The 117050-nt window shown below is 47.1% G+C and overlaps 1 protein-coding gene across 2 annotated transcripts; it reads right to left on the reverse strand.

Annotated features, from left to right (window-relative positions):
- Positions 1-29039: 29039 nt before the first annotated feature.
- On the reverse strand, positions 29040-94227 carry TOGARAM2 (TOG array regulator of axonemal microtubules 2). Of its 2 annotated transcripts, none has more exons than XM_089666969.1 (19): positions 94123-94227; positions 89903-90031; positions 89550-89780; positions 86425-86636; positions 85713-85879; positions 84669-84703; positions 78429-78547; positions 77865-78000; positions 74501-74683; positions 66127-66259; positions 65530-65635; positions 60596-60831; positions 56239-56397; positions 51947-52064; positions 51752-51858; positions 48028-48238; positions 41973-42189; positions 37923-38009; positions 29040-29450 (listed from the first exon to the last, which is right to left on the reverse strand). In XM_089666969.1, exons 1-19 carry the CDS (start codon positions 94145-94147, stop codon positions 29197-29199), a joined length of 2865 nt encoding a protein of 954 aa, XP_089523095.1. In that variant the 5' UTR covers positions 94148-94227; the 3' UTR covers positions 29040-29196. The 2 variants fall into 2 exon arrangements, with proteins under 2 accessions (XP_089523095.1, XP_089523094.1); XM_089666968.1 differs by having other exon boundaries at positions 74501-74686.
- Between the last annotated feature and the right edge of the window lie 22823 nt (positions 94228-117050).

A 117050-nucleotide genomic window follows, 5' to 3' on the forward strand; every position in this document is an offset into this window, starting at 1 on the left:
GGAAGGAAGGGAGGAAGGAAGGAAAGACGGAAGGAGGGAGGAAGGAATGAAGGAAGACAGGAAGGGAGGGAGGGAGGAAGGGAGGAAGGAAGGAAGGAAGAGAGGAGGAGGGAGGGAGAGAGGAAGGAAGAAGAGAGGGAGGGAGGGAGGGAGGGAAGAAGGGAGGGAGGGAGGGAGGGAGGGAGGAAGGAAGGAAGGAAGGAAGGAAGGAAGGAAGGAAGGAAGGGAGGAAGGGAGGGAGGAAGGAAGGAAGGAAGGAAGGAAGGAAGGAAGGAAGGAAGGAAGGGAGGGAGGAAGGGAGGGAGGAAGGAAGGAAGGAAGACAGGAAGGGAGGAAGGAAGGAAGGAAGAGAGGATGGGAGGAAGGAATGAAGGAAGACAGGAAGGGAGGAAGGGAGGGAGGGAGCAAGGGAGGAAGGAAGGAAGGAAGGAAGAGAGGGAGGAAGGAAGGAAGGAAGGAAGGAAGGGAGGGAGGGAGGAGTGAAGGGAGGGAGGAAGGAAGGAAGGAAGGGAGGAAGGAAGGGAGGGAGGGAGGGAAGGAAGGAAGGAAGGAAGACAGGAAGGGAGGAAGGGAGGGAGGAAGGGAAGGAAGGAATGAAGGAAGGAAGGAAGAGAGGGAGGGAGGGAGGAAGGAAGGAAGGAAGGAAGGAAGGAAGGAAGGAAGGAGGGAGGAAGGAAGGAAGGAAGGAAGGAAGGAAGGAAGACAGGAAGGAAGGGAGGGAGGAAGGAAGGAAGGAAGGAAGGAAGGAGGAAGGAAGGAAGGAAGATAACATCATTTGCAGGTGACTGGATCAGAGTGCTGATTGGTGGGGAAGGAAGTGGACATCTAGTGGACAGAAAATTGGGGGTCCGGTGGGTTGGGATGGGAGTGGTAGGTGAGCACGAAGGGGAGATGTGTATCAGGATCAGAGTTGTGTGTTGGGGAGAAGAGCTGGAAAAATAGTGCTGTGGGACCAAAGTAACTAACTGCAGGGAAAGGAGTAGCGGAGCTGGAAGTGTTTGTGGCCGGGAAGTAGAGGGGGAAGCAGAGAACATGATGGTGAGGAGAAAAGAAAGAAGAGACCGAAGGAGAATAGATGATCTGGACCAGAGAGAAGCGAAGAGATTGCCGGGGAAAAGAGTGCAGGTGCAGCCGGAGAAGATATCACAAACCTTTCAATGGTGGAGAAGCAGCATGTCAGGGAGTGGGGCCCGGGGCACATGCCCCCCCCCCAGTTTTATTCCTGGCACAGACAGTGAGAGACCCAGAGAGAGCTGGAAATACAGGTTGAGGGAGGAGACAAGACGGAGTTGTGTGGGAGGAGACCGGGCAAAACACTGCAGGGGAGCAAGAAGGGGTACCAGAGAAATTGAGCAAAACGGGGAGATAGAGGGGGCAAATGTGCACAGAGTCTTGGGGTCAGACTTCACAGGGGCCTTTACCCCCTTCCCCAGGCTGGGGCCCTAAGGTGGCTACCTATGCTGCCTTATGGTGGCGCTGGCCCTTCTTAGAGTGCCTCAGTCAGAGCCCTGACTTGTACCCTATTGAACATTTCTAGAGAGACCTGAAAATGGCCGTCCACCAGCGGCCCCCATCCACCATGACTGAGCAAAGAAGAATAGCGGAAAATCCCCCAATCCACGGGTGCAACGCTTGTGGCGTCATCCACATCAAAAAGACTGGAGGCTGGAATTGCTGCCAAAGCAGAGTAAAGGGTCTGAATACTTAAGGACGTGATATTTCAGTTTTTTCTATAGTATCAGTCTGCAACCAGGGGCGGACTGATCATTCAAGCACTCGAGCACTGCCCGAGGGCCCGGGCTCAGTAGGGGGCCCCATGAGATGCCCCTGGTACCTTCATTGTCTTTTTCATAGGCTTTTTTGGTTTGTGGGAGGACACAGGGGCCCCATGATCCCCTATTGCCCGGGGGCCCCATGAGTTGTCAATCCGCCCCTGGCTGCAACATAACAGCATTAACCGGTTCCCGCCTGGCCTATTGTCCAATGGGACACAGCGGATGACCGATCAGTGTACCAGCCACTGCAAGTACCATGTGATCTGCTGTGACCAATCACAGCAGATCACATGACAATTGTACACAATGGATGGCATTCATTCACGCCATCCATTGTGTACTGTTGTGTTGATCTCTGTGATTGGCCACTGTGATCACATGGTACAGACAGCCAATCACAGCTAATAGCTATAGTAAACATTGAAAGAATCCATTTCATTCAGTAAAAATGAAATTCCCTGGTATAAGCCATCATAGTGTGTACAAAACAAAATGTAATAAAAAAGAAAAAAAATGTTGTTTTTTGCATACTGTTACCAGTCAGTGTCTCTGGTCATATGATGTCACTGTACTGCACTGGGGACAGGAGGTACAAAAAACAATTTTGTTAAATTTCTTAATTTTCCCAAAAATTGTGACAAAAAATTACAACTTCAAAAATTCACCGTGCCTCTTACTAAATACCGCAGACTATCTACTTTCCGAAAAGGGGTCATTTGGGGGGGGATTTGTTCTGTCCTGACATTTGGGGGGGATTTGTACTGTCCTGACATTTTGGGGGATTTGTACTGTCCTGACATTTGGGGGGATTTGTACCGTCCTGACATTGAGGGAGGGGGGGGGATTAGTATGGTCCTGAAATTTTGGGGGATTTTTATTTTCCTGAAATTTGGGGGGATTTGTACTGTCCTGAGATTTGGGGGGATTTGTACTGTCCTGACATTTGGGGGGGATTTGTACTGTCCTGACATTCGGGGGGATTTGTACTGTCCTGACATTTGGGGGGATTTGTACTGTCCTGACATTTGGGGGGGATTTGTACTGTCCTGACATTTGGGGGGATTTGTACTGTCCTGACATTTGGGGGTATTTGTACCATCCTGACATTTGGGGGGGATTTGTACTGTCCTGACATTTGGGGGGATTTGTACCGTCCTGACATTTGGGGGGGATTTGTACTGTCCTGACATTTGGGGGTATTTGTACCGTCCTGACATTTGGGGGGGGATTTGTACTGTCCTGACATTTTGGGGGATTTGTACTGTCCTGACATTTGGGGGGATTTGTACTGTCCTGACACTTGGGAGGGATTTGTACCGTCCTGACATTTTGGGGGGATTTGTACTGTCCTGACATTTGGGGGGATTTGTACTGTCCTGACATTTGGGGGGACTTGTACTGTCCTGACATTTGGGGGGATTTGTACTGTCCTGACATTTGGGGGAGATTTGTACTGTCCTGACATTTGGGGGGACTTGTACTGTCCTGACATTTGGGGGGACTTGTACTGTCCTGGCATTTGGGGGGGATTTGTACTGTCCTGACATTTGGGGGGATTTGTACTGTCCTGACATTTGGGGGAGATTTGCACTGTCCTGACATTTGGGGGGGATTTGTACTGTCCTGACATTTGGGGGGGATTTGTATTGTCCTGACATTTGGGGGGGATTTGTACTGTCCTGACATTTAGGGGGGGTTGTACTGTCCTGACATTTGGGGGGACTTGTACTGTCCTGACATTTGGGGGAGATTTGTACCGTCCTGACATTTGGGGGGGATTTGTACCGTCCTGACATTTGGGGGGATTTGTACCGTCCTGACATTTGGGGGGGATTTGTACTGTCCTGACATTTGGGGGGATTTGTACTGTCCTGACATTTGGGGGGATTTGTACTGTCTTGACATTTGGGGGTATTTGTACCATCCTGACATTTGGGGGGGATTTGTACTGTCCTGACATTTGGGGGGATTTGTACTGTCCTAACATTTTCGGACCTCAGGAAATGAGATCGGTCGTCAGTACATCAGGATTGATCGATTTTCAGATCTATATCCCATACTTTGTAGACTCGATAACTTTCCTACAGACTAAATATTAAACACTGATTTGGGTTATTTTCACCCAAAAAAAGTAGCGGAATGCATTTTAGCCTAAATTTATGAAAAAAGATTATTTATTTGCAAAATTTTATAACGGAAACGAAGAAAAACTAATTTTTTTCCAAAATTTACTGTCTTTTTAGTTTATTTAGCAAAAAAAGAAAAACCCCAGCGGTGATTAATTACCACCAAATGAAAGTTCTATAGGAGTGAAATGATGAAAATGTCATATGGGTGCAGTGTTGCACGACCGCGTAATTGTCATTCAAAGTGCGACAGTGCTGAAAGCTGACAATTGACCTGGGCGGGAAGGGGGGGAAATTGGTATTGAAATGGTTAAAAGAAGTGAAGGGGGTCTGAATACTTTATATATATTGTAGTGTATATAGATATTGTATATATTGTAATGAATGAATGTTGGCCGCTCTCCCACAAAGGAATGTTTTTCTCAGCCGTTGCAATATATTTAGCCTCCAGCAGATTATCGCCGTCCCAATATACGTCTAATAATGCGATTAGCGCGGCGCGCTTAGCACAATAAAGTCGTTTCTCGTTAGTGTCTCTCCATAATCCTCTTTTCTCATTCCAGGCCTGACGAAGCTGCGCAGAAAGACGGCCAATCACGGACCGGTCCAGGCTTAACGGATCCCAGAATGTCCGTCCAGAAATCGGCCCCCTCCGAGCTGTGTGTGGTGGGACAAGGCCTTCAGTGACACCGCCATCCTTTTCTCTGCGTAAAACTCACTGACTCCGGCCAACAAAACTCCTCTCATTTCCATCATACTGAGCCTGGTGATTGGATGAGACGGAACTGCCTGCTTCAGGGAAGCAACCAGGCGGTTCTGTTCCTTCGGGTCACATGATTCTCTTCTCTCTATATAAAAACAATGCAATGATGTATTTCTTGTACAGGATATATAGAGCACCAACAGTTTGCGTAGCGCTGTACAATAGGAAGGGAGACAGGACTGTTACAATGTAATTCAATACATGAATTCTTCATGAAAACATTCAAGACATTCAGTATATTTGAAAATGTATTTGTAAAAATATATTTCAATAAATATATATACTGTATGTCTTAAAAAAAATTTTGGAATGCATTTACAAATATATGTAAAAATATATGTTAAAATGACTTTTTTGTATGTTAAAAAAAAAAAAATCTGAGTAATATATTTACAAAAAATATATTTTTAAAAATATTTTTCATATATTTTGTAATACATAAAAAATGCATTTCAACATTCAGTGTGTGTGTATATATATATATTTATTATACATACTGCATGTTGAAATGCGTTTTTTATGTATTACAAAATATCTGAAAAATATTTTTAAAAATATATTTTTTGTAAATATATTCTTCAGATTTTTTTTTTCAACATACAAAAAAGTCATTTTTAAATATATTTGTAAATGCATTCCAAAAATGTAGATTAAATGTATTTTTAAAGACATACAGTATACTTGAAAATGTATTTTTAAAAATATTTTTCATATATTTTGAAATAAAAACGCATTTCAACATACAGTGTATATATATATACATATATATATATATATTTTTTTTTTATTTATTTTTTTATATATATATATATATATATATATATATATATATATATATATATATATTTATTGAAATATGTTGAATCCGGCCACAATTGTAGTATTTCAGATATATGTCAATATATTTGGGAAGAATATTTTTAAAATATTTTTCAAATATATTTTTCTTCCATGTGGGCATGCAAGGAAAAAAAAACAAAACAGCATTATTGCTTGCACATGATTGGATGATGGGAGTCAGCAGAGCTCCCCCTTGTTTACTAAGCTGAATGAACACAATGAGTGATCGGTACTAAATACTCACTGTGTTCATTCATAACTGAAGCATAGTAAGCTTTGTTTTTTTTGGGGGGGGGGCGGGGCCCTGTAAGGTTGGATGTATGGGGCCCCGTGATTTCTAACAGCAGCCCTAATTCCAGGTATGGTGAACATCACAGCTTGGACCAATGTAACAATATACATACCAGGGGTGGACTGACAACTCATGGGGCCCCCGGGCAATAGGGGTTCATGGGGCCCCTGTGTCCTTGCCCAAACTCAAAAAAGCCTGTGAAAAAGGTACCAGGGGCATCTCAGGGGGCCCCCTACTGATCCCGGGCCTTCGGGCAGTGCATGAGTTTCCAAATGGTCAGTCCGCCCCTTATAGATACCATACCCGTGAGGGCTGTGGAAAAGGAAGTGCTTCCAGTCCTCCTGTACGGGGCCCAAGTAACTGGGTGAATGGGATGTGGGCAGGGAGGGTGATCGGAATGGCGGGGGGGGGGGAGCAATTACTGCAACTGCACTTTGCAAAATGCACAGTCTAATTGCCTTTAGTAAATCCACCCCCTAGGAGTGAAGTCCTAGCAGGTGGGCGGAGCTCAGAACTGCACCTGTTAACCCAACTCCCCAAAACTGAGATACCACTTTTAGGTGGACCAACCCTTCAAATCCAACTCCAGCCTGAAGCTGAGGTGTCTTCATTGTTCAAGTGCTTTAATGGGGAACATCCCCTTGAGGATCTGTGTCTTTGTAGATGAGATGTTTGTACTGTACCACATGACCATCATTGTTTCTAGTAGTATCAAGTTATTAGGATGTCAGGGAGTTTTCATTTTTATTTTTATTTTGCCAAATATACACAAATCACTATCTTTTTTTGGTGGGGGGGGGGCTTTTTTGTATTTTTTTTTATTTTGTATTTTTGAATTAAAGTTGGGCAATTGGAGTTCAGGACAATATACAGTTGCAAGAAAAAGTATGTGAACCCCTTGGGATTCCGTGGAGTTTTGCATGAATTGGGCATAAAATGTGCTCTGAACATCTTCTAAGTCACAACAATAGAAGAACACAGTCTGCTGAACATAATACTACACAAACATTAGATGTTGCCATGGTTTAATTGCACGTAACATGTAAACATTCACAGTGCAGGGAGGAAAAAGTATGTGGACCTTTGGACTTAATAACTGGTTGACCCTCCTTTGGCAGCAATAACCTCAACCAAACGTTTCCTGTAGTTGCAGATCAGACCTGCACAACGATCTGGAGTCATTTTGGACCACTCCTCTTCACAAAACTGTTTCAGTGTAGCAATATTCTTGGGATGTCTGGTGTGAATCGCTCTCTTAAGGTCATGCCACAGCATTTCAATCGGGTTGAGGTCAGGACTCTGACTGGGCCACTCCAGAAGGCGTATTCTGTGCTGTTGCAGCCATTGTTTTGTTGAATTACTTGTATGCTTTGGGTCATTGTCCTGTTACATCACCCATCCTCTGCAGAGCTTCAGTTGGCGGACAGATGGTCGTACGTTTTCCTGCAAAATGTCTTGATAAACTCTGGAATTCATTTTCCCATCAATGACAACAATCCGTCCAGGCCCTGAGGCAGCAAAGCAGCCCCAAACCATAATGCTCCCTCCGCCATGTTTCACAGTGGGGATGAGGTTTTGATGTTGGTGTGCTGGGCCTTTTTTCTCCACACATAGTGTTGTGTGTTCTTCCCAAACAACTCAATCTTGGTTTCATCTGTCCACAGTATATTCTGCCAGTAGTGCTGTGGAACATCCAGGTGCTCTTTTGCAAACTTCAAACGTGCTGCAATATTCTTTTTGGACAGCAATGGCTTCCTCCGTGGTGTCCTCCCATGTACTCCATTCTTGTTTCATGTTTTCCTTATTGTAGATGTGTCAACAAAAATGTTATCATGTGCCAGAGATTTCTGTAGGTCTTTAGCTGACACTCTGGGATTCTTCTTTACCTCATGCAGCATTCTGCGCTGTGCTCTTGCAGTCATTTTTACAGGACGACCGCGCCTAGGGAGAGTAGCAACAGTGCTAAACTTTCTCCATTTGTAGACAGTCTGTCTTACCGTGGACACATGAACATCAAGGCTTTTGGAGATACTTTTGTAACCCTTTCCAGCTTCATGCAAGTCAACAATTCTTGATCGTAGGTCTTCTGAGAGCTCTTTTCTGCAAGGCATGGTTCACATCAGTCAGTGCTTTTTGAAACCAGTAAACCCAAAACAGGTGTCAGCAACACATCCAATATCATCACACTGATTGGAGTCAAGGTTGGCTCACTCCTGGCTCCAATTAGCTCTGGGAGAAGTCATTAAGCTAGGGCCTCACATACTTTTTCCTCCCTGCACTGTGAATGTTTACATGTTATGTGCAATTAAACCATGGCAACATCTAATGTTTGTGTAGTATTATGTTCAGCAGACTGTGTTCTTCTATTGTTGTGACTTAGATGACGTTCAGAGCACATTTTATGCCCAATTCATGCAAAACTCCATGTAATCCCAAGGGGTTCACATACTTTTTCTTGCAACTGTATTCTGAAGTACGACCTTCCACCCAACTTGAGTTCCAGGGTATATGGGGCCAACACTTTCTGTTTTCTTTCAGTTTAGGGTAGATTAGGGAATAGTTAACCCCTCTGGGGGGGATTTCCTTTCCATTCCTGCCCCTGAGAAGCTACAGGAAATGAGAGAAATTCTCTCCAAATTCCTTCTCCGGCTGCCACTGAAGCAGATGCGCCCATTGGAAGCCTTCCCTTCACTTTCTCTTTAGGTACAGAAGACGTTGGACTTCTCATCACTTCCTGTCTTGGTTATGGTCACCGAGACAAAGAGAGTGAATCTGTAGCAATCAAAACTGGACAGAGAATCTAAACCTTCCCCAGTCTACAAAAAAACATAAAAAAAACAAAAAATCCAAAAATGTTTTAGGTACAGATCCAAGAGGTCGGTCGTTGCATATCAGCTTCTTTAAGGATGAAGAATTCCAGGCAGGGCCATGGATAAGGGGGTACCACCAGTCCTCCTGTACGGGGCCCAGGCCAACAGGGGCGCCCAGGCAACTGGATGTGGGCAGGGATGGTGATTGGGGGGGCAATTACTGGAACCGATCCCCTGTATGGCTCTCTCTGCAGCAGCTGAAAGCCATCTTCTCCTCTCCCTCCCGCTGGCTCTCAGCTGCTGCAGTGAGAGCCATACAGGGGATCGGTTCCAGTAACTGCCCTTCTGCCGCACCCATCACCCTCCCTGTGCACCATACCTTTCCCCCCTATTGCCCAGGCCCCCCTGTGTGCCCACCCCTACCGGTTTCTCTCCTCTCCTTTCCACAGGCGACTGCAAGAGAACAATAGGATCGTTCAGAATGGAGAGTGGGGGAATAGACCAGTAAATATGTCATGTCTACTAGCTCCTTCTTTTCCTGAATCCCCTCTATGGCTCTCCCTGCAGCAGCTGAATGCCGGCTTCTTCTCCTCTCCCCTGGCTGGATTTCAGCTGCTGCAGAGAGAAATTACTGGAACCGATCCCCTGCATGGCTCTCCCTGCAGCAGCTAAAAGCCGGGTTCTTCTCCTCTCCCTCCCGCTGGATTTCAGCTGCTGCAGAGAGAAACATAGAGGGGATCGGCTCCAGTTATTTACAAGCCCCTTTCATTCCTGAATGAACACAATGAGTGATCACTAATCACTCATTGTGTTCATTCATAACTGAAGCATAGTAAGGGGCCTGTCAGGTTGGCTGTATGGGGCCCCGTGGTTTCTAACAGCAACCCTGATTCCAGGTATGGTGAATTTCACAGCTTGGAAAAATGTAACAATATAGATACCATACCCGTGGGCAGGGCTGTGGATAAGGGGGTGCCTCCAGTCCTCCTGCATGGGGCCCAGGAAGGTGGGTGAATGGGATGTGGGCAGGGAGGGTGATCGGAATGGCAGGGGGGCAATTACTGGAACCGGTCCTCTGTATGGGTCTCTCTGCAGCAGCTGAAAGCCGGCTTCTTCTCCTCTCCCTCCCACTTGCTTTCAGCTGCTACAGAGAGAGTCATTCAGGGTTACCCATCACCCTCCCTGCGCACCATATGTTTCCTCTCTGCTGCCCAGGCCCCCCTGTGTGCCCCCACAGTGCTGTTGGTTTCCCTCCTCTCCTTCCCACCGGCAACTGCAAGCACACAATACGATCCTTCAGGATGGAGAGTGGGGGAAGGGTCTGGTAAATATGTCACATTTACCAGATCCTTCCTTTCCTGAATGAACACAATGAGTGATCGGTACCAATCACTCACTGTGTTCATTCACAACTGAAGCATAGTAAACTGTTTTTTTGGGGGGGGGGAGGGGGCTCTCAGATTGGCTGTATGATGCCCTGTGCTTCCAACTGACACTGCTGCCTGCTGACACCCATCAGCTGTACAGATGAAGTTTCTTCAGCTGGGGCACAGACAGTGATACCAATCTTCTAGAGCAGGGGTCTCCAAACTTTCTAAAGAAAGGACCAGTTAACCGTCTTTCAAACTTTAGGGGGGCCAGTCAGAGAAGAGAATGTTCTGACTTCACTGGGAGGAAACAATGCCCAATTTTTGGAATTAAGAGAGGTATAGTACCCCATCCCTGGTGTCAGTGGGAGGAAAAGTGCCCCATCATTGGTTTCAATGGAAAGAATTGTGGCCATTTGTTGGTGTCAGTGGGTGGAACAGTGGCCTGCCATTGGTGTCAGTGGGAGAAATTGTGTCCCAATGTAGGTGTCAGTGGAAGGAATAGTTCCCCATCATTGGTGTCAGTGGATGGAATAGTGCCCCATCATTGGTGTCAGTGGGAGGAATAGTGCCCCATCATTGGTGTCAGTGGATGGAATAGTGCCCCATCATTGGTGTCAGTGGGAGGAATAGTGCCCCATCATTGGTGTCAGTGGGAGGAATAGTGCCCCATCATTGGTGTCAGTGGATGGAATAGTGCCCCATCATTGGTGTCAGTGGAAGGAATAGTGCCCCATCATTGGTGTCAGTGGGAGGAATAGTGCCCCATCATTGGTGTCAGTGGGAGGAATAGTGCCCCATCATTGGTGTCAGTGGAAGGAATAGTTCCCCATCATTGGTGTCAGTGGGAGGAATAGTGCCCCATCATTGGTGTCAGTGGGAGGAATAGTGCCCCATCAATGGTGTCAGTGGAAGGAATAGTTCCCCATCATTGGTGTCAGTGGAAGGAATAGTTCCCCATCATTGGTGTCAGTGGGAGGAATAGTGCCCCATCATTGGTGTCAGTGGGAGGAATAGTGCCCCATCATTGGTGTCAGTGGGGGGAATAGTGCCCCATCATTGGTGTCAGTGGAAGGAATAGTTCCCCATCATTGGTGTCAGTGGGAGGAATAGTGCCCCATCATTGGTGTCAGTGGGAGGAATAGTGCCCCATCATTGGTGTCAGTGGATGGAATAGTGCCCAACTGCTGGTGTCAGTGGAAGGAATTGTGCCCTATCGTTTGTGTTTTTGGGAGGAATTGTGTCCCATTGTAGGTGTCAGCGAGAGAAATAGTGCCCCATCATTGGTGATATTCAGTGGAATTGTATACTATCATTTGTAAATGGGAGGATTTATGCCCCATTGTTGGTGTCAGTGGCAGGAATGATGTCCCATGGATGGAGTCAGTGGATGGAATAGTGCCCCAAGGGCAAGATAAAAGCAAGCAAAGGGCCACATCTGGCCTCCAGGCCACAGTTTGGAGACCACTGTTCTAGAGGTTCTAGCACATCCCCACTCTCCAAAAATGTCTAGTGAAACTGAGGATTAATGGGAAAAATAAATATCCAGACCTCGATACCCAAACTACACTGGGCCTTGGGTGTGAATACTGGAGAAGGACCGTACATCATGGTCTGCGAAGATGTGAATATCCATCTCTGGAGGAGACATTCATCAAACTTTCAGCCCCATGCCAGGTCCTAGGGTGGTGCACCTCTCCAGCTTCACTGAGTGTGATCTTCTTCCCTGGAACTAGTATGTGGCCCGGGACTCCGACATTGGTCAGGTCCAATGAAAACGATCGTCCTTTTCTCAGCCCCATAAGGGGTGTGTCTCATTTTTTTTGGGGGCAGAACACCAATGTTGCCTGTCTCTGGTATTAAAGGTTTCACTCTGGAGACAGAGCTGATCACCTCGGGGTGCCTTTCCTGAACATCACTGTCCTTCTTCTCTACAAAATAAAACTTAAAACCTCTTCCTGGGCTGTGCGTCTTCATTCCTCGGCCGTGCGTTTTCATTCCTCGGCTGTGTGTCTTCATTCCTCGGCTGTGTGTCTTCATTCCTCGGCTGTGTGTCTTCATTCCTCGGCTGTGCGTCTTCATTCCTCGGCTGTGTGTCTTCATTCCTCGGCTGTGTGTCTTCATTCCTCGGCTGTGTGTCTTTATTCCTCGGCTGTGTGTCTTCATTCCTCGGCTGTGTGTCTTCATTCCTCGGCTGTGTGTCTTCATTCCTCGGCTGTGTGTCTTTATTCCTCGGCTGTGTGTCTTCATTCCTCGGCTGTGTGTCTTCATTCCTCGGCCGTGTGTCTTTATTCCTCGGCTGTGTGTCTTTATTCCTCCATTCCTCGGCTGTGCATCTTCATTCCTCAGCTGTGCGTCTTCATTCCTCGGCTGTGCGTCTTTCTTCCAAGGTCCTGGCTGATTCGGCAAATATACATAGAGACCGCTGTCCTACCTATCATTGCGGTTGATACCCCAGTGTAAGGTACCCACCATTGCAGGTGAGGCCGATCCGGGAACTGAGTAAGCATGCTCAAACTTTGTTGATATTGTAGAAATTGAAGTTTTTCAGCAATGGCACCACATTTGTTGGCTGCCATACACTTCTTCAGGCAGAAGAGGACGCTGTTTATAAAAAAAAGGCATCTTCCCATACTTTATCTATCAGGCACTTACAGGTCACAGAATGCCAGAGCAGCTCTTTCCTTGGAGGGTGCTATGGTGTTGTTTGGTCACAATGAGGTCCCGAAATTCTCAACTTGCCGGTGGGAAGCTGCTCCAGGAGGCTGACAGAGGAGGTACTCTGGAAGGGGAGACCTGCTCTTCTTCTCCTTGACAGATACCTCTCCCGAATATTGTCCCTGCTCTCTCCTTAACCAGCAGAGTTCTGTCTCTGTCTAACCTCTACACTCACACTGAATGATGCCGAAGCCCCTGTTTATACAATTCTGAGTCAAGATGGCTGCCCAAATCGTGGGATTTTGGTATCCATAAGGGCAGGGGTCTCCAAACTTTTTAATCAAAGGGCCGGTTTACTTGATCTAGAGGTATCACACATTGGATGTGAGCTTCATGTGGAGACAAATGGAGGATGAGATGTTTGGTGAACTTCAACCCTTTATAGCTTTGCACTGGTCTTATGGATGGAAATAAGCACCATGCTGCCATGTGTGTTCTACCATGTTGGAGGCGGATAAAAATTTGGCTTTACATACACTTGTACACCATACAGAAACCTGAGCAATGAAAACTGAGCATGAGATGAAAAAGATAAACACACAGAGGTTACCTGAAAGCCAAAGCAATGACTAGTCCATAGATGTCAGGCAGCTGAATGTCCATGGTGTTCTCCATTACATGTCCAGCTTGGCATTGTCAATTCCTGCCTCACCAGGCTATTATGGATCACCCTAGTGATGGGAACCCTCCTTGACCAATAGGATTGTGCAACAAGTTTGCAGTATGTCCAGCTTGGCATTGTCCATTCCAACCTCACCAGGCTTCTATGGATCACCCTAATGATGGGAACCCTCCTTGACCAATAGGATTGTGCAACAAGTGTGCAGTATGTCCAGCTTGGCATTGTCCATTCCAACCTCACCAGGCTCCTATGGATCACCCTAGTGATGGGAACCCTCCTTGACCAATAGGATTGTGCAACAAGTGTGCAGTATGTCCAGCTTGGCATTGTCCATTCCAACCTCACCAGGCTCCTATTGATCACCCTAGTGATGGGAACCCTCCTTGACCAATAGGATTGTGCAACAAGTTTGCAGTATGTCCAGCTTGGCATTGTCCATTCCAACCTCACCAGGCTCCTATTGATCACCCTAGTGATGGGAACCCTCCTTGACCAATAGGATTGTGCAACAAGTGTGCAGTATGTCCAGCTTGGCATTGTCCATTCCAACCTCACCAGGCTCCTATTGATCACCCTAGTGATGGGAACCCTCCTTGACCAATAGGATTGTGCAACAAGTTTGCAGTATGTCCAGCTTGGCATTGTCCATTCCAACCTCACCAGGCTCCTATGGATCACCCTAGTGATGGGAACCCTCCTTGACCAATAGGATTGTGCAACAAGTGTGCAGTATGTCCAGCTTGGCATTGTCCATTCCAACCTCACCAGGCTCCTATTGATCACCCTAGTGATGGGAAGCCTCCTTGACCAATAGGATTGTGCAACAAGTGTGCAGTATGTCCAGCTTGGCATTGTCCATTCCAACCTCACCAGGCTCCTATTGATCACCCTAGTGATGGGAACCCTCCTTGACCAATAGGATTGTGCAACAAGTTTGCAGTATGTCCAGCTTGGCATTGTCCATTCCAACCTCACCAGGCTCCTATTGATCACCCTTGTGATGGGAACTTTCCTTGACCAATGGGATTGTTCAACAATTGTAGAAAGTGAAATTTTACAGCAATGGCACCACATTTGTTGGCTGCCGTAAACTTCTTCAGGCAGAAGAGGACGCGGTTTATAAAAAAAAAAAAAAGCACTTTCCAATAGTAATCTATCAGGCACTTACAGGTCACAGAATGCCAGAGGAGCTCTTCCTTGGAGGGTGCTATGGTGTTGCTTGGTCACAATGAGATCCTGAAATTCTCAAATTGCGGGTGGGAAACTGCTCCAGGAGGCTGACAGAGGAGATACTCTGGAAGGGGACACCTGCTCTTTTTCTCCTTGACGGATACCTCTCCCGAATATTGTCCCTACGCTCTCCTTAACCAGCAGAGTTCTGTCTCTGTCTAACCTCTACACTCACACTGAATGATGCCGAATCCACTGTTTATGGAATTCTGAGTCAAGAAGGCTGCCCAAATCGTGGGATTTTGGTATCCATTAGGGCAGGGGTCTCCAAACTTTTTAATCAAATGGCCAGTTTACTGTCCTTTAGACTTTTGGGGGGGGCGAACTGTGGCCATTGGGAGTAGAAAATGTCCTGGCGTTGGTGGGAGTGAGCAATGCCCCATCATTGGTGTCAGTGGAAGAAAAAGTGCCCCATCATTGGTATCAGTGGGAGGAATAGTGCCCCATCATTGGTGTCAGTAGGAGGAATAGTGCCCCATCATTGGTATCAGTGGGAGGAATAGTGCCCCATCATTGGTGTCAGTGGGAGGAATAGTGCCCCATCATTGGTGTCAGTGGGAGGAATAGTGCCCCATCATTGGTGTCAGTGGGAGGAATAGTGCCCCATCATTGGCGTCAGTGGGAGGAATAGTGCCCCATCATTGGCATCAGTAGGAGGAATAGTGCCCCATCATTGGTATCAGTGGGAGGAATAGTGCCCCATCATTGGTGTCAGTGGGAGGAATAGTGCCCCATCATTGGTGTCAGTGGGAGGAATAGTGCCCCATCATTGGTGTCAGTGGGAGGAATAGTGCCCCATCATTGGTGTCAGTGGGAGGAATAGTGCCCCATCATTGGTGTCAGTGGGAGGAATAGTGCCCCATCATTGGCATCAGTAGGAGGAATAGTGCCCCATCATTGGCGTCAGTGGGAGGAATAGTGCCCCATCATTGGTGTCAGTGGGAGGAATAGTGTCCCATCATTAGCATCAGTAGGAGGAATGGTGCCCCATCATTGGTATCGGTGAGAAGAATAGTGCCCCGTCATTGGTGTCAGTGGGAGGAATAGTGCCCCATCATTGGTGTCAGTGGGAGGAATAGTGCCCCATCATTGGTGTCAGTGGGAGGAATAGTGCCCCATCATTGGTGTCAGTGGGAAGAATAGTGCCCCATCATTGGTATCAGTGGGAGGAATAGTGCCCCATCATTGGTGTCAGTGGGAGGAATAATGCTCCATCATTGGTATCAGTAGGAGGAATAGTGCCCCATCATTGGTGTCAGTGGGAGGAATAGTGCCCCATCATTGGTGTCAGTGGGAGGAATAGTGCCCCATCATTGGTGTCAGTGGGAAGAATAGTGCCCCATCATTGGTGTCAGTGGGAGGAATAGTGCTCCATCATTGGTATCAGTAGGAGGAATAGTGCCCCATCATTGGTGTCAGTGGGAGGAATAGTGCCCCATCATTGGTGTCAGTGGGAGGAATAGTGCCCCATCATTGGTGTCAGTGGGAGGAATAGTGCCCCATCATTGGTGTCAGACGGAGGAATAGTGCCCCATCATTGGTATCAGTGGGAGGAATAGTGCCCCATCATTGGTGTCAGTGGGAGGAATAGTGCCCTATCATTGGTGTCAGTGGGAGGAATAGTGCCCCATCATTGGTATCAGTGAGAGGAATAGTGCTCCATCTTTGGTGTCAGTAAAGGAATAGTGCCCCACATTTGGTGTCAGTGGCAGGAATAATACCCCATTGTTAATGTCAGTGGTAGGAATAGTGCCCCAAGGGCCAGGTAAAGGCCAGCAAAGGGTCACATCTGGCCCCAGGCCACAGTTTGTAGACCACTGCATTAGGATATAGAACTGCAGTCCTCCTCAAAATGGCTGCCTGAAGCCCATAACAGGAGACAATTAGTCCTCAATGGACTCCTGGCAGCCTGAAAAAATGGCAAGTGCCACCTTCAGGCTGGAGGATAATCTGCAGCCTCCACCTGCCTACACGATATCGAGATGTTTTGGTTGCATGTGCAGTAATTTCTCACGATGGCTCCAGCCTGTCCATATAAGAAGCTGCTTGACTTAAGTTCAGGAACTGCAATGTGAATGTCCGCTGGTGTCATTGTTGGCTTCTGAGGAACTACGAATGGCCTTTCTGACTACCTAACTTATTTATATCAGGAACTTATATAGTGACATCAATTTATGCAGCGCTTTACATATATATTGTACATTCACATCAGTCCCCGCCCCCGAGGAGCGTACAATCTAAGGTCCCTAACTCACATTCATACGTAGACTAGGGCCAATTTAGACAGGAGCCAATTAACCTCACAGCATGTCTTTGGAGTGTCGGAGGGAACCGGAGTACCCGGAGGAAACCCAGATAGGTAGAGCCGTGGTTGGGATTCTAACCAATGACCCTAGTGCTGATAGGCAATTAGTTTCCAAGTCTTGATCTAGAGATATCGCACATTGGATGTGAGCTTCATGAGGAGACAAATGGAGGATGAGATGTTTGGTGAACTTCAACCCTTTATAGCTTTGCACTGGTCTAATGGATGGAAATAAGCACCATGCTGTCATATGTAGGCTACCATGTTGGCGGCGGGTAAACAATTTGGCTTTACATACACTTGTACACCATACAGAAACCTGAGCAATGAAAACTGAGCATGGGATGAAAAAGATAAATACACAGAGGTTACCTGAAAGCCAAAGCAATGACTAGATCCATAGATGTCAGGCAGCTGAATGTCCATGGTGCTCTCCATTACACGTCCAGCTTGGCATTGTCCATTCCTACTTTACCAGGCTCCTATTGATCACCCTAGTGATGGGGACCTTCCTTAACCAATAGAATTGTAGTACAAGTGTGCAGTATGTCCAGCTTGGCGTTGTCCATTCCCGCCTCACCAGGCTCTTATTGATCACCCTAGTGATGGGCACCCTCCTTGACCAATAGGATTGTGCAACAAGTGTGCAGTCTAGCTTGGCATTGTCCATTCCTGCCTCACCAGGCTCATACAGAAACCTGAGCAATGAAAACTGAGCATGGGATGAAAAAGATAAACACACAGAGGTTACCTGAAAACCAAAGCAATGACTAGTCCATAGATGTCAAGCAGCTGAATGTCCATGGTGTTCTCCATTACATGTCCAGCTTGGCGTTGTCCATTCCTACTTTACCAGGCTCCTATTGATCACCCTAGTGATGGGCACCCTCTTTGACCAATAGGATTGTGCAACAAGTGTGCAGTATGTCCAGCTTGGCGTTGTCCATTCCCTCCTCATACAGAAACCTGAGCAATTAAAATTGACCATGGGATGAAAACTATAAATACACAGAGGTTACCTGAAAGCCAAAGCAATGATTGGATCCATAGATGTCAGGCAGCTGAATGTCCATGGTGTTCTCCATTACATGTCCAGCTTGGCATTGTCCATTCCCGCCTCACCAGGCTCCTATTGATCACCCTAGTGATGGGAACCCTCCTTGACCAATCAAATTGTGCAACAAGTGTGCAGTATGTCCAGCTTGGCATTGTCCATTCTCTCCTCACCAGGCTCCTATTGATCACCCTTGTGATGGACACCCTCCTTGACCAATGGAATTGTGGAATAAGTGTGCTGTATGTCCAGCTTGGCATTGTCCATTCCCACCTCACCAGGCTCCTATTGATCACCGTAGTGATGGGAACCCTCCTTGACCAATCAAATTGTGCAACAAGTGTGCAGTATGTCCAGCTTGGCATTGTCCATTCTCTCCTCACCAGGCTCCTATTGATCACCCTTGTGATGGACACCCTCCTTGACCAATAGAATTGTGCAACAAGTGTGCAGTATATCCAGCTTGGCATTGTCCATTCCCACCTCACCAGGCTCCTATTGATCACCTTAGTGATGGACACCCTCCTTGACCAATAGAATTGTGCAACAAGTGTGCAGTATGTCCAGCTTGGCGTTGTCCATTCCTACCTCACCAGGCTCCTATTGATCACATGGTCTTCATGGAAGGGAATCTCAACATTTTGTCCATGATATTATGAGCCTGAATTTACCAATTGCTTACCGACTGCATGGCCCAAGGATCTTGGGACACCATTACAGTCCACATTTTATCCACCCACTTTGCCGGTGGAAGCACCCAAACCACGCCCACTCTACTGGTTGGTCTTGTCCAAACGACAACTCTAGGTACACAGCGGTCACCCATTACGCCCACTTTACTGGTCGGCCCCACCCCTAAATACGCAGGGGCCACATGTTTACCTTTCCTGGTTGTATATATTGCAGAGGATTGCATCATTTAATACCAATCAATGTACGGATTTGTATTTATGTGTTCCAGAACCACACCCTGACACCTGCGACATTTCCAGTATGGTGTCACTGATTTGTAGGTCATCCTTCTTCTGTATGCAAGTCACAAAAACAATGAGGCATCCGGGCAGATGAGAGGGAAGAAGAGCCAAGAATATTCCGCCAACTTCCCACCCAGAGATCCAGAAGTAACAATGAGACTGGGAAGAAATGGAGGATAATGACAAAGCTGGGTCTGGGAGTGTGTGGGCAACCATTAACCCCCCATAGACTGATACCCAGAATAGAATAGAATAGAATAGAATAGATAGAATAATACCCAGCAGACGTGAGCAGAACAAAAACATTTTCCTTCGATTCAACCAGCTTCAAATAAGTAACTAAAAATCCATTTTGAATCGCTTCAAATTCATTGTGAAGAATAGCTGGTTCCGTTCTATTTGAAATTTTAATTTTGGAAGATGAGTCTATTCTATTCTATTCTTTTCGGTTCTATTATTTTCTTCTCTGTTCTATTCTTTTATTTTCTATTCTTTTCTTTTCTGTTTTACTCTATTCCTTTCTATTCTATTATTTCCACATTTTGGAAGATAGCTACATTTATTCTACTCTAAATATATTCTTTTTTTCTATTGTATTCTTTTCTATTATTCTCTAATCTATTCTTTTATTTTTATTCTGTTCTTTTCTATTCTTCTCTGTTCTGTTCTATTCTATTCTATTTTGTATTTTATTCTATTCATTTATTTTCTATTCTATTGTATGTTATTCTTTTATTTTCTGTTCTGTTTTACTCTATTCTTTTCTACTCTGTTCTATCTTTATCATTTATTCTTTTTGAAATTCGAATCTCAGAAGACGGCTATATTCTTTGTGTCTTATTCTATTGAAATCTATGTTATTTTTTCCTATTCTATTCTATTATTTTATTTTCTATTCTTTTCTATTAAATTCGAATTTTGGAAGACAGCTACAGTATATTGTAATACACACAGAGTCTTTGAGGGAAATCAACAATAGTCAGTAAAATGTTCATATTTCAAATTTGTTTTCGAATTTGATTAGAATTTTGGGCGAAATTTCGTTTTGTTATTTCGGATTCGTTCAAATTCGTTACTATTGTAATTCAGAAATACAGATACATCCAAATCTCAGAATAATGAAAATTTCGTCCTTCGGACTCTCATTTTCCTGGGTGAGACATTAATTAATAGGGAATCATCTGAAGCCGGCCTGTTGTGTAAAAAAAAAAAAAATCACCAATAATAGAGCTGAAAACAGCGTGAAGTCATTGTCATTCAGAAGTCAGCTTTAACCCCTCCAGAGGATTCCCTCACCTTGCTCCCCAGAGGATCTCCCCCCCCGCCCCCCCCAGAGGATTCCCTCCCCTCTCGCCCCCCCCCAGAGGATTGCCCCCCTCCCCCTCCAGAGGATTCCCCCCCTCACTCCCCAGAGGATCCCCCCCTCCAGAGGATTCCCCCCCCTCACTCCCCAGAGGATCCCCCCCTTGCCCCCCAGAAGATCCCCCTCCCCTTGCCCTCCAGAGGATTCCCCCCCCCCTTCCTGACCAGGCCATTTTTTGTGATACGGCGCTGCATGACTTTAATTGACAATTGCGCAGTCATACAACGCTGCACCTAAATGAAATTCACACCCTACGGACACAGCTGATCACGTGATGTGGTAAAAGGCCAATCACAGCAGCTTTTTACCATGTGATCAGCTGTGTCCAATGACACGCTGATCACCGGGAAATGCAATTGCCGGTTCTCAGCTGCACTTTCCTCATGTTGTCAGAGCGGGGATCAGCACTGACCATCAATGCCCTGATGATCGGTGCCCAGCAGTGCCACCCATCAGTGCCACCCACCTGTGTCTCCCACCTCTGCCCATCAGTGCTACCCATCAGTGCCACCCATCAGTGCTGCCAGTCAGTGCTCATCAGTGCTGACTATCAGTACCCATCATCAGTTCCACCTATCAGTACCGCAAAACCGTGCCACCTCATTAGTGCCGCCTATCAGTGCCGCCTATCAGTGCCCATCACTGCTGCCTATCAGTGCCCATCAGTGCTGCCTCATCAACGCACATCAGTGAAGGAGAAAAATGTTTGCAAAATTTTATAATAGAAACAAAGAAACCTTTTTTTTTTTTTTTTTGCTTTTTTTTGTTTATAGCGCAAAAAATAAAACCCCCAGCGGGGAGTACAGACCACCAAAAGAAAGCTCTATTTGTGAGAAAAAAATGATAAAAATTTCATATGGGTACAATGTTGCATGACCGCGCAATTGTCATTCAAAGTGTGACAGCGCTGAAAGCTGAATATTGGCCTGGGGGGGGGGGGAGGGGGTGACAGTGCCCAGTAGGTGAGGGGTTAAGGGTCAGGCCCCTTCCACACGGCGTTCTGTTTAGTTCATCAGTTCAGTCAAGGTTTTCCAAGAAAAAAATGATCAGTTTACATCTGTTTTTCATCCATTGACATTTGTTTTCCATCCGTTTACATACATTTTTGTCCATTTAGATCGTTTTTTCGTCCATTTCCATTAGCTTTCCATCCATTTCTGTCCATTTGGAAATGTTTGTCGTCCATTTCCATCTATTTTCCATCCGTTTACATCAATTTTTGCCCATTTAGATCTGTTTTTCGTCCATTTACATCCAGTTTACATCCGTTTACATCTGTTTTTGTCCATTTAGATCTGTTTTTGTCCATGTACATCCATTTTTGTCTGTTTAAATCTGTTTTTCGTCCATTTACATTTGTTTTCCATCCATTTACATCCATTTTTGTCCATTTAAATTTGGTTTTCGTCCATCTACATCCATTTTCCAACTGTTTACATCCATTTTTGTCCATTTAGATCTTTTTTCCGTCCATTTACATTAGTTTTCCATCCGTTTCCATCCGTTTTTGTCCATTTACATCCATTTTTGTCAATTTAGATTTGTTTTCTTGTCCATTTACATTAGTTTTTCCATCCGTTTACATCTGTTTTCCATCCGTTTACAACCATTTTTGTCCATTTACATCCATTTTTTTGTCCATTTAGATCTGTTTTTGTCAATTTACATTAGCTTTTCCATCTGTTTACATCTGTTTTTGGACGTTTACATCTGTTTTCCATCCGTTTCCATCCGTTTTTGTCCATTAACATCCACTTTTGTAAATTTAGATCTGTTTTTCGTCCATTTACATCCGTGTTCCGTCCATTTACATCCGTGTTCTGTCCATTTACATACATTTTTGTCCATTTACGTCAGTTTTCATCAGTTTACATCGGTTTTTCGTCTATTCCATTTTTTTTTTAACAGAAGAAAGACTGGGTTTTTTCTGTTAGAAAAAAAACAGATGTTAACGGATGCGGACATTACCGGGTGTAAGCAGATGATCGTCCGTTTACATCTGCTAGTCCATAAAAATACATGGGGGGGGGGGCCTGTTTTTCATCTGTAATACGGACAGATGAAAGTTGGACATACGGAACGCCCGTGTGAAAGGGGCGTTCCGTATGATTCCAAATATATATTCACTTAATATTTTTCGACATGGCGAATTTTAGGAAATACAAAAGTAATTTCACTGATAAAACTGCAAATAAATATTTTTTTTTTATTGCAATGATTTCACGAGTGCTGGAAATGTCGTTACTGACGCCGGGTGATGTTTGTTGATCTGTGCAAATTCCCTTCCACATTACAATATCATTCTCCTATTATGGGTCCAGCAGAGCCGGGCGTCGGGCCCCAGAGAGGATCATCTACTTCCGGGGTCAGGACTCAGAGATCGCTGCAGCAAAGGTCAGGCAAGCCGTCACATTGCAATCCGAAGACATAAAACACATATACACTATATTGCCCCCAGTATTGGGCCGCCGGCCTCTCCACACACATGACCTTTAATGGCCTCCCAGTCTTAGTCCGTAGGGTTCAATATTGAGTTGGCCCCGCCCTTTCCACACACATGACCTTTAATGGCCTCCCAGTCTTAGTCCGTAGGGTTCAATATTGAGTTGGCCCCGCCCTTTCCACGCACATGACCTTTAATGGCCCCCCAGTCTTAGTCCGTAGAGTTCAATATTGAGTTGGCCCCGCCCTTTCCACGCACATGACCTTTAATGGCCCCCCAGTCTTAGTCCGTAGGGTTCAATATTGAGTTGGCCCCACCCTTTCCACACACATGACCTTTAATGGCCCCCCAGTCTTAGTCCGTAGGGTTCAATATTGAGTTGGCCCCACCCTTTCCACACACATGACCTTTAATGCCCCCCCCCAGTCTTAGTCCGTAGGGTTCAATATTGAGTTGGCCCCGCCCTTTCCACGCACATGACCTGTAATGGCCCCCCAGTCTTAGTCCGTAGGGTTCAATATTGAGTTGGCCCCGCCCTTTGCAGCTATAACAGCTTCAACTCTTCTGGGAAGGCCGCCCACAAGGTTTAGGAGGGTCTCTATGGGAAGGTTGGACCATTCTTCCAGAAGCACATTTGTCAGGTCAGGCACTGATGTCGGGGGAGGAGGCCTGGCTCGCAGTCTCCGCTCTAATTCATCCCAAAGGTGTTCTATGGGGTTGAGGTCAGGACTCTGTGCAGGACAGTCAAGTTCCTCCACCCCAAACTGGCTCCTCCATGTCTATATGGACCTTGCTTTGTGCACTGGTGGGCAGTCATGTTGGAACAGGATGGGGCCATCCCCAAACTCTTCCCACAAAGTTGTGAGCATGAAATTGTCCAAAATGTCACCTTAAGAGTTCCCTTCACTGGAACTAGGGGGCCAAGCCCAACCCCTGAAAAACAACCCCACACCATAATCCCCCCTCCACCAAACTTTACACTTGGCACAATGCAGTCAGGCAAGTACCGTTCTCCTGGCAACTGCCAAACCCAGAAACAGCCATTGGATTGCCAGACAGAGAAGTGTGATTGGTCACTCCAGAGAACACATCTCCTCTTCACTAGAGTCCAGTGGCGGCGTGCTTTACACCACGGCATCCGACGCTTTGCACTGCACTTGGTGATGGAAGGCTTGGATGCAGCTGCTCGGCCATGGAAACCCATTCCATGAAGCTCTCTACGCACTGTTGTTGGGCTCATCTGAAGGCCACACCAAGTTTGGAGGTCTTTAGCTATTGACTCTGCAGTCAGTTGGCGACTTCTGCGCACTGTGCGCTTCAGCATGTGCTGACCCCGCCCTGTCATGTGACGTGGCCTACCACTTGGTGGCTGAGTGGCTGTTGTTCCCAGTGGCTTCCACTTTGTTATAATCCCACTAACAGTTGAGCGTGGAATATTTGGTAGCCAGGAAATGTCACGGATGGACTTATTGCCCAGGTGGCCACCTATCACGGGACCACGCTTGGAGTCACTGAGCTCCTGAGAGGGACCCATTCTTTCATCAATGTTTGTAGAAGCCGTCTGCATGCCTAGGGGCTTGATTGTATACACCTGTGTCCATGGAGGGGATTGGAACACCTGAATCACATGATATGGAGGGGATTGGAACACCTGAATCACATGATTGGGAGGGGATTGGAACACCTGAATCACATGATATGGAGGGGATTGGAACACCTGAATCACATGATTGGGAGGGGATTGGAACACCTGAATCCCGTGATTGGGAGGGGATTGGAACACCTGAATCACATGATATGGAGGGGATTGGAGCACCTGAATCACATGATTTGGAGGGGATTGGAGCACCTGAATCACATGATTGGGAGGGGATTGGAGCACCTGAATCACATGATTTGGAGGGGATTGGAACACCTGAATCACATGATATGGAGGGCGGGGACAGTAATTTTGGCATTATAGAGAACATCCGGAGGTGTGACAGCTGGTTCCAAAAAGCAGGAAAAACCAAAGTTCAGGCTGCTGAGGATTCCTACATAATCTTTGTTTTATCTTACAATTTGCTGCAAAAAATGACCAGCGGGATCTGATTGGACGCCTTGGGCAACACTGCATAACACAAAATAATTGCTTTTTTTAATAAAAAACATTTGTGCAAAATTTTGGGGCATTTTTGCCACTTATATTTCTTCTTTTTTTTGTTTGTAGTGTCCAGATCTTCTTTATGTGAAAAATAAACATACTGTATGCCATTTGCTTCATTCCGAATCGAAATTTGGACAAAAGTTTCATTATTCAGAGATTCAGATGTTATCTAAATTTCCGAATTACAATAGTAACGGATTTATTTCGAATCCAAAATAACAAAACCAAATTTCACAAAATTCAAATCAGATTAAAAAAAAGAAATTTAATTAGAAATTTAAATTGAATTCAAAAACAAGAATAAAATAAAATAGAATTTGAAAATAAAGGAATAGGATAGAAAATAATACAACAGAATAGATTGTAAGCTCCCAGGATCAGGGCCCTCCTAACCCTCTTAGATTGTAAGCTCCCAGGATCAGGGCCCTCCTATCCCTCTTGTATTGAACTGTATTGTTGCTGTATTGTCTCCCGTTATATTGTACAGTGCTGAGCAAACTGTTGGCGCCATAAATCCTGTATAATAATAATAAGAATAATAATAAAAAATAAAAATAATAAAACAGAATTCGAAAACAAAAGTGAAATGTGAACACATTGCTGACTATTGCTGATTTTTTTCAAAGACTGTGTGTATTAGTATTAGAATATAGCCGTGTTTTGAAATTCAAATTTCAATAAGAGAATAGAATAAAACAATAGAATAGAATAGAAAATAAGAGAATAGAAAAAATTGAATAGAATAAAACAAAACCAATATAGCCATCTTCTGAAATTTGAATTTTGAAAAGAATAGAATAGAATAAAAAAGAATAGAGTAGAACAGAAAATAAAAGAATAGAATAGAATAGCATAGAATAACAAATAGAATATCGCCATCTTCCGAATTTTAAAATTCGAATTTCAGTCCAGGGGAGCCGTTTCAGTCCATGGGAGAAGCCAGTACACCTGTGCAAGACTGAAGGGGAGGAGCCAGTACACCTGTGCAAGACTGAAGGGGAGGAGCCAGTATACCTGTGCAAGGCTGGAGAGGAGGAGCCGGTACACCTGTGCAAGACTGAAGGGGAGGGGCTGGTACACCTGTGCAAGACTAGAGGGGAGGAGCCAGTACACCTGTGAAAGACTGTAGGGGAGGAGCCGGTACACCTGTGCAAGACTGAAGGGGAGGAGCCGGTACACCTGTGCAAGACTGAAGGGGAGGGGCCGGTACACCTGCTTGTACACCTGTGCAAGACTGAAGGGTAGGAGGCGGTACACCTGTGCAAGATTGAAGGGGAGGAGCCGGTACACCTGTGCAAGATTGAAGGGGAGGAGCCGGTACACCTGTGCAAGACTGAAGGGGAGGAGCCGGTACACCTGTGCAAGACTGAAGGGGAGGAGCCGGTACACCTGTGCAAGACTGAAGGGGAGGAGCCGGAACACCTGTGCAAGACTGAAGGGGAGGAGCCGGTACACCTGTGCAAGACTGAAGGGGAGGAGCCGGGACACCTGTGCAAGACTGAAGGGGAGGCCGGAGGGAGGATTTATTAATAAATAATCATGCTTCTCCCAGGGTGAGGGAGGTATCCTGTGTCCTCACTCTCTGGGTGTTGTATAGCTCCCCCCCCCCCCCCAGAAGGTGTTGGAGCCATTTTTAGCCCCCGATCCTCCATCTGGACAGCCGAGAATTGAATACTAATCTCAGTCCTCTCAGTCCGGGGTGAGGACGGATACCAACAGCTTCCACTGTCAGATGGGAACCGCCACCTGTCATCGCCCGACGTCACCACGTCCTTCACATACCAACTGAGTACCATCATCATTAGTAGTAGTACTTTATTATTATTATTATTATTATTATTGTTATATAACAACAATAATAATAATAAACAATAACAATACTTATAATAAAAGCAACAATTATTATTTTTTATTGTTAAAATATTATTATATTATTATTATCATCTTTCTTATTATATAACAACAACAATAATAATAATAATTATAATTATTATTTTTTATTATTATTATTTTCTTCTTTTTCTTATTACTACTATTATTATTATTATTATTTGTATTGGTACTATTATTATTATTTTATTATTATTATATAACAACAATAATAATTATTTTTATTGTTACAATTATTATCATTATTATTTTATAACAGCAATAATAATAATAATAATAATTATTATTATTTCTATTATTATTATTTTCTTCTTTTTTTATTACTACTATTCTTATTATTATTATTATATTATTATAATTATTATTATATAACAACAATAATGATTATTATTATTATTGTTACAATTATTATCATTATTATATAACAGCAAAAATAATAATAATTATTTTCTTCTTTTTCTTACTATTATTATTATTATTTGTATTGTTACTATTATTAGTATTATTATTATATAACAACAATAATAATTATTATTTTTATTGTTACAATTATCATTATTATTTTATAACAGCAACAATAATAATAATAATTATTTTTATTATTTTCTTTTCTCTTATTACTACTACTCTTATTATTATAATTATTATTATATAACAACAATAATGATTATTATTATTTTTATAGTCACAATTATTATTATTATTATTTTCTTCTTTTTCTATTATTATTATTAGTCTTGTTACTATTATTAGTATTATTATTATATAACAGCAACAATAATATTAATAATAATAATAATTATTATTTGTTTCTTCTTTTTCCCATTACTACTATTCTTGTGATTATATTATTATTATAATTATTATATAACAACAATAACCGCCTAACGCCGGCTCGCAATGTGCTCCGGATGGGCAGCTGCTGTAGGCAATCCCTACATCCCCACCTACTGCTGGGCACATGCGCCCCCCAGCTGGATCCCACTGTGATTGTACACAGCAGGAGTCTGTCAGCAAGTCCCAGCCAATGATTCACGGCTGGGACCTGCTGATCGGCGGTGTCCAATCACACCCCAGAGCTCTGTGCTGACAGTCAACACAGAGCTCTGTGCAGAGGAAATCGGGCAAAGCAGGGATGAGAAACTTAGAGACTGTTAGTAACTAAGCAGCACACATCACACATTGTTAGGCACACAGTTATCCCTTTGATCGCCCCGAGATGTTAACCCCTTCCCAGGTGGTGTCATTAGTACAGTGACCGTGTATATAATCACTGATCACTCACTGGTGATGTCAGTGGCAGTAAGTCAGTCCCCCCTCCTCAGCGTCAGTTAGTGTCAGATTTCCTGCCGCACTATCGCAGTCCCATTATAAGTCGCTGATCACTGCCATTAGTAGTATAAAAAAAAACTGTAAATTCTAGTATATATACCACAGTGTGCAGATTATAGATAAAGTTCAGTTTGGATTTATAATTATCAGAAAAAGAATCTCTGTATCCTGTTATCACAGATTAGACATCCAATGAATATCAGAATACGATCTCTATTTTGGACGAGCTAAAATATCAAGCGGTCAAATATATATACATACTGTCACCCCAGCAGTACAGGGTCACCATGGTGACACTAACTACTTGTGGGGGGTGATGAAGATTTTTTTTTTTTTTTACACTGATTGCTTTTTCGCCCATAAAGGCTGTAAAAGCAATAATTTCTCCTCTCTGGCTGCATTCCTGCAGCCATTGAGAAATACTGTGTGAGCTGTGATTGGTGTAATCATTGGTGTCATTGGGCCTCATTGGGAGAAACTGTGCCCTATTGTTTGTGTCGTTGGGAGGAATTGGGCCTCATTGTTGGTGTTAGTGGGAGGAATTGTGCCCCATCATTGGTGTCAGGGGGAGGAATTATGTCTCTTCATTGGTGTCAGTGGGAGGAATTGTACCTCATTGGTGTCATTGGGCCTCATTGTTGGTTTCATTGGGAGGAATTGTGTCCCATTCATTGGTGTCATTGGGAGTGGAGCCAAGGGCATAATTGGTGTCATTTGGCCCCATTGTTGGTGTCAGTGGGAGGAATTGTGCCCATCATTGGTGGCAGTGGGAGGAATTGTGCCTCATTGGTGTCACTGGGAGAAGTTGTGCCCCTTCATTAGTGTCAGTGGGGGGAAATTACGCCCCATTACTGGTATCAGTGGATGAAATAGTGCCCATAGGGCCACATCCGGCCCCCGGGCCACAGTCTGCAGACCGCTGACATACAGTATGTAGGAGATGCATCATGTCCCGTACAATTACATTCCCAGCCTACAGAAAGATTCAGTTCTTCTATTGTGATAGTTTTTAATCTTTAGTACAGAATTTACATTAAATTACACAGAACGCAGGCTCCGCCCCCGTGAGGTCACCATGCCTCAAGTCCGTGTCCTCCGGAAGAAGTGCCAGGCCCCGCACCGGGCCCCGTGGATCGGCATCAGTCTTTATTTATTGGTGCCCAGAATGTCGGCCAGCATTTTGATGGCGTGTTGGGACTGTCCAGAGGTGTACTCCTCCAGGCTCGGCCCCATCACTCCATGTAAGTTTTTGGCAAGTTTGGTGACGACGTCCTTGAAGTTGCCGTTCCGGCCGGGCAGCACTCCGTTCCCGGTTATATTACTCAGGAAGAACCACAAAACGGGCAAAACGTGGCGTTCCACGGCCTGCGGCTTCCGGATGTAGACAGAGGATACAAGACCTGGGGGAGACAATGGAGAGACAATAAATGGTCCATTCTAGACTTGGCCTACAACATTTCCACGGGAGCAGCAACACTAAGGTCCCTCACCTTGTGGACCATGAAAATACCCGCGTTAGTCCTCAAATCAGCCCCGGTTCCAGCAGGAACCCTTCAATTCTAGACCAAGGCCTCTGCCCAGGTAGATATGAAGCCCCACCCAGTGACAGAACAATTGCAGCCCACAAGCTATGGGGCCTGGGGGAGGAAGGGGCCCATCATTTGTAGTTACACCCTCGGTTCTACTCTTGTTGATGCTAAGCAGTGCCCCTGGAGTAGGAAGGTGCCCCAATATTTGTAATTATGCCCTTGGCTCCACCCCTGCTGATGCTAAGCATTGCCCCCGGAGACCTGCAGTAGAAGGGGGCTCCATAAATTTGTGGTTACACCCCTGCTGATGCTAAGCAGTACCCCCAGAACCCTTGAGTGGAAGAGGCCCCATCATTCATAGTTACGCCCCTGGCCCCACCCCTGCTGATGTTAAGTAGTGTCCCAAGAGCCCTGGAGTAGGAAGGTGCCCCATTATTTCTAATTGTATCCTTGGCCACACCCCTGCTGATGTTAAGCAGTGCCCCCAGAACCTTTGAGTAGAAGGGGCCCTATAATTCATAGTTGCGCCCCTGCCCCCACCCCTGCTGATGTTAAGCAGTGTTCCCAGAGCCCTGGAGTAAAAGGTGGTTCCATAATTTGTGGTTACACCCCTGCTGATGCTAAGCAGTGTCCCCAGAACCCCTGAATGGAAGGGACCCCATAATTCATTGTTGCGCCCCTGCCCCCACCCCTGCTGACATTAAGCACTGTCCCCAGAGCCTTGGAGTAGAAGGTGGCTCCATAATCTGTGGTTACACCTCTGCTGTTAAGCAGTGCCCCCAGAACCCTTGAGTGGAAGGGGCCCCATAATTCATAGTTACACCCCTGGCCTCACCCCTGCTGATGTTAAGCAGTGTCCTCAGAGCCCTGGAGTAGAAGGTGGTTCCATAATTTGTGGTTACACCCCTGCTGATGTTAAGCAGTGCCCCCAGAACCCCTGAATCCACCCCTGCTGACATTATGCAGTGTTCCCAGAGCCCTGGAGTAGAAGGTGGTTCCATAATTTGTGGTTACACCCCTGCTGATGTTAAGCAGTGCCCTCAGAACTTTGAGCGGAAGGAGCCCCATAATTCATAGTTATGTTCTGGGCTCTGCCCCTGCTGATGTTACAGTGTCCTCAGAGCTCTGGAGTAGAAGGTGGCCCCATAATTTGTGGTTACACCCCTGCTGATGCCAAGCAGTGTCCCCAGAACCCCTGAATGGAAGGGACCCCATAATTCATAGTTAAATCCTTGGCCCCACCCCTGTTGATGTTAAGTAGTGTTCCCAGAGCCCTGGCGTAGAAGGTGGCTCCATGATTGGTGGTTACACCCCTGTTGATGCTAAGCAGGGCCCCATAATTCATGGTTACGTCCCTGGCCCCACCCCTGCTGATGTTACAGTGTCCTCAGAGCTCTGGAGTAGAAGGTGGTTCCATAATTTGTGGTTACACCCCTGCTGATGCTAAGCAGTGCCCCCAGAACCCTTGAGTGGAAGGGACCCCATAATTCATAGTTACATCCTTGGCCCCACCCCTGCTGATGTTAAGCAGTGTCCCCAGAGCCCTGGAGTAGAAGGTGGCTCCATAATTTGTGGTTACACCCCTGTTGAAGTTAAGCAGTGTCTCCAGGGCCCTGTTTTAGGAGGGGCCCCATAATTTGCAGTTACACCTCTAGCCCCACCTCTGCTGATGTTAAGCAGAGCCCTGAAGTAGGAGGGGCCCCAAAATTTGTTGCCACACCCTTGCTGATGCTAAACATTGCCCCCCAGAACCTCTACTGCCCATTGAAGTGCCGGCATATGACAGTTAAGTGGCGGGGCTTAGCACTGTAGGAGGCGGAGCTCAAAGTGCATCTTTTTTTTTTCTAGTTTTGGATGGAGTAGAGAAGGATTTGAAATCCCTTCCAGCTTTTTACTGGGGAATGTGCCTGTCGGGGGGGCCACAGGACAGAACTCCTGGAAGCCGCTCCTCCACCACCCTCTGAAGAGCGATCTGTAGAAGACTATGTGGGCGTTCTTTAGAATACTGTGAGGTGCTGGATGAGAAATGGTGAATAGAGTGGAAGAAGGCTGGAACCTCCGTCAGGTTCTCATTGCTGGCTGTGTCTCCATTATGGGGGTTTCCCTTCACTTCCTGTCCTGATCAGAGGTGTCACCAGGACAGGAAGTGAGGAGAAATGTGACCGACGGAGACACACAACTAAACCAACCCGACAACACTGCTCAATGTTCCCTTCCATGCCGGACACAAAGGTCCCTTTCACACGGGAGTTCCGAATGTCCGGTATTCATCTGTCAGTTTATGGATGAAAAACGGACCCCCATGTATTTCTATGGACGTGTGGATGTAAACGAACAATCATCTGTTAACATTCTTTTTTTTTGAATGGAAGAAAACCCTATTTTTCTTCTGTAAAAAAAGAAAAACGTAACGGACAAAAAAATGGATGTTAACCAGATGTAAATGGATGAAAAATGTATGCAAACGGACACAAATGGATAAAAAAACGGACATAAACAGATGGAAAAACGAATGTAAACAGACAAAAACAGATGTAAACGAACATAAACGGATGAAAAAACGGATTTAAACCAGATGTAAATGGATGAAAAACGGATGTAAACAGACACAAAAGGATTTAAACGGACAAAAAACGGATGTAAACGGATGAAAAACTGATGTAAACAGACACAAACGGATGTAAACGGACAAAAACTGATGTAAACAGCTCAAAACGGATGTAAAGACAAAAACTGGATGTAAATGGATGAAAACGGATGTAAACAGACACAAACGGATGTAAACGGACAAAAAACGGATGTAAATGGATGAAAAACGGATGTAAACAGACACAAACGGATGTAAACAAACAGATGTAAACAGACATAAACGGATGAAAAACTTATGTAAACCAGATGTAAATGGATGAAAAACGTATGTAAACTGATCCTGAAACGGATTGTTTTTCTTGGAAAAAACGCGACTGAACTGATGAAAAAAACTCGGAAAACCCGTGTGAGAGGACCCTTAGGCCCCTTTCACACGGGAGTTCTGTATGTCTGTTTTTCCTCTGTCTGTTTATGGATGAAAAACGGACCCCCATGTATTTCTATGGACGTGCGGATGTAAACGAACAATCATGTGTTTACATCCGGTAATATCCGCATCTGTTAACATCCCTTTTTTTGAATGGAAGAAAACCCTATTTTTCTTCTGTGAAAAAAAAACAAAAACGTAACGGACAAAAAAATGGATGAAAAACAGACATAAACAGATGAAAAACGGATGTAAACAGACGAAAAAAAAAAAAAGGATGTCAACCATATGTAAACAGACACAAATGGATGAAAAATGGATGTAAACGGACACAAATGGATGAAAAATGGATGTAAACGGACACAAATGGATGAAAAATGGATGAAAAAATTAACATCCGTTTTTTGAATGGAAGAAAACCCTATTGTTCTTCCGTAACAAAAACATAACAGACAAAAAACTGATGTAAAGGGATGTAAATAGACATTTGGTCCATTTTTGCATTGGTAAAGGATTTTTAAAAAAGAATGTACACGGATGGAAAAACGGATGAAAAATGGATGTGAATTGATCAGTTTTTCCTGGATGCAATCATTATCAAATGTAAGCAGATCGTCCGTTTACATCCGCTAGTTCATAGAAATACATGGGGGGCCGTTTTTCATCCGTATACAGACAGAGGAAAAACGGACATACAGAACTCCTGTGTGAAAGGGGCTTAAATGGGCGTTCCATTTTTTTTTCCCATCAGTTCAGTTGCGATTTTTCTTAAGAAGAAATAAACGGATCAATTCACATCAGTTTTCCATCCGTTTACATCAGTTATTCGTCCGTTTACATTCTTTTACATCTGTTTTTCACCTGTTTTGTGTCCATTTATTAACGTTTTTCCTTTGTTTACATCTGTTTTTTACCGTTTACATCGGTTTCTCATCCATATTTCGTCCAGTTTTTTAACGGAAGAAAAATAGGGTTTCTTTCATTAAAAAAAAAACTAATGTTAATGGATGCAGAAAGTAAACGGATGTAAACAGATGATCGTCCACTCACATCCGCTAGTCCATAGAAATACATGGGAGTCCTTTTTTTTTACCCGTAAACGGAGAGATGAAAAACTGACATACAGAACGCTAGTGTGAAAGAGGCCTAAGGGTCCTTTCACACAGGTATTCCATTTTTTTCATCAGTTCAGTGTTTTTTCCAAAAAAAAAAAAACCCCAGATCAGTTCACATCAGCTGTTTCATCCATTTTTTTGTCCGTTTACATCCATTTTTCCGTCTGTTTACATCCATTTTTGTCCATTTACATCCATTTTTTTAGTCTATTTACATCCATTTTTTCATCCATTTACATCCATTTTTGTCCATTTACATCCATTTTTTTAGTCCGGTTAGCTCCTTTTTTTAGTACGTTTACATCAATTTTTTCATCCATTTACATCCATTATTTTTAGTATGTTTACATCCATTTTTAGTCCATTTACATCCATTATTTAGTCCATTTACACCCATTTTTCAGCCATTTTTTTTGCCCATTTACATCTGTTTTTTTGTGGTTTTACATCTGTTTAGATCCTTTTGTCCGTTTACATCGGTCTACATCCATTTTTGTCCGTTTACATCAGTTTTTTTTTGTAGCTTTACAGCTGTTTATATCCGTCTGTTCACATCCATTTTTCGTTGTTTTCTTCCAATTACAATACAGGTGTTAACGGATGTAAACAGTTGATCATATGTTTACATCCGCTAGTCCATAGAAATACATGGGGTCAGTTTTTGATGAAAAATGAATATACGTCACGCCCGTGTGAAAGGGGCCTGAGGGTACATTCACACGGGCGGTCTGTTTTTGCTTGGAAGAAGCGCAACTGAACTGATGAAAAACACGGATCAGTTTTTAATCCATTCCGTCTTTTTTTTTTTTTTAAATGGAAGAAAAATAAGGTTTTCTTCCATTCAAAAAAAACCGACATTACCAGCTGTAAACAGATGATCGTCCGTTTACATCCGCTAGTCCATAGAAATACATGGGAGTCCGTATTTCATCTGTAAACGGAGAGATGAAAGATGGACACCCGGAACGTCCGGGTGAATGGGGCCTATTTTAATTCTATTAAAAAATGGAGCGAACGAAAAGTGGATGGCAAACTGATCTTAAGAAAGAAAGAAAATGAGAGAGAGAGAGGGGGAGAGAGGGGAGAGAGGGGAGAGAGAGAGGAGAGAGAGAGGAGAGAGAGAGAGGGGAGAGAGAGAGAAGGGGAGAGAGGGGAGAGAGAGAGGAGAGAGAGAGGAGAGAGAGAGAGGGGAGAGAGAGAGAGAAGGGGAGAGAGAAGGGGGGAGAGGGGAGAGAGAGAGGAGAGAGAGAGGAGAGAGAGAGGGGAGAGAGAGAGAGAAGGGGAGAGAGGGGAGAGAGGGGGGGGAGAGAAGGGGAGAGAGGGGAGAGAGAAGGGGAGAGAGAGGGGAGAGAGAAGGGGAGAGAGAGAGGAGAGAGGGGAGAGAGAAGGGGAGAGAGAGGGGAGAGGGGAGAGAGGGGAGAGAGAAGGGGAGAGAGAGGGGAGAGAGAGGAGAGAGAGAGGAGAGAGAGAGGAGAGAGAGAGGAGAGAGAGAGGAGAGAGAGGGGAGAGAGAGAGAGAGAGAAGGGGAGAGAGAGAGAAGGGGAGAGAGAGAGGGGGAGAGAGGAGGGGAGAGAGAGGAGAGAGAGAGAGGGGAGAGAGAGAGAAGGGGAGAGAGGGGAGAGAGAGAGGAGAGAGAGAGGAGAGAGAGAGAGGGGAGAGAGAGAGAGAAGGGGAGAGAGAAGGGGGGAGAGGGGAGAGAGAGAGGAGAGAGAGAGGAGAGAGAGAGAGGGGAGAGAGAGAGAGAAGGGGAGAGAGAAGGGGAGAGAGAGGGGAGAGGGGAGAGAGAAGGGGAGAGAGGAGAGAGAGGGAGAGAGAGGGAGGAAGAGAGAGAGGGGGAGAGGGAGGGGAGAGAGAGGGGGGGAGAGAGGGGGGAGAGAGGGGGGAGGGGGGGAGAGGGGGGAGAGAGGGGAAGAGAGAGGGGGAGAGAGAGAGGGGGAGAGAGAGGGGGAGAGGGAGGGGGAGAGAGAAGGGGAGAGGGAGAGAGGGAGAGAGGGGAGAGGGGGGGAGAGGGAGAGGGGGGGGGAGAGGGAGAGCGAGAGAGAGAGGGCGAGAGAGAGAGGGCGAGAGAGAGAGAGAGGGGGAGAGGGGAGGGAGAGGGGGGGAGAGGGGGAGGAGAGAGAGAGGAGAGGGGGGAGAGGGAGAGAGGGAGAGGGGGGAGAGGGAGAGAGGGGGAGGGGGGGAGAGAGAGGGGGGGAGGGGGGGAGAGAGGGGGGGAGAGGGGGGAGAGGGGAGAGGGGAGAGGGGGAGAGAAAGAAAAAGAAAAATGTGTAACAAATGCCGATACTGAAGGGACACATTTACTTTCAGCTGCTGCATTTCTGGAAAGGGTCGGGGACTTTTTTTAAATGCAACACGGTGCATTTTTGGTTCAAAATACTTCAATGGCCACAAGATAAAAAAAAAAATCACTACATGTGTTTCTATGTGTTTTGCATGTTTTTTTCCAATAGGAAAGCATTAACTTTAGCAACTTTGATGCGACTTTGTTTTCTTTTTTTGCTAATAGGAAAGTATGACGGTTCTGTTCATTTAGTGCGACTTTACACTCTTCAGCACTCAAGTCGCATCAACCTCGCTTCACAACAGTGTGGCTTGTCATGCGATTTGATTCGCTTGACAAGTCACATCCTATTGTCCGCAGTGGAACCGTTCAAATACATCAAAGTTGCATGGATTTTGAAAGTAGTTCCTGCGCTGCTTTTTTGCGATTTCAGGCGCGACTTGCGCAGACATCTGTGCATGAAGTCGCATTCTATTGTGCCCAAATCTGTCAAAGTCAGACTGGTTTTAAAAGTAGTTCCTGCGCTACTTTTTCGCAATTTCAGGTGCGACTTGTGTAGACATCTGTGCATGAAGTCGAGTGACTTCAAGTGAAGTCGCACAATTTCAGTCGGATCTGGTGTGAACCAGGGCTTAAAGTAGAATCAGAGTTGCATCCAAGGCGCATCAAAGTCGCACCCATCCAAAGTCGCATCAAAGTGGCATCCAAGTTGCACACATACAAAGTTGCATCAAATTCACACCTATCCAAAGTCTCATCCAGGTCGCATCCCATCCAAAGTCACATCAAAGTGCTGTCCAAGTAGCACACATACAAAGTCACATCAAAGTCGCATCAAATTCACACCCATCCAAAGTCTCATCAAAGTCGCACCCATCCAAAGTCTCATCAAAGTCGCACCCATCCAAAGTCTCATCAAAGTCGCACACATGCAAAGTCACATCAAAGTGGAATCAAATTCACACCTATCCACAGTATCATCCAAGTCTCACCCATCTAAAGTCGCATCAAATTGGCATCCAAGTCGCACACATCCAAAGTCGCATCAAATTGGCATCCAAGTCGCACACATACAAAGTCGCATCAAATTCACACCTTTCCAAAGTCTCATCCAAGTCGCACCCATCTAAAGTTACATCAAAGCTGCACCCATCCAAAGTTGCATAAATGTCATTACTTTCCTATTGGAAAAAACCCCACAAAAAACGCATAAAAAAAAAGTGGCAAAAATCCATCAAAAACATGTTCAAAAATGCAGACGCATCAATCGCAAGACGCAGAGATGTGAACATATTTGGCCAGCCGCTCACCCAGAAAAGGCCTGTGCAAGTCACGTGTCCCAAAACTTCAATGGCTGCATGCTTGTTCCAGGACAATGAGGAAAGGAGAAGGAACATGCAGCTGTCATACAGATCAGCAATGGCAGCTCCTGCGTCTCCGTCCTCATTGGTGCCCTTTAAGGGCCGGTTCACACTATAGAAAATGCAGTTCAGATGCGTTCCGGTTGCATTTCTGCATGCGTGTTTTTGATGCATTCCGGTGCATTTGTGTTGTGCTTTTGATGCATTTTTTGTAAGTTTTTGATGCGTTTCAGTGCGTTTTCTATGTATTCCAGTTCATTTTTCCCTCTGTTTTCTTCAATTTAAATAGGGACATGTACGTTCCAATGCGTTTTACTGCGTTTTGGTGCAGTTCTGTGCAGAAAAAAAATGCAGCCGGTTCTACTTTTTTTTCCTGCAACCGGAACGCACTAGTCTGCAATCACCGAATGGTACGGGCACCCCACAATGCACTGATGGGAACTACGACACTGACAACCAGATCACTGACTTGTGCATCTTGGATGCAGAAAAAAAGCAACTGAAACGCATGGAGTGTGAACGGGTCCTGAGCCTTGCAATGTATCTACTCCCTGTGTTCAGGTGAGTTACCTGACAGTCGCTCGGTCACATCGCTCATGGCGCGGCCGCTGAGGAACCGGACACGGCTGGAGAATGGTTGCAGGAGCCACAGATTGTCTGTAATGTAGAAATGATGATTAATGAAGATTTCCTGTCCAAAGGAACAGCTGATGATGATGTCACTCCTTTCCTTGCAACGGAGAAGCAGCTCATAGGCAGTCATGCAACTGACATTCGGAAGAAGAAAGAAAGAAAGAAAAAAAGAAAGAAAGAAAGAAAGAAAGAAAGAAAGAAGGTAAAAAGAAAGAAGAAGAAAGAAGGAAGATGAAGAAAGAAAGAAGAAGAAGAAGAGGAAAGAAGAAGAAGAAGAAAAAGTAAAAAGAAAGAAGAAAGAAGAAGAAGAAGAAGAGGAAGAAGAAGAAAGAAGAAAGAAGAGAGAAGAAAGAAGAGAGAAGAAGAAGAAGAAGAAGAAAGAAGAAGGAAGAAAGAAGAGAGAAAAAGAAGGAGAAGAGAGAAGAGAGAAGAGAGAAGAAGAAGAAGGAAGAAAGAAGAAAGAAGAAAGAAGAAGAAGAAGAAGAAGAAGAAGAAAGAAGAAGAAGAAAGGAAGGAAGGAAGAAAGGAAGGAAGGAAGAGAGGAAGAGAGGAAGGAAGGAAGAGAGGAAGAAAGGAAGGAAGGAAGAGAGGAAGAGAGGAAGGAAGGAAGATGATGAAGAAGAACAAGAAGAAAAAGAGGAGAAGGAAGAAGAAGAGGCAGAAGAGGTGGCGTTTTCTAAACCGGTAGTGCGTTTTTGCCACGTTTTCACATTTTGCATTTTTATTCAGCCCAGCAAGAAAAAAAATTCCACTTCAAAAAAAAAAAAAAAAGCTGAACAAAACACGCAAAGCATAGCAAGAACGCGTCAAGAATGTGAGTAGAAAAAAAACCTGCAAATCGAACTGCGAACCGTACTGCAAAATGGACAAAAAGCAAGCTGCGTAAGTGTGAGCGGAGCCTAAGGCGGGGTTCACATCAATGCGTTTTTTAGTGCTTTTTCAGAAACGCAGACAACGTAAATGTTGCTATCCGTAGGCGACGCTTTAAAAAGCCTTTACACTTTCTTTTTAACTTTAATGCAAAAAAGAAAACAAAAAAACCCACAATACAGAATATTTCTGTAAAATATAAAGGATGATGTTACGCCGAGTACATAGATACCGAACATGTCATGCTTTAAAATTGCGCACAGACAACAGCGACAAATGACGTAAATGTTACAATCTATAGGCAACTCTTTAAAAGCCTTTACAGGTGACCGCTTCAGACTCGTGTTGGGCTTCATGTTTGACCCGAATGGTACGGGCACCCCACAATGCACTGTGCCCTGACCGTGTATTGTGATTGGTCAAAGCAATGCACCTGACCACAGGTCAGGTGCAATGCTTTGGCCAATCAAAGCACAGGATGACGTCACAAGGGGGCGGAGTCATGACAGTATTTAAGAACTGTCATCGGGGCGCAGCAGTCAGACAGTGGGAGCCAGCAAGCAAGCGGAACCGTATTTTTTATTTTCCTTTTTCGGGTAGCGGCGGCGGTGGGCATCATGCCTTTGCGCCCAAGCACGGGGGGGGGGGAATGGGAAAACTTTAATTTTTTTTCAATTATTATTTATTTTTACACGGTTGCTGTAAAAACAAAATTTTTTTGGATCACTTTTATTGCTGTAAACATTAGTTGAGATAGAAATAGGAAGTGACAGGTCCTCTTTAGGGTGGAATCCGGGGGGGTGGGGGGTCAATAAAACTCCAAAATCCCTCCTCTGCCCTTAAAAGCATTTATAACCACCAAGATCGATGATGATGATCGATCAAATGCTTTTCTTTTTGTTAAAAATGGCGCCGTTTGTAGCCGACTAGACCGGAAGTGATGCAAGGCTTCCTGGTCACCATGTCGTAGAGCTGAAGAAAGCCGATCCCGACTTTTCTCTGATCAGCCAGCGGAAGCGGCAGCTGGTCGATCGAGACTTCCGGTGGGTCGGGAGATCCTGTTAAAGCGGCGGGAAGACGGTAGAAGGGGGAGGGCGGGTGTCCCCTCCTACTCCTTGTAATAGCAATTGAGAAGCTAGTTGGCCACTCCGATTGCTATTACAAGAGAGCCGACCGTTGGTTCTAATAATGGAGCTGTAGGCAGCTGTAGGCATCATCCTGGTACGACCACTTGAAGTCCAGTGATGAACCAGGTACGCGACTGGTCGGCATGCAACGCACAACAGGTTAAATGCAGCCGGTAAGCGGTCATCTAAATGTAGCCACCCCGCTCTAAGCAGGAACAACGATTTAAATTTAGAGTTACTAGGCCGTAGTCAGCTGAAGCTAGAGCGATAGTTCGGCTTTCTTGGGTCTTCCTCTAATTATGGTTTGCTTCTGCGTGCTGCTTGGGAATGTCTCTGACAATAGCGAGGAAGGCTGCACTGCCCAAAAATGCTGAAAATTTTTATTTTCCAGGTCAAACACTGGGAGATTCATTGCTAATGGTGCAGGCTGGGAGTGGGCATAAATATTCTGGAGTGACCTCGGGCAGTCAGTCTGCCTGGAGGATGGACGTACATGGCTGTCTTAAGCCTGCTGCCTGAGGAGGGTAACCATATGTCGGGAAAGAAGCCTAGGTTTGGGGCCTAGTATGCCAATAAAAGGGATCAAAGCACCATGGAGAAACTTCAGGGTACCTGAGAAGCTGGACCAAAGCTTGGTCCTTGACTGCAGTATGGAGGCCTCCACCAAGGAGTTGGTAGCTGAACTATTTAGTATCTTGCAGCCAGGAACTGATGTCAGTTCTGGAGTGACCTCGGGAAGTCAGGTCTTACCCCAGGCTTTCTGCCTGGAGGAAGGATGTACATGGTTGTCTTAGGCCTGCTGCCTGAGGAGGGTCATCATATGTTGGGAAGGAGGCCTAGGTTTGGGGCCTAGTATGCTAATAGAAGGGATCAAAAGCACCATGTAGAAACTTCAGGGTACCCGAGAAGCTGGGCCAAAGCTTGGTCCTTGACTCCAGTATGGTGGCCTCCACCAAGGAGTTGGTAGCTGAACGATTTAGTATCTTCCAGCCAGGAACTGACATCAGGTTGGCTCAAAGGTCCTCGATCTTTGAAGGCTGTGGAGTACTTTTTGTACCTCTACGAGAGTCTTCCTAATCCATGGGTGTCCTGTGTCCCAACTCCCACGCTCAGGAGTTTAGGGCGAGAGCCAATAAATGTCAAGTGACTGTTCTGTTCACATTACAGCCGAGGACTAGACCCTAGGGTTGAATGCTGGCCCACCCAACCTCTGAGGTTCCACCCTTTGGGGGTCAGGAGGCTGCTACATACACGACTCCATTGAAGTTGATATAATTCTGCTGACTCGCCTTTGGGTTAGGGTTACCCTAACAGAGTACACAATGTGATCGTAGGAAAGACAAAACCCCCCCGACTTATTTCAAATATTACTGCAAAAATACTAAAAATGTACAGTTGTGCTCAAAAGTTGCCCCCCCCCCCCCTCGGAGAATCGGTGATATACAGGATGGACCATTTGTAAAGAAAACACGAGTGAGCCGGCAAAACCCATTTCTTGTATTTCTTATAGGATTCCTATTCTGTAACTGGAAGTGATACCAGAATGGTCCAATCATAAAACAGAACATGGCAGCAAGTCAACCATTGAAATGCCCCCCCTGTTCAATAGTCTGCACCCCCTTAGTTCCTAATCCTGTGTAGCGCCCCCTTTAGCATCAATGACAGCGTGTTGTCTTCTGTAATAGTTGTCTATGAGGCCCCCGGATTCCTGCTGGTGGTGAAGCTGCCCATTCATCTCGGCAAAATGCCTCCAGGTCATGAAAACTCTTTGGTCGTCTTGCATGAACCGCACGTTGGAGATCTCCCCAGAGCGGCTCGATAATTTTAAGGTCGGTAGACTGTGATCTCACGGATGCCGAGCCCAAAACATTTTCTATCCCCACTGGCCACACTCTGGGCCCTCTTAAAGTCCAAAGACCCTTTGTTTGAAAAGTTTGGAGGCCCCTGGTCTAGAAGGAAGGGTACTGGTTACAGTCGGCAATGACTTTACCTATATTTTTGATGAGTGTGTCTAGGACGGTGACTGCAGCCACGTAGATCCCGGTGTGCTTGGAGTTCAGGTTGTCTGTGATGACGGTCACCATAGGGACTAACACATGGTGCAGACTGTCCTTCAGTATTGGGATCATGACCACCGCAGACTCCAGAGCGTACTGATTGACCTTCTTGTTGGCGTCCTGCATCCTCGGGTTAAAGGCATCGAATATCTGTGAATATAATAAAAATGAATAAAAGAAGATGTAATAAAAAATTCCGGTTGTTGGAGAAGATCCCGTATATCAGGGGTGTCAAACTGACGGCCCTCCAGCTGTTGCCAAACTACAAGTCCCGTCATGCCTCCACCTTTGGGAGTCATGCTTGTAACTGTCAATCTTGCAATGCCTCATGGGACTTGTAGTTTGGCAACAGCTGGAGGGCCGTCAGTTTGACACCCCTGATATACGGGATCTTCTCCAACAACCGGAATTTTTATTACATCTGTGCTGCATATTATGAATCAGTTTGATGAAGTTATGACGTTTTGGAACATTTACTAAACATTTCCACAACTAGCTGTAATCCCACAACGACCAGCTTAGAATATCCCTCCGACCTACAGTGAAGGAAATGCGTATTTGCTCCCCGGCTGATGCTGAATGTTCGCCCCTCACACAGAAATGATCGGTCTAACAATGGAATGTTCGCCCCTCACACAGAAATGATCGGTCTAACAATGGAATGTTCGCCCCTCACACAGAAATGATCGGTCTAACAATGGAATGTTCGCCCCTCACACAGAAATGATCGGTCTAACAATGGAATGTTCGGTGTAACACTGAGAGACAGAATACAACAACAAATTCAGCAGAAATGCGTCTAACAAATGATGACTGATCTGCATGTTCATGAGGGAAAGAAGGATTTGATCCCCTATCATTCAGCAGGATTTCTGGCTCCCAGGTGTCTCTCATACAGGTAACAAGCTGAGATTAGAAGCAGTCTCTTAAAGGGAGTGCTGCTAATCTCATTGTGTTACCTGTATAAAAGACACCTGTCCAGAGGAGCAATCAAACCATCAGATTCCAAACTCTCCACCATGGCAAAGACCAAAGAGCTGTCCAAGGATGTCAGGGACAAGATGGTAGACCTACACAAGGCTGGACTGGGCTACCAAACTATGGCCAAGCAGCTTGGTGAGAAGGTGACAACAGTTGGTGCAATCATTCACAAATGGAAGAAACACAAAACAAGTGTCAGTCTCCCTAGGCCTGGTGCACCATGCAAGATCTCACCTCGTGGAGTGTCAATGATCATGAGAACAGTGAGGAATCATCCCAGAACTACACGTGAGGATCTTGTCAATGATCTCCAGGCAGCTGGGACCACAGTCACCAAGAAAACAATTGGTAACACACTACGCCGACAAGGACTGAAATCCTGCAGTGCCCGCAAGGTCCCTCTGCTCAAGAAAGCCCATGTCCAGGCCTGTCTGAAGTCTGCCACTGAACATCTGAATGATGCAGAGGAGGACTGGTGGGAAGTGTTGTGGTCAGAGGAGACCAAAATCCAGCTCTTTGGCATCAACTCAACTCGCAGTGTTTGGAGGAGGAGGAATGCTGCCTATGACCCCAAGTACACCATCTCAACTGTCAAACATGGTGGTGGAAACATTATGCTTTGGGGGGGGGGTTTCTGCTAAGGGGACAGGACAACTGCACCGCATCAAAGGGACGATGGAGGGGGCAATGTACCGTCAAATCTTGGTGAGAACCTTCTTCCCTCAGCCAGGACATTGAAAATGGGTTGTGGATGGGTGTTCCAGCATGACAATGACCCAAAACACACGGCCAAGGCAACAAAGGAGCGGCTCAAGAAGAAGCACATTAAGGTCCTGGAGTGGCCTAGCCAGTCTCCAGACCTTAATCCGATTGAAAATCTGTGGAGGAGCTGAAAGTTCGAGTTGCCAAACGTCAGCCACCAAACCTTAATGACTTGGAGAGGATCTGCCAAGAGGAGTGGGCCAAAATCCCTCCTGAGATGTGTGCGAACCTGGGGGCCAACTCCAGGAAACGTCTGACCTCTGTGATTGCCAACAAGGGATTGGCCACCAAGTACTAAGTCATGTTTTGTGAAGGGGATCAAATCCTTCTTTCCCTCATGAACATGCAGATCCGTCATCATTTGTTAGACGCATTTCTGCTGAATTTGTTGTTGTATTCTGTCTCTCAGTGTTACACCGAACATTCCATTGTTAGACCGATCATTTCTGTGTGAGGGGCGAACATTCCATTGTTAGACCGATCATTTCTGTGTGAGGGGCGAACATTCAGCATCAGCAGGGGAGCAAATACACATTTCCTTCACTGTATATCTGTTTCATACGAGTCTTCCTTCAAAGCTTCCTCACTGCTCTTTGGAATTCACCTTCTTCATACCAAGGGGTCTATTTATCAAGGTTTTCACCAAATATTCACACAAATCTCACCCAAGATTTGCTAAATTTATTGGCTTCATCCTGCGTGAAAGTTGTGTAAATCTTGGCTGAAAACATTGGTAAATCGTTCCCTAAGTGTCTCAACCTCTTCGGCTTCCAATTTACCTTTTATGGGCTACCTGTGTTTGTCTCCAAATTCGGTCTTTGAAGAACCCCTTGGATCTTAGACCAGGACCTCTGCCCAAGAAGAGAATAAGCCCCACCCCTGCTGATGCCAAGTCCTTCCTCCAAAGATTCTATTGCCCACTAAAGTGCTGGCATTTGACAAGGGGCTGAATTTGGCATTATAGGGAGCAAGGCTTAAAAGTGGAACTCATGCCAAATCTTTTCTTTTCGTAGCGCCCTCCATTTTAGGTAGGACCAGGCTTGTTGGCTAGGACAACCCTAAAATATGGGAGAGCCTGAACAGCAGCAGAGTCAGGTGGAAGATGGAGTGAAGGGAGGTGCTGGTGTGTGGAGCCTGGGAGGGGGGCCCCGGAGGAGGCGGGCCTACCTACAGGCTGAAGCTGGACAGAAGGATCTCCACTGCCCTACAGTCTCCTAAGGAGGACGCTCCATTAGAAGGGAAGGAGCCAGCCCAGAGTAAGGCCTGAAAACAGCTGCAACCCATTAAGCTACGGAACAGGACAGTATAAGTACTTCTATACCCTCTGGGCCAAAAAAAGGAGAGGGGGCGGTCAGGTGTAATACTCAACTAGTTCTCCCTGGCACTACTTCATTGTAGATCTCGGAATCCCTTGCTCAGGGACACCCTCAGGACAGACGGTGGATGAGGAGATTTTCATCTCAGGTCTGAATAGGTTCACCAAAGGGGACCCAGTTCGCCTTACACTGCTTGCTGATTTTTGTCATTTTTCCCCCCCCCCCCAAGAAATTTGTCCTCAAAGTTGTTCCTTGGGCATCCCATATACCCCATTATTGAAATGCCGATGGCTTTGCCAAGTGGCTTTGGCCCGGGAACTATTAAAAGGTACCATCAAGATGAAGGCCAATAAGCCACAGCTCAAGGAACCCCTAGAAACCTCTGGAGGAGCCATAGGCTCCATGGAACCCTGGCTGAAAATGTGTGGTCCACCTACTCCATGGTGATTGGATGAAGGTGTTGGTGCTGCCTGTGTGGATATAAATGTTGGGGTATCCTCCTGACTCTGAAGAACATTAGAACTGAAGAAGTGACTTGGAGGAGCTACGAAACGTCTTCAGCAGTACAGAACACGTCTAGCTGGATGTGATTGACTACCACTGGTGACCTCATTACTAGTCATGCTACAACCACAAGGCAAACAAGGCATTTGCCTAGGGCGGCATTTTTTCAGGGGGGCAGCAGCATTTTTCCGGGGGGCAGCACTGCCCCCTGAAAGAAGGGATGGAAGAAAGGGCACACGCAGCATGGGGACCAGGTGGGGCTGGGGAGAGGCTGCTTGATGGTGTATTCAGAGCCTGACTCTGGTTCCCGGGGATGTCCGGAGCTGTGAAGGTGACCGTCTTCTCTCTCGCCGGGGTGGGGGGGAGGTTGCCAGTGTGTATGGGGCGGTAATAGTGGAAGGCTCTCTTGTGTGGGGCGTTGGTCAATGTCAGGCTCTTATCGTGGGGGAGGGGGTGTTTGTCAGTGTCAGGGTCTCTCCATGGGTGGGTGGGGGAGCCGATTTTTGTGTAGCACGAAATGTAAATACACCACTGGCTACAACAGATTCTGAAACAAAGCAAAGGCCACCAGTGGTAGCCAATCACATTCAGTTGGACTTGTTCCGTAATATTGAAGACGTTTGGTATCTTCTCCGAGTCGCTACATCCACACAGGGAGCACCAACAACTTCATCCAATCACCATGGACTAGGTGGACCAGCAATGTTCAGCCACGGTTCCATGGAGCCAAGGGCTCCTCCAGAGGTTTCTGGGGGGGGTTCCTTGAGCTGTGGCTTATTGGAATTCATTTTGAGGGTGCCTATAATCGTTCCTACAACCATAGCCTTGGGCAAGATGTTTGTTGAAGACGTTTCGTATCTTCTCCAAGTCGCTACATCCACACAGGGAACACCAACACCTTCATCCAATCACCATGGACTAGGTGGACCAGACATGTTCAGCCAGGGTTCCATGGAGCCAAGGGCTCCTCCAGATGTTTCTAGGGGTTCCTTGAGCTGTGGCTTATTGGCCTTCATTTTGAGGGTGCCCATAATCGTTCCTACAGCCATAGCCAAGGGCAAGACATTTGTTGAAGACGTTTCGTATCTTCTCCAAGTCGCTGCATCCACACGGAGCACCAACACCTTCATCCAATCACCATGGACTAGGTGGACCAGCAATGTTCAGCCAGGGTTCCATGGAGCCAAGGGCTCCTCCAGAGGTTTCTGGGGGGGGTTCCTTGAGCTGTGGCTTATTGGAATTCATTTTGAGGGTGCCTATAATCGTTCCTACAACCATAGCCTTGGGCAAGATGTTTGTTGAAGACGTTTCGTATCTTCTCCAAGTCGCTACATACACACAGGGAACACCAACACCTTCATCCAATCACCATGGACTAGGTGGACCAGCCATGTTCAGCCAGGGTTCCATGGAGCCAAGGGCTCCTCCAGAGGTTTCTAGGGGTTCCTTGAGCTGTGGCTTATTGGCCTTCATTTTGAGGGTGCCCATAATCGTTCCTACAGCCATAGCCAAGGGCAAGACATTTGTTGAAGACGTTTCGTATCTTCTCCAAGTCGCTGCATCCACACGGAGCACCAACACCTTCATCCAATCACCATGGACTAGGTGGACCAGTCATGTTCAGCCAGGGTTCCATGGAGCCAAGGGCTCCTCCAGATGTTTCTAGGGGTTCCTTGAGCTGTGGCCTATTGGCCTTCATTTTGAGGGTGCCCATAATCGTTCCTACAGCCATAGCCAAGGGCAAGACATTTGTTGAAGACGTTTCGTATCTTCTCCAAGTCGCTGCATCCACACGGAGCACCAACACCTTCATCCAATCACCATGGACTAGGTGGACCAGCAATGTTCAGCCAGGGTTCCATGGAGCCAAGGGCTCCTCCAGAGGTTTCTGGGGGGGGGTTCCTTGAGCTGTGGCTTATTGGAATTCATTTTGAGGGTGCCTATAATCGTTCCTACAACCATAGCCTTGGGCAAGATGTTTGTTGAAGACGTTTCGTATCTTCTCCAAGTCGCTACATCCACACAGGGAACACCAACACCTTCATCCAATCACCATGGACTAGGTGGACCAGCCATGTTCAGCCAGGGTTCCATGGAGCCAAGGGCTCCTCCAGATGTTTCTAGGGGTTCCTTGAGCTGTGGCTTATTGGCCTTCATTATGAGGGTGCCCATAATTGTTCCTACAGCCATAGCCAAGGGCAACAATGTTTCTTTTTGTAATAAAATACTATCTTATTGACTAAATAGATTACAGAGCAGGGTGCTCCACAATACCGGTGGTTACAGAGGTGAGTGTACACAGGATAACAAACATAAAACAAGATGGCAACAATGTTTCTGCTGTAGAATGAAGCTTTGATTGTAATCAGTGGCCCTTTTATCTCATCGATCATTTTTTTTTGTCTTTTTCTGGTTGTCCACTTACTGGAGTGATGTTGGAGGTGACAAACTTCACGTTGTTCCTGCAGTGCTCCAGGAGAAGCGTCACTCCGTCCATTTTGCTTTGATATTCCTTCGCGGAGAGAAGTTTGCTGAGCTCCTTCATTTGCTCCGTCACCTCCGCGGCCCGGACAAGCGGCTTCCGAGGGACCGGGGATTCCTGAGGTTCCGGATCCACGTCTGCAGGTCTGTTAAAGCTACAACAAATAAAGTTTTATTCATTGCGGGATCTCCCAAACCGATCCTCACGATGCAGGGCATGTTCTCAGTAGACGTGCAGAACGAAAAAAAAAAGAAAAAATGTGATTAGTTTCGGATCGGTTCGTTACCAATTTCGTTTCATTGCATTCAAAACTAAAAATGAGTTTTCTTGCATTTATTTGTTTTCAACCGGATTCAAATTTTTACAATGAGTTTTGAAAGTATTCAAATCTAATTTGAATTGAAAATATCGAATCGATCCCAATTCATTGCGAAGAATAGCTGGTTCTGTGCTGTTCGATGTTTGAATTTCATAAGACGGCTATATTCTATGTTATTCTATTCGAAATTCAAAATTCTAATTTCGAAAGATGGGTATTTTCTATTTTATTCTATTGAAAATTTGAATTTCAGAAGATGGCTACATTCGATTTAATTCTATTGATTTCTATTCTTTTTATTCTATTCCTTTATTTTCTATTCTATTTTAATTTACTCAAATTTCAAAAGACGGCTATATTCTTTTTATTTTATTCTATTATTTTCTATTCTATACCTTTTGTTTCTATTCTAGACTGTTCTATTTTTCTATTCTGTTTTAATTCACTCTATTCTTTTCGAAATTCAAATTTTGAAAGACGGCGATATTCTTTATTTTATTCTATTCTTTTCCTTTCAATTCCTGTATTTTCTATTCTACTCTTTTCTATTCTGTTCTTTTCGAAATTCGAATTTTGAAAGAAGGCTATATCCTTTTTGTTTTATTTGATTCTATTATAATATACATTTGAATTTCAGAAGATGGCTATATTCTATTTAATTCTATTCATTTATAATCTTTTCTATTCTATTCTCTTCTATTCCTTTTTTTTTTCTAATCTGTTTTAATCCACTCTATTCTTTTCAAAATTCGAATTTTGAAAGACGGCGATATTCTTTTTATTTTATTCTATTATTTTCTTTTCAATTCCTGTATTTTCTATTCTACTCTCCTCTTTTCTAAATTCAAATTTTGAAAGATGACTATATTTTTTATTTTATTCTATACCTTTTTTTTCTATTCTAGTCTGTTCTATTTTTCTGTTCTGTTTTAATCCACTCTATTCTTTTCGAAATTCGAATTTTGAAAGATGGCGATATTCTTTATTTTATTCTATTCTTTTCCTTTCAATTCCTGTATTTTCTATTCTACTCTTTTCTATTCTGTTCTTTTCGAAATTCAAATTTTGAAAGACGGCTATATCCTTTTTGTTTTATTTGATTCTATTATAGTTTAAATTTGAATTTCAGAAGATGTATATATTCTATTTAATTCTATTCATTTATAATCTTTTCTATTTTTTTTTTATTCTATTCCTTTTTTTCTATTCTATTTTAATCTGCTCTATTCTTTTCGAAAATCAAATTTTCGAAAAGAAGGACGGCTATATTCTTTTTATTTTATTCTATTCTTTTCTATTATTTTCCTTTCAATTCCTGTATTGTTTATTTTACTCTTTTCTAAATCCGAATTTTGAAAGACGGCTATATCCTTTTTATTTTATTCGATTCTATTATAATGTAAATTTGAAATTCAGAAGATGGCTATATTCCTTCTATTCTATTTTTTTAAATTCTAGTCTATTTTTTTCTATTATTTTATTCTTTAATTTTTCAATTTTATTCTGTTCTATGCTATTTTGTTTTACTCTATTCTAGTCGAAATTCAAATTTTGGAAGACGACTATATTCTATTTTTTTTCAATTCTATTCTATTTTATTTTCTATTCTATTTTTTATTCTATTCTTTAATCTTTCTATTTTATTCTATTCAAAATTCGAATTTTGGAAAACAACTATTCTAATACACACAGTCTTTGAAGGAAACCAGCAACAGTCAGCAATAGGTTTACATTTCAAATTTGTTTTTGAATTTTATTTTATTCTATTCGAAATTTGGAAGATGGCTATATTCTATTTTTTCAATTCTATTCTATTTTTTTTTTATTCTATTCTTAAATTTTTCAATTTTTTTCTGCTCTATGCCATTTTGTTTCACTCTACTCTATTAGAAATTCGAATTTTGGAAGATGACTATATTCTAATACACATACAGCCTCTGAAGGAATCCAACAATACTCAGCAATATGTTCACATTTCAAATTTGTCTTTGAATTTGATTTTATTCTATTCAAAATTTGGAAGATGGCTATATTCTATTTTTTCAATTCTATTCTTTTCTATTCTTTTTTTTTATTCTATTCTTTAATTTTTCAATTTTATTCTATTCTATTTTGTTTTACTCCATTCTAGTCAAAATTCAAATTTTGGAAGACAATTATATTCTAATACACACAGTCTTTGAAGGAAACCAACAATACGTTTACATTTCGAATTTGTTTTTGAATTTGATTTATTCTGTTTGAAATTTGGAAGATGGCTATATTCTCATTTTTTCAATTCTATTCTTTCATTTTTCAATTTTATTCTATTTTACTCTATTCTATTTGAATTTTGGAAGACAATTATATTCTAATACACACAGTCTTTGAAGGAAACCAACAATAGGCTTACATTTCGAATTTGTTTTTGAATTTGATTTTATTCTATTTGAAATTTGGAAGACGGCTATATTCTATTTTTTTCAATTCTATTCTTTTCTATTCTATTTTTTAATATATTCTTTAATTTTTCAATTTTATTCTATGCTATTTTGTTTTACTCTATTCTTTTCGAAATTCAAATTTTGGATGATAATTATATTCTCATACACACAGTCTTTGAAGAAACAAGTCAGCAATATGTTTACATTTCAAATTTGTTTTTGAATTTGATTTTATTCTATTCAAAATTTTGGAAGATGGCTATAATCAATTTTTTCAATTCTATTCTTTCCTATTCTATTTTTTTTTCTGTTCCATTTAAATTTTTTAATCTATTCTTTAAATTTTTCAATTTTATTATATTCTATTTTGTTTTACTCCATTCTATTCGAAATTCGAATTTTGTAAGACAATTATATTCTAATACACACAGTCTTTGAAGGAAACTGGCAATAGTCCGCAATAGGTTTACATTTCGATTTCATTTTCAAATTTGTTTAGAATTCAATTTGAATAATTCGCTATTTCGGACGCAATTTTGTTTCTTTAATTCAAATTCCTTTAAATTTGTTACGATTGTAATTCGTTAGCTCAGATACATCCGAATTTCAGAATCACGAAAATTCTGTCTGAGTTTTGATTCGGGACGAAAGGAACCGCACGTGCCAAGTTCGCAGACGTCATAGTGGTCAGAGATGGGGGATGGGCACAGACGTCGCATATTGCCCACTGACTGCCATTGAACTTAATGGAACATGTCAAAGTCATGTGACTGGCCAGTCCCGCAGTTCTCTTCGAGGGACAATGCAGGCTTCACACCAAGATTCACTTTTCACGAATGGAAGCTAGAGATGGTGTAAGTTTGCCGTGTCCGGGGGGGAATCTACCAGGAACATGTCATTTTACGCATATGAACTTTGAGCGTACCTTTCCTCTGCTGGTTGGACCTCCAGGGCCAAGGCCACAGCGCTGTTCTTCTGAGAAGGACGCTGGCCTCTAGCAGACGGGATCTCGGAGATGCTGTCACTCAGCTCCTGTAACAATCATCATATCACCTGTTATAGGGTTAGTATAAAACATGAAATACGAGGCATACGAGGCGCATCGAACCAGATCACGTACTTTCTGCTTCACGGTGGTGATGAGGTCGCGGAGGTCATGTGACGGGATCAAACGTTCCATCTGTGCTTCAAACTTGGGATGAGCCATGACCAGGCTGAACATCCGACGTCCGTAAAACCTGCAAAAGGGGGATTATTATTACAGTGAGATGTGTGGACTTCAGTCAGGGCTGTATGGGGGAGGAGTCACTTAAATCCCCTCTCAGGCCTCTCCCCTCCAGTCTTGCGCAGGTGTACCTGCTCCTCCCCTCCAGTCTTGCACAGAAGCTGCAGCCAGTCAGATAGAGCTCCGCCTCCTAATCTAGAGCTCCATCTCATTTCCTGGCTGGAGGACGTCCTGCGTCCTTTGCCCACCCTTTGTACTCCTTAGATTTCAGTTCTTTTATTTGCAGAGACTCCACATCACATGTGGGAGTTGCCTACCGCGATCTGAGGTCTTCAAAAAGCTATCTATAGCGCCTTCCATCTGTCATGATCTGCCTGCCTTGTGCAGAGGAGCACAGAGACCCAGTGATGAGATCACCCAGCGTAAAATAAGCTCCTAAGCAGTGGCGTCAATAGGGTTGGTGTCACCTGGTGTGTAAAACATGGTGTCACCCCCCCAATCATTTTATAAATGCCCCACAATACCACCCCCCATTATAATAACCAGTTACATAAAATCTCTGTGCAACACCCTCCCCAATTATAAATACCCTGCCCCCCCTCTCTAATTATAACTACCCCACATTATATCTAATTACTTCACCCCCCCCCCCCCACCCACACACACATACACACTTCATAGTTCTAAATACCCCACAATCCCCCCCATTATAGGTACCCCATAATACTTCCACCAATTGCATACCCCCCACTACTACAATTCCCCCCTGCCCCCATCACATTAAAATGACCCTGTAATTCCTCCCCCACCCCTTATAATTAGCCCACATTACCCCCACCTGTTAAAATTTCCCCACAACCCCCCCCCCCCCCACCTCATTAAAACTCCTCACATATCCTCCTCTGTTACATATAATTCTCCTGCAGCCCCCCCCCCCCTTCAATTATATTTAACCTCCCCCCCCCCACACAAATACAATTCTCCTGCAGGTCCCCAAATTATAGACCCCCTCCTTTAACTATAATTTCCCCGCAGCCCCCCCCCCCTTAATTATAATTCCTCTGCATCCCCCCCTTAAGTTATAAGTCTACTGCAGCCCCCCTTCAATTATATTTACCCTACCCATCCCCCCCACAAATACAATTCTCCTGCAGCCCCCCAAATTATAAACCCCTCTCCTTTACCTCTAATTCCCCTGCAGCCCCCCCTTTCAATTATAATTCCCCTGCACCCCACAATCTCATATTGCATACAATTCCCCTGCCCCCCCCCCAGCAACACAAGATTCCCCCCAGCAACACAAGACCACCCCCAGCAACATAAGATTCCCCCCAGCAACATAAGATCCCCCCAGCAACATAAGATCCCCCCCAGCAACATAAGATCCCCCCCAGTAACAACTGACCCCCCCGCAACATAAGACCACCACCCCAAGCAACAATAGACCCCCATACGAAAATAGATTCCCATCAGACCCTGGCAGCCAACATCAACCCTCCAGCACCCCTCGCCATTACATAGATCCAGTGCTGGAGGTGCTGGAACTGCGCCCCCCCCCCCCCGTTCCCACTGAAGTGAAGCCCTGCGCAAAGAAAGTTGCCCCCAAGGAAGGGAGCTGTAAAGTAAGCCCATCGAATGGCATGACCAGCCGTAACCTCCGCAACCTTAACCCTGCCCCCCTCCACTCTGCAGTTGATCAACTCCACGACCGCATCCTCCCCCTGTCCTGCCCTGACTTGGCTATGACTGCCTACAACACGCAACATCAGACCCCGACCGCTCCAGCCCTGGCAGACTGATCACACCAAAACCCTCAAACGACACAGTCTTGCCCTGGAGCGACTATGGCGCAAAACCAAATCCCAACAAGCCTTCACCCGCTACAAATCTGCCTTCCACACCTACACCTCCTCCCTCCATGCTGCCAAACAGGCCTACTTCTTGACCCTCATCAAGGCCCTCTCCTCCAATCCTCGCCGATTCTTCTCCACCTTCAACTCTCTACTCTCGCCACCCCCACCTCCACCCAGCACCTCACTCACCGCCCTTGATATTGCCAATCACTTCAAAAACAAGATTGACACAATTCGCAAGGACATCGCCGCAACTCACACGCCCCCCAAACCCGTCCCCTCTCACACAGCTACCCCCTCATCCCCCCTCCCCCTCGACATTACCCGCAGGGACTTCGTCACTGCTCAAACTCCCTCCAACTCCGTTCCCCCTCACTCAGCTACCCCATCATCACCCCTGCTCTGACCTCCTCTTCCACCCCACCCTACATTCCTCATACTGAAGCTCCCCCAACACTCCACACCTTTGACCTTACTACCATCGAGGAAGTCTCCAAGATCCTCTCTGATGCCCACCTCACCACCTGCCCCCTCGACCCTATCCCCTCACAATTCCTACGACCTCCCTCCCCCTCCATCCTACGCTCCCTCACCCACATCTTTAATCTCTCCCTCTCCTCCGGCACTTTCCCCTCCCCACTGAAGCATGCACACATCACCCCCATACTTAAAAAGCCCTCCCTGGACCCCAATGACCCGAACAACCTCAGACCCATCTCCCTGCTCCCACTTACATCCAAACTCCTCGAGCGCCTCGTCTACACCCGCCTATGCTCTCACCTCAACGACAACCACCTCCTCGATCCCCTACAGTCCGGCTTCCGTCCCCTACACTCCACCGAAACCGCCTTACTCAAACTCTCCAACGACCTTCTAACCGCCAAAGCTAATGGCCACTATTCAGTGCTCCTACTCCTTGACCTCTCTGCGGCCTTCCACACAGCTGACCACCCCCTCCTCCTCAAAATACTACACTCCCTCGGCCTCAGAGATTCTGCTCTCTCCTGGCTCTCATCCTACCTGTCACAACGCTCTTTCAGCGTTACCTATAATGCTACCACCTCCCCCTCACTCCCCCTCTCTGTTGGGGTCCCTCAAGGCTCTGTCCTCGGGCCCCTTCTCTTCTCCATCTACACCTCCTCCCTTGGCCAACTCATACACTCTCACGGCTTCAACTACCACCTCTATGCCGACGACACACAAATCTACCTCTCCACCCCTCACCTCACCCCCTCAGCCTCCGCCCGAATCACACACCTACTGAGCGACATATCAGATTGGATGTCGCTCCACTTCCTTAAACTGAATCTCTCCAAAACCGAGTTTCTTGTCTTCCCCCCAGCCTGGACATCACCCCCCATTGACTTCTCCATCACATCCAACAACGCCAATATCAAACCCGCCCTGCAGGCCAGAGTACTTGGTGTCATTCTGGACTCCAACCTATCCTTCCAGCCCCAAGTCCAATCTTTAACAAACTCGTGCAGACTCCACCTCCGCAACATGCAGACTCCACCTCCGCAACATGCAGACTCCACCTCCGCAACATCGCCAAAATCCGCACGTTCCTAACCCCAGAAACCACTAAACAGCTCATCCACTTCCTCATCATATCACGACTCGACTACTGCAACTCCCTCCTCACTGGCCTGCCTCGCCGCTGGCTATCCCCGCTTCAGTCGATCCTGAATACGGCTGCCAGACTCATTCACCTTTCCAACCGCTCCATCTCCGCCACCCCCCTCTGCTAATCCCTCCACTGGCTTCCGATTGAGCAACGGATCAAATTTAAAATCCTAACACTGACGTACAAAGCCGTCCACCATACTGCCCCGAACTACATCACTGACCTAATATCCAAGTACCACCCAACAAGCACACTCCGCTCCTCACAAGACCTCCTTCTCTCTAGTTCCCTGGTCTCCTCCTCCCATGCCCGCCTCCAGGACTTCTCCAGGGTGTCACCCATCCTCTGGAACTCCCTGCCCCAACCCATCAGATTATCACCTACTCTCCTCTCCTTTAGGCACACCCTGAAAACCCATCTCTTCAGGGAAGCCTACCCCACCCCCTGCTAACTTGACCGACCTCCTCCACTCTTCCTACCACCCCATCCCCCACAGCTATCTCCTCCTGTACCACTATCCCGTCCCTTCTAGATTGTAAGCTCCAAGGATCAGGGCCCTCAATCCCCTCATGTTTTGCATTGTATTGGTATTGTTCTGTCACATATTCTGTCCCCCTTTGTAATGTACAGCGCTGAGCGAACTATTGGCACTTTATAAATACTGTATTATAATAATAATAATAATAATGTCCTCTGTGTGAAGGTACCTGGTGTCTTGTTGGCCATCCTGGACCAGTCGGACGAGAGTGCGGAGGAAGGTGTCCATGCTTTCTCTGGATCCACATAGAAGTTTATCTGCCCCCAGGAGCTCCGCCACCCTGAGCAGATGTTTGGCCGAACATTTCCTCACCGAGCTGTTCCGGTGACTGTGGAGGAGAACGGCACAAGTTACAACCTCAGGAGACCACCATGACCATTGACTTCTTCATACCTCTATGGAGCCCAAGGAGATGCCACCATAGAACGGGCACCGGACAGCTTGGCCAACGTGCTGGGCTCACCATGTACAGGGAACACCAACAACCAACCAACGGCATTCAAGTTAGGATTCAGACATAGGACCCCCATAGAGGAAAGACATAGGACCCCCATAGAATAAACACACAGGACCCCCATAGAATAAACACACAGGACCCCCATAGAGGAAAGACATAGGACACCCCATAGAGGAAAGACATAGGACACCCCATAGAGGAAAGACATAGGACCCCCACAGAGGAAAGACATAGGACCCCCCTAGAGGAAAAGACATAGGACCCCCCTAGAGGAAAAGACATAGGACCCCCATAGAGGAAAGACATAGGACCCCCATAGAAGAAAGACATAGGACCCCCATAGAGGAAAGACATAGGACACCCCATAGAGGAAAAGACATAGGACCCCCCTAGAGGAAAGACATAGGACCCCCATAGAGGAAACACGTAGGACCCCCATAGAGGAAACACGTAGGACCCCCATAGAGGAAACACGTAGGACCCCCATAGAGGAAACACGTAAAACCCCCATAGAGGAAAGACATAGGACCCCCATAGAGGAAACATGTAGGACCCCCATAGAGGAAACACATAGGACCCCCATTGAGGAAACATGTAGGACCCCCATAGAGGAAAGACATAAGACCCCCATAGAGGAAAGACATAGGACCCCCATAGAGGAAAGACATAGGACCCCCATAGAGGAAAGATCGCCGACTTCAAGGATCCCTCTGAACTGGTATTTCAGTTTTTGGTGGATGCTGGAGAGGTAACACCCCCTCCCCCGACAGTCTCACTCCACTATGGGGGCTCCCGGCATCACCATACTGCAATTCTGGAGTCCCACCCGAAAGTGGACCCAACATCAGATTTTTTTTCAGACATGTGCGATTCGTTTCATTCCGAATAGAAATTTGGACAAAATTAATTATTTGGAGATTCGGATGTAAATTAATTTTTAAATATTTGGAACGAATTTAAACAAATCCAAAATAACTAAAACGAAATTTGAGATTCGGAGAAGAAATTGAATTTGAAAACAAATTTGAAATGTAAACATGTTGCTGACTATCGCCGATTCCCTTCACATACATGTGGTGTGGTATATCACATGTGATTGGCCCAGGAACCGCACCGCATTCCCTGCCAATCACATGTGATTTGTGTGCGGTGCGATCGGAGCCGTACATTTGGCTCTATTCACACTGCACCTGCATCAAAAATGCGCAGGACCCTTTTTTTGGTCCACACTAGAATCGGATTGCACGGGTATTCACACCTGTATTGGAACCGACCCCGACTGCACTTGGGTACTTCCGTTATAATACCGCTTCCCCGTCCGATCACCGACCACAGACATCACCGCTGACCATACGAGACGAGACGGCACCAGTCTTGAAGTAAACCAGGAAGTAGACTACTTTATTTGAACCCAGATACAAGATATATACACTCAGGGAACAATCCCCCCTCCCTGCATAATGACACAGGGAGGGGCAATCTACATTTAGTAACAAGAGACACACCAGCAGACAGTCCCATCAGGAGGGAGGGCTGCTGGAGACATCCCCACCAAGCCAATACACACAAACACATACATCCCATAATAGTTTGCTCCCAAGCAAGACACACAATAGAACAATGGGATGCAACCACATGGCACCAAACAATTAACAACCCCCCCCACCCCAATATTAGGACAGATCACCCTGTACCCCTAACAGGCACAGGGTGTCTTACACATAAGATGGATATGGGGAGCTGAGACAGGGGTCTCCCCACCTCTCCAAAGTGAGCTGTGTACCATGGGGCCCCCACCCAAAGTCATTCCCGTCACAACACCAATACGATCCGATTCTACACATCACACTGTGTTCTGCGGACCGACTATACACCCCCAGCAGCGGTTCGCATGAACGGGGTGCGATTCTAATGCGGTGCGGAATTTGCACAGAAAACGCTGCAAATTCCGCACCGCATCTGTGTGAACCCGGGCGCAAAGACTGTGTTTATTAGTGTTAGAATATAGCAGTCTTCCGAAAAGGATAAAATAGAATAGAAAGGATATAGCTATCTTCAAGATTAGCGTTTGTGCGTTTTGGATGCAGAAAAAAAAAAAAACAACTGAAATGCATGGAGTATGAACCGGCACTTCAGGTATTTATTACCACCGATCCCGGTACTCCCCCCACGCATTGCCGTCATCTACATACTAATGCTGGCAATTGCATGGTGTGGTATTGGAGTCGCTGGTCTGGGTGGTGTCTAGGGAGTCGCAGAGTCCAGGCAGAGTCCAGGCAGAGGTCAGGAAGAGTCCAGGAAGAGGTCAGGCAGAGGTCAGGAAGAGTCCAGGAAGAGGTCAGGAAGAGTCCAGGAAGAGGTCAGGCAAAGGTCAGGAAGAGTCCAGGAAGAGGTCAGGCAGAGTCCAGGCAGAGGTCAGGTAGACGTCAGGTAGAGGTCAGGCAGAGTCCAGGCAGAGGTCAGGCAGAGTCCAGGCAGAGTCCAGGCAGAGGTCAGGTAGACGTCAGGTAGAAGTCAGGCAGAGTCCAGGCAGAGGTCAGGCAGAGGTCAGGCAGAGGTCAGGCAGAGTCCAGGCAGAGTCCAGGCAGAGGTCAGGTAGACGTCAGGTAGAAGTCAGGCAGAGTCCAGGCAGAGTCCAGGCAGAGGTCAGGCAGAAGTCAGGCAGAGGTCAGGCAGAAGTCAGGCAGAGGTCAGGCAGAGGTCAGGCAGAGTCCAGGCAGAGGCTCAGAAGGCACAGGAAAGCCGCTCTCATTCCATGTGAATAATGCCGGCCATAGACGGTTTGAAAATCGGTCGATTTTCGCACTGTTATTGGGTTAATTGGTCGGCCGGTTTTCGGGTTTTTTGCACTTTGAGATAATCGGTCATGTTGGAAAATTCGTGGAAAATGACCGATTTTTGCGGCAATGATGGACAAATCATACGATCGTTTTAACGAAAAAAATCTGCGCATGAGCCGTGACCTGGAAGGAACAGAAGTTTGGCTGTTATATGGGGGGAACTTTATGACTCGGTTGGCCGATTTTGTAATCGTTGGTGGTAACATCAGTTTAACGACTGATTTTTCGTTTATCGTTTATCTCCTTCTAATACAGGCCATACACGGGTTGAATTCCGAACAAGTTTTCTTCAGAAATTCTGAAAAATTTCTGCGTTTTGTAACCTGATGGCGCCACCATTCATTTCAATTTCTCCTCATGTTGCTACAGAAAAGAATTTTCGTGGCCAAGGATTTTTCTTTTCTTTCCAGGTCACAGCTTTATCGCACGATTCTCCCATCATTGATTCGAAATTCGTTCCTTTTTCTAAAAACTTCCAACAATCCCGATCGCACAAATTCGACAGTCAAACAAAAATTGGCCGTTTCTGTGACCCACTAATGCAGGCCATAGACGGGTCGAAAATCTGCCGATTTTTCGGCCAAAAAAAACAAAACAGTTAATGGGTTAATTGGTCGGCCGATTTTTGGGGTTTTGGCACTTTTTTTTTTAATCGGTAAAGTTGGAAATAAATTGGCCGATTTTGCCGATCGGTCGATTTTCCCGGCAATGATGGGCACATCAGCCAATCGTTTTACCGATAAAAAAATCTGCGCCGTGACCAAGAAAAGGAGGAGGAGAAGAATTCCAGTCCGCTATTATATTTTATATGAAAGTCTTGCGGTTGCAACAAATGTATCCATTTGTATCTGAATAAAACCATCTCTATCTGAAATGGATACAAATGGATACATTGTTGCAACCGCAAGACTTTTTCATGTAAAATATAATAGCGGAGCTCTCTGCAGGGACAGAAGTAATTAAATGCCGGCCGTAGACGGGACGAAAATGGCCCATTTTTTCTTCACCATTGGTGGTAGCGTCGGCCTATTGAACGACCGAGTTTTTTTTTTTTGGGGGGGGGGTTTTTTTTAAAACGGCCGGTTTTCGACCCGTCTATGGCCTGCATAATGGTGTGAAAATTCAAACGAAAATTCTTAAGATTTTCAAAAGAAAATTAGTTCGGAATTCGCCCCGTGTGTGGCCGGCTTTACACATTGCGAGGATTCGGCAGTCGAAGGAACACGCACCTGACTCCTCCTGCGATCAGCGCGCATAGCGCCTTGGAGGGGCTCGCGTTCTCCACCATCATTTCCAGAGAATTGTCGGCTTCCTCCCGGATGAAATCGTTGGAGTCGCCGATCTTGTGAAGCAAAACCCGAACGATTTCCTCCACCTCCTGGTCCATGTTTCGGCGGAGGCACCTGAACAGCTCGCCGATCGTCTTGATGGCGTGACGGGAGACTTTGGAGCGAAGGTTGCTGACCTGGCGGGCAAAGACAGCGCAGCTGTTAAAGCGACTTTGTCAGCAATATGAACAAAACCGCAGTGGGGGGGGGGGAACAACGACTTCCAGCTGCTTGGATCCTGGCTCTCTTGCAGGGTTGTGGTCTGCAAGAGAATCTTCGGATTCGATGCTTCTGGGTGTGGCCTCTGTCTGCACCCCCTGCTGTGGGCCATGGTTCCTTCCTGCAATTCCTGGCTACTGTGCCCTGTGAGGGATGGCAGACAGAACCACAGCGTGCAGCGCAGGGGGGGGGGGCACAACAACTTCCAGCTGCTTGGATCCTGGCTCTCTTGCAGGGTTGTGGTCTGCAAGAGAATCTTTGCATTCAATGCTTCTGGATGGGTGTGGCCACTGTCTGCACCCCCTGCTGTGCGCTGTGGTTCCTTCCTGCGACTCCCGGCTACTGTGGGCTGTGAGGGATGGCAGACAGAACCACAGCGTGCAAGGGGGGGGGGAGAACAACGACTTCCAGCTGCTTGGATCCTGGCTCTCTTGCAGGGTTGTGGTCTGCAAGAGAATCTTTGCATTCAATGCTTCTGGGTGTGGCCACTGTCTGCACCCCCTGCTGTGCGCTGTGGTTCCTTCCTGCGACTCCTGGCTACTGTGGGCTGGCAGACAGAACCTCAGCGTGCAGCAGGAAGGGGGGGGGGTTGGTGGACATCCGACACACCCGGAGGTTTTGAATGCGAAATTTCTGTTGCAAACCATACACGGGTTGAATTCCAAATGATTTTTCAACTGAAAATCGAAAACATTGTTCGTACTGTAATCCCACGGGGCCACCAATGATTTAAAAAAAATAAAAATCTGTCGTTTTTCACAAATTTTCCAGCATGCCCGATAAATGAAATGGGGAGAAACCACAAAAAAAAAAACAAATTGGCCAGTGCCATCATCCCACTAACAGCGAAAATCGACCAACTATTCTTGGGTCCTATTTTCGTATGAAAATCGTTCAGAAATCGACCCATGTATGGCCAGCCCAAGAGAGCCCTACTGTCCTAGGGTGACAACGCTGCTCCTCCAGAGATACAGTGCGCTGAGCGTTGTCAGCCTAAGACCGGCCATACATGGGTCCATTTCCAAACGATTTTTGTACGAAAATTGGACCCAAGAATAATCGGATGATTTTCACTTAGTGGGGCGATGGCATCGGCCGATTTTCATGGTTCCTCCTCATTTCGTTTATCGGCATGCTGGAAAATGCGTGAAAAACGACCGATTTTCGAAATCATTGGTGGCACTATCGGATTACAGAACGAACAGCGTTTTTGATTTTCGATCGAAAAATCATTTGGAATTCGACCCGTGTATGGCCTGCATAAGGCTCCATTCATACCTATGCAGTTTACTTTTTCCGTTTCTGCAGTGCTTTTGCGCGGTGCGTTTTTACACATTCGTTTTGACGCGTTTCTTTTGCTGCTGGGCAGATTAAAACACAAAATGCGTAAAAGAAAAAAAAAAAAAAACACACATCAAAAACACACTACATGCATTTCTGCAGCATCTCCATTGAAGTCTATTGAACCAAAAACGCATGTTTTGCATTAAAAAAAGTCCCCGCATCTTTCCAAAAAACGCAGCGGGTGAAAGTGCGCAGATGTGAACCCGTCCCATAGGAAATCATGTTACATGGGCTGTACTGCATTTTGCAATGTAAATCTGCCTAGCAACAAGAACACAAAAAAAAAAAAAAAAAAACACAACATGCATCAAAAACACAAAACGCAATGCAGAAACGGCTCAAACACCCTGCATAGGTGTGAGCCTAGCCTAAGACAGGAAGTGCGGTATTGGCGGGATCACCGGGTGAAAAGAAAGGAAAAAAAGAAAACGAAGGCAGCCATCACATAGATAAGTAAGGCGCAATGCATTACATTGATGTTCTTGGATTTAGATACACTTTAACCCCCAAATGACCCCTTTTTGGAAAGTAGACAGTCTGAGGTATTTAGTAAGAGGAGAGTTTTTTGAAGTTGTAATTTTTTTGTCACAATTTTTTGGAAAATTAAAAAAAAACTTTTTTTTTTTTTTTCCATATCCTGTCATCAGCACAGCATCATCATACGACTGGGTGGTAGTGATCAGGGGACTGACTGGTGACAATATGAGAAAAAAAAACAAACTAATAATGTTAATATTTTTTTTTTTTTAATTCTTTATTAAATTTTTTTCACTTTTTTTATTACATTTTTTTCCCTTTTTTTAGTAAATTTTCTTATTTTTTTTAATTTTTTTTTCACATTTATTAGTACATCTATTTCCTTTTTTTGTTATTTTTTTTTATTACATATTTTTTTTTAGTACATTTTTTTCTCTTATTACATTATTTTCCTTTTTTTTTTTTTTTTTTACTTTTTTTAACATTTTTTAGTACGTTTTCCCTTTTTTTATTACATTATTTTCCTTTAACTTTTTTTAGTAAATTTTTTCCCTTTTTATTACATTATTTTCCTTTCTTTAACATTTTTTTCCTTTTTTTTCCCATTTTTTCCTTTTTTTTTTTTTTACAAACTGTGACCAGAGCAATACAATGTTACTATGCGGCTGTAATACTACAATAGGCCGGGTGGGACTTTCCTAGTCCCGGGTGGATGCCATATGACATCCTCCTGGAATGCGCTGTTGCGGGCGTGCTCTGTCACCCACTGTGACACAGCCGATGACAGATCACTGTACCGGCCAGCTGCTGGTACCATGTGATCGCTGTGGCGAATCACAGCAGATCACATGACAATTGTACACAATGAATGGCTTCAATTCATGCAATGCACGGTGTACAGTTGTCTTCCTATCTGTGATTGGACACAGTGATCACATGGTATAGACAGGGCCAAGCACATCTGTACCATGTGATAGCTGTGGCCAATCACAGCTTTATCATACTATTACACACTGATTGAATGGATTCCATTCTTAAAAAAATGGAAAAAAATCACAATATTTAGTGAATGAATCGATTTAATTCAATAAAATGCTTGCTTAGAGAAATGAAATGCACTGCTATAAGCAATCATAATTGTATGATTGGTCACAGTTTGTTAAAGAGAAAAAAAAAAGGAGGAAAAAAAAAAAGAATATAATAAAAAAGAAATTAAAAAAATAGGTTTTTTTGTTTCCCATACTGTCACCAGTCAGTATCCCTGATCACCACCACACCAGCCATATGATGACGCTGCGCTGGTGACAGGATATGTAAAAAAAATAAAATTTAAATGAAAAAAAACCATTCCCCCAGAGTAGTCCAATCAATTGTATTCAGTAAAATGCTATAGGCAATCATAATTTTATTGCTCTGGTCACAGCTTGTAAAAAGGAAAAAAAAATATAATAAAAAACATATTTAAAAAAAGGGGGGAAAAAAAAAAAGTAATTAAAAACAAAACACCACATTCCCCCAGAGTAGTATAATTGGTCACAGTTTGCTTTGCAGGGATGAAAAACAGAGAGATCGTTCCCACTGTACAGAGCTCTGTGTTGAATGTCAGCACAGAGCTCTGGGCTGTGATTGGACACAGCGGATCAGCAGGTCCTGGTTGTGAATCATTGGCTGGGACATCCTGACCGACTCTTGCTGTGTGCGATCACAGTAGGTGTCAGCGGGTGTCATGCCAGAACTCACTCTGCCTGCACCCGCTGTCCGCGCGCAGTACATTGCAGGCGGGACGCACGTGGTTAACAAAAACCTGTTTTCATTATAAACCTTTTTTAATACCCAGTGATGTCATCACTGGGTCTCTGTGCTTCTCTATGTCATGAAGCCAGATCATGGCAGGTGGAAGGGGCCGGCAGGGGGCTGTACATAACTTCCTGCAATGATGACAGCACCCCGCCTCAGCACTCCTCTCAAGAGTCCTCAGTCCTGATGCAAGCAGTGGGCTGGTTCTTGGGAGGAGTTATGCAAATCTCAAAATGCCTTGATGGGCGGGTATCATTTTGGAGAAGTGGGTGTTCCTAGGCAGGCTCTATTTGTATAGGTAACGCCCACATGTGATGCTAAACCTCTAAGAATGAAAAAACTGAAATCAAATGAATGAAAAGGGGGGCAGGGACAGTCAGGCTGGGGAGGAAAGATCTAAATGATGCTGGATGTCCTCCAGCCAGGAAGGTAGGTGGAGCTCTGACTTGATGCAGCTCCTAATGCACATTGTGAGAAGCTCCCAGTGTGCAGTGACATCAGAGGAAGCCAGGACAGGGGAGGAGCCGGTACACCTGTGCAAGACTGGAGGGGAGGAGCCGGGACACCTGTGCAAGACTGGAGGGGAGGAGCCGGGACACCTGTGCAAGACTGGAGGGGAGGAGCCGGGACACCTGTGCAAGACTGGAGGGGAGGAGCCGGGACACCTGTGCAAGACTGGAGGGGAGGAGCCGGGACACCTGTGCAAGACTGGAGGGGAGGAGCCGGGACACCTGTGCAAGACTGGAGGGGAGGAGCCGGGACACCTGTGCAAGACTGAAGGGGAGGAGCTGGTACACCTGTGCAAGACTGAAGGGGAGGAGCCAGTACACCTGGGCAAGACTGGAGGGGAGGAGCCGGTACACCTGTGCAAGACTGAAGGGGAGGAGCCAGTACACCTGGGCAAGACTGGAGGGGAGGAGCCGGTACACCTGTATAAGACTGGAGGGGAGGAGCCGGTACACCTGTATAAGACTGGAGGAGACTAGAGGTGCACTTACCTCCCTGGTCACAGCCATGCAGACATCGTGGATTCTGACGCAGAGAACCTCGGGGTGCCAGGAGGCCAGGCAGTGCAAACTGAGGAGTCCCTTCTCCTTCTGCTCCCTGCAAGAGCACCGATCATTAGTGTACAGTCACGGGACTTCCATCACGCGTCATACATTGTTACTTCCATCATACATTGTTACTTCCATCATACATTGTTACTTCCATCCCATATTACTCCGGTCAGCAGACAGGGCTGTGCTGAGTGGTGGAGCAGTGTAATTCTCAGGACTGGATGGACAGGAATGCCTATCTCTCAGCAGGCTCAGCATGAAATGACATGGAGGTCAGAGGTCAGGGAGCTGTGCGTTGGGTCAGAGGTCAGGGGGCGGTGCGTTGGGTCAGAGGTCAGGGGGCGGTGTGTTGGGTCAGAGGTCAGGGGGCGGTGCGTTTGGGTCAGAGGTCAGGGGGCGGTGCGTTTGGGTCAGAGGTCAGGGGGCGGTGCGTTTGGGTCAGAGGTCAGGGGGCAGTGCGTTTGGGTCAGAGGTCAGGATACGTTGTACATTGGGTTGGGGATCGCCGGCAGGAGCACCAATGAGGAGACGTCTTACCAGTCCTTGTGATTCAGACACTTCAGAGCCTCCACCACGCCTTGTTCTGGGTGGGACATGGGACTGGAGCGGGGCCCGCCGTTCTCAGAGTCCGTGTCCGACAGATCCATGAAGGAGGCCGGCAGGGAGAACGCTGCGACAGAAAACAACAAACACAACTGTTAGGAGGATAGCGTGTCACAGACGTGTTCAGAGCCATCATGCCTGGAATGGCCATCAGCCACGTGGCCCACGCCTGAGGACCAGCAGAGGAAATGATGGCGGGTCACATGTCCACAATTCAGCTTTATAACTGGGGGGGGAGGCACCTCATCACATAACACACTGCAGAGCATTCCACCCAGTGGCGGATCTACCAAGGTCGCACTTGCGACTGGGCCTTGATGTCCCGCCACCATGGGGGGCCCAGTGGTGAATTTTCGGTTTGTGCTGCCCTAGGCAAGACTAAATCAGGCACCTCCCCCACATCTAAATATATCCCACCCCTTCCTGTTTAAGATCCATCCCTTCATCTGTAAACTCCACCTCTTATCTTATTCCATCATAGGTATCAGTGGGAGGAATAGTGCCCCATCATTGGTGTCAGTGGGAGGAATAGTGCCCCATCATTGGTGTCAGTGGGAGGAATAGTGCCCCATCATTGGTATCAGTGGGAGGAATAGTGCCCCATCATTGGTGTCAGTGGGAGGAATAGTGTCCCATCATTGGTGTCAGTGGGAGGAATAGTGTCCCATCATTGGTATCAGTGGGAGAAATAGTGCCTCATCATTGGTGTCAGTGGGAGGAATAGTGCCCCATCATTGGTATCAGTGGGAGGAATAGTGCCCCATCATTGGTATCAGTGGGAGGAATAGTGCCCCATGATTGGTATCAGTGGGAGGAATAGTGCCCCATCATTGGTGTCAGTGGGAGGAATAGTGTCCCATCATTGGTGTCAGTGGGAGGAATAGTGCCCCGTCATTGGTGTCAGTGGGAGGAATAGTGCTCCATCATTGGTGTCAGTGGGAGGAATAGTGCCCCATCATTGGTGTCAGTGGGAGGAATAGTGCCCCATCATTGGTATCAATGGAGGGAATAGCGCCCCGTCATTGGTTTCAGTGGGAGGAATAGAGCCCCATCATTGGTGTCAGTGGGAGGAATAGTGCCCCGTCATTGGTGTCAGTGGGAGGAATAGTGCCCCATCATTGGTGTCAGTGGGAGGAATAGTGCCCCATCATTGGTGTCAGTGGGAGGAATAGTGCCCCATCATTGGTATCAATGGAGGGAATAGTGCCCCATCATTGGTATCAGTGGGAGGAATAGAGCCCCATCATTGGTGTCAGTGTGAGGAATAGTGCCCCATCACTGGTGTCAGTGGGAGGAATAGTGCCCCATCATTGGTGTCAGTGGGAGGAATAGTGCCCCATCATTGGTGTCAGTGGGAGGAATAGTGCCCCACCATTGAGCACAGGTGTCAGGAGGGAGGAGTTTCTCCTGCTGTCTGGTAATCCAGCTCTTGTGTGTGAGAGGGGAGTGTGGTGAAATCTTTCCCAGCCCTCCTGGCCCCTTCCTAGGGAAGCCATAGAGGCCAGCTGGGCTTCTTCTGCCATCTCCTGGGCTGTATAGCCGGAACCGGGGATCCATGGATACTGAAGTCCAGTCGGCTAAGGTCTGGGTGGAACACCAGGAAACCATTGTGGCCATGATGGAAGGGAGAGATGGGCATTGCAAGGAGAAGTTTTCTAATGAGAGAAGGTTTGCCAGGATGGCAAAGGTGGAGGAGGAGACCCCCAGTTCCATTTGCCCAGTGACACCCAGCCTGGTGACCCCATGTCCAGCAAGGCTTTTACTAATGCTGACCGTTTGCCCAGTGACACCCAGCCTGGTGACACCATGTCCAGCAAGGCTTTGACTGATTGTGTTAGAAGTCAGCAAAACGTGCATTTAAAAAAAAAAAGAAGACATTTCTGCAGAGGGACTACAAGTGCCAGCAGAACCCGTTAACCCTTCTTTGGCCTGTTTGCCCAATCACAGCCGCTCAGCAAGGCTCTATAGTGCAGCATCAGGTGACTGGTGGTATTGCAGTGGAGACTATGGCTGCACCTGATGAAAGGGTTAATGTCTGCGTGACGGACAATCCTACCAGTGCAGGCGTGATGGACAGTCCTACCAGTGCAGGCGTGATGGACAATCCTAGCAGTGCAGGCATGATGGACAATCCTACCAGTGCAGGCGTGATGGACAGTCCTACCAGTGCAGGCATGATGGACAGTCCTACCAGTGCAGGCGTGACGGACAATCCTAGCAGTGCAGGCGTGATGGACAATCCTACCAGTGCAGGCGTGATGGACAATCCTACCAGTGCAGGCGTGACGGACAATCCCAGCAGTGCAGGCGTGATGGACAATCCTACCAGTGCAGTCGTGATGGACAATCCTAGCAGTGCAGACGTGATGGACAATCCTACCAGTGCAGGCGTGACGGACAATCCTAGCAGTGCAGGCGTGACGGACAATCCTAGCAGTGCAGGCGTGACGAACAATCCTAGCAGTGCAGGCATGATGGACAATCCTACCAGTGCAGGCGTGATGGACAATCCTACCAGTGCAGACGTGATGGACAATCCTAGCAGTGCAGACGTGATGGACAATCCTACCAGTGCAGGCGTGATGGACAATCCTACCAGTGCAGGCGTGACGGACAATCCTACCAGTGCAGGCGTGACGGACAATCCTAGCAGTGCAGGCGTGATGGACAATCCTACCAGTGCAGGCGTGACGGACAATCTTACCAGTGCAGGCGTGACGGACAATCCTAGCAGTGCAGGCGTGACGGACAATCCTAGCAGTGCAGGCGTGACGGACAATCCTGCCAGTGCAGGCGTGACGGACAATCCTAGCAGTGTAGGCGTGACGGACAATCCTACCGGTGCAGGCGTGACGGACAATCCTAGCAGTGCAGACGTGATGGACAATCCTACCAGTGCAGGCGTGATGGACAATCCTAGCAGTGCAGGCGTGATGGACAATCCTACCAGTGCAGGCGTGATGGACAATCCTACCAGTGCAGACGTGATGGACAATCCTACCAGTGCAGGCGTGATGGACAATCCTACCAGTGCAGGCGTGATGGACAATCCTACCAGTGCAGGCGTGATGGACAATCCTACCAGTGCAGGCTTGATGGACAGTCCTACCAGTGCAGGCGTGATGGACAATCCTAGCAGTGCAGGCATGATGGACAATCCTACCAGTGCAGGCATGATGGACAGTCCTACCAGTGCAGGCATGATGGACAATCCTACCAGTGCAGGCGTGAAGGACAATCCTAGCAGTGCAGGCGTGATGGACAATCCTACCAGTGCAGGCGTGATGGACAATCCTACCAGTGCAGGCGTGATGGACAATCCTACCAGTGCAGGCATGACAGACAATCCTACCAGTGCAGGCGTGATGGACAATCCTACCACTGCAGGCATGATGGACAATCCTACCAGTGCAGGCGTGAAGGACAATCCTACCAGTGCAGGCGTGACGGACAATCCCAGCAGTGAAGGACAATCCTACCAGTGCAGGAGTCATGGACAATCCTACCAGTGCAGGCGTGATGGACAATCCTACCAGTGCAGGCGTGATGGACAGTCCTGCCAGTGCAGGCGTGAAGGACAATCCCACCAGTTCAGGCGTGATGGACAATCCCACCAGTGCAGGCGTGATGGACAATCCTAGCGGTGCAGGCGTGATGGACAATCCTACCAGTGCAGGCGTGACGGACAATCCTACCAGTGCAGGCGTGACGGACAATCCTACCAGTGCAGGCGTGAAGGACAATCCCACCAGTGCAGGCGTGATGGACAATCCTAGCGGTGCAGGCGTGATGGACAATCGCGTCATGGACAATCCTACCAGTGCAGGCGTGATGGACAGTCCTGCCAGTGCAGGCGTGAAGGACAATCCCGCCAGTGCAGGTGTGAAGGACAATCCCACCAGTGCAGGCGTGATGGACAATCCCACCAGTGCAGGCGTGATGGACAATCCTAGCGGTGCAGGCGTGATGGACAATCCTACCGGTGCAGGCGTGACGGACAATCCTAGCAGTGCAGGCGTGACAGACAATCCTAGCAGTGCAGGCGTTACGGACAATCCTAGCAGTGCAGGAGTCATGGACAATCCTACCAGTGCAGGCGTGACGGACAATCCTAGCAGTGCAGGAGTGACGGACAATCCTACCAGTGCAGGCGTGACGGACAATCCTTGCAGTGCAGGCGTGATGGACAATCCTTCCAGTGCAGGTGTGATGGACAATCCTTGCAGTGCAGGCGTGATGGACAATCCTACCACTGCAGGCGTGATGGACAATCCTAGCAGTGCAGGCGTGACGGACAATCCTAGCAGTGCAGGCGTGACGGACAATCCTAACAGTGCAGGCATGACGGACAGTCCTACGAGCTCAGATCGATCTGTGAATAGTAATGTGTGGACCAGTGCTGTATCAGTGTGGGGCCCTTGGCCCCGACAAGACTACCTTTGCTCAGGTGGTGGGCTCTGCTCCTGGTAACGCCATCAAGCCAGGGCTTCAGTCGAAGGGGAACTCCACTTCCAAGCGGGTTTTTCCCTGAAAACCCACCACTTTGAGAACCCCAGAGTCGGGTCTAGGATCTCTGGCCTCTGTTTGGGGTCCAAGGCGAAATGTCGTCATACTTAAATGGGAAGGTGGTGCAGTCCCTCCAGGAAGGCGAGTGGTGGTGGATCTGATCTTGGGGATGGGTCTCAGGGCAAATGACCTCTATGCCCTCATTCATGTAGCTGGGAGCTGGGAGTACACCATAAGCTTCACCAGGCCAGAGGGTCTGGACCTGTTTTGGGAACAGTATGAGGCTCAGTGCAGGTCAAGTCCCGAATGGGAAGGTCTGGCACCAGTTCCTGTCTCACAGAGGTCAACTGTGAAAAAAATAACCATCATCCTCAGTAATGAGAGTGTTCCTCCCTGGGACCGGGACCTAGAGGTCTGGTTGAGACATTATGGGGAGGTTTTGACAAAACCTCATAAAATTCTTGATCTGGACTGGGGGTTGGTCAGTGATGGTCAGGTTGGCCAGGGATGGGAACGCTGTCTGTCACCTGCCCTCCTACACTTTTATAGGGAGGGACAGGATGACTATTTTCTATCCTGGTGTCACCGGTGTGGAGAAAAGGGGCACTTTAGCTCCTCCTGTTCAGCTTTGATATGTTCAATGTGTCGGGGTAAGGGTCATGTGACCAAGGACTGCACCCAGATAAGGTGCTACCTGTGCCTACGCCTTGGCCACCCCAACAGCCAATGTCCTGAGGCCCGGCACAATGTGGAGAAAGAGGTAATGGATGAGCTGTTGAGGCTGGACAGGATGGAGGGTGAGGCCCCTGGTGTACCATCCCCCTCTCCGGTGACTGACTCCCCTGGTTCTGTTCAGGATCCTCCCCAATTCCATTGACCACCCCTCCTGTGTCTGCATTCCTTCTGTTCCTGTCTCTGTTTCCCCCCAAACCTACTGTACCTGCTCCCCTTGTGTCAGAACCTTCCAAATCTGTGCCCCCCGAGTCAGAACGTTCCAAACCTGTGCCCCCCGAGTCAGAACCTTCCAAATCTGTGCCCCCCGAGTCAGAACTTTCCAAACCTGTGCCCCCTGAGTCAGAACCTTCCAGACCTGTGCCCCCCAAGTCAGAACCTTCCAAATCTGAGTCCCCCGAGTCAGAACCTTCCAAACCTGTGCCCCCCCCGAGTCAGAACCTTCCAAACCTGTGCCCCCCCCCCGAGTCAGAACCTTCCAAATCTGTGTCCCCCGAGTCAGAACCTTCCAAACCTGTGCCCCCCCAGTCAGAACCTTCCAAATCTGTGCCCCCCGAGTCAGAACCTTCCAAACCTGTGCCCCCCGAGTCAGAACCTTCCAAACCTGTGCCCCCCGAGTCAGAACCTTCCAAACCTGTGCCCCCCGAGTCAGAACCTTCCAAACCTGTGCCCCCTTGTGTCAGAACCTTCCAAACCTGTGCCCCCCCAGTCAGAACCTTCCAAATCTGTGCCCCCTGAGTCAGAACCTTCCAAACCTGTGCCCCCCGAGTCAGAACCTTCCAAACCTGTGCCCCCCGAGTCAGAACCTTCCAAACCTGTGTCTCCCGAGTCAGAACCTTCCAAACCTGTGCCCCCCGAGTCAGAACCTTCCAAACCTGTGTCCCCCGAGTCAGAACCTTCCAAACCTATGCCCCCCGAGTCAGAACTTTCCAAACCTGTGCCCCCCGAGTCAGAACCTTCCAAACCTGTGCCCCCCGAGTCAGAACCTTCCAAATCTGTGTCCCCCGAGTCAGAACCTTCCAAACCTATGCCCCCCGAGTCAGAACTTTCCAAACCTGTGCCCCCCGAGTCAGAACCTTCCAAATCTGTGTCCCCTGAGTCAGAACCTTCCAAACCTATGCCCCCCGAGTCAGAACTTTCCAAACCTGTGCCCCCCGAGTCAGAACCTTCTAAACCAGTGCCCCCCAAGTCAGAACCTTCCAAACCTGTGCCCCCCGAGTCAGAACCTTCCAAACCTGTGCCCCCCCGAGTCAGAACCTTCCAAACCTGTGCCCCCCGAGTCAGAACCTTCCAAACCTGTGCCCCCCGAGTCAGAACCTTCTAAACATGTGCCCCCCGAGTCAGTTATCCCCTGTGTGTCTTCTCCTCCCAAGTCTGACTTGAAGGAAGGTCCCCCCCCACCAGGAAGGGTGGCAAAAATTGTGCTGCCATCTCTTCTGAAAAGAAGTCCTCTGTGAAAACGTCTAACAAAGAAGCAAAGAGATGAGACTGACTGGCAGTACCTGGGGGGAGAAGGAAGGTTGGAGGCAGAAGAGGCGGGAGGGGAGGGACGGAACAGGGGCGGGAAGCTCCAGTGCCCCTTATGAGTCACTCCTTGTCTCCGCCCCCTTCCCACCTCCGAGCACCATCCCTTGGTTCCGCCCCTTTTGGAGAATACACAGATACCAAGCATCATTTTCTGGTGCTAAATAATTTGTATGGAATTTGTTAATAACGAGAAAAACAGTAAAAATAGATCCCCTCCGCAACAATGGACCCCACCCCTGCAACAATAGATCCCCCAGCAACAATAGACCCTCCACAACAATGGACCCCATCCCAGTAACAATAGATCCCCCAGCAACAATAGACCTTACACAACAATGGACCCCACCCCAGTAACAATAGATCCCCCAGCAACAATAGACCCTACACAACAATGGACCCCACCCCAGTAACAATAGATCCCCCAGCAACAATATACCCTACACAACAATGGACCCTGGCAACAATGGATCCCCCACAGCAACAGAACCCCCCCCCCCGCAGCAACAGACCCCACAGCAACATTAGATCCTCCACACAACAATAGACCCCCCTTCCAAGCGAAAATGGACCCCCCCAGGGGAGGACTGACCATTTGGAAGCTCGGGCACTGCCCGAGGGCCCGGGGTCAGTAGGGGGCCCCATGAGATGCCCCTGGTACCTTTTTCATAGGCTTTTTTGAGTTTGGACAAGGACAGAGGGGCCCCATGAATCCCCTATTGCCCGAGGGCCCCATGAGTTGTCAGTCCGCCCCTGGCCCCCCCACAACAAAATACTACCCCAGAAACAAAAGATCCACCCTAGCAGTAACAACAGATCTCCCAGCCACCATCAATAGGCTCTCCAGCAGCCAGAAAGAATAGACCTCTCCCTCAACAGTAGATCTTCCCAGCAACAATAGATCTCCCAGCAACATTAAAAACCCCCAGCAACATTGAACCCTACACAACAATGGACACAACCCCAGCAACAAAAGATCCCCCCAGCAACAATAGACCTCACCCCAGCAACAATAACCCCCCTCAAGAAACAATAGACCCTACACAACAATAGACTCCACAGCAACAGATCTCCCAGCAACCAGCATTGATAGACCAGCCAACAACAATAGACCCCTCCCTCAACAGTAGATCTTTCCCAGCAGCAATAAATGCCCTATCAGCAACAATAGACCTCCACAGAAAAATAGATCCCTTCCAGCAACAGTAGATCCCCCAGCAGCCATCAATAGACCCCTCCCTCAACCGTAGATCCTTCCCAGCAACAATAGACCTCCACAGAAAAATAGATCCCTTCCAGCGACAGTAGATCCCCCAGCAGCCAGCATCAATAGACCCTCCAGCATGCCCCTGCACCCCTTGCCATCACACACATCCAGTGCCAGAGGTGCCATAACCGCATACCCCCTTAAAAAAATCAGTGGACAAAGCTAATCTGACAGGGCTGTGTTAGTGGCCCCAAATGCACATGGTCAGCGTTGGGGGGGCGGAGCCTAGGACGACACAGAGCTCAGCAGATAGGAGTTCCCCTTTAGTGAGGGATTTACCGGAAGAATGGCGGAAGTCGCTCACAGCCGGTTCTGGGTTGACGGTCGGGATGCTGGGCAGGGATGGTCGGCTGGCCCATTTGTTGAGGCTGATGTTGGCCATGTTGGTCCTTCCTCTTCTCTTCTCCGCACTGATGGGGACGGCGTTCAGTCCGCTCAGGGTGAAGGAGGTCACCGACACTGCTTCTGGAACAACCAATCAGAGACTCACCCTACGAAGATCAGCGTCCCCAAACCTTCTGATCCCTCTAGAGCCCTCCACCCCATTCATTAACCCCTTCAGTACCGGGCACTGTCACCCCCTCCTCCTGCCCCCCGGGCACTGTCACCCCCCTCCTGCCCACCGTGCACTGTCACCCCCCCTCCTGCCCACCGCGCACTGTCACCACCCCCCTCCTGCCCACCGGGCACTGTCACCCCCCCTCCTGCCCACCGGGCACTGTCACCACCCCCCTCCTGCCCACCGGGCACTGTCACCCCCCCTCCTGCCCACCATGCACTGTCACCACCCCCCTCCTGCCCACTGGGCACTGTCACCCCCCCCCTCCTGCCCACCGGGCACTGTCACCACCCCCCCTACCCACCGGGCACTGTCACCACTCCCTCCTACCCACCGGGCACTGTCACCCCCCCTCCTGCCCACCGGGCACTGTCACGACCCCCCTTCCTGCCCACTGGGCACTGTCACCCCCCCTCCTGCCCACTGGGCACTGTCATCCCCCCCACTCCTGCCCACCGGGCACTGTCACCCCCCCCCTGCCCACCGGGCACTGTCACCACCCCTCCTGCCCACCGGGCACTGTCACCACCCTCTCCTGCCCACCGGGCACTGTCACCACCCCTCCTGCCCACCGGGCACTGTCACCACCCCTCCTGCCCACCGGGCACTGTCACCACCCCTCCTGCCCACCGGGCACTGTCACCACCCTCTCCTGCCCACCGGGCACTGTCACCCCCCTCTCCTGCCCACCGGGCACTGTCACCACCTCCCTCCAGCCCACCGGGCACTGTCACCCCCCCCCTGCCCACCGGGCACTGTCACCACCCCCCCTCCTGCCCAGGCCAATTTTCAGCTTTCAGAGCTGTTGCACTTTGAATGACAATAGCGCCGTCATGCAACACTGCACCCATATGAAATATACTATATAACATTTTTTGTACAGAGATAGAGCTTTCTTTTGCGGTATTTAATCACCGCTGGGGGGTTTATTTTTTGGTAAATAAACACAAAAAAAGAACAAACAAACTGTATTTTTCTTCATTTCTGTTTCTGCAAATAAATAATATTTCTTCATAAATTTACAACCTATGAGATATATATCTGAAAATCAACCAATCCGCACTGACATCAGTACTGACGGTCAATCTCATTTCTTGAGGCCCTAAAATGTCAGGACAGTACAAATCCCCCCCCCCCCCCAAATGTCAGGACAGTACAAATCCCCCCCCAAATGTCAGGACAGTACAAATCCCCCCAAACGTCAGGACAGTACAAATCCCCCCAAATGTCAGGACAGTACAAATCCCCCCCCCCTAAACGTCAGGACAGTACAAATCCCCCCCCCCCAAATGTGAGGACAGTACAAATCCCCCCAAATGTCAGGATGGTACAAATCCCCCCCCCAAATGTCAGGACTGTACAAATCCCCCCAAATGTCAGGACACTACAAATCCCCCCCCCAAATGTCAGGACGGTACAAATCCCCCCAAATGTCAGGACAGTACTAATCCCCCCCCCCCCAAAATGTCAGGACAGTACTAATCCCCCCCAAATGTCAGGACAGTACAGATATCCCCCAAATGTCAGGACAGTACAAATCTCCCCAAATATCAGGACAGTACAAATCCCCCCCCCCCCCCACAAATGTCAGGACTGTACAAATCCCCCCAAATGTCAGGACAGTACAAATTGCCCCCCCCCCCCAAATGTGAGGACTGTACAAATCCCCCCAAATGTCAGGACAGTACAAATTGCCCCCCCCCCAAATGTCAGGACTGTACAAATCCCCCCACATGTCTGGACAGTACAAATCCCCCCCCCAAATGTCAGGGCTGTACAAATCCCCCCAAATGTCAGGACAGTACAAACCCCCCCCCCCCCCCCCCAAATGTCAGGGCTGTACAAATCCCCCCAAATGTCAGGACAGTACTAATCCCCCCCCAAAAAAAATGTCAGGACAGTACTAATCCCCCCCAAATGTCTGGACAGTACAAATCCCCCCAAATGTCAGGATGGTACAAATCCCCCCCCCCCCCACAAATGTCAGGACTGTACAAATCCCCCCAAATGTCAGGACAGTACAAATTGCCCCCCCCCCCCCCAAATGTCAGGACTGTACAAATCCCCCCAAATGTCAGGACAGTACAAATTGCCCCCCCCCCAAATGTCAGGACTGTACAAATCCCCCCAAATGTCAGGACAGTACAAATTGCCCCCCCCCCCCCAAATGTCAGGACTGTACAAATCCCCCCACATGTCTGGACAGTACAAATCCCCCCCCCAAATGTCAGGGCTGTACAAATCCCCCCCCCCCCAATGTCAGGACAGTACAAATCCCCCCTCCCCAAATGTCAGGACAGTACTAATCCCCTCCCAAATGTCAGGACAGTCCAACCCCCCCCCCCCGCCCAATGTCAGGTCAGTACAGACATCCCCCAAATGTGAGGACAGTACAAATCCCCCCCAAATGTCAGGACAGTGCAAATCCCCCCCAAATGTCAGGACAGTACAAATCCCCCCAAATGTCAGGACAGTACTAATCCCCCCCAAATGTCAGGACGGTAGTAGATATAGTAGTAGAGGTAATAGAAGTAATGCAGGGGCGGACTGACAACTCATGGGGCCCCCGGGCAATAGGGGTAATGGGGCCCCTGTGTCCTTGCCCAAACTCAAAAAAGCCTATGAAAAAGGTATCAGGGGCATCTCATGGGGCCCCCTACTGACCCCGGGCCCTCGGGTAGTGCCCGAGCTTCCAAATGGTCAGTCCGCCCCTGAGTAGGGGTAATAGTAGTAGTTGAATAATACACTATTTATGTCAGGGGCGGACTGAACATTTGGAAACTCGGGCACTGCCTGAGGGCCCGGGGTCAGTGGGGGGCCACATGAGATGCCCCTGGTACCCGGGGGCCCCATGAGTTGTCAGTCCGCCCCTGGTTTATGTATGTAGTATATTGGGCGGTGTTGCACGCGGTTGCAGGTTGTCAGGGTAACAGGTGCAGGGGAGGGGTAGATTTCGGTAGATTTTGCCTCCCAGCTGCCTGTCCACCACCCTCTGAAGAGCACTCAAGCACAGATCAGTTGTCAGAGGGACGGCAGGGCTGCCACTGGTGTCAGTAAGGAACGTGGTCCTGGCTTGGCACTGACCTCCCCCCACATCCACTCCTTGAAGCCCCTCCCACATCTGCTGCTGGCTCCGCCTCTTTTGGTTTCGGAGATTCTCGATTTCTTGCTGTTTCTGCCGCATCTTATCTTGCGCAGACTTGGATATGGAGACGCTGACCTGCAATGACAGAGATGGGGGTTTGTATTCCTACGTTGCAGCACAGCGATCGTCTCTTCTCTGATCGACCACTAATGTAACCCCCCGCAACTGCCAAGTGTCATGCAGAGGGACGGCCCCCCCCGAGAGGCTACTCAGAAGGGGAAACTATTACTGCTTGGGGGTCTATTGTTGCTAGGGAGAATCAGGATGGTGGACGGGTATTCGGTCTGTGAAGAATAAATGCCGATCGCCATTTACGGTCAGCTGGCAGCCAGGCACAGAGGCAATTCCCCGGCGATGACACGCCATTCGGGTCAGAACCGAACCGAGAAGAGTCAGCTGGGCAGAGACACCCGACAGGCTGATCATACCGGAGGGAGGGGGGTGAAACATGTCAGAGGAGAACGATCTGCACCTCTCCTCCAGCTTTCATGCGACTGACTCACCCGCGAATGGTTCTCCTTCCCCTCCTCCTCCTTGACAAGCTGCGGCAATCGTTCGCCGTCGGTTTGAGTCGGTTTGGATGAGATCGGATCCGAATCGCTTTCCACAGCAGGATCAGCATCTGCGCAGGAAGCAGAAGACAACCGCGGTGAGCAGACAGAAGCGAACCTAAAATCAAAACTACAGCGACGTCATCGAGGCCGGGAGCCCCAGTCTTCACATCTCTTCAGCACATGCCGTCAGCGCGGTGTCTAGAAACATGCGCAGAGCCGCCGTGTGCGCTTCATTTCGAATCGAAATTCGGACAAAATTCTATGTTCTTCAGAGCTTCGGAGGTACAGGAGCTCAATTTTCGAATGACAATAGTAACAAATTTTTACGAATCTGAAACAATGAAATGAAATTTCATCCGAACTTCGAATCGAATTTGAAAATGAATTTGGAAAACAAATTCGAAAAATCGACATATCGCCGATTACTGATTTCCTTCAAACACTGTGTGTGTGTTAGTATTAGAAGATAGCCATCTTCCGAAATTCAAATTTTGGAAAGTATAGAGTAGATTAAAATAGAATAAAGTAGAACAGAATAGAATAAAATAGACGAAAAATGTGAATTAAATAGAATAGAAAATAAAGAAATAGAAGAGAATAGAAAAAAAATAGAACAAAATATAATAGAGAATAAAGCAATAGAATGGAATAAAATAAAATAGAAGGAATCTTCTGAAATTCAAATTTCAAAAAGAGTAAAATAGAAAATAAAGGAAAAGAATAGAATAGAAGAGAATAGGAAATAATAGAACAGAATGGAATTAAAAATAGACTAGGAAAAATAGAATAGAAACCAAAGGAAAAGAATGGAATAAAATAGAATAGAAAATAAAGGAATATAATAGAAAATAAAATTAAAGAATAGAACAGACTAGAAAAAAACAGAATAGAATAGAAAATTCGAATTTCGAATAAAATAGAACCAGCTGTCCTTCACAATGAATTTGCATCAATTTAACATTTTTCGATTCGTATCTGATTTTGAATCTGTTGGAAAAATTTGAATCCGGTTGAAAACAAATAAATGAAACTGACCAAAACAAATTTTGTTAACTAATCGACCTGAAATGAAACAAAGTTTTTTGTTCTGCACATGTCTAGTACAGAGATATCAGAGAAGGGTGGAGGAAGGTGTGGCTTGAGTGCTTGTCCTTTGCCTGACTGGCCCCCTCTCTCTGTTGTCTCCATGTTGGATCTTGCCCTATCTTGGTGTCTCTGAGTGCCCTGAGTCTTCTTCTGGGTGCCCAGGGACTTCTGCTGCCCCAGATCTTCTACTGAGTTCTCCTAAGTTCTTCTACTGAGTGCCCTGAGACTCCTACTGGATGACCTAAGTCTTCTACTGAGTGCCCCAAGTCTTCTGCTGTGTCCCTCTGGACTTTCTTCTGGGTGCCTAGGGACTTCTACTATCCCAGATTTTCTACTGAGTTCCCCTAGGTCTTCTACTGATGCCCTGAGTCTTCTTCTGGGTGCCCAGGGACTTCTGCTGCCCTAGATCTTCTACTGAGTTCTCCTAAGTCTTTTACTAAGTGCCCTGGATCTTCTGCTGGGTCCCTCAGATCTTCTTCTGGGTGCCCAGGGTCTTCTACTGCCCCAGATCTTCTACTGAGTTCTCCTAAATCTTTTACAGAGTGCCCTAGGTCTTCATCTGGGTGCCCAGGGACTTTGTCTACCCCAGATCTTCTACTGAGTTCCCCTAGGTCTCTTACTGAGTGCTCTGGGTTTTCTACTGGGTGCCCAGGGACTTTGACTACCCCAGATCTTCTACTAAGTTCCACTAGGTCTTTTACTGAGTGCCCTGGGTCTTCTGCTGAGTCCCTCAGATCTTCTACTGAGTTCCCCTAAGTCTTTTTGTCAGAGCCTGGGATTTAACCTGGGTCTTCTGTAGTGAGAGGCAATGTTTCTTCTCACTGAGCCACCTGGAATGCTGGACAGCTCCTTTGACAATTCTTTGGATGATCCTGCCTTGGCCCTGTTTGTCTTGAACCTTGAACTCCTTGCTCCTCCCATGAACTTCCTATAAAAGCCATGTCCATGCACTTCCTCCTTGCCAGATTATTGTGCCTTCCCAGCCAATATCCTGCTTATCGGTCCTGCTGCTGTCTACATCTTTGTTACCAACCTTTGGCTTGCTACTGACTACGATTCTGCCTCATCCTAATCTACTACCATTTGTGACCGATCCTTGCCTTGTGACTGACTCTGCTTCTGTTTGATCCCTAAACTGTTTGATCTGCTATTGGTTTCCAGCTTGCTCATTCCCTGGTGGGGTGATCCTGAGATCTGCGACCTGGTATTAACACGCAGCCAAATCCATCTCCACCATTAGGAGCTCAGGGGAAAACCGGTCAATACTTAGACTCCGCACCTCAGGTGAGCCTGCGTTATTCCCAGGGGGACCCGCTGGTGTACCTATCCTGCTGGTTTCAGGTAAGCCTTCCACTGCTGTTACAACTGGTCTCTGAACCAGACCCAGACCCTGACACTTTTACTGAATGCCCTGGGTCTTCATCTGGGTGCCCAGGGACTTTGACTACCCCAGATCTTCTACTGAGTTTCCCTAGGTCTTTTACTGAGTGCCCTGGGTTTTCTGCTGAGTTTCTCGGTTCTTCTTCTGGGTGCCCAGGGACTTCTACTGCCCCAGATCTTCTACTGAGTTCTCCTAAGTCTTTTACTGAGTGCCCTGGGTCTTCTTTTGGGTGCCCAGGGACTTTGACTACCCCAGATCTTCTACCGTGTTCCCCTAAGTCTTTTACTGAGTGCCCTGGATTTTCTACTGGGTGCCCAGGGAGTCTGACTGCCCCAGATCTTCTACTGAGTTCCCCTAGGTCTCCTACTGAGTGCCTCGTGTCTTCTGGGTGCTCAGGGACTTCAACTACCCCAGATGTTCTACTGAGTTCCCCTAGATCTTCTACTGAGCTTCCTGGATCTTCTAGGTGCCCCAGGTCTCCCTAGAGATATGGAGATGATATGTTTTATGCGTCAGTTTCCGAACATTGATTAATTTATCTAGTTTTCAAACCATCTATTACTTATTTTGTTATATTATGACATTAAAGTTTTTTGACCAATTCATTTTTGTTTAGTTAAGAACATGATATTAGTCTTCAATTTGATCCAAAGTGGTCATCATGGAATCCTATCAGCCTCAATACTTTTAATCAATGGGCCCAGAGGTGCCCCGGCCCTATTAGGAGCTGAGAAATGTACCCCAATATTTCTAGCGACGTGGGTACCTCACCCACCTTTAACCTCTGTCTAAAGTTCCGATGCTTTTGTGTGAACTTATAGGTGGGCTGAGTAGCAACAAAATCTGGGACAACCCAAAATTGGACACAAACTTTCACGTCTTCCATTGTGTTCTGATGTCTCCTACTTGATGCCCTAAATCTTCTACTGAGCACCCTAAATCTTCTAATGAGCGCCCTGGATTTTCTACTGAATGCTCTTGGTCTCCTACTGGATGATCTAAGTCTTCTACTGAGTGCCCCGGGTCTTCCGTTGTGTTCTGGGATAACCAATATTGGCCTTGACACATTTAATTGGTTTTTAGGTGGCAGTCACCCATGTGGTTCTAAATTTTGGGGGTATGTTTCTGACAATCATCAGAACAGAGGAAACCACTTGGATGATCAGAGGAAACCACTTGGATGATCAGAGGAAACCACTTGGATGATCAGAGGAAACCACTTGGATGATCAGAGGAAAGGTCTTTTAACAACTTCCAACATTTTGTCCTGATTCGTCTTTGGCTTTTTCTTTGGCATATAACTCCAAACTGGTGACAAATATTTGAGAATCATGCTTTTATGATGTGTCTGTTCAGAAACTACGATACCCAGGAGGCCTTGTCAGGGTTGGGCTTGCAGACCATCAAAGGACACATAAGGCCTCCTTGTGACTTGGCTCGTGGCATGGCTTGCTGGCATTTGTAGTTCTGTCGCATCGGGTTACTATGTGGTTCTAAATTTTGGGGGTGTTTCTGACAATCATCAGAACAGAGGAAACCACTTGGATAAACAGAGGAAACCACTTGGATGAACAGAGGAAACCACTTGGATGAACAGTGAAACATCTCCAACAACTTCCAACACTTTGTCCTGATTCGTCTTTGGCTTTTTCTTTGGCATATAACTCCAAATTGGTGACAAATATTTAAGATTCATGCTTCTATGATGTCTCTTTAGGAACTATGAAACCCAGGAGGCCTTGTCAGGGTTGGGCTTGCAGACCATCAAAGGACACATAGGACCTCCTTTTGACTTGGCCCGTGGCATGGCTTGCTGGCATTTGTAGTTCTGTCGCAACAGGTTACTATGTGGTTCTAAATTTTGGGGGTATGTTTCTGACAATCATCAGAACAGAGGAAACCACTTGGATGAACAGAGGAAACCACTTGGATGAACAGAGAAAACCACTTGGATGAACAGAGGAAACCACTTGGATGAACAGAGGAAACCACTTGGATGAACAGAGGAAACCTCTTGGATGAACAGAGGAAACCTCTTGGATGAACAGAGGAAACCTCTTGGATGAACAGAGGAAACCTCTTGGATGAACAGAGGAAACCTCTTGGATGAACAGAGGAAACCTCTTGGATGAACAGAGGAAACGTCTCCAACACTTTGTCCTGATTCGTCTTTGGCTTTTTCTTTGGCATATAACTCCAAACTGGTGACAAATATTTGAGATTCATGCTTCTATGATGTGTCTGTTCAGGAACTACAAGACCCAGGAGGCCTTGTCAGGGTTCGGCTTGCAGACCACCAAAGGACACATAGGGCCTCCTTGTGACTTGGCCCGTGGCATGGCTTGCTGGCATTTGTAGTTCTCTCGCATCGGGTTACAACATTTTATAAACAACAAATGATTGGCATTTAGTGACTCCATCACAGTCATTGTGCTCCGTGTCACCGGCTTGGAAAGGTCTCCGCCTGTCATTATCCCATCATTGTGCTCGCGGTTTGCACTGTGTAGCAGTAAACATGGCTACTGTGTCTGCGGTATTGTGTTGGTGAAATAATTCTTCCCATGGGCAGGTCTGACAAGCACACGGCTAATTACCCCGCACAATGAGCACGCAATTACCCAGCTATTCATGGCGCAGCTCTCCGGGGTCCTGCCAGGCACATCTCAGCCGTGTACATGGAGTCAATGAAGAGCTGGCAGGCTGAGTCCACACATGGAGATATCAGGTGTCGGTGTCACCGGAGCTCCAGGGATCTTCATAAATGGAGAACGTTGTATCTGGTGTTGTCATTGATTGTGATTTTGGTGTCATTGTATGTTTATAGCGTGTTGGTGGCTTTTACATCTGTCATAGGGGCTGCCGCTGCGCCACGCCCTAAAATGCCGGTTGCCTGGCTGTTATACTTAGAGAGGGGAAGAGTTCAAATTTCTGTAAGAAGCAGTAAATGTGCAACACCAACGGTCATTTTGGGGGTTCAGAGATCCCCCCCTTCATCAGTAACCTGAAAATGGCCAAACCCAACTCTCCTCTCCTGAAATACTCTGCACTGTTCGGGGGACTCCGCTCCTTCCTCTATAACTCTCCTCTCCTGAAATACTCTGCACTGTTGGGGGGACTCCGCTCCTTCCTCTATAACTCTCCTCTCCTGAAATACTCTGCACTGTCGGGGGGACTCCGCTCCTTCCTCTATAACTCTCCTCTCCTGAAATACTCTGCACTGCTGGACGACTCCGCTCCTTCCTCTATAACTCTCCTCTCCTGAAATACTCTGCTCTGCTGGAGGACTCCGCTCCTTCCTCTATAACTCTCCTCTCCTGAAATACTCTGCACTGCTGGAGGACTCCGCTCCTTCCTCTATAACTCCTCTCCTGAAATACTCTGCACTGCTGGAGGACTCCGCTCCTTCCTCTATAACTCTCCTCTCCTGAAATACTCTGCTCTGCAGGAGGACTCCGCTCCTTCCTCTATAACTCTCCTCTCCTGAAATACTCTGCACTGCTGGACGACTCCGCTCCTTCCTCTATAACTCTCCTCTCCTGAAATACTCTGCTCTGCTGGAGGACTCCGCTCCTTCCTCTATAACTCCTCTCCTGAAATACTCTGCACTGCTGGAGGACTCCTCTCCTTCCTCTATAACTCCTCTCCTGAAATACTCTGCTCTGCTGGAGGACTCCGCTCTTTTTTTATATTGGCACCATGTATCTTTTTTTTTTCACACTCACCAGATATCCGGTCGGTTTCCAGCTCCAATGAAAAACTGCAAATGAGAGAAATAAAAGCCTTTAATGAACATTCAGAGACCACCTTAGGCTCGGCATGTTTTAGTAAGCTGCTTCTGGTTAAGCCGCCTCTTGAAACTGACCAGCAACCCCCTCAGTACATTGTCGGGATTCTCCCCCTCAGTCTTGTCACCTGGAAGGTTGTGTTTCTTGCTTGCAGCGCTACCCCCTTAGGAGCCGCCGGTTTCGGGTCGTCCTATTTTCCTGCACGGCCAGGCAACACTGAACACACATTAATGACGCCGGGTCTGGGGCTGATTTAATTCAGATAAGGCACTAAGTGACAGTGGCGTCCCTAGGCAGGTGCAGGGGGGGTGCGCACCGCACTGGGTGACACCTACCGCATGGGGTGACACCGGACCCGCTCTACAAAAAGGTAAGTTTTAAAGCAAGCCGACGATCCCCGCAGGATGGATTGGATCTGCGGATCGAGCATAATGGATGAGAGTCCCATCCATTATGCTCCGCAATCTGCAGATCCAATCCATCCTGCGGGGATCATCGGAGGGGGTGACACCAAGTCTTTCCGCACCGGGTGACACCAACCCTAGGGACGCCCCTGCTAAGTGAGCTCAATTACCACCTTAATCAGCCCCAGAACAGTGGCGGACTGACAAGTCATGGGGCCCCCGAGCAATAGGGGATCATGGGTCCCCTGTGTCATTACCCACACTCACAGCACGCCCAAAAAAGCCTGTAAAAAGGTATCATGGGCATCTCATGGGGCCCCCTACTGACATCGGGCCCTCGGGCAGTGCCTGAGTGCTCAAATGGTCAGACTGCCCCTGCCCCAGATCCTGCGTCATTAATATGTATTTGGGTTTTGAAGGGATGAGGTGGTACACCTCGCACCATCGGATTTTAAAATGCACAAAATTTCCGATTTTCTAAAGAAAATTCGTTCACAATTCGCCCCGTGCATGGCCTGCATTAGACATTTTTCAGTCAGCAAAATGAAAATTCTCAATTTCGTAAGAGATAAGTCACCTTTTGCGTGCGGCCTCACTCCTGGGTGAATTTCCAGCATGCTGGGCACTATTGTTGCGAACCTGATCTGCTCGAAAGTTGGAAGATTTGGAGATGGGCGGTATGACCACCCCGCCAAGAGATTTCCGTTTCCTCTCTGCGCTGGAGCGTACGTACTGCAGGGAGCTCTGAAGGGTAAAGAAGACATTGAGATGATCTAGGTGTAGATTGGGAAGAATAGGATGTACCAAACTTTTTTTTTTTTCTTTTTTTTATCGTTCCCAGTGGGACACACATCAAAAGACGTAATGGAACGCCTCAACCTTCCCTGATCTGTTCAAATACAATTGATTGAAATGCTGCTTTTATATTATAATAAACATGGTGGGTGCATGGTGGGTGCATGGTGGGTGTATGGTGTGTGCGTGGTTGGTCTATGGTGGATGCATGGTGGGTTCATGGTGGGTGTATGGTGTGTGCGTGGTGGGTGGATGCATGGTGGGTGTATGGTGGGTGTATGGTGGGTGGGTGCATGGTTGGAGTATGGTGGGTGCATGGTTGGTGCATGGTGGGTGCATGTATGGTGGGTGCATGGTTGGTGCATGTATGGTTGGTGCAAGGTTTGTATATGGTGGGTGCATGTATGGTGGGTGCATGTATGGTTGGTGCATGGTTGGTGTATGGTGGCTGCATGGTGGGCTTTGAATTGTCCACCATGGGTTTGCCATCCCACCTCTGTGATAGCTGAGGTCTTCTCCCTCTGTCCTTCCATGTGGTCTTCATTCTCCAGTCCATTCTTCCACAGGCCGTCCTCCTCTGAGGTCCCCAGGCGAGGTGTCGGACTCTTCTGGATGGGAGGTACAGGCTTTGTGACCGTCATCAACCTCTGTGAGGCGCTCCTTGGAACGGCGGGTTTCAGAGGCGTGTTCATGGACTCAGTCGGTGCTGTCATGGGGACAACCAGAAACAATTTACACGTCTTTGTGTCACCGTACATACTGCATAAAATATCTAAAAAGGAATTAAAAGGCACATAATTGCTACTTTAACCACTTTTATACCAGAGCCTTTGTTTTCCCGCACACGTGTTAAAATGCACATTTTAGACCTGAAAATTAGTTCAAACCCCCTAAACATGATCTATTTTCTGAAAGCGGAGACCCTGCAGAATAAAATGGCGGCAGTTGTAATTTTTTAATGTCACATAATATTAAAGCACACGTATCAATATGTTACCCAATTATTTGGTAAAATGTAAAAGATCAGGTTGCGTAGAGCATACAGATACCAAACATGTCAAGCTTTAAAATTGTGTGCACCAGTGAAACGGCAAAAACGTCAAATACAATTGATTGAAATGATACTTTTATCTTATAATAAACATGGTGGGTGCATGGTGGGTGCAGGGGTGGACTGACCATTTGGGAACTCGGGCACTGCCCAAGGGCCTGGGGTCAGTAGGGGGCCCCATGAGATGCCCCTGGTACCTTTTCATAAGCTTTTTTGGGTGTGGTTTGAATGTCGGCAAGGACACAGGGGCCCCATGATCCCCTATTGCCCGGGGGCCCCGTGATTTGTCAGTCCGCCCCTGGGTGGGTGTATGGTTGGTGCATGGTGGGTGACACTTTGAAAGCCTTTAACGATGTGTAGCACTACCCCCTTAGGAGTCACTGAAGTTTTGGGTCTCCCTATAATTCTGCGCAGCCAGGCAACACTCATTTTCTTCAGATCTTGCACACAGGAGACAGTAATCAGTCCTTGAGCTTGTTTTTTTTGGGGGGGTATTGAACTTGGATGGGGTTGAGGGGTGTACGGGATTCCCAAGGAACTGTGAACTTTTTGTTAGAAGAGTTCCCCAGCCCCTCTGGTGTACCGCCTCAGACCCCAAATGAAATCTCCGCTTCCTCCAGCTACCTGAGAGAATCCTTGGGCAACGGGATCCAGAATCTGCCACTTTTGAATCAGCAAACCCAGATGGGGGCTAGTCAGGTTTCCCACCAGAATGCCCTCTTCTCCTCTCTGGCCCCGGGGGGGGGGGTTACTCACACAGTCTCTCCTACATGTTAACGGGTTGGTGGCTGCCTTCAGGCCTTACCCTGGGCTGGCTTCTTCCCTGCTTCCCAGGTTGTCCTCTCTCAGGGGACGGCTGAGGCCGAGAGATCCTCCCCTCCAGCTCCTTCCTGCTGGTAGGTTCCTCTATTGGGCCCTCTCTCAGGCTCCACACTCCAACCTTCTCCTGCTGCTGAGCAGGCTCAGTCACTCTTAAGGGATGCCCTGAACCCATGCTAAGCCTCCTGCCAGGGGATTGGCCAGCATCCCTTGAGAGTACAGACCACCTCCTCCTTACCTCCGCCCACTGAGTTCTAAAGACTTCTCCAAGTCTCTAGATTAGGGGGAGGTATCAGTGAGCTGATCTGCAGAGCCTCTCAGCTCTGATCCAAATTTGACCCTCTGACTATCACCCCGGCTGCTACTCAGCCTTCTAAGAAAAATAACTAGCTAGCTCCCCCTAGCTACCTAGGAGGGTGCTACAGAGGAATTATGGTCCAAGGATTATTGCCCTCACATATGTGCTGATACCTAATACATGTTTGTACATAGGTGTACCTGGTGCGTGCGTTTACGTTCTTAGGTCCCTGTACACGGGGTAGGGGACTTTAAACTTTTTGTGTTTTTTATTTATTATATGCCACTTTAATTTTTTTTTTATCTTAAGTTTAATGCCATCTCCTAGGGGGTTGTTAGCCCACTATATGATAGCACAGTGGAAATGAGAGGTCTTCTTCAAGGAGACGTCATCGGTCACCTATGGACCCCACTGAAGCTGATCAAGTATAGATCATACTTGATCAGCTTCTTCCCCAGCCAGAACTGCAGTGGAATGGCAGGTCTGAACCTGTTACTTACAGGTTCACTCACCAGAGGAGAGATCCCTCAGTTCAACCTGCCAAAACCCACCACGTCCCCTTCAGACCCACAGGAGCAGCAGAGGAGCCTAGGCTTTATGGTGGGGGATAGTCAGGTTGGAGAGTGGTACTTAGGGGGAGGTGTATAGTGGATGTGACCAAGCTGCTTCCACTAGAAAGCCAACAATCAGTAGGACAGGAGCAGGGGCGGACTGACAACTCATGGGGCCCCCCGGGCAATAGGGGATCATGGGGCCCGTGTCCTCGTCCACACTCAAACCACACCCAAAAAAGCCTATGAAAGGTACCAGGGGCATCTCATGGGGCCCCCTACAGACCCTGGGCCCTTGGGCAGTGCCCGAGTTCCTGAATGGTCAGTCTGCCCCTGGACAGGAGTAAGCAGCAGGGGTGGACTGACCATTTGGAAACTCGGGCACTGCCCGAGGGCCTGGGGTCAGTATGGGGCCCCATGAGATGCACCTGGTACCTTTTTCATAGGCTTTTTTGAGTTTGGGCAAGGAAACAGGGGCCCCATGATCCCCTATTGCCCGGGGGCCCCATGAGTTGTCAGTCCGCCCCTGGTAAGCAGAGTCCCAGCTGTATTTAAAATACCTCACTACTAGCCGCCATTTATAAACGGCTCTAGTAGACAAGTGGATGAGGAAACCTGTACTGGAAGGAGAAGGAGAAGGCCGGTGCTGACCCCTCCTTGGAAAATGCTGGCTGCCAATCTGGCCCATTGCTGAACCCTGAGGAAATATGATGTCCAGAAGTTTTAACTTCACTTTGACCTTCCAATATGCATGCTTGTTCCAGGATGGCGCCTCGGGAAGTATAGTTCCTTCAGACAGCCAGGCACCTAGCATTCTCACCTCTCAGTACAGTTTTACTTTTAGGATTCAGCTGTGCGCCCCTTAAATGTTCATTATTTCAGGGTATCGGTCGCTCTCACCTCCTCTGGCACTGGAGCTTTCAGACATCTTCCGTTTCAGCTTGTCCTTCAGCCGGGCCGTCTCCAGGGCCGCGCTATCAACCTCCTCATTCCTCTGGCTCTTATAGAAGGGGTCACTTTTACCCTCCAAGTCCAGCGGTGGGGGCAGAATTTCTGGCTGAAGGTCACGGTCATCTCCACCCCACAAGTAGGACCTCTTCATCTGGAGGCTCAAGGAGGACTGAAGAGCAGCTGGAGACCATGAAGAAAGACAGTCATTATTCTGTCTTGTCCTGCTTGGTGAAAACTAAAGACTATAAAACAATGTATCAGTAAAACTCCAGATCGACTTATCTCCCGATCATTGTACAGACCTGGGTCAGCTCCAGCCCAGCGGTTTCCGTACAGCTGCAGGTTGGAATCGCCATTGTGCAGAGACGCGAATCCAGGTTTCATCTTGGGAACGCTGCCGCAGTACACAGCAATGGGGGCTCGAAACTTGGCTACAGTAGGAAATAAACTGAATGTTAGCTTAGAAACAAAGTCCTATAGTTCAGCCATGTACTTGAATCCCATTGAAGGCATCTTCTTACCTGCCCAGTTCACCTAAGTGGTTCACAGAACGCCTTGTAGGCAGCTGGAGGCTGCATTATATCCTCCAATCTGAAGATGGCACTGTGCCATTTCGTCAGGCTGGCAGAAGCCCATTGAGGACTAATTGTCCCCTGCTATGGACTCCAGGCAGCAGCTCCGGGACAAGGTCATCCAGCACCCAGGGCAAAGATGCCAAACTGTGCCCCCTCCCCCATTCCTGATGTGCAAGCTTACGCCCAGTAGTCACTCATCAAAATCACTGCCGCATTAACTACTATGGAGGGAGCGCCAGACCAAAAGACAAGAGTCCAAATTCATTTCCTGATGTTATGTTAAGACATCCAACGCGTTTTGGGGGTCAAAGGAACTCACCCTTCATCGGGGGCTACAATAAAACACAAAGTCTATTGTAGCCCGGATGAAGGAGGAGTTCCTTTGACCCCCGAAACGTGTTTTCTGTCTTCTAACATAACATCAGTAAATGAATTTGGACTCTTTGGGTTCCATATGTGCACATTTTTCCTGGTAACCTGCTGGAATAGTAGGTAGGTAGGGTGGCCTTGCCTATTGTGAGCAGCCTAGCTTGAGCCACTGAGCTCTTCAAGTGTTTTTTTTTGCCTTCCTACTACCTTGTTTAAACTCATATCAAGGTCCCAGCACCTCTGGGATGCCATTTTGTTTTTCTTTGGGGTAATAACTACCCCTTTCAGCCTTGTAACAAATGGAAGGTGCCTCCATCTCTATAGTAAACCATTGCACCTCAGGGCAGCCACCCCTGCCAGCCCTGCCAGGCAGCCATCTTGGGGAGAACAGCAATCCTATTGGATACCGAAGTCCATTTAGATTTGGGCAGCGATATTGACTAAGGATTCTATTGAATAGTAGGATACTGGGTCCAGGGGCGGACTGACAACTCATGGGGCCCCCGGGCAATAGGGGATCATTGGGCCCCTGTGTCCTTGCCCACACTCAAAGCATACCCAAAAAAGTCTATAAAATGTACCAGGTGCATTTCATGGGGCCCCCTACTGACCCCGGGCAGTGCCCCAGTGCTTGAATGGTCAGTCCGCCCCTGACTGGGTCATTTGGTGAGCCCACAGTGTGGGAGTAAGATAAGGAGAGAGCCCCTTACTGGGCCTAAAAGTGTTAGGGAGGGGTATCCGACGAGGAGGGCAAGAATAGGTTTACAATTACAGGGTGTCTCCTCTGTCAGCTTCTTGAAAGAGTCTTCCACTGGCAGCCAGATATCTGTATGAAGGTCTCAGGATCGCAGTGTGAACAAGCTATACCGTAACTCCTCCTAGGGAGGTGCTCCTCTGATACATTACTATTTGAAAGTGCCTTGTGGATAAACAGCGCCCTCCTCTGCCCGAAGACATGTATGACAACATATGTGGTGCGAATGCTGTAAACTGCATTTACAAATCTGTATACGAAATATAATCAATATGAAACAGCAAGCATGTGAAATACACCATATTGCCCAAAGTATTGGTCGGCTGGCCTTTCCACGCAGATGAACCTTATTGGCCCCCCAGTCTTAGTCCGTAGGGTTCAATATTGAGTTGGCCCTGCCCTTTCCACACACATGACCTTTAATGGCCCCCAGTCTTAGTCCGTAGGGTTCAATATTGAGTTGGCCCCGCCCTTTCCACGCACATGACCTTTAATGGCCCCCCAGTCTTAGTCCGTAGGGTTCAATATTGAGTTGGCCCCGCTCTTTCCACGCACATGACCTTTAATGGCCCCCCAGTCTTAGTCCGTAGGGTTCAATATTGAGTTGGCCCCGCCCTTTCCACACACATGACCTTTAATGGCCCCTCCCAGTCTTAGTCCGTAGGGTTCAATATTGAGTTGGCCCTTTGCAGCTATAACAGCTTCAACTCTTGGGAAGGCCGCCCACAAGGTTTAGGAGGGTGTCTATGGGAAGGTTGGACCATTCTTCCAGAAGCACATTTGTCAGGTCAGGCACTGATGTCGGGGGAGGAGGCCTGGCTCGCAGTCTCCACTCTAATTCATCCCAAAGGTGTTCTATGGGGTTGAGGTCAGGACTCTGTGCAGGACAGTCAAGTTCCTCCACCCCAAACTGGCTCCTCCATGTCTTTATGGACCTTGCTTTGTGCACTGGTGCGCAGTCATGTTGGAACAGGAAGGGGCCATCCCCAAACTCCTCCCACAAAGTTGGGAGCATGAAACTGTCCAAAATGTCGCCTTAAGAGTTCCCTTCACTGGAACTAGGGGGCCAAGCCCAATCCGTGAGGAACACCCCCACACCATAATCCCCCCTCCACCAAACTTTACACTTGGCACAATGCAGTCAGGCAAGTACCGTTCTCCTGGCAACCGCCAAACCCAGACACGTCCATCGGATTGCCAGACAGAGAAGCGTGATTGGTCACTCCAGAGAACACATCTCCTCTGCTCTAGAGTCCAGTGGCGGCTTGCTTTACACCACGGCATCCGACACTTTGCATTGCACTTGGTGATGGAAGGTTTGGATGCAGCTGCTCGGCCATGGAAACCCATTCCATGAAGCTCTCTACACACTGTTGTTGGGCTCATCTGAAGGCCACACCAAGTTTGGAGGTCTTTAGCTATTGACTCTGCAGACAGTTGGTGACTTCTGCGCACTGTGCGCTTCAGCATGCGCTGACCCCGTCCTGTCATGTGACGTGGCCTACCACTTGGTGGCTGAGTGGCTGTTGTTCCCAGTTGCTTCCACTTTCTTATAATCCCACTAACAGTTGAGCGTGGAATATTTAGTAGCCAGGAAATGTCACGGATGGACTTATTGCCCAGGTGGCCACCTATCACGGGACCACGCTTGGAGTCACTGAGCTCCTGAGAGCGACCCATTCTTTCACCAATGTTTGTAGAAGCCGTCTGCATGCCTAGGGGCTTGATTGTATACACCTGTGTCCATGGGGGGGATTGGAGCACCTGAATCACATGATATGGAGGGGATTGGAACACCTGAATCACATGATTGGGATGGGATTGGAGCACATGAATCACATGATATGGAGGGGATTGGAGCACATGAATCACATGATATGGAGGGGATTGGAACACCTGAATCACACAATTGGGAGGGCGGGGCCAATACTTTTGGCAATATAGTGTATGTGGAGGTCTTAGCAAAAATGATTTTTATATTATACAGAATATCTATGGAAGGCTGGAGCCTGGACAGGCAATTGTCTCACCAAGAGGGACAGGTGTTGGGCCTCCCTCTGCACCATCGTGACCCGACACCCTCTGTTCTCGGATTCATCCAACAGCTGGATGGTGATGAAGGCCTAAGACATCTACTTGTGTTATCTTACATTAGGATGTTAGTTCTTGGGTCTACTCTAAGGTCCAGGAGGATCCTTGGCATAGCTCCCACCGGTGCCTCCTTAGGAAGGAAGGTCCCTCTTTTGAAACCCATTGCAGGGAACGCCAGGACACACCATAGCATACTTCATATAATTTACCTGAATCTTGAATCTTACTTGTTCCCACACAGGCAGAGCACACAGACTGACCCAACATTCAGAGCACAGAGAGCAAACAAAGAACACAGTCAGAGCACAGAGAGCACACAAAGAACACATTCAGAGCACAGAGAGCACCCAAAGAACACAGTCAGAGCACAGAGAGCACCCAAAGAACACAGTCAGAGCACAGAGAGCCCACAAAGAACACAGTCAGAGCACAGAGAGCCCACAAAGAACACAGTCAGAGCACAGAGAGCACACAAAGAACACAGTCAGAGCACAGAGAGCCCACAAAGAACACAGTCAGAGCACAGAGAGCACCCAAAGAACATAGTCAGAGCACAGAGAGCACCCAAAGAACACAGTCAGAGCACAGAGAGCACACAAAGAACACAGTCAGAGCACACACAGCACAAAACACACAATTCCAAAGTAGCTCTTCAAGGAACAGTCCCCTGCTAATATATGGAAAACATCTGATTGATGCTCATCCCCACCCCACCCCACCCCCACCTAGTTACCTGCATTATAATCATTGTGGGTCATTCTGGAGGTTGTAGGGTTTCCTGTCAGAGCCAAACATCGCCAGCGGAGTTCTTCCTTTTACTTCTTGCCATAAATTCCTGTAAAGGGAAAATGATGGGGGTGGGGGGGAGAGTGGGGGTTACCAGGACGTCATACACACAACAATCAATATCAGGTATATAGAACACAGCCGAACAGCCCAGAGAGTGTGGAGGGCATTCACTCCGAGAAGATACAAGTGACCCTCAACATACCCGTGTCTGCATAACGCCTCCTACACCCCAGCAATCAACTCCTTTAATTCGCTCCATATCGGTCTGTTATATATACCGAGAGCGGATATAGTGAATGCGGGGTCCAGGGAAAGCGGATATAGTGAATGCGGGGTCCGGGGAGAGCGGATATAGTGAATGCGGGGTCCGGGGAGAGCGGGTATAGTGAATGAGGGGTCCGGGGAGAGCGGATATAGTGAATGCGGGGTCCAGGGAAAGCGGATATAGTGAATGCCGGGTCCGGGGAGAGCGGATATAGTGAATGCGGGGTCCGGGGAGAGCAGGTATAGTGAATGAGGGGTCCGGGGAGAGCGGATATAGTGAATGCCGGGTCCGGGGAGAGCGGATATAGTGAATGCCGGGTCCGGGGAGAGCGGATATAGTGAATGCGGGGTCCGGGGAGAGCGGATATAGTGAATGCGGGGTCCGGGGAGAGCGGATATAGTGAATGCTGGGTCCGGGGAGAGCGGATATAGTGAATGCGGGGTCCGGGGAGAGCGGATATAGTGAATGCGGGGTCCGGGGAGAGCGGATATAGTGAATGCGGGGTCCGGGGAGAGCGGATATAGTGAATGCGGGGTCCGGGGAGAGCGGGTATAGTGAATGCGGGGTCCGGGGAGAGCGGATATAGTGAATGCAGGATCCGGGGAGAGTGGATATAGTGAATGCGGGGTCCGGGGAGAGCGGATATAGTGAATGCGGGGTCCGGGGAGAGCGGATATGGTGAATGCAGGGTCCGGGGAGAGTGGATATAGTGAATGCGGGGTCCGGGGGGGACGGATATAGTGAATGCAGGGTCCGGGGAGAGCGGATATAGTGAATGCGAGGTCCGGGGAGAGCGGATACAGTGAATGCGGGGTCAGGCGAGAGCGGATACAGTGAATGCGGGGTCAGGCGAGAGCGGATACAGTGAATGCGGGGTCCGGGGAGAGCGGATACAGTGAATGCGGGGTCCGGGGAGAGCGGATATAGTGAATGCGGGGTCCGGGGAGAGCGGATATAGTAAATGCGGGGTCCGGAGAGAGCGGATATAGTGAATGCAGGGTCCGGGGAGAGCGGATATAGTGAATGCAGGGTCTGGGGAGAGCGGATACAGTGAATGCGGGGTCCGGGGAGAGCGGATATAGTGAATGCAGGGTCTGGGGAGAGCGGATATAGTGAATGCGGGGTCCGGAGAGAGCGGATATAGTGAATGCAGGGTCCGGGGAGAGCGGATACAGTGAATGCGGGGTCCGGGGAGAGCGGATATAGTGAATGCGAGGTCCGGGGAGAGCGGATACAGTGAATGCGGGGTCAGGCGAGAGCGGATACAGTGAATGCGGGGTCCGGGGAGAGCGGATACAGTGAATGCGGGGCCCGGGGCAGGGGCAGACTGACAACTTATGGGGCCCCTGGGCAATAGGGGATCATGGGGCCCCTGTGTCCTTGCCCAAACTCAAAAAAGCCTATGAAAAAGGTACCAGGGGCATCTCATGGGGCCGCCTACTGACCCCGGGCCCTTGGGCATTGCCCAAGTTTCCAAATGGTCAGTCCGCCCCTGGTCCGGGGACACCAGATATAGTGAATGCGGGGTCCGAGATTTAGTAACACTTTCAGGGCTTTTTCACACGAACGTTCCGATTGGGTCCGCCTGCCCGTTTTTCAGGCGGACCCGATCGGAACCTCCATTCTCCTCTATGGAGTGGCATCCGATCCGCCAAAAAGGGACAGATAGGGATTCAATTCCCCTTCCTTCCGTCCGTCGGATCGGATGAAATCGGACAGGCGATCCATTTTCATCCAGCCGCTCACTGAGGAGAGCGAGCAGCTCTGTATCTGCTCCGCAGCAACGTAGTGGACACAGACCTGCGAGACCCCTCCCCCGCTGAGCAAGCGGGTCCGCCCCGTGTGAAAGAGCCCTAAGCTTGTTCTAAGAGCCATTCGATAAGCAGGCTGATGAATTCATCTGTGTGTCGTTCCCTCCTGTAAACACGCTTACTGTGTTAGACTGGCAGCACCACGCCTTGCCATAGAGCCCTGGTTGGCTCCCCATTCGCTGCTGTGCTGGGAGTCACAGGAAGCTTTAATAATGCACATCCTGATATTTGTAGCTATTATGTAACAGGATGAACAAATGTTTTTCGCTGTATTTGCCGCGGTTCACTCTCAAGTTTCCGGTTTGGGAAGATTCCTCAGCCATAGATCTGCGAGTGCTGAGGATTATCTCCGGAGATCCGCATGTCCTTAGGAACTGTCTGCTGAAGTGTCTGCTAAGAAGGAGCTCTGCGGGATTATAGATCATGGCACCAGATATGAGACTTATATTATTTATTTATTTCAGATACTTTTATAGAGCCGTCCATTTACGCAGCGCTTTACATATATATTGTACATTCACATCAGTCCCCGCCCCCGAGGAGCGTACAATCTAAGCACCCTAACCCTCAAGGGGCGTACAATCTAAGGTCCCTAACTCACATTCATCCATACACATACTAGGGCTGATTTAGACAGGAGCCAATTCACCTACCAGCATGTCTTTGGAGTGTGGGAGGAAACCGGAGTACACGGAGGAAACCCACGCAGGCACGGGAAGAACATGCAAACTGCAGGCAGGTGGTGCCTTGGTTGGGATTCGAACCAACGACCCGAGTACTGCCAGGTGGAAGTGCTAACCACCTGGTCACTATGCTGCCCATTTTCTCCTACAGCCCCACCCCACAGAGGTCACACACATTGTGGGGGGGGGGTAAAGGGCTCTACTTTTTCCCTTGAATTGCACCTTTTTGGCCATTTTGAATTCAATCAACGAGTCAGCCCTCAGCTTACGGTTACAACGCTCCCAAGCAACCCATTCATCTTCGGATGTATACTGTGTACTGCAGCCTGCCGTCCCCATAGCAGAGGTCCGACGTTATAGGATGGTGTCAGTAAATATTGCGAATGCCGATGGCTTGTCATGTGACATTGATAGAGAAGAACTTTCCGTCACGGTGCCGGCTGCTAAGGTGTGTCCGAGTGTTTGGTAGTCTCCCGGCCTTATATTGGGTCAACACTCCACTCCCCTCGTCCCGGCCCAGGAGGGCGATGTAGAGGAAGATGGATCACTATTTACTTACAAAGCAACGACACCTTCATATGTTACATTCCTGCAAAATCCAAGGTGGAAGCTTTTCAGTGATGAGAAAAGTGCCCCCCAATCTGAGCCGCCTTCATTACCCCTTCCTGTGACCCTAAAACTAACCCTCCCTGTAACCCTAACACTGACCCTCCCTGTAACCCCAAAACTAACCCTCCCTGTAACCCCAACACTAACCCTCCCTGTAACCCCAACATTAACCCTCCCTGTAACCCCAACACTAACCCTCCCTGTAACCCCAAAACTAACCATCCCTGTAACCCCAACACTAACCCTCCCTGTAACCCCAACACTAACCTCCCTGTAACCCCAAAACTAACCCTCCCTGTAACCCCAACACTAACCTCCCTGTAACCCCAACACTAACCCTCCCTGTAACCCCAAAGCTAACCCTCCCTGTAACCCCAACATTAACCCTCCCTGTAACCCCAACACTAACCCTCCCTGTAACCCCAAAGCTAACCCTCCCTGTAACCCCAACATTAACCCTCCCTGTAACCCCAACACCAACCCTCCCTGTAACCCCAACACTAACCCTCCCTGTAACCACAACATTAACCCTTCCTGTAACCCCAACATCGACCTTCCCTGTTACCCCAACACTGACCCTCCATGTAACCCCAACACTAACCCTCCCTGTAACCCCAACATTAACCCTCCCTGCAACCCCAACATTAACCCTCCCTGTAACCCCAACACCGACCTTCCCTGTTACCCCAACACTGACCCTCCCTGTAACCCCAACACTAACCCTCCCTGTAACCCCAACATTAACCCTCCCTGTAACCCCAACATTAACCTTCCCTGTAACCCAACACTAACCCTCCCTGTAACTCCAACATTAACCCTCCCTGTAACCCCAACACTAACCTTCCCTGTTACCCCAACACCGACCCTCCATGTAACCCCAACACTAACCTTCCCTGTAACCCCAACACTAACCCTCCCTGTAATCCTAACACTGACCCTCCCTGTAACCCCAACACTAATCCTCCCTGTAACCCCAACACTGACCCTCCCTGTAACCCCAACACTAACCCTCCCTGTAACCCCAACACTAATCTTCCCTGTAACCCCAACACTAACCTTCCCTGTAACCCCAACACTGACCCTCTCTGTACCCCAACACTAACCCTCCCTGTAACCCCAACACTGACCCTCCCTGTAACCCCAACACTAACCCTCCCTGTAACCCTAACACTAACCTCCCTGTAACCCCAACACTATCCCTCCCTGTAACCCCAACACTAACCCTCCCTGTAACCCCAACACTATCCCTCCCTGTAACCCTAACACTAACCTCCCTGTAACCCTAACACTAACCTCCCTGTAACCCCAACAGTAACCTTCCCTGTAACCCCAACACTGACCCTCTCTGTACCCCAACACTAACCCTCCCTGTAACCCCAACACCAACCCTCCCTGTAACCCCAACACTGACCCTCTCTGTACCCCAACACTAACCCTCCCTGTAACCCCAACACTGACCCTCCCTGTAACCCCAACACTGACCCTCTCTGTACCCCAACACTAACCCTCCCTGTAACCCCAACACCAACCCTCCCTGTAACCCCAACACTGACCCTCCCTGTAACCCCAGTTGTGTGGGTCCCGCAGCGGCACCACCCGCACAGATGTGAACCGAAGGTAAAGGTCCCGACTCCACATCTAATCCAACAGGCAGGCAGATTTAATACGCGAAATGCAGCAGAATTGCACTACATGATTTTCTGCAGCGTCTCCATTGAAGTCTATAGAACCAAAACGCAAGTTTTTGCATTAAAAAAAGTCCCCGACCCTTTCCAAAAAAGCCGCATCCGGGTGAAAATGCAGAGATGTGAACCTGTCCCAAAGGAAATCATGTTAAATGGACTGCTGTGCGATTCTGAAAAACGCAAAATACAGTGGAAAACGCTTAGGTGTGAACCTGGGGTAAGTCAGCCAGCAGTCCGTGTAATCTGATCTTTCCTGCTCTGAGGAAAAAACAAGTAGAGAAAGCTGGTGACCTAGCTTGGTGCTCTCCTACCCTGTGCCTGCCCTTCAGGTCCAATATTTATGATGGGTCCCCCTAGTTGTGCTAAGCTGTACCCCATTGGGTTATCAACTACTCTAAAATGCCACCAAAGAACCTGCCAATGTTGGTGCTCATCACAGTAATAATTATATACAGTTGCAAGAAAAAGTATGTGAACCCCTTGGGATTACGTGGAGTTTTGCATGAATTGGGCATAAAATGTGCTCTGAACGTCATCTAAGTCACAACAATAGAAGAACACAGTCTGCTGAACATAATACTACACAAACATTAGATGTTGCCATGGTTTCATTGCACATAACATGTAAACATTCACAGTGCAGGGAGGAAAAAGTGTGTGAACCTTTGGACTTAATAACTGGTTGACCCTCCTTTGGCAGCAATAACCTCAACCAAACGTTTCCTGTAGTTGCAGATCAGACCTGCACAACGATCTGGAGTCATTTTGGACCACTCTTCTTCACAAAACTGTTTCAGTGTAGCAATATTCTTGGGATGTCTGGTGTGAATCGCTCTCTTAAGGTCATGCCACAGCATTTCAATGGGGTTGAGGTCAGGACTCTGACTGGGCCACTCCAGAAGGCGTATTCTGTGCTGTTGCAGCCATTGTTTTGTTGAATGACTTGTATGCTTTGGGTCATTGTCCTGTTGCATCACCCATCCTCTGCGGAGCTTCAGTTGGCGGACAGATGGTCGTACGTTTTCCTGCAAAATGTCTTGATAAACTCTGGAATTCATTTTCCCATCAATGACAACAATCCGTCCAGGCCCTGAGGCAGCAAAGCAGCCCCAAACCATGATGCTCCCTCCGCCATGTTTCACAGTGGGGATGAGGTTTTGATGTTGGTGTGCTGGGCCTTTTTTTCTCCACACATAGTGTTGTGTGTTCTTCCCAAACAACTCAATCTTGGTTTCATCTGTCCACAGTATATTCTGCCAGTAGTGCTGTGGAACATCCAGGTGCTCTTTTGCAAACTTCAAACGTGCTGCAATCTTCTTTTTGGACAGCAATGGCTTCCTCCGTGGTGTCCTCCCATGTACTCCATTCTTGTTTAATGTTTTCCTTATTGTAGATGTGTCAACAAAAATGTTAGCATGTGCCAGAGATTTCTGTAGGTCTTTAGCTGACACTCTGGGATTCTTCTTTACCTCATGCAGCATTCTGCGCTGTGCTCTTGCAGTCATTTTTACAGGACGACCACGCCTAGGGAGAGTAGCAACAGTGCTAAACTTTCTCCATTTGTAGACAGTCTGTCTTACCGTGGACACATGAACATCAAGGCTTTTGGAGATACTTTTGTAACCCTTTTCAGCTTCATGCAAGTCAACAATTCTTGATCGTAGGTCTTCTGAGAGCTCTTTTCTGCGAGGCATTATTCACATCAGACAGTGCTTCTTGAAACCAGTAAACCCAAAACAGGTGTCAGCAACACATCCAATATCATCCCACTGATTGGAGTCAAGGTTGGCTCACTCCTGGCTCCAATTAGCTCTGGGAGAAGTCATTAAGCTAGGGCCTCACATACTTTTTCCTCCCTGCACTGTGAATGTTTACATGTTATGTGCAATTAAACCATGGCAACATCTAATGTTTGTGTAGTATTATGTTCAGCAGACTGTGTTCTTCTATTGTTGTGACTTAGATGACGTTCAGAGCACATTTTATGCCCAATTCATGCAAAACTCCACGTAATCCCAAGGGGTTCACATACTTTTTCTTGCAACTGTATATATACCCACATGGAAGAAAAATATATTTGAAATGCTACAATTTTGGCCGTATTCAATATATTTCAAAATATACTTAAATATAAATATAATGCTTATTGAAATGCATTTTTATTACAAAATATATGAAAAATATTTTTAAAAATAAATTTCAAATATACTGTACAGTGAAGGAAATGTGTATTTGCTCCCCCCTGATGCTGAATGTTCGCCCCTCACACAGAAATGATCGGTCTAACAATGGAATGTTCGCCCCTCACACAGAAATGATCGGTCTAACAATGGAATGTTCGCCCCTCACACGGAAATGATCGGTCTAACAATGGAATGTTCGCCCCTCACACAGAAATGATCGGTCTAACAATGGAATGTTCGGTGTAACACTGAGAGACAGAATACAACAACAAATTCAGCAGAAATTCGTCTAACAAATGAAGACTGATCTGCATGTTCATGAGGGAAAGAAGGATTTGATCCCCTATCATTCAGCAGGATTTCTGGCTCCCAGGTGTCTCTCATACAGGTAACAAGCTGAGATTAGAAGCAGTCTCTTAAAGGGAGTGCTGCTAATCTCATTGTGTTACCTGTATAACAGACACCTGTCCACAGGAGCCATCAAACCATCAGATTCCAAACTCTCCACCATGACAAAGACCAAAGAGCTGTCCAAGGATGTCAGGGACAAGATGGTAGACCTACACAAGGCTGGACTGGGCTACCAAACTATGGCCAAGCAGCTTGGTGAGAAGGTGACAACAGTCGGTGCAATCATTCACAAATGGAAGAAACACAAAACAAGTGTCAGTCTCCCTAGGTCTGGTGCCCCATGCAAGATCTCACCTCGTGGGGTGTCAATGATCATGAGAACAGTGAGGAATCATCCCAGAACTACACGTGAGGATCTTGTCAATGATCTCCAGGCAGCTGGGACCACAGTCACCAAGAAAACAATTGGTAACACACTACGCCGACAAGGACTGAAATCCTGCAGTGCCCGCAAGGTCCCTCTGCTCAAGAAAGCACATGTCCAGCCCGTCTGAAGTCTGCCACTGAACATCTGAATGATTCCGAGGAGGACTGGTGGGAAGTGTTGTGGTCAGAGGAGACCAAAATCCAGCTCTTTGGCATCAACTCAACTCGCCGTGTTTGGAGGAGGAGGAATGCTGCCTATGACCCCAAGAACACCATCCCAACTGTGAAACATGGTGGTGGAAACATTCTGCTTTGGGGGGGTTTTCTGCTAAGGGGACAGGACAACTGCACCGCATCAAAGGGACGATGGACGGGGCAATGTACCCTCAAATCTTGGGTGAGAACCTTCTTCCCTCAGCCAGGGCAGTGAAAATGGGTCATGAATGGGTGTTCCAGCATGACAATGACCCAAAACACATGGCCAAGGCAACAAAGGAGCGGCTCAAGAAGAAGCACATTAAGGTCCTGGAGTGGCCTAGCCAGTCTCCAGACCTTCATCTGATTGACAATCTGTGGAGGGAGCTGAAAGTTCGAGTTGCCAAACGTCAGCCACCAAACCTTAATGACTTGGAGAGGATCTGCCAAGAGGAGTGGGCCAAAATCCCTCCTGAGATGTGTGCGAACCTGGGGGCCAACTCCAGGAAACGTCTGACCTCTGTGATTGCCAACAAGGGATTTGCCACCAAGTACTAAGTCATGTTTTGTGAAGGGGATCAAATCCTTCTTTCCCTCATGAACATGCAGATCAGTCATCATTTGTTAGATGCATTTCTGCTGAATTTGTTGTTGTATTCTGTCTCTCAGTGTTACACCGAACATTCCATTGTTAGAGCGATCGTTTCTGTGTGAGGGGCGAACAATCCATTGTTAGACCGATCGTTTCTGTGTGAGGGGCGAACATTCCATTGTTAGACCGATCATTTCTGTGTGAGGGGCGAACATTCCATTGTTAGACCGATCATTTCTGTGTGAGGGGCGAACATTCCATTGTTAGACCGATCATTTCTGTGTGAGGGGCGAACATTCCATTGTTAGACCGATCATTTCTGTGTGAGGGGCGAACAGTCAACATCAGCCGGGGAGCAAATACGCATTTCCTTCACTGTATATCTAAAAATACAAATCTCCATCTTTGGAATGCAATGACAAAGATATGTAAAAATATGTTAAAATTACATTTTTATATGTTAAAAAAAATCTGAAGAATATATTTAAAAAACATTTGTTTTTTAAATATATTCTTCAGATTTTTTTAACATATAAAAAAGTCATTTTAACATATTTTTACATATCTTTGTCATTGCATTCCAAAGATGGAGATTTGTATTTTTAAAGACATACAGTATATTTGAATTGCATTTTTAAAATATTTTTCATATATATTGTAATAAAAACACATTTATTTATTTCAGGTACTTCTATAGCGCCGTCAATTTACGCCGCGCTTTACATATAGTACATTCCCATCAGTCCCCGCCCCCGAGGAGCGTACAATCTAAGGTCCCTAACTCACATCATACATACACATACTAGGGCCAATTTAGACAGGAGACAATTCACCTCCCAGCATGTCCTTGACGTGTGAGAGAAAACTGGAGTACCCGGAGGAAACCCACGCAGGCACAGAGGGAACATACAAACTCCAGGCAGGTGGTGCTGTGGTTGGGATTTGAACCAACAACCCGAGTACTGCCAGGCGGACGTGCTAACCATTTAGCCGCTGTGCTGCCCCTATTTCAACAGGCAGTGTATATATACTGTATATATTATGTCCACAATTGTAGCATTTCAGATATATTTTTCCTCCATGTGGGTGTATATATATATATTTATTTATTTGTACTTGTCCCTCTGGCACCAACAACATCCTGGTGGAGCTATTGTAAGAGCTTCTGTGGATTTTGCACCCCCAGAGAAAAGGTCTGTTAGTATCAATATATGTATAAATGATATTACAATGGGCAGAAACAACAGCTGTGACCAGATCCAAACAACCGCCTGATCGATGTTTATAAACAATGTTACTTTGTATCTCTCTATCTCCCGTCTGATCGATGTTTATAAACAATGTTACTTTGTATCTTTCTATCTCCCGTCTGATCGATGTTTATAAACAATGTTACTTTGTATCTCTATCTCCCATCTGATCGATGTTTATAAACAATGTTACTTTGTATCTATCTCCCATCTGATCGATGTTTATAAACAATGTTACTTTGTATCTCTCTATCTCCCGTCTGATCGATGTTTATAAACAATGTTACTTTGTATCTCTCTATCTCCCGTCTGATCGATGTTTATAAACAATGTTACTTTGTATCTCTCTATCTCCCATCTGATCGATGTTTATAAACAATGTTACTTTGTATCCATCTCCAGTCTGATCGATGTTTGTAAACAATGTTACTTTGTATATCTCTATCTCCCGTTTGATCGGTTTATAAACAATGTTACTTTGTATCTCTCTATCTCCTGTCTGATCGATGTTTATAAACAATGTTACTTTGTATCTCTCCATCTCCCGTCTGATCGATGTTTATAAACAATGTTACTTTGTATCTCTCTATCTCCCGTCTGATCGATGTTTATAAACAATGTTACTTGTATCTCTCCATCTCCCGTCTGATCGATGTTTATAAACAATGTTACTTTGTATCTCTCTATCTCCCGTCTGATCGATGTTTATAAACAATGTTACTTTGTATCTCTCCATCTCCCGTCTGATCGATGTTTATAAACAATGTTACTTTGTATCTCTCCATCTCCCGTCTGATCGATGTTTATAAACAATCTTACTTTGTATCTCTCCATCTCCCGTCTGATCGATGTTTATAAACAATGTTACTTTGTATCTCTCCATCTCCCGACTGATCGATGTTTATAAACAATGTTACTTTGTATCTCTCCATCTCCCGTCTGATCGATGTTTATAAACAATGTTACTTTGTATCTCTCCATCTCCCGTCTGATCGATGTTTATAAACAATGTTACTTTGTATCTCTCCATCTCCCGTCTGATCGATGTTTATAAACAATGTTACTTTGTATCTCTCTATCTCCCGTCTGATCGATGTTTATAAACAATGTTACTTTGTATCTCTCCATCTCCCGTCTGATCGATGTTTATAAACAATGTTACTTTGTATCTCTCCATCTCCCGTCTGATCGATGTTTATAAACAATGTTACTTTGTATCTTTCTATCTCCCGTCTGATCGATGTTTATAAACAATGTTACTTTGTATCTCTCTATCTCCCGTCTGATCAATGTTTATAAATAATGTTACTTTGTATCTCTCTATGGACCCTGAGTGATCCTGTACCTTGTAAGTTGTAGAATGAGGAGGTGGCATTTCCTCAGTCTCCCCTCCCCCAGTGATGGGGGAGGAGACTGAGGAAACGCCTTCTCCTACTTCTACAAAGTTACAATGTACAGTCTGATCACTGGGGGAGGGGACTGAGGAAATGTTCCTCCCCCGATGATCAGACTGTACATTGTAACTTTGTAGCAGGTCACAAGGTGAGAGGCTGCAGCAGAGGCTGATCTGTGTCACACATTTGTGAACACAGCCAAAAACTGCACAGGGCACCAGGATTTACATGGTGGAGTCACCTCTGAGGTAGGTTCACTTTTTTCCCCCCCAAATCCCATCCTTCCGGGCTTGTTGGGACATGCTGAGTTTGGACAGATTTTCAGGTCTGACATCTTGCCATCCTCCCGGACTCTGGAGCATTAATCCCATTAATCAATGTTATGTAAGTGATGTGTGAAGCCCATTGTTCCAGCACCTGGCCTTCCTATGGACGTCATGCCCCCCCCCCCCCCCCCCCCGGACATATCGGGTGTCCCCGGGCCCCCTGCTGATTGGCAGCCGCTCAGATTTGGCTTGCCTGGCGCTCGGCACACGCAGAACATTGGCACGGGAAGCTGATCCAAGACACCTGGGCACGGGCCTGCCTCCCGCCTCAGCACAATTCAACCGCAGCAAGTACAACAACCGCCAGGGATAAATGGAGATCTGTTATTGGCCGGCGGGGGGGGGGGGGGGAGATCAGCAAACAAACCGCAGCCAATAAACAAGTGTCACTTACAGGAATCCGAGTCGCCTTCTTTTCCTGAGAGCTAATAGCGCCAGGACGGCGTGCTGATCACATCCTTAAATCTAATCTTTCCATTTTCATGACATACCTTATTTTAGTCCCACTGACATCATCACTGGGTCTCTGCACTTCTCTATGCAATGTGGGCAAATCACGGCTGGTGGGAGTGGCAGGGTTAGGAGGTACTCCTCTCAAGAGTCCTGATGCAAGCAGTGGGAGGGGTTATGCAAATAAGAAAACACAGATGTGGGGGTGTCGGGGATCCTTGGCGGGCTGAATTTGCATGCAGACCACCCTAGGCAGGATCGTTAGAAATCATGGGGCCCCGTACAGCCTAGGTGACAGGGCCCCTTCCTCTTCCCGGTGTTACCCCTGGCATAGCACATCCCTTACAATGTGCATTTGCGTGCCGCGCCAACTGCTTGGATAGCGGGAGGTGACCCTAAATACACAATAAGTCCAGGTCAGTCAACCAGGGGGGTGAAGAGCCAATCAGGGCGAGGCCAGGAGGTGATATTGCTGCTTCAAAGCTAAACCCAGACCCACGCCCACCCCCTATGATCCAATGGGGCCCGGGCCCAGTACAGGGGGGGTTGGCTGTACCTCCCCTATCAGCAGCCCTGACCCTAGGTTATTCCCAAATGTGATGCTGAGCTGCCATGATTGAAAGGGGCGGGGCCAGGGAGAGTCAGGCCAGGGAGGAAAGAGCTAGATGATGCATGTCCTTCAGCTAGGAAATGGGGTGGAGCTCTACACTATATTGCCCCCAGTATTGGGCCGCCGGCCTTTCCACACACATGACCTTTAATGGCCCCCCAGTCTTAGTCCATGGGGTTCAATATTGAGTCGGCCCCACCCTTTCCACGCACATGACCTTTAATGGCCCCCCAGTCTTAGTCCGTAGGGTTCAGTATTGAGTTGGCCCCGCCCTTTCCACGCACATGACCTTTAATGGCCTCCCAGTCTTAGTCCGTAGGGTTCAGTATTGAGTTGGCCCCGTCCTTTCCACCCACATGACCTTTAATGGCCCCCCAGTCTTAGTCCGTAGGGTTCAATATTGAGTTGGACCCGCCCTTTCCACGCACATGACCTTTAATGGCCCCCCCAGTCTTAGTCCGTAGGGTTCAATATTGAGTTGGCCCCGCCCTTCCCACACACATGACCTTTAATGGCCCCCCAGTCTTAGTCCGTAGGGTTCAATATTGAGTTGGCCCCACCCTTCCCACGCACATGACCTTTAATGGCCCCTCCCAGTCTTAGTCCATAGGGTTCAATATTGAGTTGGCCCCGCCCTTTGCAGCTATAAGAGCTTCAACTCTTCTGGGAAGGCCCCCCACAAGGTTTAGGAGGGTGTCTATGGGAAGGTTGGACCATTCTTCCAGAAGCACATTTGTCAGGTCAGGCACTGATGTCGGGGGAGGGGGCCTGGCTCACAGTCTCCGCCCTAATTCATCCCAAAGGTGTTCTATGGGGTTGAGGTCAGGACTCTGTGCAGGACAGTCAAGTTCCTCCACCCCAAACTGGCTCCTCCATGTCTTTATGGACCTTGCTTTGTGCACTGGTGGGCAGTCATGTTGGAACAGGAAGGGGCCATCCCCAAACTCCTCCCACAAAGTTGGAAGCATGAAATTGTCCAAAATTTCGCCTTAAGAGTTCCCTTCACTGGAACTAGGGGGCCAAGCCCAACCCCTGAGGAACACCCCCACACCATAATCCCCCCTCCACCAAACTTTACACTTGGCACAATGCAGTCAGGCAAGTACCGTTCTCCTGGCCACCGCCAAACCCAGACATGTCCATCGGATTGCTGGACAGGGAAGCGTGATTGGTCCCTCCAGAGAACACGTCTCCTCTGCTCTAGAGTCCAGTGGCGGCGTGCTTTACACCACGGCATCCGACGCTTTGCATTGCACTTGGTGATCGAAGGTTTGGATGCAGCTGCTCGGCCATGGAAACCCATTCCATGAAGCTCTCTACGCACTGTTGTTGGGCTCATCTGAAGGCCACACCAAGTTTGGAGGTCTTTAGCTATTGACTCTGCAGACAGTTGGCGACTTCTGCGCACTGTGCGCTTCAGCATGCGCTGACCCCGCCCTGTCATGTGACGTGGCCTACCACTTGGTGGCTGAGTGGCTGTTGTTCCCAGTTGCTTCCACTGTGTTATAATCCCACTAACAGTTGAGCGTGGAATATTTAGTAGCCAGGAAATGTCACGGATGGACTTATTGCCCAGGTGGCCACCTATCACGGGACCACGCTTGGAGTCACTGAGCTCCTGAGAACGACCCATTCTTTCACCAATGTTTGTAGAAGCCGTCTGCATGCCTAGGGGCTTGATTGTATACACCTGTGTCCATGGAGGGGATTGGAACACCTGAATCACATGATATGGAGGGGATTGGAACACCTGAATCACATGATATGGAGGGGATTGGAACACCTGAATCACATGATTGGGAGGAGATTGGAACACCTAAATCACATGATATGTAGGGGATTGGAACACCTGAATCACATGATAAGGAGGGGATTGGAACACCTGAATCACATGATATGGAGGGGATTGGAACACCTGAATCCTATGATATGGAGGAGATTGGAACACCTAAATCACATGATATGGAGGGGATTGGAACACCTAAATCACATGATATGGAGGAGATTGGAACACCTGAATCACATGATAAGGAGGGGATTGGAACACCTGAGTCACATGATATAAAGGGGATTGGAACACCTGAGTCACATGATTGGGGGGGACGGGGACAATACATTGTGCAATAGAGTGTATCTGACTGGCTGCAGCATCTAATGTACATTGTGAGACGCTCTCAGTGTGCGGTGATATCAGAGGAAGCCATCGCAGTCCGGGGGCGGAGCCGGTACAACTGCAAGAGCGAAGGGGAGGATTTACACTAAACTGTAACAAAGAACTTCTTTTATCTGTATTTACCGAGAACAGAGATAAAAACGATTGTCGGTCAGTTGGCAGCGCACAGTCCTCTTCAGACACGATTGCGACGCTCGGCTTGTATTACATAATAATATATTATCTTCTGTTTGCTGTAAATCACACACAATGCTGCAGATCTTCCTGGAGGGAATGCAACGGAACAGATAACGGCAAATACTAAAAGGAACTCGATTGTTCCAACCCTGGAATCCCAATCAAACCGTAAATGACACAGCAGACGGGGAGTCCCATACACACCATGACAATCTGCACGCTCGTCTCCACACCGAAAATGAAGAGGTTACTAAAGTTACAAAAATTCCTGTATAACACAATGAAAATTCGAAGGTGATGTCATCTATTTGTATTGTATTCTCGGATGAAAACTCTACTGATTAAACGAAAATCATACAATCCGGTGTCATACGAGACAAATGCCTGTGCTTGTCCCTTCAAATCATTTCAGACAAAAAATGTACTAATGATCAGATTATCGGACGATCGCTTCGAAAGCAATATTTTGGATCGTGTGTACTAGGCCTAAAGGTACCAAGATGCCATGGCAATGTGCGAGACGTGGACTCCATTGCTGTGGACAAGAGCAGAGCATGCTGGGACAAATTATCCGATGGCACAGACGCTGCTGTACTCCTGTCATTACAAACTTCCAATTTCCATACCAGAATAAGGGATGAAAATGACACTGCCGGAGAAAGGAAAACATAAAGGGAAAGGGAGAGGAAAGGGAGAGAGGAGAAAGAAAGAAAGCAGGGAGGAGAATGGAGGTAGAAAGGAAGAAAGTTAAGAAAAAAAAAAGAAGGAATGGGTAAAGTAAAGGGAAAGAAAAAAAGGAAAGAAAAGAGGAGAAAGGAAAGGAAAGGGAAAAGGAAAAAAAGAGAGTAAAACAGAAAGTAAAAAGAAAGGGAAAGGAATGGAAAAGAAAGGAAAGGGGAAATGATAAGGAAAATATGAGAGGAAAAGAAAGGATAGGAAAGGAAAAGGAAAATAGAGGAGGAAAGGAAAGAGGAAAATGAAAGGAAAGATAGGAGAGGAAAGGAAAGGAGAGATGAAAAAGAAAGGAAATGAAAAGAGGAGAGAAAAAGAAAAAAAGGAAAGGAAAAGGAAAATAGGAGATGAAAGGAAAGGAAGTGAAAAGAAAAATATGAGAGGAAAGGAAAAGGAGAATTAGGAAAGGAAAGGAAAGGGGAAAAAAGAAATGGAGAAGGAAAAGGAAAGGAAAGGAAAGGAAAGGAAAGGAAAAGGAAAAGGAAAAGGAAAAGGAAAAGGAAAAGGAAAGATAGGAGAGGAAAGGAAAGATAGGAGAGGAAATGAAAGGCGATAGGAAAAAGAAAGGAAATGAAAAGAGGAAAGAAAAAGAAAAAAAGGAAAGGAAAATAGGAGCTGAAAGGAAAGGGGAAATGAAAAGAAAAATATGAGAGGAAAGGAAAAGGAAAATTAGGAAAGGACAGGAAAGGGGAAAAAAGAAAGGGAGAAGGAAAATGAAAGGAAAGGAAAGGAGAGGAAAGGAAAGGAAAAGGAAAATAGGAAAGGAAAGGAAAGGAAAGAGGAAAAGGAAAGGAAAGATAGGAGAGGAAATGAAAGGCGATAGGAAAATGAAAGGAAATGAAAAGAGGAAAGAAAAAGAAAAAAAGGAAAGGAAAATAGGAGATGAAAGGAAAGGGGAAATGAAAAGGAAAATATGAGAGGAAAGGAAAAGGAAAATTAGGAAAGGAAAGGGGAAAAAAGAAAGGAAGAAGGAAAAGGAAAGGAAAATAGGAGAGGAAAGGAAAGGAGAGAGGAAAAAGAAAGGAAATGAAAAGAGGAGAGAAAAAGAAAAAAAAAGAAAAGGAAAATATTAGAGGAAAGGAAAATTAGGAAAAGAAAAATAGGAGAGGAAAAGAAAGGAAAGGGAAAAGGAAAGGAAAGATAGGAGAGGGAAGAAGAAAGGAAAAAGAAAGGAAATTAAAAGAGGAGAGGAAAGGGAACGGGAAATAGGAGAAGACAGGAAAATTAGGAAATTAAAGGAAAAATAGGAGAGGAAAAGAAAAGGAAAGGGAAAAGAAGGAAAAGGAAAGGAAAAAGGAAAGGAAAAAGAAGGAAAAGGAAAAGAAAAAGGAAAGGAAAAAGGAGAACAGCAGAAGAAGGGAACAGGAAAGGGGAAAGGAAATTATTCAAACGCAGTCTTTGCTGATAAGATTTTAAGATTCTCTAAATCCAATTTGTTTTTTGGTTGGATGAATGCAAATCTAAAGGGGATTTTCCACGTGTGAAGCAGGACGACTGGCGCAGAGCAGACTGAAATAATGGGAACACGGAGAGGCGGCACTGAGAATGAGGGAAGTACATTTGGTTACAGCCAAGTTTCATCAAAATGAACAAGTAAGTAGTCTAAAAGGGCCAGCAAAGTGTCAGAGACACACCCACTGGGGAAGCCTGCACTCCAATAGAACATGGCTTCCTTTCCTGTCACTCTGTGACCACAGGTAACCTGGAGGAAACAAATGGGGGTCTTGCATTTAATGCCACAAGGACTACTGGGTGAGACTGCCTGTCCTTTGCGACACAAGCACCCAAACATGAAAGTCAATGGTCAATGGAACAGATCTGGTAAGTCTGATGGTCCTTTGGACTACTTTACCCCTTTCACTTATTTCACCGGACTTACCAAATAACGAGGTCATCAGCAGAGTTAGTCCTCCAGTATTTGTTGCGGCCAGATAGGAAAACACGGGACTCTCCTAGCTGAGCTAACTATTGGCAATTTTGCTTCATATGAGCCTGTGTTCATTCACTTGTTTGTTTATTCATTAGGTTATCCATTCATAATTCCGCTGGCTTTGTTCCTTCAATATTCTCTCTACTCTGCTCTTTCTTCTTCTCTTCTACGAGCAATGTCCACCCGCGTCACATGATACAAGTGGCCAGACTGGCTACTAAGGAGCCAGAAGGTATATTCCATAGCTATTAAAGGTCTGAATCCGATACACCTACAAGGCCTGCTAATTACTTTCCTTTCTGAAATGCAATCCTGAGATTTACACCATTATAGATGTTTCTGTCAAAGGCACTAATAAGCTCCTCTGTTAATGAAGAATTAGCGGGTGAATAACTGTCTGGGAATTCCCAGTTGCTGCAATGTGGTAACTAGGTGTTATATTGTGTATATATATAGTGGCAATGACATGAATGGAGTGAGGATTGCCGTCCCTACGCCAAGCACGCCATCCTTTATTTCCAAGAAATTAAGCCATTTTCCAGCTAGACACCGAGGTTCTCATTCTACAAAGTGCTCCAAGTTCTCTACACCTAGCATGTTATCCTTTATTTCCAAGAACTGCAGCCACTTTCCAGCTAGACACCAAAGTTCTCCTTATTCTACAAAGTGCTCTATGTTCCCTACGCCAAGCACGCCATCTGTTATTTCCAAGAACTGAAGCCACTTTCCAGCTAGACACCAAAGTTCTCCTTATTCTACAAAGTGCTCTATGTTCCCTACGCCAAGCACGCCATCTGTTATTTCCAAGAACTGAAGCCACTTTCCAGCTAGACACCAAAGTTCTCCTTATTCCAGCTAGATATCCAGGTTCTCATTATTTTTCAAAGTCCTCCAAGTAACCCTACGCCAAGCACGCCATACTTTATTTCCAAGAAATGAAGCCACTTTCCAGCTTGAGATCGAGGTTCTCATTACTCTACAAAGTGCTCCAAGTTCCCTACGCCAAGCACGCCATGCTGTACTTCCAAGAATTAAAGCCACTTTCCAACTTGACATCGAGGTTCTCATTATTCTACAAAGTGCTCCAAGTTCCCCACACCTAGCATGCTATCCTTTATTTCCAAGAACTGAAGCCACTTTCCAGCTAGACACCAAAGTTCTCCTTATTCCAGCTAGATATCCAGGTTCTCATTATTTTTCAAAGTCCTCCAAGTAACCCTACGCCAAGCACTCCATGCTTTATTTCCAAGAAATGAAGCCACTTTCCAGCTTGAGATCGAGGTTCTCATTACTCTACAAAGTGCTCCAAATTCTCTACGACAAGCACGCCACCGGTTATTTCCAAGAAACAAAGTTACTTTCCAGCTTGCCATCAAGGTTCTCATTACTCTACAAAGTGCTCCAAGTTCCCTACCCCACGGACGCCATGCTGTACTTCCAAGAAATTATGCCACTTTCTAACTTGACATTGAGGTTCTCATTATTCTACAAAGTGCTCCAAGTTCTCTACACCTAGTACGTCATCCTTTATTTTCAAGAACTGAAGCCACTTTCCAGCTAGACACCAAAGTTCTCCTTATTCTACAAAGTGCTCTATGTTACCTACGCCAACCACGCCATCTGTTATTTCCAAGAAATTAAGCCAATTTCCAGCTATATATCCAGGTTCTCATTATTTTTCAAAGTCCTCCAAGTAACCCTACGCCAAGCACGCCATGCTTTATTTCCAAGAAATGAAGCCACTTTCCAGCTAGATATCCAGGTTCTCATTATTCTACAAAGTGCTTTAAGTTCTCTTCCACAAGCATGCCATGCTTTATTTCCAAGAAACAAGTCCACTTTCCAGCTTGACATTGAGGTTCTCATTATTCTACAAAATTATCCAAGTTCTCTACGCCAAGCACACCATGCTATACTTTCAAGAAATGAAGCCACTTTCCAGCTTGACATCCAAGTTCTCATTATTCTATAAAGTGCTCCAAGTTTCCTATGACATGCACGCCATGCTTTATTGCCAAGAAATGAAGCCACTTTCCAGATTGATATCGAGGTTCTCATTACTCTACAAAGTGCTCCAAGTTCCCTACGCCAAGCACACCAACCTTTATTTCCAAGAAATAAGCCACTTTCCAGCAACACATCCAGGTTCTCCTTACTCTACAAAGTGCTCCAAGTTTCCTATGCCTAGCATGCCATCCTTTATTTCCAAGAACTGAAGCCATTTTCCAGCTAGAAACCAAGGTTCTCATTATTCTACAAAGCGCTCCAAGTTTCGTACGCCGAGCATGTCATGCTTTAGTTCCAAGCAATTAAGCCACTTTCCAGCTTGATATTGAGGTTATCATAATTCTACAAAGTGCTCCAATTTTCCTGCACCAAGCACACCATCCTTTATTTCCAACAAATAAGGCCGCTTTCCAGCTTGACGTCCAGGTTCTCATTAATCTATTATGTGCCCAAAGTTTCCTATGCCATCCTTTATTTCCAAGAACTGCAGCCACTTTCCAGCTTAAAACCAAGGTTCTCATTATTCTACAAAATGCTCCAAGCTCCCTACACCAAGCACACCAATAAGCCACTTTCTAGTTGTCAGGCACCAAGGTTCTCATTTTTTCCACAAAGTTCTCCAAGCCCCCTAAATCAAGCACACCACACTTTATTTCCAAGAAATGAAGCCACTTTCAAGCTAGGTATTGAGGTTCTCATTATCCTACAAAGTCCTCCAAGTTCCCTTCACCAAGCACATCCTGCTTTAATATCAAGAAATTAAGCCAATTTTCAGCTAGGCACCAAAGTTCTTATTAATCTACAAAGTGTGTCTAGTTCCCTACACCAAGCACACCATCCTTTCCAAGAAATAAGCCACTTTCCAGTTGGGCACCAAGGTTCTCATTATTCTACAAAGTGTTCCAAGTTCTTACAATGTCACAAAGCTTGGAAATTCAAACTGTCCACATGATGAAAATATACTGTAGACAATACAAAAGACAAATATGACTAACATAGACAGCTGAAGCTATGCGCAACCCTCCACTAAGGTCTGAGGAGGCCCCCTTGGGCAGTTCCTGGAGGAAAAGAAGGGCCTCATATTCCACAGAATTTCAAGGACAGCGGGCCAAAGCCCTAAACCAGTCCCATTGGTTTTAAAGCACAAATGGGTTACTGGTTCCATTCCTGTGGCCATAGGCCTAGATAGGAGAACAGAATTCTTGTCAATAGGGAGGCCTTAGGATACAGGCACAATTATCAGGGCGTTGCCACCCATTTCTGGAGCCAGTGGAACACAGGTGCCTAGACATAACAGTAGATGCACTGGGGAACGTTCCAGTCACCCACTCCTTTCCTGAACTGGCTGCCACACATTTGCTCCCCCAAGCGTTGGCTAAAATAAAATATAGTACAGTTTTGTTGTCCTCCAGCTCTCTGAGGCTTCACTGATGTCCCCAAATACCTGCACCCTTAATGCAATTACACTCACTTCCATAATTCCACCTACAAAGAATTTACTTGAAGGTGAAGATTCTTGTTCTCATCTACTTCACTCAACAGCTTTGTTCAACAGACTTACATCACACAGAACAAGACACCATGGTACAGTCCATATACTCTGCATGGTACGGTGTCCTCCTACATAACTGATGATATACAGTACATTCCCAGAGAAGAGCGGCTTTCCTTACACAACTTCTGAGACTTGTGGTTCAAGTGAAAATAATTCCCACTGAAGGGTGTCAACGTGGGGTGCTGTGTAATCTGTGTCCATACCCAGCCAAGGCAGTGTGTGTAGGCCAAAAATCCTGACATGAGGTTTTCCTTCAGAGAAGTGTCTTCCTGACCTCACACCTCTACATTTCCCTTCTTCTCCCTTCAAAGACCAACTCCACTCCCACCCCAAAAAGGCAGCTTCTCCAGGAAGCCCAGTAACTTTTCTTACATCCACGCCTCCCAATTGGTCAACAAAACAGCCCATCACTTTAACCACTTCCAGTCCTGACACTTCCCCCCCCCTCCAGTCCTGACACTTCCCCCCCTTCCAGTCCTGACACTTCACCCCCCCTTCCAGTCCTGACACTTCACCCCCCCTTCCAGTCCTGACACTTTCCCCCCCTTCCAGTCCTGACACTTCACCCCCCCTTCCAGTCCTGACACTTCACCCCCCCCTTCCAGTCCTGACACTTTCACCCCCTTCCAGTCCTGACACTTCACCCCCCCCTTCCAGTCCTGACACTTTCATCCCCTTCCAGTCTGGACACTTTCACCCCCTCCCAGTCCGGACACTTTCATCCCCTTCCAGTCTGGACACTTTCACCCCCTCCCAGTCCGGACACTTCCCCCCCCTTTCCAGTCCGGACACTTTCCCCCCCTTCCAGTCCAGACACTTCCCCCCCTTCTAGTCCGGACACTTCCCCCCCTTCCAGTCCGGACACTTTCCCCCCCTTCCAGTCCGGACACTTTCCCCCCTTCCAGTCCGGACACTTTCCCCCCCCTTCCAGTCCGGACACTTTCACCCCCCTTCCAGTCCGGACACATTCCCCCCCCCTTCCAGTCTGGACACTTTCCCCCCCTTCCAGTCCGGACACTGTCACTCCCCCCCCTTCCAGTCCGGACACTTTCCCCCCCCTTCCAGTCCGGACACTTTCCCCCCCTTCCAGTCCAGACACTTTCCCCCCTTCCAGTCCGGACACTTCCCCCCCCCTTCCAGTCCGGACACTCCCCCCCCCTTCCAGTCCGGACACTTCCCCCCCCTTCCAGTCTTGACACTTTCACCCCCTCCCAGTCCGGACACTTTCATCCCCTTCCAGTCTGGACACTTTCACCCCCTCCCAGTCCGGACACTTTCATCCCCTTCCAGTCCGGACACTTTCCCCCTCTTCCAGTCCGGACACTTTCCCCCCCTTCCAGTCCAGACACTTTCCCCCCTTCTAGTCCGGACACTCCCCCCCCTTCCAGTCCGGACACTTTCCCCCCTTCCAGTCCGGACACTTTCCCCCCCCTTCCAGTCCGGACACTTTCACCCCCTCCCAGTCTGG

Source organism: Staurois parvus, unplaced genomic scaffold, assembly GCF_062004578.1.
Source record: "Staurois parvus isolate SC_StPar_1 unplaced genomic scaffold, SC_StPar_1.0 ptg002944l, whole genome shotgun sequence".
NCBI lineage: Eukaryota > Metazoa > Chordata > Amphibia > Anura > Ranidae > Staurois > Staurois parvus.

Coding starts and splice junctions, on each gene's coding strand:
- TOGARAM2 (XM_089666968.1), bottom strand. CDS start 94,147: ATGACCCACAATGATTATAATGCAG. Junction 89,781..89,902: donor CTGGGCTGGAGCTGACCCAG/GTCTGTACAATG, acceptor CATGGTCTCCAG/CTGCTCTTCAGTCCTCCTTG. Junction 42,190..48,027: donor TCACCTCCAACATCACTCCA/GTAAGTGGACAA, acceptor TTATATTCACAG/ATATTCGATGCCTTTAACCC.